The following is a 124,995-nucleotide window of genomic DNA, read 5'->3' as shown; positions in this document are numbered from 1 at the left end:
TTGTAGATTTATTTTTATAAAAATTATTTGTGGCTATAGTACTTCTCGTTTCGAAAAAAACGAATGTAATATTCCAACTAATTTTAGATTTCTAATATCACATTTCTGAAAAAAGTTGATACACGCTGCAATATCAGCACAAGTGTGCAATATCAGCACAAGTGTGATGAGACTCGAATGTGTGTTTCGAATTCGTTTTTATTTTATTTTCTCGAGTAACCAACTCATGACTTGAGCAACTCTCTTTTCTCGTGGTTAGAACTGATCATCTTTGTTATAATCGGCGATGAGACTTTTTTGGTTTTTGAAATAAGTATTGAACGGGAAGACCTTATAACTATATCATCAATGCTAAGAAAAATTATATTTCATCAACGCTAAATAAGAAAAATGATATTTGTAGTCAGTATATCGTGTACAAGTTACCTGCTCTTACTCTGAAAAAAATAAGTAAATTTGAAATCCTAATCATTACAACTTTTTCAAACTTCCAAACAAAATACAAAAAATAATTCAACTTTTTCAAATCTCAAAATAAAAATTATATTTTAACCCTCTTTTAACTTTATAATTTCTTTATTCATTTTTTCTCTCTTTTTCTAAAATTTCATAAAAAAATTTAACTCAAATCATTTCATTACTGTTTATAAATTATTTTACTTGGAGGAGTCATTATTGGTCTAGCTCAAGTTAGGAGCCTAGAGTCCATCTTCCATAAAGGATAATTGTTCAAAAGAGTTGTGAATCGTGGACTCTAGCCGTTCTATTTATTAGGGCAGATAAACCCTTGCGTTGTGGATATAGATAGAATGGTGACCAAATAATTCCGTCATATTAGGGATAGCCTTATAGCGACTAAGTCTTATACGAAATTGATCGACTAATAGTACTCATCCAATACTTTCCACGCCTATATATAGGGATAATAGGTAATCCTCTAATAATCTTATTGAGCATTCTTAAATTACTATCTTTCATTTATTGCTGACTTAGGCATTAGATGTGTCTCAGGCACCGTGCTGCCAACGTTACGATTTACAAGTGAACGGTCACAACTGGTGGTGGGACACGTCCTTTACAATGACGCCGTCGTACGTCTATGGGATTGTTGCAAATTGTGATTTCAGTCTCTTATTGGACTTCAATGTGGTTCCCTCATGCAGATTGTGATGCGTTTTCAAGCAACTCGGAGGTCAGGAGACCACGCGACTCTTAAACATTAATGATGAGTCCAAAGACTCGAGTTGTCCATGAAAAAGGGTGCGGAGCTCAGGAGACCACCCTTAAACACCAATGAAGAGTCTAAAGACTTATGGTGCCCATGAAAAAGGGAACAAGCCAATCACTGAGTAAAGGGAAAAAGGCTCGTAAAATCAAAGCAAAGAGTGACATGATAAAAATCCAAAACCGGCTAAGTGTCCCCAATATGTACAATACAGAAGTGTTCACAATATTTACAATATAGAAATAGAAGACTACTGTAAAAAAAAGCTAAGAGCTAGGATTACCGGAAGGTGGAGGTGGGCGAGAACCGTGAAAAACATCGGGCATGATGTCAGTGCGGGGATTGGCTAAAAAGTACAACCTAAGCTGCAACACATTGGCCCCATATCCATAGCCAAAAGCGTGATCCCTGATGCCACACGCCAATGTCGATTGAGGAGAGAGGCGACAAGCTCCTCCCTCACAGCTGCCAAGTCGGACTCCAACTGCTTCACCTGCTACGCCCGTTCCTTGAGTCGGGTATCCATGTGAAGAAGTGCTTCGCTATGCTTCCTCTGTTGTTTTTCTGCATCGGCACGATTTTTCTTGTATCCCTTATGCCGTTTGGTCAACTCCTCTAAAGCACCACGTGCTTAAGAGAGGTCAAGATTAGCTGGCCGCTTGCCCTCTTCTAAAGATGCCAACGCCTCCACATGTTCGAAGCAATGCTGCCAGGAACTAGACAACTCATGGTGGACAGAATTTAGCTCCTCCTTGAGGGCGGAGAGTTAAGTGTGCACACGGTCTCACTCTGACTCTGAATGCCCCAGAACAAAGGAAAGTTGAGCACGTGCAAAATTAAGCTTCAAGCGATGATGCCATCGAGCCCATCCTACTCCCAAGGGCCTCACCCAAGTTTTCCACCGGATGAACAACGTCGGTGGAAACGACTTCAACATCTTCCAAGTCAATAGCCTCATTCATGACACCACTCGTGGGGACACCCTCCTCTAAGAGAAAGGACTCAATATCATCCCTAAAAGAGGAGGGAAAAGGAGAAGGGAAACTCGGTCTTCACTGGCCTCCAGGTCAAGTGGAGGAGTCTCTCCCTCTGAGATAGTGGTAGGCAAAGAGTGGGGAGTTAAACATTTGTTCCCACACTCTTCTTGAGACTCTTTGATAATAGGAGGGTTGCCTCCTTGATCTCCGCTCTCAGCACCATCTTGAGTGCCCCTAGTGCCCAATGAGGCCACTCGATCAGCAAGGCCTAAAGAAAAGGTGGCATCCACATCCAAATTAACCTCGCTGCCTCACCTCAGCAAATCAGAAGCTTCAAACATAGGGAACTCAAATGTCGGGCTGGACATCAAATCAAGCTATTGAGAAGGAAGGTCAAAATTGAAAGTGGTTGCTAGGTCGAAAAGAGCTTGACCCATCAAGCCCTCGAGATCGTCGAGATCTAGAGAAGGTGCGTGAGTCGATGAACGACATATAGATGGTAGGGTACTGTGGGGTTGGTTGGCCATAGAGGAGGCGCCAACACCTACGCCCTCAACCCCCCTTTTTGCTCCGGGAGAAGGCATACCTGCAATAATGGGGCTAGGATGCTTCTGCGAGGCCTTTGGAGCAAACTTGGAAGGAGGATTTTTTGTGGGAGATGGTGTGACGACCTTAGTTAAAAAAAGACAACCACGAACATTCGAACGGTCAGGCATCATCAAGAAATGGTCAATATTGGCGTGAGTCAAAAGGACCTCGGTCAAAATCTCATCCTTGTGTTCAGCCTCCCTGGCATCGACCATGTCGACCTGAGATTGTCTAGTTCAAACAATGGGGTTAAAGCCGCTGCTAGACCTTTTTCATATGGGACCTTACTCAAGGTGGCTCTAATAGGGAATTCTCGTTGCGCAGCCTCTGAATGAGAAAATTCCTACCCTACATTAGAAACGAAGAAAAACTTCATTGTCCATTGATTGGGGTTCGAATGACGACTCTCAAAACAAGCCAATCGCTGGTCTTTGGTCTGAAAACTACAAATGTTACCTGTAGATCTCCTCAAAGAATAGAAAGCCAAGAAGTGTTAGGTGGTCAAGTTTGGGTATTCTTTTAAAGTGGGCTCTAAGACCAAACGGAACACAATGTAAGAACAAAGTAGAACTAGCCATGTGTGAGGCTGAACTTGCTCAGGGGCTAACTTTAGAAGATCAAGAATGTCGCGAGCAACCTTTTTGGCAAACCCTTCTTCATTAATACAACCACGGCGAGGAAGTTCAATGCGTATCAAATTTGGGATTCCGTAGAAGTTGCGTTGATTCAACAAATCCTTGGGGGTGAGGGTGGAATGCCACCCAAAGCCTTCGAAACGAGTAATGTCGTTCACGGAGGAAGACTCCGAGATAGAAGGAGACTGGCCGTGAGTAGGGGTCTAAGATGCACTTCATTGGGCCATGAATATGATGGGCAAGCATAGGAGAAGGGGAAAAGAAGAGAGGTTGCAAGCCAATGACCACGAAGTAGAGAGGTTGAAGTTGTGGGAACTCAAGATCGTGAAAAAGGTAGAGAAAGATTGGAGGGAAGATGAAAGAATGAGGAGGGGGCACGGAAACAAAGAAAGGTAATGACTGCGGATCATCATCACCTGACTAAATGATGTGACTGGAAGAGAACATGGTAAAGTTTCTCGAGTTTTAAAATTCCCACCCCTTGGGGAGTGGAAAGGACGAGCAAGGTGATTAATGGGCTAGCGGGATAGCCCATGGATCTCGAATCTCTTCTTGGAGTAAAGTGGGGTGTATCTAAAAGAAGAGAAAAAAATCCTTTATCATGAAATTCCCCATGCGTATACACGATATGTATTAGCAAGGTAACTAGAGGAGTCAATACTAGCCTAAGCTAGGGGCCCAAGGCCATCTTCCATAAAGGATAACTATTCAAAAGAGATGTGAATCGTGGACTCTAGCCATTCTATTTATTAGGGCGGATTGTGATAACCGGGCTTTAGGCCCAGCCCCTTTGCAGCCAAGATGAGGCCCGGCCCACGAGCAGCTTGAGAGGGACGGACGGCGTCGTTTTGGGGGAGGGATTAATTCCCTTTCTACCGTGTACTGTTTTTCTTCCTCTTTCCGCAATCAGCATTTCGGTTAGCTAGTCCGTGAATCTCTCCCTTCCCGTGCAACTGCTTCCCACGCCCCACGATTTCTCTTGCTGTTTCCGCGAATGAAGAGCCTTCCTCACCACTTTTGCAAACCACTCAGACTCTCTCTCGCGTGGACTAGTGTTTCATCCTTGGCAGGCGCATCTGGCTCCATGGGTTTCGATTTTCTGGTTCTTCGAAGGTGAGCCATCGTCCTCTCTCTCGTCCTCTGTTTTCTTCTTCCTGTCTTCACAGCAATTTGTGAGTTAGTCTCTTCCCTTCCGTTACTTCTTTGTGCTTAGATGACTTTATAAATTTTCTTCTTTTGGGTTTCGGTTTGTGCAATTTTTTTTTTCTTCGTGGGTCTTGATAACCTTGGAGCCTTGTTTGAATTCTCCCTCTGGGTCGTCACTTTCGTTCAGTAACTTCCGCCCCTTTCATTGATTTTTGTCTCTCTTAATTCTTACTTTCTGTTACGCAGACCATAAATTGTTTTATCTCTTTCCTCGGTTGGTCTATCGCGCACACACACACGCTGTTTTGTATGGCCGTGCATTACACTTAGTCAAATTTCCCCTTTGCACAGACCATTAGTTTCTTTCAGTAGAAGATTTTGCGACTTTTATTTTGGGTTGATGTATTTTAATTGTTGGAGCAGTGGAGTGTGTTGGAATTATGGATGTTGAGGAGTATAATTTTGGGTGTTTTGTGAGTCGGTTTTTGAAGTATTATTTGAGACTTTTTGGTGTAAAATGATGGGTGTTTTGGAACTAGTTGTATTGAACTTTTGTGCAAGTTTTGAATTGTTGAATGATTAGAATATTGATGCTTACGCTGAAACTACTTTATTCGGAGGTTGGAAGTGGAGTTTGGTTTGGGTTATGTTTTAATTATTGGAGTTGCGGTTGTTGGTTTTTGGAAATAATTATGATTGGTTTGGTGTTATAGAAAGTGGTGGCTGTTTTGGGTTTAAATGCGAATGGTTTGAAGAGAGAGTTGTTCAGGTTTAAATTGTGGGATAATTATGGAGCTGTGAAGAGACTGTTTTGATTTATTACCCAATATATAGCAGCCTACTAGATGGGTTATTAACTGATAGATATATGTTTCTTTTGTTTAGGTGGTGTTACTATTAGAGTTCCGGCTCAAGGTGTTGATATTACAAAGAAGTCAGGTAAGCGGGGTTCATATACTAGTTTTGCATAAAATAAATAAAATGAGGTTGACTTTGAGAATAAATGTGTTTATTTTCTTTTGAAAGAGATGATCTGAAAACAACCTCAGACGTTTATTCTGCATATGCATAAATTCTATATAAGAGAAAGTGTTTTTCTGTCATGACTAGTGTAGACATGAGCTAGTTTCGTGTACTGTACTTCTGAACTATGTAAAAGAGCGAATAAGGAATTTTAAAAGTTTTGTTATGAACAAATGAGAATACTTTGTTTATATTTATCTCGAACTTGTGAAATGATCTGAAGCTCTTAGTGATTTGTTTTGATGTGATGTGCCATCTGAAAACATTGGCATGAAGTTCTGTTTCTGTATATGATTGTAGTCGGATTTTCGATGAAATCCGTTCTGTTTCTGTTAAGGCCCAGCCACGGGTATAATGGTGGTTTATAACCCTACCACGGGGGTGAAACATGGTATACGGCCCAGCCACGGGTATAATAGTGGTTTATAACCCTACCACGGGGGTGAAACATGGAAAATGGCCCAGCCACGGGTATAATGGTGGTTTATAACCCTACCACGGGGGTTAAACATGGTATTGTCCCGATGTGTTATCGATCGATGATAAGATTATAATATTTCAGTTTGGAAATGCCAACGGATGTTCTTTCTAGAATACGTATATTTTTTTTAAAAGTTCGCTCTAATGTTTTTGTACAAGTTTTGTTTCTCCATTCTGAAAATAAATGTTTTGTTCGGCTTATTAAATGTTATAAATGCTCATGTTTACATGCTAGTATATGCTCTCTGCTTGCTGAGTTGTTGATAACTCACCCCCCTTATCTCCATGATATTTCAGATGACATTGAAGGTTCAGTTGAAGATCAGTATTAGAGTCTATGGAGAAGATTAGCATTGATTTGTTGTTGGGTATCTCATGATATTAGGGTTGGTGTCGGAGATTAATTATCTTTCTTAAGTTTACTTCAATGGAGTTAGACGATTTATGGAGACTATGTTAATGTTTTATTATTTCTAATTGTTATTTGAGACATGAAGAAGAGTTGATTTTATTTGGGTTGTTGGACTGAATATTGGATAAATGAGTTTATTTGATTTATTTAATTGAAGTATTTACGTTCGACTTGAGGTTTGAAAGATGGATATATACTTGAATTTGGAAGTACCCTAGCCTTGTTAGAGTGATTATCAGGTTTTATGAGTTAACTCTCCGGACCCTCAGGATCGGGGTGTTACACGGATAAACCCTTGCGTTGTGGATATAGATAGAATGGTGACTAGATAATTCCGTTGCATCAAGGCATAGCCTTATTGCGGCTAAGTCATATGCAAAATTGGTCGACTAATAATACTTATCCAATACTCTCCACGCCTTTATATATGGATAACAGGTAACTCTCTAATCATTTGATTGAACATTCTTAATTATCTTTCATTTATTACTGACTTAGACATCGAATATATCTCAAACACACTGTTCCGCCAATATTACGATTTGCAGGTGAATAGTCATAGCTAGTGGTGGGACACATACTTTACAATACCACTATTTAGAATCGGAAGATGAATCGCGGGCGGGGGTCCACGACCAAACGAGGAAGTCGCTGTAGCTTGAAATCCACTGCCTGAAAAATAGCTGCTTACGTGAAAGCAACGCAAAGATTCTTTCTTAACCCAACTATAAAAGCCCTTGTTATAATAAACTCCGGCAGAGACAAAAAAACAGTGAAGCTCCCACTTCCATCAACACTCTTGTCACTCCTCGCTCTTAGACTTTCTCAGCTGTTAAATTTCGCTTTCAACTAAATTTGTGAGGTGTCAGTACAGTGTTGCTTATCAATCTATCTCCTTTTTCGCTTGAATTCATCACAATATAACTGAAAAAGCTCCTTTCACAATTCTTCAAAAGGTTGTGAATAGAGCAGATGTGTTGAGGACAAGATGGGTTCTTGCAAGGTTCCTTACAGTGTTATTCTGCTTTGCTTTTTCATTGGAAGTTTTTTTGTGCCTCAATGTCTTTCTATTGGAGATGACGCCAACCAAACAGCATTTCTTCTTGTAAATGCTTCTGAAGCATTGGGACGGCCAATACCCGAAACACTTTTTGGAATATTTTTTGAGGTTAGTTGTCGACCTGGAATTATGAACATCCTCTTCAACGCTGTTTGAGTTTCTTGTATGTTGTTGTCTCTGTTGCATGCTTTTTGCTTTTGTTTTTTTAAATCATTTTCGCATTTTTTATATTGAATTCCTGCTTGTGCTCTAGATGCAGTCTATGTTGTAACTTTGTCGTTCTTCCACTTTATACACGTGCAATTGTGCACACACCCTATGCTATGTATCTAGCATAGGGTCTCCGCCCAGGTACTGGACCCATGATGAAAAATTTGAGTTTTTTCAAATAGGTCTACTTTTTTCCGAAAGACTTGTGTGGGGCTTGCATAATGCAGGCCTATACAAATTATTTCGATTTATTTATGTGTACATGCACACAATAATAGAGTTGCATTATTAAAAAGTGAGGAATTCCATGAAAGCACCGCCATGGACATGATCGATCAGATTAGCCATGCTTCATTTGATGTCAATCTTATGAAATGTCTCTAATGATAAAACTAAATGGTTTAAATTAGTATGGCATTTGTGAGCCCTCGTGATGTGTATGATGAATCTTCAATGGTTGAATATTCATTCTCTCAAATACTTTTCTGCAGGAGATTAACCATGCTGGTGCTGGAGGGTTGTGGGCAGAGCTTGTGAGCAACAGAGGTCATTTCTATGTAGTCTAAACTTCCAATGTAAAAAAGAGTTTGCTGAAGAAGAAATCGACTTTTAATTTCTGTTTGATTTCGGGCATTTGTGTGTTCAAACTGAAATACTAGATCACCCTTACAATCGTAAGAGAAGATTTTGACATGCTTCATTAGATTGCAAACTGCATCTATTGGAACTCACACACAGAGAGAGAGAGAGAGAGAGAGAGAGAGAGACCCCGATGGAATCAGTGTTTCAATATGTGTTGGTCTCGAGTACTGAGATTTTTAAAACATTTATAATTTTGAGATTCTTAAAAGTTATATTGGGATCCAACTATCCATGAAGTTGTTTGCTTAGCATTGGTACCCAAAAAACAATGCTTGCCGAACTTTCATATAAATTTTATGACTTTGATATGGTCTTGAAAACCAGCTTTTTAAATGCAAGACCTCATCCTTATATTTTAGTGTTAGGGATTCTCATAAAGTTTCTTTACCAGGATTTGAAGCTGGGGGACCTGATATCCCCTCAAACATAGACCCTTGGTCTATTATTGGTGATGAGTACTCATCCCTTACACTGTCCACGGACCGCTCATCATGTTTTGAGCACAATAAGGTTGCACTCCGAATGGAGGTACTATGTGACACAGAAGGTAACAATAGCTGTCCAGCTGGGGGCGTTGGCGTTTATAATCCGGGCTTCTGGGGCATGGTAAGTTGACACTTTTCTACGACAAGATCACTAATTTGCATAATGCCTCTCTCTCTCTCTCCACCTTATCTGTAATAGTTAAAAAGGTTTAATCCCGTGTGCAGGGAACACAATTTTTTTTGTTGGGAAAATCTTGAATGTGTTAGGACACAGTTACAGTCCATATGGGTTTTAGGATGTTTAGCTGTCTAGGCAACAGGATGATATGTCCTGCATCTTTTATATCATAATTCTGCCAAGTTATTCTTTCAGACTTCTGATTTGGTACAAACTCACTTTTGTTTTCTTTCAGAATATTGAGAAAGGAAAGAAATACAAAGTGGTTCTGTATGTTCGTTCATCAGGAGCAATTAATGTATCCGTGTCATTGACGGGGCCAGATGGCTTGGAGACACTGGCAACTCATGACATAATGTGAGCAACATTTGTACATTCTTTCAGTGTTCTGTAAATATTTTCTAATCAAACAGGGCTAATATATCCTTTGAAATACATTTGACTGCCTCTCAGAGCTTCTTCTTGTGATGTCTCAAACTGGAAAAAGATGGAGGTCCTGTTGGAAGCCAACGCCACAAATCCTAACTCAAGACTTCAATTGACTACAACCAGAAAAGGAGTTATTTGGTTTGACCAGGTGTCAACTATGCCCGTGGATACATATAAGGTATCTGTTTCTTTCTGAAGTCATATATGGTCATTTCATGAGGTATGCATGCACTCAAACTGTGGTTTATTTACATATATAAGATTGATTATACATGTACATGTGATACAGTTATGATAGAAGTTTGTTAACGAATGAGTTGAAGGTCTTCTTGAGGGATGATCAGTGAATTTACTGTCCATCTTATGTGATCTGGTGTGGATGGATTTTGCCTGTGAGCTATCCTTTTCTTCACATCATATCCCATGCCATGAATTGTAATGTATACATGTATTCTAGTGTTTATTATGCCTGATGCATGGCATGCAACTTATAGTATGTAAATTTTAATTCTGAAAATATTTATTAAAGAAAAAGATTTGTGAATATAAGTGATTTAAGATGATTCATTCTTCATTTAAAGGCTCCCTTGCAGCGATAATCAATTGTTAGTCCGGATAAGGGAATTTATGGTGAACTAGAACTCGTAGCATGAACTTGACTTCTTGACTGTCTACTCCTTGCTAAAAAAATAAAAAATTAGAATAGGGTAGTCTGATAATTTACAAAAATGAAATTTTTTGCAATCTTTCTGTCGTCTCAGAATCTACCAACAAACTTCATAGATCATACCATTTTACACCACATTAAATTTATGAAAGTGATATGTATGTAATGATATTGAAAAGTAATACATGAAAGAAAAACTATAAACCTTGTTTGATCAATTTTCATACTCTGATGCATTTTAGAATTGAACTAATTTGTGGTACTTCAAAACTTCAATAAAGATTAAGATATGCGAGGTTTCACCTTTAATCATTTGATTTTTTATCGCATTGGAAGCTGTTATCTTCAGTGCAAGTTGTTCATAATAATTATATTTACTTATTATCAAGTTTTAACCTGAATGCTCACCGAGAGCCTCTTGTTATGGCTTAGTACATATGCATTCCTTTGAGGTCTTGTGAGTCTTCAAAAAACTGTCTTGGCACAGGGACATGGTTTCCGAAGTGAGCTTGCTGAAATGCTAGCAGATCTAAAACCAAAATTTATCAGATTTCCAGGTGAGCATAAATTGTATGTACATTGGGCCTTTTCTGTTTGTTAATTGACTGAGCAAGGGTTGACAAATATATATTGTTTTCCAAATTATGTTGCATCAGGTGGCTGCTTTGTTGAAGGTGAATGGTTAAGAAATGCATTTCGTTGGAAAGCGACCATTGGACCCTGGGAGGAGAGACCAGGGCACTTTGGTGATGTTTGGATGTACTGGACGGATGATGGCCTTGGTTACTTCGAGTTTCTCCAAGTAGGCATCTTCTTTAATTTTGGGCGTGGAGTGTTAGCATTATTAATGACCTGAAAATGTCCCATTATATGATTCTTGAGCAGATTTTAGTACATTATTTTTTATTTTCTGCAGCTAACAGAGGACCTAGGTGCATTTCCAGTATGGGTGTTCAATAATGGTACTTCACCAATGCTTGTGATTCTGACTGTTTTTCTTTCAATCTAGCAAGTGACTAATAAATGTTTTGTTACTTTATATATTCAAACAATTTAACAGGTTTCAGTCATAATGATCAAGTTAGTACCTCCAGTCTCATGCCTTTTGTGCAAGTAAGTATGTGAGTTTGTTGCTCCCTATTATTAAAAATATAATACAAATAATAAAATCTACCTCTACCCCGTGGTATTAGAGTAGAGTTCCTGAGTTCAAACCTTGACTTTACACTTAATTCCATTTAATTAAATATTCCACATGTTGGGTCCACTCATTAAAGAGGAATCTGACTCACATGTGAATAGTAGTGTTAAGACAGATATAAATAATTAAATCTACCTATGACCATTAACTTAAGCCTTTTGGACATGTGGTAATTTTCACATCGTATTAAAGTAAAAGTCCTGAGTTCGAACTCTGATTCTACACTCTATCCCATTTAATTAAATATTCCACATATTAAGCTCACTCATTGAGAGAGAGTCTGACCCACACGCGAGGGGAAGTATTAAGAATATAATATAAATACTAAAATCTACCTTTTTCCAACAGTTTAAACTTTTAGGATAAGTAGTGATTTTCACACCTATTGCATTAAGTTGATCAAGTTGATATTTTTGTTTCTTTGATGATAAATGACTTAATTACAGGAAGCCCTCGATAGTATTGAGTTTGCTAGAGGTGATCCTAATTCTACATGGGGTTCTATGCGAGCTGCAATGGGACATCCAGAACCTTTTGACTTGAGACATGTTGCTCTTGGGAATGAGGATTGTGCGAAAAAGAATTATCGAGGTTTCCATATATCTCTCTCTCTCTCTCTCATGCACGCCTTTGCCTAGTGTGTACGCGCGCACACACAAACTCATGTAACTCTTGCTCAGAGAGTGTCTTTTACTCATTCTTTCAATTTAGAATGACTCAGAAAACATCATACTAGGTATTATCCTAATGCACAAAATTGATTGCAATACTAAACGGGCGATGCTAGAAAGTTGCATATATTCATTCAGTTGCAAAATAATGAGAAACAGTTGGTACGATATTCTGAGTTACTATTGCATTGCAAGAACTTCATGTTGGAGGGAAAGAAATGGTTCCCATCAGATCTTCATTAACATAGTCATTTACGCTTCTGTTAGCAACACATCACCTTTAAAATCTCTCATCATTGAATGGAGTTGTTTACATATTTTCTTGCCTCACTGGTAAGAAATAGTTAAATAGTACCTGAATTCTTGAAATGCTAGATTGATGTATTTATTTTTCCTTCGAGCTTGTGTGCACCAAAAGCTGAGTGCTTCCAGAAAAACACTTTTAACTTTGGTTTCCAAGTGGATTGTGAAGTGTAATGCTTGCTTAATTTGACTACTGCAATAACCATTATTCCTTCTAAAAACATTTAGAAACCAAAGAATTCAGAAAGCAATTGCCACTGCAATACAGATTCTAAGTGATGCATCCGATTTATGACTTTATTCTTTTTTTTTTCCTTATTCTTTTATTGTTCATTGACCAGGAAATTACCTCAAGTTCCATACTGCCATAAAGAAGGCCTATCCAGACATCAAAATTATCACAAATTGTTTCGGGTTTTCTCGAAAGTTGGATCACCCTGCAGATTTTTATGATTATCATGTAAAATTCCCATCTTCAATTCTTGTATTGATATGTGAATGGAGCCATTTCAATGATCTTTTATGTCTTATGATATGAATATCTTTCGTCCTTCATTGGGCAATGAGGGACACAATCATCTTACTCTGTGTTTTTGGTTAGCTTTATACATCTGCCAACACCATGTTTTCGATGGCTCATCGATTTGATGTTACATCACGTGCCGGTCCAAAGGTATGATGTTGTCCCTGTGTGATATAATATATGCATTTGATCAAATGCTTAAAGGGTTTTCATTGATATGTGTCAGGCTTTTGTAAGTGAGTATGCTGTATATGGGAAAACTGCTGGCAAAGGAAATCTTTTAGCAGCGCTGGCCGAGGCTGCATTCCTTATTGGGATTGAACAGAACAGGTTTGATGTAATTTTGGAACTTGCTTACTGTAAAATTGTGCTTGCAATTACTTCAATTCAGTCCAAATTTGACAATTCTTTTTTCCTCCAAAGCGTTCGTTAGGGGAACCATGAAATGAATCCTAGAAAAAGAAAATAAAAATATCAACTCTGAATTGATAGTTTTTGGAAGAAGCTGAGTTTTCCCCAGTCGTTTGCCTAATCTAAATGTTAGAATTGTGTTCTAAAAGTGTTTTAAACTTGTGCATTATTATTAAAAAATTAAAAATTGTTTATTTTCTTAGATGAATGCTTATTCCCTGGGCATATCTATTTATTTTAATTCGTATATATCTCATGAGATGAATTGTATGTAGTTCTCAAGCCATTAAGACCATGATTCAGGTGCGCTTATACGGGGATTTAAATAAGGCAAATTAATGTTACTAAATTATTTTTCTTTGAGAAATGATATTAATAATGAACTTTTTTGCTTCTCATGTTAAATAAAATTTTGTTTACTGGTCAAAACAAAAGTAATGAACTCGTTTGCATTTATGCTCTCCTTCAAAAATTTCCATACTCCTTCCTAATTTCTCTTTTTTATGCATGACCTTTCTTCATTTTCCCCCAAGTTTCCTTTTACATTTTTCATTAATAACATTGAACATATCAAGTTTTTGGTTAAAAAGGGAAATAAAAGCCCATCCAAAAGCCTTAGAAAGAATGACGTCATTTAAGATGGTTTGGTTGTGTGCAACAAAGGGATCTGCTAATAAAAGAGTTATTTGATTTAAACAAAAGGGGCCACCCAAAAGACAATAGATTGGTGTGATAGTGTAGAGGGTGTGACAAACCAAATGATAGCTGGATTTTAATGGATGATACGGCTGCAAACAAAGGTGTATGGTGGGGACCCCCTCTCTTAATGAAGGCATAGATGGTTGGCTCGTTATGAGAAATAATGTTTCGTCTACAAATTAATTTTACAAAAATAAACCTACAAATTGATGTGGCTTGATTTGGTATATCATATTAAAAAACTCTTTTTATTGTAAAGTAGATCTGACATCTCACATCGAGTTACATAAGTTTGTAAAAATGTTTTGTAAGATCCTTTTTATAAAATCTACCACCTCGCTGGTTATTTGCCTTTCCCATCGTTGCTATTACTTTAGGTGCCTAAAATTATGGATTCTCAAATAGAGTGGAATGGAAGTAGAATTCTTTGCTGAGCTGTGTCTTTTGCTTTTCTTTCTTTCTTTCATTTTGTTTGCTTTTCCTTTTCTTGAGGAAAGTGGGAATCCAGAAGGATCACCCGCACAACCAGATAGGAGTGTTGGGTGAAGAATCATTATTTTAGAAAACATCCAATCTGGAGCCCACATCTTGTGAGGGACGTTCTTGCCATTAGGCCAAAGTGTTTGCCTTTCCTTTTCTGTGTCTGTTCATGCTTTGCTAACCAAACTAGTGCTTTGAGAGTGAGCCTTTATGTAGTGATAAATTCATGCTAAGGATTTGTGTGCGAAATGTGCAAGCTGCAGAACAATGAAAATATTAGCTTCTAATCAGGTCTCTAGTTGAGTAAAAAAGAAAGCAAAATAGGAAAAGTACGAAAGAAAGGGAAAAACCATAAAATGGAAACCAATGCCCATTTAGTTTGACAAATAAGTACCAAGTAGAGTATATAATTAGCATTAATTTTCCGAAATTGACAATGCTATGTCTCTCAAACAACCCTAAATCCTGGAGTTTCCAGATGGGTTTGTATGCATAAATTAAGGATATTGATCTTCAATGTCTTTTGCAATTAATTAGCTTCTATACAAGTAAAAGTTTTAGTGCCAATCAGAAAGAAAAGATGCTAAGGCCTTCCATTTCTTTTTTCAATGCAGTGATGTAGTTACCATGGCAAGCTATGCACCACTTTTTGTGAATGATAATGACAGGCGGTAATTTCTCTCAAAATTTTATCATAAAATAATTTTCCAGATATTTTACTTCGAAAGTGAAAATTCCACCTTTATATAATTGTTATACTGAGATTGAAAAACTTTCTATTAAGGTGGAGTCCAGATGCAATTGTCTTTAACTCTTCACAGCTGTATGGAACACCAAGCTACTGGGCGCAACATTTTTTCAGGGAGTCGAGTTCAGCAACTGTTCTTCATTCAACACTCCAAACAAATACATCCACTTCCCAGCTTATTGCATCTGCAATTATGTGGGAAAACTCTGGTGATAACAAAAGTTACCTAAGAATAAAGGTGTGCTTCCTCATGACTGACCTCGCTATTTTTATACTGCAATGCTTCCTACCCCATTTTCCAGCACCTTCGAATTCAAGCATCTTCACAGATTTGACTTTGTTCAGGCATATTATCCGGTTACTTGTTGACACGAATATCTTGTCTTATTGCATACATGTTGATAATGGCAGAGAAATGGTTTTCCTAGCTCTTTAGTTATTCTGAAATTGATAGCTGCATCATACGCTTTTAGAATTGAATGGAATATGGCTTATATATCTATGTGGCACTGTTATTAATTTGAGATAATTTTTATTTTATTTTTATTCTTTGCAGATTGTGAACTTTGGGAACGACACAGTTAATCTCAAGATAAGTGTGGACGGATTGGAACCCAACTCCACACTGTTATCCGGGTCAACAAAGACCGAACTCACCTCTGGTAATCTAATGGATGAGAATTCCTTCAATGAGCCAAATAAGGTAATTCAGGAATCGGTTTTTTAGTAGTACTAGAAGACATGTCTGAATTGTTGGGGGGCTTCTCCTGATATTCAGATATACTTCTGCATGCTATTTTGTTGGTAATTTTTTTAGATTGTCTTCATTATCATTACCTTAAAGTAAAGATGATCTTCAGACATTTTTGAAAGATTAGGATAGGTTTTCGATTTATAATTAAGAGGTGAAATATTCATTGACCAAGACAATATCGTATTGCGGAAAAGGTGGTGGGTAGATTTCTCCACCTTGATTTTGTTAGCCACTAATCAAATAGCAACTATTTAGCTGTATTCGGCTATTCACATCTTCTTGCCAATGTGATATCTATATTAGGATCATATCTCTTGGTCTATTTCTGTCAATCTTACTATTCAAGAATATTTTCTCTTGAATAAAATATGGGTCAAATATTTCCCCAGCATAAACTTTTTGTCTTCCATTGTATGTATACAGGTCAGACCAACCCAGAGTCCACTTGAAAATGTTGGCAAGGAAATGGATGTCGTACTCCGTCCATATTCTCTCACTTCATTTGATCTGTTGAAAGGATATAGCAACCTCAGAACTACAAGAACTGATTATTTCTCTAGATCATCTTTTTAAAGTATTAACTGATGAATATCAAGTACTACTGTACTTTTGAGAAATAAAGGTAATAACCCAACAAAAGATGGCAGCATCCTTGCATGTCAACTATTATGTTGGAATGTCATGTTCTTTTATGTAATATCAAACTCGTTGCTTTTGGCTTCTGAAATTATCCAAGTACCTCTAATTATGCACGTTAATGCTAAACAAAAGCTATTAGCATGAATTAGTAACCAATATAAAATATGAAGATCATTAATACAATAATTTGGTTATGAAGGGAAACATTTTGAAGAACTCCTCAAAAGTAAAACCCTACGGGACAACCAAACTCAGGAAAACCAATTTTATCGATTGAGAGTTTTACAAGTAAATCGTTTATAAAACCTTTGTAACTAGACTCGTTTACCCAAGACACGTGACCCGCTTGTCTTTTACCGCAATAGGTAGTCAGAAACTCTGACACTCTCCAATTTTTGTCTTTCTTACTGGAACCTCCAATGGTTGAACTTGAATACGGCAACTCCCCTTTGTAGTATGCTCTCACTCAATCAGACGGACTAAGTCCTTTTGAAAAATCATTCTCTCAAGAATTTTCTCTTGCTCGATCTCTTGAAGTTCTACCCAGATCTTCAAGCTCTCAAATAATTATGAATATGTGCAGTTCAAGTGTCGTATAAAACCCTCATCCGACTCCTCTATAAATAGGCAATGCAGTCTTCGATTTGGAGAAGGATTCTGCTGATAGGTTATCCAGAATCTCAGTCAGATACATTGCTAACTAATTGCGAACATCTCGGACTGGATCACTTTTTATGGATTACATTAAGTTCAAGTCCGTTTTAGTTTCTTCAATAAAACTTGCATCTCTATCTCTTCTACTGACTTCTTAGACTCGACACATACACATAGGACTCTTGTAGACTCTTATCTTATAATATAAACAAGATTTGATAAGAGTTACAATTCAAAACTTAACTTAATCAAATATCTTTCATTCACATACTTATCTTTATTGGATGCACTCTAGAGTCTTATTTAAACTTACATTCATCCATAATTCTATTTAAGTATAGCCTCATCTAATCCTAGCCAAACATAAATTACATTTACAATCTCCCCTTTGGCTGATTGATGACAAAAGCATAAAAATCTCATATAAGAAATTTATACTTCAAAGAAAATTCATCATAGGCAAAATGTTTGAAGCATCATAATGAGTCTTAACTTAACCACACGCATATCAGTTTAATGTAGCAAGTGAAATCAAAATAGGAAAAGCAAATCATTGTTTAATATGCAAACAAAAACAAATTTGAAAAATAGGAACTAAAATGAGAAATAATTAAAATGGTGGTGGTGGTGGTGTTGTCCGCATTTTGTCAATACTTCCTTGCTGCTCCCTCTGTTGACAAATTCATCCCATCTCTCCTGTGTGTTGTCAGCAACAGTTAGAGTCAGATTTTTCTTCTTCCTCAGGTGGATTTATTGCTTTCAAAATCTGATCCACATCTAGAACAACTTGCTGCAGCCTATCATTTACCTTCTCTGACTTGTCCTGCAGGTCTGCCAGCACTTGTTCCATTTTTTCTTCTCACTTATCCACAAAAGAATCAAATTTTGATTGCAAAATCTGAAGTTATTCAATCACTTCAGTGGATTGTCTTGGGGCAGGATGGAAGGATGTGGATGCCTCGGCATAACTTCTTTTCTTTCCATAACTACAGCTTCTGACTTGGTAACTGTAACTGTTTTAGAGGAGATCTTCTCATACATTTATACTGTGGCCAATGTGCCCCTTAAAGGAACTTTAGCAATTCTGGCCAACTTCGTGATGAGACCTTCAAATGACAAATTTCCCTTGTTTATCATGTCAGCCCTGGCCTTGGAAATAACATCAATAATATGGAAGGGAAGATCTATAGGTATGCCCTTAACTAGTGCATACATAAATTTGGCTTTCTAATTGTCGACTCGGTATGCCTAGTGATGGGCCAAAGATTTGTCAAGAGAACTTTGGCAAGGAACCTATATTCGAGTAGCATTGACTTCATAGAGAGTCTATGGATCATTGGGGTCCATGTTGGTGCTTTGTACCCAGCAAACAAATCTTTCATTTGGGCTTTTGATGGTGTCCCCATGCTCTTGTATGGATAACCTGAGTTTTCCACACTAGGGAGTTCATAAAACTCTCTAATAATCTCGAAAGTTATGATCATGTCAACACCTCTAACAATGGATGTAATGAAATTGTTGTCTACACTCAGTAAAGAATATTGAAGTTGACAAAGGGCAAATAACATATAGCTCTAAATAAAATATTGGTCAAATATTTCCCTAGCATAAACTTCTTGTCGTCCATTGTATGTATACAGGTCAGACCGACCCAAAGTCCACTTCAAAATGCTGCCAAGGACATGGATGTCATACTCCATCCATATTCTCTCACTTCATTTGATCTGTTGAAAGGATCTAGCAACCTCAGAACCACAAGAACTGATTATTTCTTTAGATCATCTTTTTAAAATATTAACTGATCAATATCAAGTACTTTAGTTTTGAGGAAATAAAGGTAAAATAAAGGTGATAACCCAACAAAAGATGGCATGCTTGCGTGCCAATTATTCAGTTGGAATGTCATATTGTATGTAATATCAAACTCGTTCCTTTTGGCTTTCATGCTCTTTTTTTTTTTTTTTTTTTTTTTTTTTTTTTTTTTTTATTTTTATGGAAGGGTTTCGAACTCCACACCTCCATTTTGGAGGCTAAGGGTTATGCCAACTTTCGTGCTTGTAACTATATGTATGAATGCTCTGTCGTTGGTGATGAAATTACATCCTCCAATTCATTTTAGTACGCCTAGGTGCAATGCATTTCCATTCCAAGGTCATACCTCAATGAAATTTTAAGTAATTGGTAGTGTTTATGATTTGAATTTAAGATAATTTGAACTTCTTTGTTCTCTATAAGCTAATTTATTAGCTTGTACTTCGAGTTGTGGGTTGTGTAATTTCCAGGCCATATTGTAAAAGGGATAGTAGTTTTAGGGTGTAAGTGTAGCTATCCCACGTATTTTATATGGTGTTAAAGGGTTCCTCATTCTCAAAATAACATGTTGCTTCATAATCAGTAATGGTCAAATCATGATTGCATCGGATGATCCGTGGATTCTTTGTCCTCCGGACTCTATAAGGCTAACCACCAGTTACAAGAATTTGAGTCATTAAGTGTGTATCAAAACTTATCAGGAGTGACTGTAGGCTATGGGATGAATGTAAACTTCAACCATATAAAACAAGTAAGATAAGAAGGAAATGAAATATAAAGAAAATTTAAATAAGGCAAAGATTGTAAATTTAGTAACGTTTAGGGGTCAACGTACAAACACCAAAAGCAAGAAGGGTCAAAATGTAAATAACCGAAACTTTAAATTACAAAAGCAAAACATAGGGTTTAAAAACTTGTATTAGCAAAATATACAATTTAATTAAACCTACCAATGTTGGATTTGTGGTGCTTGGTTTGTTGTTATGTTGGCCCGATTTGATAACCAAACCCAATAAGGATGCATTATGGTTTTTTTGGCAGATATTCAAGGAGGCACATGACAGGTCAAGTTTCAAGAATAGGGGTAGAAGCAAGTCTAGATCTAGGTAGCAAATCACTCGCTAGAATTAGGATAAGCCAAGCCACATCAAAAGAGACTTCCAGAATAAGAAACAAGCTGAGAATGATGCTATGAACACAGTGGCTGAAGAAATACAAGACGCTTTGTTTCTTGTAGTACACAGTCCGGTTGACAATTGGGTGTTAGATTCAGGGGCTTCATTCCACAACAACTCACATCAAGAGATCATGCAGAACTATGTTACTGGTGATTTTGAAAATATGTATACAACTGATAAAGAGGTATTGAATTTAGTGGGAATGGGCGATGTGTACATCGCATTCTTAAACAAGAGTATGTGGACTTTGCAACAATTCATACATGTTCTAGATATAAAGAAAAGCCTAATCTCTATGGAACAGCTTAACGACAACTGTCATATAGTTGCATTTTTTGGAGGAGCATGAAAGGTCACAAAGGGTGCATTGATCTTGGTGCATGGTAAGAGAACTGACATTTTATATTTGACATTAGGGTCTAGTGATTTGCAGAAAATGCAGGGTTGCAACAGAGCAGGATTGGTCGCATGAATCAGAGAATCAGATGGGGAAGAAAAATGGAGTCAGTTTTGCTATTCCTCATGTGAGCCTGGGGAAATCTCTCGAGACCACGGTGCAAAGCAAAGGTGTGAGATACGGGTACAGAGCATCTAGTGTTCTAGGGACATCTACACCTACAGTTGATGCTTGTAGAGAGCTACCAGGATGACCAGACCTCCACAATGGTCACCCATCTTAAATTATATCTTGCTGCCTGAAGGTGGTGAACCATGGTACAAAGGTAAAATCTTACGAGACAGGAGATTGAGCAAGTGGGAGTTAGCTAAGATGTAACTCATTGGACTTCTAAGGAGGAAGCAAAAATTACACAAGAGATGGGCACGTTGACTAAAGAAATAACAGGCTAACATTAGGAGGTGAGATTAGTGCCCAGATAATTGATGGGGGCCTCAACTACAAGTTCTTTGATGTGTGCCAGGGTCAGTATGAGACTAGATATTTCCAATGCAATAGGAGTTGAGATTTGCCTTGCAAATGTGTTGACCGAGGGCACTACACGTGAGGAATTGAAGTTGTGTCGGTCTTCTAGCTTAAAGACAAAGGCTATGAATTGCAGAGGTGGAGGATTACAGGTTTGGGAGGCGAGAGTGATGTGTTCGTTGTACTAGTCTCCAAGTGGAGATTGTTGGGTTTGTGGAGCCTGGGTTGTTGGTGTGTTAGTCCGATTTAATAATCCAACCCGACCTCGAAAAGGATGCATTTTGGATTTTGGCACTTGTTGTGAATTGGGAAGCACTGGATAGAAAGTTCGTGGGACATGTTGCTCGAGTGAAGCTTAGGCAGAGAGTTCGCTCGATAGGTTGCTCTAGGAAACATTGGATAGAGAGTTTGCTTGAGATGCACTTGACACTCCTCTCAAGTGAATAACACATAATAGTGAAAATTAGGACTTCTGCCATGTGACGTTATAAATATGTACTTAATGAATAATACAATCAATTCTGAATAGTGAATTTTGCCCCAAAGTGTATTTTTTTCATTCTTAAATATAATAAAATCTTCTACAGCTCTATGGTCATAGACACGTTACCGAACCACATTAATTTTATGTCTTGTGATTGATTTGCTTGTGTTTACTTTTATTTTTCTGTCATTGTTTTCACAACAACTAAATATTATATGTGAAAACTATGTTGACACCTAGTACATGGGACAACAGTGACTATTTGGGATAGATTGTAAGCTCTTTCCTTTACCTAGTTGAGTTGTTTTAAAAAGTTACCTTATTCACTTTAATTTTTCCGTGTTTGTTTCTAAATTATTCATTCTAAAAATATTGGGCTTTGCAAAAATCCACCATTCAAGAAATTAAGAAATGTCTCAACCTAACCGATGGGAAGAGAAAATCAAAGCAAAACTTCAAGGCCACGAGAACGATAATGAAAAGTGACAAACCTTTGCAATGGAATGGAGAGCATCTAGCAACTCTGAGGTTGGGTGGGAGGATAAAGAAGTCCCTAACAAAACCATGCGACTGGGGGGATAGCACTCAGAATTCTGAAGTGTGAGTAAAGGCCTAAGTGCAACCCAGAAAATAAGGAGGAAGTTACACAGTAAAGAATGAAGTTTTTATTAAATAATTTATTTATTGTTTTTCAACTATTTATCATGTTTTACTTTTTTTTTCTATCAAACTTGCATTGAATTAAAAAAGAGAATAAAGAGGAGAGGGCAGGGGACCCTGACAAAAACTCATTCACAAAAATTGCAGTGCATACAATAGAAAAAAAAAATTAAAACAGGCGATGAGACCAATAAATTGGACCCAAACCCAGGCACCACTGGAACAGCTGTTTTAGAATCCAACTAGTGGATTTGTCGAATGCAGTTGTGATCCGCATCCATAAAAGCAGCATTACAACCATCTGATTCGGAGTCGTTGACGAAGGTCTTCACATCCTTTTCCCCTAGATTCTTGATTAGGGAAAGCAGTAACATACTCTGATAGCTAGAATTGGACAGTCCGAGTAGCTGGCGATCTTTGGAGGTACGCACGGTCGAGCCAATGTCTATGCTACACATGCTGGTGCGGAGAGCCTGGGGACTAGGGTCCGAAAGATCTATAGGTAGGGCTTCCAGCTATGCTGCGCATGTGGTGGTAGGAGGTCTAAAAAGGGGTCGACAAGGAGGAAAGCAACACAACTTTGGTGTGGCGCGTGAGGTTCACATGATAGTTGTTTGACAGCTCCTTCACTGGGGTTTTGAATATCAGCGGATCATGAACATAGTGGTGAGGGGCGTGTGGCATTCTATTGGCCTGAAAGTGATAGATCGGACATGTTTGATCTAGTAGAAAAAGAAAAAAGAAATAAAAGAAAACGGGCAACAGGTGAGAGAAGCAAACCAGAAAACAAACTAAGTTGTAGTTGAGGAGGAGGAGAGGGAGGCTCCTCCTTCCCCTCCGGCGAGGGTTTACAATGTGGGGTCAAGATTTTGGAAGGCCAGAGAGAGTCTGGCTACACACATTAGGTGAATATATAATATCATGTTTTACTTAAATTTTCACGTTCTTTTTGATAATTGTTTTTATCAAATTAATCATAGTGCAAATCACGAAGAGGAAGAGGAATAGAAGATCTTGAGGATTATCCACTAACAAGATTTCCTCTCGTAAGTAATACTGACTTGAAGTATAGATTAGTTATTCTTTTCCTCGAAACTATATGCTTACTTTTAGGAAGAAAATGTTTATATTAATTTGGGCATGTTGTAGGTTGCTAAGAATTATATATGTTTTGGTGTTGGATCTGATTTTTAGACATGGCTGCATTTTTCTTTTTGGCTATGTATATTTTTTCTTTGGTATTTTTGAGATTTTGTGACCATAATCCTTTGCAACTATTGAATCTAATAACATGCTAAGCACACAGTGATAGTAAAATATATTACACGTAAGGACACATGAATTGAGTTCTTGTGTCTGATGTTTCTCAACCGAATCCTCTTGCTAGCAAAATTTTTCAATTCATCCTATCAAATTCTTTTTTTCATGTTTTCCTTTGTTCTCATTTGTTCTTCTTTTCACTTGCTTGTGTATTGCTTGAAATATTTTTTTCATTTGCAATACCAATTCACAAATTAATGTGGGGCTTAGATTTTTTTTAGTTTGTTTGATTGATAATCATAATCTTTTTTAGTAATCATAATTTTTTTTAGTTAGGTAGGAGAAATTGATTTCCGGACATCTCTTTTTAACAAATATCATAGACAATAAGGAGATTAAGAAGATGGTAAATTACTTTGGTGAATCTAGACAATAAGACCTTTTTGATAAATAAAATATTGTTTCAAAGAGGGATTAAGGTTTGCATATGTTTTATTTAAATTTCAGAGACAAGAGATGCGTCTCCTATAGTACTTGTCGAACAAGTTTAATTTTATCTTAATTTAGAAAATAAAACGATTTGTATAGTTCGGATTTGCAAACCTAGAGCAGTCTTTTTGAAAAAGTGAGGCACACTTGAGAACTACACGAGAAAACCTACTTTTTCATAATATGCTTCATTTTTTTCAATGGAATTACGTGAGATTTGCATACTCTAAAAATGAATCTCTAATTATTGCATTTTAAGGTCTGACCTGTTTAATTAAATGAGTTATGTTCGGGTTGATCAATATAGTCTAATATTCTTAACTTAACATGATCCGTGAACACGAATTGTGAAAAACAATGCCTATCCCAATGATATTGATTTTGGGAAAAAAGAGGACTAAAAAACCATATATCTCATTCACACACAAATCCGCGAAATGAATTTATAGAACACTTCCCCTGAAGCAAGACGTCAAAGTGTCCATAAATAGCTCATACACCAACTTACCTTCAGAACAATTTTGATCATGATGAATTCACAAGTACTTAAGATACGAAATGGAAATATCACATCCCTTTAAGCTAAATGAAATGAAACTTAAAAATATAATTACTTTAGATTTGATTATATATTTTCCATAAATGTTCAATGAGATTTGTTTGGAGTTGAATATGAACTCATTGATCTCTAATGCGATGATGATTTCAATGAAAATGACTAAGTCGTCTATATGATCACGCGACACTGGATCTTGGGACGTCTAATAATTTTCTTTGTATACAAAGTCTTCTACCCAACTCCAAGGTATAGATGTTGTTCATCTTCTAAGATCATATTATGAAAAAGGAAAATTCTATACACCATACTACCATCCCACTTTTATCTCATTAAGTATGATGTGGCACATTTATTATCATTAAATGATCATTTATTGCATGCTTCTTTATCATCTAATGGTGATGAATGTGCCACATACCACTTAGTATGATTAAAATAGGATAAGAGTGTGGTGTATAGTATTACTCTTTTAATTTCTGTGTAGAGCATGATTTCTTTTTCTTTTTTACAAATGTTGACCACAAACTATATATACCATTGGTAAGATAGTAACCAATTGTGTAATCAGTTCCATTCACTGAGTAGTTGACCTTAGGACCACATCCATCAACAAACTCTCCAAAGTAGAGAATTTTCTAACACATTAATATCTTTGTGAGAGTCTACTAATCGAAAAAAATACATACCTTATCCAAAGATTGTATAACGCTACGACTTTCAAAATTTTCATTAGGTCATGAATGTGACCACAATACATTCCTTTCTATGAACCCAAATTGTAGTGTTCCATACCTCGATAAGGAGCCTGGCAAGGATTTGTGGTGCCAGGGATGGTAGCGGATCGACAACACCCTAGTGTTACAATCTGATCTAGGCACGTAACCATGATTCGAGTAGGCGTTAAATAAAGTAAGTCGATGTGGAATAAATAAAGGTTTAGTAAGAGATTATATGATAATTGTACCAGAGGCCTAAACTAATAAAAGATTCATCCATTTAAAATGATAATATCCATATGTCATTGTTATTTTCCAAATAACATCATGCAACAACAATTGCTCATCACTTACATTTAGGTACAACAAACCAAACATGATTTGTCGCCTGACGAACAAGTACATATGAGCAAGATACAAATAACTAACAGTGGAGATGTGCCTCTGTTTCTGTCACTCAGGTAGGTCGGTCCTTCTTCCTCGAGAAACTCCCCTTAGGCTATATCTACATCAAGGTCTACGATTCCGGTAAACAAAACTGTAGGTAGGTTCAGCATCTATGAAAGTAACACCGATGAGAGACCATACAAATGGATATGCGTGCACTATTTCATGTAAATTGACTAGTATTGCTGCGGTTTGGATACAGAGATATCTCAAGTCTGTTTGTACCGAGTTGGCTTAATATCAAAATGGCCCGTGAGTGAAAACAATGAGTGTTTCATCTGTTTTCAAATAAGGACAAAACAACGATCATTTTGCTTTTGCTTTTTAGAGGACTAGTCCAGCTTTTTTAGAAAACACGCGCCTAACTAATGTAAGTAATAAATATTGTGGGCGTAAGGGTGTAGTTTGACTATTCAAATTATTGTGGGTGTTATTATTTTGAAAATAAATTATATTTTTATTTCATATTTTATAAAAATAATTTAATTTTATAAAAATATTGTCATCTTATAATATTATTATGAAGTATATTATAAAAAATAAAATTTGGCTAGGTAAGTTATAAATTACTATTACTTATTTATAAATATATTTATAAATAAAATAAAATCATTACAAACACTATGCAATAATTGGTAGGACCCACATCTATCAAATCTCCAAAAATTTAAAACCATCTCATCTCACTTCCAAATCTAAACACAAAATTTTAAAAAACCATCTCATTTCATCTCAACTCAACAATCTCACTACTATTTACAAATCACCTCAACTCATCTCATTATCCAAATAGTTATCTTTATGCATGGTGAGGAATCCCCATTCGAGTGAAAACATATGTATTTATAGTTATGGGGAGGAATCACCCTCTGCATAAAGTACAAGTTTATAAGCATAGTTATTATCAAGGCGAGAAGAACCACCCTCTCATAAAAACGCATAAAATCCATCATATCTTATCATGTAAATACCGAGCAGAAAACCACTCTACCCGGTCAACGTGCAAATTGATTCACCAATTTTAAATCATTCAACAAGAAGAATCACTCAACTTGGGGAATGAATCTACTCGATCAACCGACTCTAAAACACCACACATGATATACTCGAGAAATCTCTCTACTTGTTTATGATGGTGACTTTTTGGACTTGAAGAATTTTAGAGGCCAAGTGGCTGATGGAACAAGGCATGCAGTTCCTATGGCTTGCCTTGGCTCCAATATCGCAATCCTTCCTTTAATAAAGGTTATCTATGTGGCGCTCGACCATACCTTTGAGACCAGACGATATGGCCTACAGCTCCATAATCTTTTCTTCTGCAAGCTTACTCCAGATATGACGTCTCAAATGGAGTATGAGCCTCTGCGTACAACACATGCCGCCTCTGAGAATCTCCTCATCATCCTAGACTACCCTTGTAACACCCGGACCCAGTCAAGCCCAATTTTTTTTTCGCTGCCACTCACGATTGCACTCCCATGCACGTACGTCTCTATTCTCCTCAACTTTAGGGTTTTTGTTTTTGTTTTCTTTCAACCACCTATTTATTCACACATTAACTTCACAGTTCACACACGTTTTCTTTTCCGTTTATTTTTCTCCCCTAGAGTTTTCCTCACATCCTTGGCATGCACGTTTCTTCATCTCAACATTTCCCTTAGGGTTTCCATCACTCACATATATATACACATACATTAGCCCATGCATAGTGAAACTGCCTTGTGACATTCATTGTCGCTGCTGCCCTCTTCAACCAACCTGTTGTTGCTGCCGACTCCCTTTGCCACCATGCACCACTGTGAGACAGTGCCCAGTGCTTCAAGCCTCCTTGTGCCTTCTGTTTTTCCAGCCATTGCACCATCTAGAACTCACGTTGCCCCCATACAAAATCAACGCAACCCATGCATGCATGAAGCCCTCACCGTGTACTGCTGTGCCACCCCAGCACCTCCACAGAGTTGCTCCCCGGTTCATCCACCCCATGTAAAACTCTGCCCAGACCTTATCGCCATAGTCGGCCGTGAACCCACGTCAGAAAACACCACCCTCAAACACTCATGTTTTTGCTCCTCGAAATAGAGCAAGTTTTGCTCAAGCCATCCATCAAGCTCCACTCCTTTGGCCTCTCACTGGGTGTTGCACCTCGTTGTCGCCTCTGATCTCCACCGTCAAGACCTCACAGAAACCACCGTCAAGGACTTTCCGACACCCCCAGTCCGTCGCGCCACACGGTGAGCTTCATCTCTTTCCATCACGTTTTGCTCTCTCTCACTGTGTTTCTCTCTCTTGTCCAGTGCACAGCCACCGAGTTTACCACCTCCCACAGCATCCAACGCCGCACACCTTCCCTCATGGTGAGCCTCTGTCGCATGCCTCCTTCTCATCTCACAGTAAGATTTCATTTCCTTCCACACGCCGTGGCCCTCGCTCTCTCACTCTCCATTTTCTCTCTCTCTCATGCTTAGCCCAGTTTGACAGCATCTCCGCCGCACACCTGCTCTCTAGCTGCGTCGCCACTGCCTACTCAGTCCAGTTGTCACACACTGCCGCGTGATTTCTCCTTGAGTAAGCCTCTGCCATGCAAAGTTTTTTTTTTTTTTTTTTCACGCAGGTTAGATTTGTTTTCAAAGAGTTAAATGAAATTACATTAGTACCATTTACTAAATATTGTATTAATGTGCTTTTAAACTTTTATCATATATTAGTACTCTCTAATTTATTTATGTTTTACAGAAATCTTTTAAGTAAATTAAATTAGTATTAAGCAAGGTTTTCTTTCAAAGAGTAAACAATAATGTTGTGTTTTATTATTATGATCTGCCTTATTATAGTTTTAGCTGTTTAATTTTAAAATATTTTGGTACAAATATTTTAGCTAGAATTAAATTTTATAATTTGATCTCATTAGTAAATAAGTTAGATTTTGTGTTTTGTCCAGACTGATTATTTGGACATTGATGAATTTAGAAAATGTGACGATATTTTAGGATTATGTGAAGTTAGGTTTTTAAAGAATTAAAATAGGTTATTTTAACATCTTAGGCTTAAATATTGAAATATGTGTTCGATTGAAAATTTATGAAAATTACGTTATTATGTTATAGGTGATGATTAATAGTGGTTTGGCATTTTGAGAAAAATTTTGAAAAGCTAAGAAGTCTAAGTAAACAGGATTCCTATGTTAGATTTTGCATAAAATAAAATGAGCTGAGATTGGTTTTTTATAAAATTTACATGTTTGGTTATGAAAATAAATTTGAACTACCTAAGTTATTTGTTCTGCATTATTCATGTGATTCTGTTTAAGAAGAAAGTATTTTCTGTCATGACTGTGTAGAATGTATTTTCTGTCATGACTGTGTAGACATGAGCTTATTTTTGAACTTTGCAAAAGAGAGCGAATATGAAATTTTGTGCATAAAATTATGTTTTGTGATATGATTCTGTTCTAGTTTGAAGATGTTCAGTACTCTGATATGATATGATGTGTTTTCTGAAAACATCTGACATAACATTCTATTTCTGTTTCTATTCCGTTCTAACCTTACCACGAGTGTAAAACTGTGGCCTTTGTTCGGGTTGGTACCAACTTTTCTGTTTCTAGTACACCCACTTTGAAAACAAAGTGGTTATCTCCGTGGTCTTTCCTATGTGCACACTTGAGGCTCCAAAAATGAATAAGGAGAAGATTTACATTCTGTTTTTACTCGGTTAGCTACCGGAGTTTACAACCCTACCCGGGGGTTAAACATAGTTTCTATTTTGATATGATAAGATAAGACGAATATGCTCAGTTATGCTCTGCCAAATGAAATTTTGCATAAGAATGTTTTCTGGAAGTTTCACTCTTATATTTTTGGTAATATGTTATGATTTTACATTCTGAAAACAACTATTTCGATTCTGCATTCTGAAAGAAAATATTTTGTTCAGCATTCTGAATTCTGATAAATGCTCATGTTTGCATACTAGTATATGTTCTCTGCTTACTGAGTTGTTGATAACTCACCCCTTATCTTCAAATATTTTTCAGATAATTTTGATGGTTTAGCTAGAGAACAAGAGTAGAAAGTTTTAGTAAGATGTGATAATTATAGTGGAATAAGTGTCTGAGGGTACACATGCTTATTTGAGAGTCGTAGTTAGTAAATTGATTTATTTTCGGTTATTTTGATTTGATGAATTAAGAATATTTTCGAGTCTTTGGAGAGTTTTAATTTTTGTTATTGAGAATTTCTTTGTTGTCCCTATGAAAGAACTTAGATTTTTGGGTTGAGTAAATGAATTAATATTTTATGAAATTTTCTGGATTTTATAGTTGTGTTATTGAAGTTAATATTATGTATTAAGAGCTAACTCTATGGACCTCCGGGATCGGGACGTTATAGTTGGTATCAGAGCCAGGTTTGAGAATCTGTATACTACAATGAGGTGATTGATGAAAGTTAAGGTTTTAAAATTTTGTACACACCGAATCATGACTTTAAGGAAATAATTTTTAGAGCTGAGTTTTAGACATTTGTAGATTGTAAGAGGTGATTTATCGATACTTAAGGTTTTAGAATCTTCGGGCATTAGGCAAGATGTCTTATGAAATTTGAGGAGTAGGAATTTTTAGATCTTTTGAGATGTTCATGTTGATTGAGGTTCGTTTTGATTTTGTAGACTGCATATAAGGCTTTTGACAAGATTAAAGGTTTAGAGTGTGGAGTTATATTGTTACTATTGTTGCATGTACACATCTTATATGTATTTACATTTGTTTTACTATTACCACCATTTGCTTATTTTTGTACGAACTCTTGTTCTTGTCACAATTTTTTTTTTAATAATCAAAGTTGTCAGGATGCCACCTCGTCGTCGGAAAAGAAGTATATTAGGTATGAATGTGACAAATGATGAATAGGGATGCACCATAGAATAGTTTAATTGAATGCATCCTCCCATCTTCGATGGTCAGGACGACGCAACCTTAGTAGAAGATTGGATCCAAGACATTGAGGAGATACTCCGCATTATAATTTGCACGGACGAATAGAAGGTTCTACACTCCACTTTCAAATTTACGGGAGAAGCAAAAAGATGGTGGATTTCTGAAAGAACTATTAGAAAAGTTGAAGGGATGGAAATAGTCCATTGGCTACTTCAAGCAGATTTTTCTGGAACACTTTTTCCCAACCTCAGTCAGAGACGACAAGGCTATGGAGTTCGCTAATTTGGTTCAGGGAGCTATGATAGTACACCAGTACGCAGCTAGATTTATCGATTTATCACATTTTGCAGCATATCTGATGCCTGATGAGGAGAAGAAGGCTCGTAAGTTTGAACAGAGATTGAAGGAAAAGATTTACGAACGAATTGTGGGCTTTCAAATCCAAAAATTTTCAGAGTTGGTGAATAAGGCCACAGTATTTGAGCAGAGCCTTCAAAGAAGCACAGCACTGTTGGAACAGAGGAAGAGAACTGCGCCACAGGGGTCTCAATCTGCAATGGATCAAAGGTCGTGGAAAAGGAGAAATGATGGAAATAGTTCAGGTCCAAAGCAAACACAGGGAAATCAATCGACTAATCTCTGTAAGTTTTGTAATCGTGCACACACTGGAGAATGCAGAAGGGAAGTGGGGGCGTGTTTTCGATTTGGTAAGACCGGACATCTTATCCGAGAATGCCCTTTGTTGCTGACAGACAACAAGAAGCCTAGCCCACATCCAGGTTCCTAACAAACGAATCAGAGAAATAATCAACGTATAATGGGACCGGCCTGAGTGTTTGCACTGATATCTGAAGATGATGAGGACAACAACAATGAGATCACAGGTACCTCACTATACTTCTCCTTGAAAGCTTTTTATTTTGAGTCGAGATTAATCATGCTTGCATGGAACTGTTCTAATAGTATAACTTAGAATATTGAAGTTTGGTTGAAAGTAGATTTTTTAAGGATTCGAAATTTGTGAATCGAGGTTATTCAGGACTTAAGCTTGGAACTTTTGATTATACTATATTATTTTGGGAGTTCTCTATTAGTTAGTTGTGACATTTAGTAAAAAAAATGTACGGACTGATTAAATGTGGAGGTTAGTTCTTTTCCAATGCATGTGACTGAGATTCAACGTTTTGAGGACTATAAGTTGTTAGAGTGACTAGCGGAAGCGTGGTTTTGGTGAGTGATAATTTGAGTCTTTTCTTCGTTATATGTATAAGGTTCAAGGATTATGTGGAGAGTTCGAGATTGTTTTAGGTTTTTAATTGTATTATTGAGATTTATAGTTTAGATATGATCTGTCGAAGTGCAATTCAATGTGCGCGAATAAGTGAAGGATTAAATATTTGGACTTTGCTTTAGGTGTAACAAGTTTCAAGGACAAAAATTTTTTTAAGGGGGGAGAATGTAACACCCAGACCCAGTCAAGCCCGAATTTTTTTTTTCACCACCACGCACAATTGCACTCCCATGCACGTACGTCGCTATTCTCCTCAACTTTAGGGCTTTTGTTTCTGTTTTGTTTCAACCACCTATTTATTCACACATTAACTTCACAGTTCACGCACGTTTTCTTTTCCATCTATTTTTCTCCCCTAGAGTTTTCCTCACGTCCTTGACATGCACATTTCTTCATCTCAGTGTTTCCCTTAGGGTTTCCATCACTCACATATATATACACATACATTAGTCCACACATAGAGAAACTGCCTTGTGTCATTCGTTGCCGCTGCTGCCCTCTTTAGCCATCCCGTCGCTATCGTCGACTCCCTTTGCCACCATGCACCACTGTGAGACAGTGCCCAGTGCTTCAAGCCTCCTCGTGCCTTTTGTTTTTCCAGCCGTTGCACCGTCCAGAACTCACGCTACCCCCACACAAAATCGACGCAACCCATGCATGCACGTAGCCCTCACCGTGCACTACCGTGCCACCCTGGCAACTCCACATAGTTGCTGCCTGGTTCATCCACCCCACGTAAACCTCTGCCTAGACCTCACCGCCATAGTCAGCCGTGAACCCACGTCGAAAAACACCACCCTCAAACACCCCTATTTTTGCCCGAAACAGAGCAAGTTTTGCTCAAGCCGTCCATCGAGCCCCCCTCCTTTGGCCTCTCACTGGGTGTTGCATCTGATCTCCACCGTTGAGACCTCACAGAAACCACCACCAAGGACTTTCCAACACCCCCAGTCCGTTGCGCCTCATGGTGAGCTTCATCTCTTTCCCTCACGTTTTGCTCTCTCTCACTGTGTTTCTCTCTCTCTCTCGTCCAATGCACAGTGGCCAAGTTTACAACCTCCCACTGCACCCAGTGCCGCACACCTTCCCTCACGGTGAGCCTCCATCGCATGCCTCCTTCTCATCTCACGGTAAGTTTCCATTTCCTTCCACATGTCATGGCCCTCGCTCTCTCACTCTCCATTTTCTCTTTCTCTCGTGCTTAGCCCAGCTTGACAGCATCTCTGCCACATGCCTGCTCCCCAGCCGCGTCGCCATTGCCTACCCAGTCCAACCGTTGCATGCTGCAGCGTAATTTCTCCTTGAGTATGCCCCTGCCATGCAAAGTTTTTTTTTTTTTTCACGCAGGTTATATTTGTTTTCAAAGAATTAAATGAAATTACATTAGTACCCTTTACTACATGTTGTATTAATTTGCTTTTAAACTTTTATTATGTATTAGTACTCTCAAATTTATTTATGTTTTGCAGAAATCTTTTAAGTAAATTAAATTAGTATTAATCAAAGTTTTCTTTCAAAGAGTAAACAATAATGTTGTGTTTTAATATTATGATCTGGCTTATTATAGTTTTAGCTGTTTAATTTTAACCTATTTTGGTACAAATATTTTAGCTAGAATTAAATTTTATAATTTGATCTCATTAGTAAATAAGTTAGATTTTGTGTTTTGTTCGGACTGATTATTTGGACATTGATGAATTTAGAAAATGTAACGATATTTTAGGATTACGTGAAGTTAGGTTTTTAAAGAATTAAAATAGGTTATTTTAGCATCTTAGGCTTAAATATTGAAATATGTGTTCGATTGAAAATTTATGAAAATTACATTATTATGTTATAGGTGATGATTAATAATGGTTCGGCATTTTGAGGAAATTTCTGAAAAGCTAAGAAGTTTAGGTAAGCGGGGTTCCTATGCTAGACTTTGCATAAAATAAAATGAGCTGAGGTTGATTTTTTATAAAATATACATGTTTGGTTATGAAAATAAATTTGAACTATCACAGTTATTTGTCCTGCATTACTCATGAGATTCTGTTTAAGAAGAAAGTATTTTCTGTCATGACTGGTGTAGACATGAGCTTATTTTTGACATTTTGTTTCTGAACTTTGCAAAAGAGAGCGAATATGAAATTTTGTGCATAAAATTATTTTTTCTGATCTGATTTTGTTCTGTTATGAATATGTTCAGTACTCTGATATGATATGATGTGTTTTCTGAAAACTTCTAGCATAACATTTTGTTTCTGTTTTTGTTCCATTTTGACCTTACCACGGGTATAAAACTATGGCCTCTGTTCGGGTTGGTACCAACTTTTCTGTTTCTAGTGCACCCACTTTGAAAACAAAGTGGTTATCTATGTGGTCTTTCCTATGTGCACACTCGAGGCTCCAAGAATGAATAAGGGGAATATTCACATTCTGTTTCTGTTCGGTTAGCTACCGAGATTTGCACAACCCTACCACGGGGGTTAAATATGATTTCTATTCTGATATGATAAGATAAGATGAATATGCTCAATTATTCTATGCCAAAGGTAATTTTGTATAAAAATGTTTTCTGGAAGTTTTGCTCTTATATTTTTGGTAATATGTTATGATTTTGCATTCTGAAAACAAGTATTCTAATTCTACATTCTGAAAGAAAATATTTTGTTCAGCAATCTGAATTATGATAAATGCTCATGTTTACACACTAGTATATGTTCTCTACTTACTGAATTGTTGATAACTCACCCCTTATCTCCAAATATTTTTCAGATAATTTTAATGGTTCAGCTGGAGAACAAGAGTAGGAAGTTTTAGTAAGGTGTGATGATCATAGTAGAATAAGTGCCTGAGGGTACAAGTACTTATTTGAGAGTAGTAGTTAGTAAATTGATTTATTTTCGGTTATTTTGATTTGATGAATTAAGGATATTTTCAAGTCATTGGAGAGTTTTAATTTATGTTATTGAGAATTTCTTTATTGTCCCTATGAAGGAACATAGATTTTTGGGGTGAGTAAATGAATTAATATTTTATGGAATTTTCTAGACTTTATAGTTGTGTTATTAAAGTTGATATTAGGTATTAAGAGCTAACTCTCCAGACCTCTGGGATCGGGGCGTTACAGCCCTTACGTCCGTATTGGTCTTATGGTGTGGACCGTCCTTTTCCAAAATTTTAAGCCTCTTTAGCTCTTTGTTCTTGGCCTAGCACGGTCCACACAATTCTTGCTCACCGATCAAAAGGTGAAAAGTCATTTATCACACGATGTGGGATTGTGTCAACCGCTTTCTACATAGTGATGCTCTCCTTTTTCGGACTAGCTGCACTTTGCTTGACCCACTGCCTCATCTTCCATAGCACCTTATCTACGGGAAGGGTCCCTTCCTTTGCTTCAGCGTGATCCTGATATCATCCCCTCTTTAACAAAGAATTTCATCTTTGAAATTCATTAAGGATTATTCTTTGGGATGGGGCAATCTTTGGTGTTCTTTGTCGACACCAGTCAAGGTGATAATTCATTCTTTCCTCGATCCACCCGCAGATCCTCATAATCTGCAAATGGGACTATAGCTCCCTCCTCTTGCCTCTTTCCTCCACTAGATTCGATGTCGTAGGACATTGGTGAATCCCACCCTTGTCATTTTCTTGTTCATCATGTTCCTCAACCGTTTGTTTCTCCCATTTTTGCCTCGTGGCATGGTTCATTTATGAGATTAAGGTCCTAGCCCTCCGATGATTCTCTCCATTTTGACGGTGTTCCTTCTCAATTCACCAATGTTCTACTTCTATCCTTACCGCTTTGCATCGTGCTTTCATGAAGAGACAGATTACTTTTGGCAGTATGGTTGCTTTTTGTGTTGTCCTTTTCTCTTGCTCCATATGACAGTTTAAGAGTTCTAGATGTTGTAACCAAAGGGCAGTCTGAAGGCTCATTTAGACTTGCTCATGCTTTTGACTTAATCTACCATCACTTAGTGCGCTACAGGTCAATTATTGTTGTGCAAATAAATAGAAAAATTGCTCCCACATGATCTGCTCACTTTTCCACACAAAATTCCTCGTTTCATGTGTTTTCCCATTGCACCTTCACCAATAGTACAATTTTGTACTGTAGCCTCTGTTCCTTCTAGTCTATGATTTGTACTGGTCTTTCCTCATAGGTGAGGTTTGGTTGTAATTCAACCAGATTTGGATCAATCAATCGGGGTTGTTGGACCCCAAAATTTTTTCTTAACGAGAAAATGTGAAACACATTATGGATCCCTTTATATTCCTCTAGTAACGCCAAGTTATATGCTATTGAGCCTACCTTTTTTAATACCTAATAGGGTCCAATGCACCTTGGGCTTAGTTTCATTCTTAGCCCAAATGTTTTGCTCTTTTCATGGGTGATATCTTGAGATATACCTAATCACTTTCTTTAAAGATCAACTCTCTCCTTACATCGGAATATCTATTCTGCCTACTCTGAGTCATAGCCATTCTTTCCCGAATGAGCTTAAACTTGCTCTCTTGTCTCCTATATGATCTCTTGCTCAATTATTCTAGCCTCCCCAAATTCATCCCAACAAAAAGGCGATCTATATTTCCTTCCATACTAGGTCTCTTAAGGGGCCATATGAATAGTCGCCTAGTAACTAATATTGTAGGCAAACTCATTGAGTGGGACGTAGCTTTCCCATGAGCCTTTAAAGTCCAACACGCATGTCCTTAGCATTTCCTACAGCATCTAGATTGTCCTTTTCGACTTTCCATAAGTTTATGGATGATAAGCACTATAGAATCTTTCAACCTAACTCTGATACCAATTGTAACATCTCGCTCCCCTAACTTATATTTTTTTAAAATTTTAAGGCACCAGTGTGCTAACCTTGACTTTAAAAAAATATTTTCTTTTAGTTTAAAGGAAGCAACAAGTACAAAGATTCCTTAAAATAAATAAAATCATTCAAAATACTGAAATCATAAAAGAGAGTACGTGGAATCACTTATTAAAATTTCTCAAACTTTGTAGTACTATAATATTCATTAATGTAAAAGTTTTGTATATGATTCAAGCCTCTGCCACGCCCCCTAGGTCAAGTCCAGTCCTGCAACTCCATCATTATAAAGATGCTCAACTGGAGTGGTTAAAATATAAAATAAAAATAAAATGAGTTGAGACTCAGTAATAAACTCATCATAACGTAAATATAATAAGCAAAAGGTTTTTCATACAATATTTTTTTAAATAATGCTTTTCATCTCAAAAGGTCTACAGAATCTTCAAACATGGGCTATGATACCAATTAAGTAGGGGCTCACTTGATCCATAAATATTAAATAGGCCTCAACCTAATTATCAAGTCTCAATAAAAACTTCATAATCCACCAAAATAATTTCCGGGACCATAACCAATTCAAAATTATCCAACAAATCTCAATTGGACTTCTAAATTGTCGATCCCTTAATACCATCCAAAATCATACGCTAAATCTTAACGGGCCTTAAAATGAACATTTGGGCCTATGAACCTAGTTAAAATTCCTAGACAACCTTAATAAATTAACAGTTCATGGGTTTACCCTTAATTCTTGTATGATTCCTTTTGTAATGAATTCCCTCTCAAGAATTGCCTCATTCCTTTAAGAAGCAAATTTACTTCTATAGGACCTCCTATGTCCTTAGATCTAGACTTATCTTCAAGGCAATCACCATGGCTGCTAATTTCATATCATAAGGTAGTTCTTCTTGCGACCCTTCAATTTCCTCTTCTTGCATCAGAATGCATCCTAATTCATATTTGGATCCATCACTATATACCGCAATTGGTTTATGTGATTTTGGTAATGCCAGCATAGGGGCTGTGGTCAACCCTTCTTTTAGTTCCTCAAAGCTCTGCTCACACATCTTGGTCCAAATGAGTTTGACGTTCTTCTCATTCAACGCCATGAGAGGACTTGATAATTTGGAGAATCCTTCCATGAATCTCTTGTAGTAACCAGCTAATTAAAGAAACTTCAAACTTCATGCATTGTGTTAGGATGCTGCCAATCCATGACTACTTCAATCTTATTTGGGTCCACAGTGACTCATTCACTGGATATAACATGATCAAGGAATTTAACTTCTTTCAACGAAAATTCACATTTATTGAGTTTGGCAAACAACTTATGTTCCTTAAGTTTCCTAAACCCCTAATTTGTGAATTTATTTAGGGGTTTCAGATTGAACCCCTAAATTGATTTAAGGGTTTCAATCCAAAACCCCTAAATCAATTTATTTAGAGGTTTCGGATTAAACCCCTAAATAAATTGTGTTGGCTTTGCACTTTGCCTTGTTTCTTCATGTGTGGTGTATTATTATGATTTTCTTATGTCATGTGTTGATTGATTTTATAATTTTTTATTATGTTATGGAATCAAGAATGTCCTCTTAAAGGGATTTCACTGATAGCTCTCCTACCTCTACCAGTACCCCTGCCTTAGAATTTAACCCTACTCCAATCTCTGGTTGTGGGAGTACACATTGCCCGTCCCCCAAGCCCATACAAAGCAAGAAACATATTTCCATAGTTTGGTCTCATTTTACCAAACTAGAGGGTGGTGACTCCAATAACCCTCAAGCTAAATATATTATTGTGGAAAAATATATTGATGTCACTACAGTAAACATGGTACATCCCAGTTAAAGGTCCATCTAGAGGATCAATGCAAGAAGAGTCCAATATTAACATCCTTACTGGAGAAGAGTCAATCTAGACTAGAAATTGGACTAAAAAAAATGGCGGATGGGAGTAGTAGGGGTCCAACATTGAAGGGGTATACGAAGTATAATGTTAATGAGTGTAAAAGAAAGTTAGCTCGTATGGTTATCATAGACGAGCCACCTTTTCAATTTGTGGATGGGAGAGGATTCCAAGAATTAGAACCTAGATTTATGCTTCCTTCTCTCCACACTGTGGCAAAGGATATTAAAAAGATGTACTGGAAAGATAAAGATGTTTTGAGAGGCCAATTGTTGGGTTTGGTAGTTTGCCTCACTACCGATACTTGGACTTCTGTCCAAAATTTCAATTATATGTCTTTGACTGTTCATTTTTTTTTTTATTCTGATTGGATTCTTTATAAAAAGATTATTAAGTTTTGTCAAATAACTGGTCACAAGGGTGAGACGATTAGGAAGGCCTTGGAGGCCTCAATAAAGGAGTGGGGTTGGCGGCATGAGTTTTGACAGTTTCGGTTGATAATGCATTGTCTAATGATGTCGCCTTGGGATATTTGAAGTCTTATCTTAAAGAACAAATAAGACATTCTTGGGTGGTGAATATTTGCATGTTAGATGTTTTGCACATATCTTAAATATAATTGTGACAAAGGGATTTAAAGATGTTGATGACTCGGTTGCACGAGTTAGACTGACTGTGAAATTTGTGAGGTCTTCTCCTCCTAGATTGGAGAAATTCAAGATTGCTACAAAGATTGTGGGCATAACATCAAAGAAGGGTGTTTGCATTGATGTTCCTACCAGATAGAACTCAACCTTCTTGATGTTAGAGGCGGCCCAAGAATATAAGGCAGCCTTTCAATTATTGGGTGATGAAGACATTCAATATGTCAAATACTTTGATGAGCACGAGGGTTTAAGAAAGCCTAATAATGATGATTGGGAGGTAGTTTCTACTTTTCTTGATTTTCTCGGGCTTTTTTACGATGTCATATTGAAGTTATTTGCTTCTTTGCACCCTACATTTCATGAATTTTGTCAATAAATATGTAGGATGAAAGAATAATTAGATGACATGTATAGCAGTTCCAATCTAAGGATGAGGGGGATGGCATTGACCATGAGGGTCAAATATGACAAGTATTGGAGAGATTTGACTAGACTAAATATTTTGTTATATGTGGTTGTTATTCTTGATCCCCGTATGAAGATTTCAGGCATATTATATGGTTTGAGACTTGTGCACGATCAGGCATGGACTAATCTTATTGGTGAGATGGCCCGAGATATCCTTTATAAATTATATGATGAGTTTAATGCAATTAAGGGTCGTACTTCATCTACTACACCTACACCTACCCCAACACCTCCTCAAGATACCGGGGCAACAAAGAAGCGTATATTGGCATGGACTAAGACACCCGTACATAATCCCACACTAGTCCATCAATCTACAGAGGTGGTTTCAGAGTTAGACAATTATTTGTCAGGAGATCTTATACAAGATGATGATGATTTCGACATATTAGGATGGTCGAAGGCAGCATCAAAGAAATACCACATCCTTTATGAGATTGTCCGTTGTATGTTGGTTATCCATATTAGCACCGTTGCCTCGGAGTCTGCCTTTAGTACCAGAGGGCACATATTAGATCTTTTCCGTAGTTTATTGTCTCCTACAACTGTGAAAGCATTGATATGCTCACAGAGTTGGATGATGAGAAATGATATTTATGTTCCGGATATTTTAGATTTTAAAGAGACTGACGAAGAGGGTGGTGAACAGTCTGGATTTGGACCATCTGGTAATTGTTGTTTTTATTTTATTATTTTGATTTATTTATATTTATTTTTATTTCATCATTATTAATTTTAGTATTGATTGTTGTAGCAACACATGAGACAACTCAGACGATGTCTACCTCGACTGCAATATGAATATGTCCTCAAGCCTTAAAAGACTACCTATCTAGCCGCCCCAAATGTCACAGGCAAAGACCCGAACAGCTTGCCTCTATTTTTAGATTCTTAATTTCTTAGAATATTGAAATCTGAATCAGTTGTACGTATTATGTATTTGATTTGTAATTTTGTAATGTTGATACAATGCCCCTTGGATACTTTTTTCTTTGTAATTTTGTAATTGTTTAGACTTTCCATTTTATTTTTGTAATAGCTTAGTCTTTTTTTTTTTTTTTTTTTCTAATCAAGCATATGATATATATAAAAAAAAATACAAAAGTTTAAGGTGGATCATTTCCACTATCAATATACAAGAAACAACTAGGAATATTATCTAAGGGTAGGCTTCCAAAAACATGATTGGTAACTGCTCGTTGCGCCATTGAGTGCGCACATCGATTTTGAGATCAATGTATCTTAGTAAACTTCCAGTCTTGATGAAACTTGGATATGAGCAGAATATTGCCAATAATTGTTGAGATGTTTCAGAATGGAGTGGAATCTGGATTCTCAATAGATGTAAATACCGACTGAGAATCCCCTCCTATTATTGCTAGATTCTGATTGGAAGCCATGTTGGATGCTAACAATGCTGCCAAGGCTTCCACCACTAGAGGGATAGTGGTTTGGAATTTTTCTATTTTTATCCCCAGAATGTCTCCACAGTGATTTCTTTGTATTACCGAGACTACTGAGAATTGATCACGTATTGCTGCATCAAAAGAGAAGCTTTGATAATTTGGTGGAGGGGGTTTCCATTCTTCTTCTTTGCTATGTTGACTCTGTTTTTCTTTCCAAACTTCTTTATAATCTTCATAGATGTGTTTAAGCGGAATATTACTTTTTCTCCAAATAAAATCTAGCATTATAACCGTAAATAGTTGGAAATGATGCCTTTCTTCTGTTAGAAGTCCCAATTCTTGTCCTAGATAGATGATCATTCTAATCTAATATGATATAGAATTTATAGGCAATCTTGCAAGATTTAAGGGCCAATTGCTCTGTTGCCACAAAATTCTGATGACAGGACAATCTATAAAAAGATGTTTTAGGGTCTTTTTTTTCTTGGTTGCAAAGTGGACATTCTTTTGAATCTTGATGGGGGATGAAATCACCAATTTATGATTTAGTAGGAAGAATATTCCTAAGTAACTTCCAAATCAGCAATTTATGGCGATCATGAATTTTAAGGCTCCACATTGGCTTGAAGAGTGATATTGAGAATCCAGGTTGAACTGATATTTGGGTTTGCAGTGTTGCCTGATAAGCAGTTTTAACAGAGTATTTTCCATTGTGGCTTAGTGCCCAAACTACTTTATCTTGCTCAAGTGATCTTACTGAGAGAGGATTTTTTGTATTTCTGATATACTTTCTTGATCAAAGAGATTTCGCTTTTTTTGGAACATCCCAACTCCTAGGATTACTGATTATGAGATCTGAAATTGTAAGAGCTGGGTAATCAAGAGCCATACCTTGTATTTGTTGCGGCTTGAAGTTATTTAGCGAGGGAACCCATGGATCTGACCAGATATTCACAAATTCTCCATTATAGATTTGGAAACAGCGACCTTTATTAAGCAAATCTTTTGTTTTGAGTATTCCCTTACAGATGCATGAATCAGTTGTCTTCTGTGTAGCCTCCTAGAAAGTTGTGTTCTTTAGGTATATAGTATTTAGGATTGAATGCCACAAACCATTTGAAGGTCTACCTAATTCCCAACCTATTTTTGCTAGCATTGCTTGATTCATCTTCTCTATTAATCTAATACCCAGGCCACCTTCCTTTGTTGGTAAACATATAGACTTCTAGGATTTTAATGTCATATGATGAATTTTGTCTTTTGAGAATCCCACCAAAAGATTTTAAAAGCTATATCAAGTGATTTGCAAATTGATTTTGGTAGCTGAAACGAGCTCATATGATATGTTGGTATCGTGCTTACTACAGACTTGATTAACATCGTTCTACCTGCCTGGGCCAATAGCTTTGATTTCCAAACTTTCAATTTTTTCCCCACCTTGGTCAGCATTTCACTGTAATTTTCTTTTTTACTTCTGTTGAACGAGGTTGGTAAGCCCATATATTTCATTCTAGCCGATGCTATTTTATAAGGTAACCATTAGGAAATAAAAGTTTTTGTTGTTTGGCTTGTATTCCTGTTTTGTGCATTTTTTTATGATGCCTTTGTGAAGATAATTGTGTCATTTGCAAATAGTAAATGAGATACAGTTAGACTATTTCTACTAATTTGAACCCCTTCCAGTTTCTGTTGAGCTTCGGCCTTCAATAAAATTCTAGATAGTGCTTCTGTGACCAGTATAAAAAGAAAGGGTGAAATTGGATCTCCTTGCCTAATACCTCTATGAGACTTAAAGAAACCTCTTGGTGAACCATCAATGAGAATGGAAAACGACACTGTAGTTATGCACTCCTTTATCAAATTTATCCATTTTTTATTGAAGCCCAGATTCTTTATCAATACAAATAGAAATTCGCATTCCACCTGATCAAAAGCTTTTTCCATGTCTAGCTTAATTGCCATCAAACCTTTTTTCCCTATTTTCCTTTTGAGATGATGAAATAGCTCATGAGCTATGATAGTATTTTCCTTGATGTTTCTACCAGGAACAAAGGCCGCTTGGAGTGGAGAGATAATGTTTGGGAGTAGAAATTTGAGACGGTTAGCCATAATTTTGGTTATGATTTTGTAGCTGACATTTGTAAGGCTAATAGGATGATATTGGATTGGACTATTTGGACTAGAAGTCTCAGGGATAAGAGCAATGTTGGTATGATTAATATGTTGAATAGTTGACCACTACTAAAGAAATTCTACACTGCTAGTATGACTTCTATCTTGACAATATTCCAGTGGTGCTTGTAAAAGAGGATCGTCATTCCATCGGGCCCTGGAGCTTTGTTACTGTGAATCTGTTTTAAAGCTTCAAATATTTCCTTTTCTTCTGGTATAGCAGTTAGAGATTCATTCTCTATGTCCGAGATTTTCTTATCAAAGAGATTATCCAAATGTTCCCAAACAATTGGATTTGAAGAGGAATATATAGAGCTAAAATGATTAATAAAAGCAAATTCTATTTCAAGAGGGTCCATAGACCAAATACCGGGTCTCAATTTGATTGCTTCAATAGCATTCCTTCTTCTTCAGATTGTTGTTGTCAAGTGATAAAATTTGGTATTGAGATCCGTTGAAGTTAACCAAGTAAGTTTGGATTTTTGTTTCCATAAGATTTCTTCGTATTCACGTTGCTTGTGCAGTTTGTATTGCAAAAATCTTTCTTTTTCTTGGTTTGAAGGAGTCATAAGATTGCCTTGTACCTCAAGAAGTTCATTTTCAATCTGAAGAATATTGTGGTTGAAGTGACTTTTGTTCCAAATTTTGAGCGCTTCTTTGGTAGACTTGATCTTCTTACATAAAATGTAAGACGAGTTGCCTAAGTGTGGTTTCTTCCATGCTTCACTTATTATTTGGTAGCTTAATGGCTCACGAGTCCAGAATTCTTCAAACTTGAAAGATGGAGCTTGGCGTATATTAGCCGTGATATGTAATAAGATTGGATGATGATCTGATGCTAACGATGCTAAGTGCTATAATGTTGCATCTGAAAACAGTAGTCTCCATTCTTGATTTGCAATGACACAGTCTAATCTTTCTCTTATAAGTGCATTACCCTGTCTGTTATTAGTCCAAGTGAACTTTGGACACATATAATCAATATCAATCAGGCCATTTCTATCCATGAGAGCTTTAAGACCCTTATTTGGGTTATAAGATACAGGCCTCCCACCATATTTTTCAGACTGATTAATGAGATCATTGAAATCTCTCATACAAACCCAGGGCCCCGGAAAAGCTTGATATAAAGAATCTAAATAGCTTCAGAAATTAGCTTTGTTGTTCCACTGGGCTGGCGCATAAATATAAGTAAGTAACCGAGGGTTGTGTGAGGGATCAGAGTAAACAAAAACAGAAATTGCATTACTATTAATATTTATAGGCTCAAGTTCTACACTCGGTTGCCATAAAAGAAGAAGGCCCCCATTTTTTACAAACAGCTGGACTGTAAACAAAATGATGGAAACCTAGACTATTAACAATAGATATGGTGCGATCATTTGTTTCCAAGGTTTCCGACAAAAAAACTATATCTGAGTTATATTTCCTAGTATTAGCCCTTAAGTTTATGATTGCTTTGAGGTGAGCTAATCTCCCGCAATTCCAAGCCATTGTCTTCACTTGGCTTGTAGAGGTATTGTAAAGCTTGCCTTACTAGCTGATTTGGATTTTCCTTGGGATTGTGGTTTGCTGTAGGGATTGTATTTTGCTTTCCCTATTAATTTTTTATTCTTGCCCAATGTTCCTGAATGCATTTCTAGAAGTGCTTGGGCCATTGAAGTATCATTTGGAACTGCGTACTCAATTGGATCTTTTTTTCTCAACTTTAATGAGACGTTGAGATTTCCTCTTAGGAGCTTCAGCAAGCTCAACAGTTTGATACCTTTTAAGTGTAGGAGTAATTTCTCTAGGATTGATTTCATTATCAAGAAGCTGTGAAGCTTGTATGGGAACAGCAGATGATTTTGTTGCCTTTTCCTTCTGCAGAGAAATCATTTCACATTGGGAATTTACTTTTTCAACAAATTGGAAATCCATTTGAGAAAAAGATTGCTCCTTAATACTATCAAAATCTTGATTTGAAGCTAAGATCACTGCAAAGTTGCCGGGGTCATGAGTAGCTGACGAGTTGCACACTTTGAATCTTAAAGGGTTGTAACTAGCTGTGGGCTTAATGGGCAGATCGGGTCTTTGTACATTCTGGGTTGAAGGCCTGTTAGAGCAGATATCATGAGGGCCCATAAATAATGGCCTAGTTTCAATATGGTTATGTTCAATTAACTGGGCATGATGAAGACCCAGCCCGATTCCAACCCCAGGCCCATCAATTTTTTGCTGAGGCTTATAACGCTGCATAGCCGTGTGAATTTTCTTCCATTGTGTCTTCCGTGGTGAAATCTACTCTTAACGCCAGATCGATGGATGAGATGAAAAGCTGAGGATCTTCCAAACTAAAATCTTCCTCTGTCGGCGAATCTATACTTGAAGTCAAGAAGGATATTTTGCTGTGATTTGAGTTGAAACTGCAGGATTCGATGGTTGGCCGAATGGTAAATACATTTACGTTTGTGGGTGGGAGTATTAATTGAGTCTGATCACTGTAGCTGAACAGTGTTTGAGAAGCTGATGGAATTGTTCCCTTCGTATTTTCATTCGGTTTTTGGAAGCTTGATGGAGAATGGAGAAATTGCCTCAGCTCCGGTGTTTTTGCAGCATTTTTCTCAATGTGACCACCGCTAATTTTACTCTACCCACCCAAAGTGATCACATATTTTTTGCTTGGGAGAATTACTTGCTTTCCTTTATTGTAACATTCTGCAGAAGATGCCGAAGAAATGAAATTGTCGACGTGTTCTGTTTCTTTGTGTTGCCCGCTTTCTGTTTGATGATTTGCTTGAACACTGTTTGGGTTGGTAGCAAATTCAGCTCTAATCCAAGGCCCGTATGAAAGCCTTATAGGGGGCGAGCTTGGAAAGCCACAAAAAATTTGAGTGTCCAAGTCTTCCACATGCATAGCAGATGTCTGATAATTTTTCATACTTGAAAGCAATCCAAACTTCATGGTTTCCAAGTCTTGGCATCATGAACCCTTGCTTAAGGGGCTTTGTAATGTCTATCTCCACTTTAATTCTAATGTATTTTCTGAAGGCTAATCCATAAAGAGGATCCTCTTCCACTTTAATCAAAGAACCAAGTGCTTTCCCAATTTCAATTGCATTATCTAGAGTTATATGGTCTAGTGGTAAACCATGAATTTACACATGGAAAATAACATAATTTAAACTGATTTCTTGAAGACTAGCACCTAGAGGCCAAGGTTTCAGAATAAGCAAGTGTCCTTTAAAGTTCCAAGGGGCTTGATTAAGAACTCTGAACTTATCTTGAGTGGATCTAAAGGTGAAAATAAACTTGTTTATCTCCATATCCTCAATGATAAAATTTTTGATGAAGTTCAAAGAGGCCTTAATACTAGAGTGGATTGCATATTTATTCAGAGGTCTATCTGCTACTAACTTTCCTATCAGGATTTTTTCTGAGTTGGCCTTTGTTGTTTCTGGAGCAGGTTGAAGGTTCATATCACTCCATGATAAAGCTTCCGTTTGTGAGATTAGAGATTCCATGTCCATTAGAATTCAAGCTTTGGTTGAAGAAATTGATAGTTGAAGAATAGAATAAAAGAGAGAGATCGAGGAGGAAGTGAGTGGCTAAGTAACAATAAGTGCTGAAATATTATCCACCTCCTAGATAGAGAAGCTCTAACTTCTCTCTAGCCAGTTTTTTTTAGAAAACTTTTTTGTAATAGCTTAGTTTTACTATTATTTATTAGTTTATTAGGTAGTAGACTTGTAGTCTATAGTAGTACTTCATTAGAGACTTAATTATATTAATTTGTATCATGCATATATTATTTTTATTCATATAACATTTTTTTTCTTTTTTTAACTCTTTTTATTTTAAAAAAAAGGATTCTAATTTTATGGGCCTAAAATGACCTAAAAGTTGTTTCTGGGCCTTTGGCCCAGTAAGGGGTTGAGGGGCAGACGGATGACCTCCCCCCCACCCACACCTCATTATACGGGATGGTGTCCCCCGCCTCCGCACTCCGGGGAGGGGGACAGGGACGAAACTCGCCACCCCGCCCATGAGGAGGCGAGGGCAGGGTGGGGGCAGGTAGCACCCCTACTCAAAATTAGATTTTGTCCCCTATCTAATGCCTTTCATAGGCTGTGATTGTCAAGTGTCCTTCCAACTCCTAATAGGCTAATATGCTTGAATAATAGCCATTCGATCTCTATCCTCCATTCGCTCTTTGGACTTTACGAATTGTAGAGGCCAAGTGATTGATTGGACAAAGCATGCACATTCCCTACAACTTGCCTTGGGTCCAATCCCATAGTCTTTACCCTAATAAGGTTCTTCAATATGGTGCTAGACCATACCTCTGAGATCAGACGATATAGTTTGCAGATCCATAATCGTTTTCCCATAAGCTTACTCCAGACACAATTTCTCAAATAGATTATGGGCCTCTACGTATGACACCTGCCACCTCTGGGCATCTTCTCATTATCGTGAAGAGCTCTTACGTCTATATTAGTATTATCCTTGATCGATACTCAGCTTTGGACCAGTATTCGCCCTTGCCCATAGCTTGCCCTTTGCTGCAGACTGTCCTTTTCTAAAACTATTAGTCTCTTTATCTCTTTATTCTCACCCTAGCATGGTAAACACAGTTCTTGCTTGTTGGTCATAGGGTGAAAAATCATTTATCATCATGTGCGCATTTGTGTCAGCCAAGGCTTTCTACATAGTGTTGTCTGCCCTTATTCGGGCCAACTGCACTTTGCTTGATCCCAAACAGGCCCTTAATTTCAAATAAGTTAAAAAATATGTTTGAAAAAAAAATATTTCCTTAAAAGTGCTATTCGAGATAGTCCAAAATATAGTTCAAATTTTAAAAAGACTGTAATGAGCGAAAATACTCACACACCTTGCAGATAATTACAACTTTTAAACTTATTAGAATATGATCATAATCTTTAAAAAAAATCAAATGATTATTATTTCTACTTTAGAAAGTACTTTTTTTAATTTGTTTCCAAACAAATGTAACTTTTTTGAATGTATTTTAAACATATGGTTATCAAAAAGTTATAACTTTTTATTAATAGAACTAATTACTTAAGCTATAAGTTCTAAAGGTATACTATATTTCCTACCAAACGTCATACACTAAGTTTGAAATATGGCCACGTTTACAGTGCGATTGACATTGGTTTCGGAGTAGGATTTTTGGGTTGGAAAATAATCCATGTTTGATATAAGTAGAAGCTGCAACACATATTTTACAATTCGTTTTACAACTAGCTAACACGATAATGCTTCTTATCATGAAGAATACTGAGATATTATTTATTTTTAAGATTCTCATCTGATTTTTTATTTTCATTTTTAAAATTTGTAAAAAGTTTTGTCTTTGTATCATTACTTTTAGTTATACTGTATCTAGCCACTTTACATGTTTTGGACTCCTATTATATATTCACGATCAATTACACCCACAATGCCCTTGCCCACATGGGCATGCATGCATTTCTCCTCTCTTTATTTTTTCAAATTCCATATTTTTTATACAAGTACTTATATATATATATATATATATATATATATTTATATAAGGGATTGCATCTAGACATTTTCTGTCCATGAATAGTTGTATCTCACTATAAGAAATCAGGTCTTTTCCAGCGCTCAAAATTGTTGCAAATACATATAATAATCGCTGGATTTGATCATTTTTGGCGATTTATAAATCGCCGCAGGTTCGACGAAATCCTAAAGCCATTTTTTATCAATTTCGGCGATTTTAAAAAATCGTCACAAAAAACTATTATTTACGGCGATTTTAATCTGTCGCAAATTCCTCAAAAATTGACAGAAATGGTCTTTCCATTTACCATTAAAATTGCTGAGAAAAGTTATTTCCGGCGATATGTATCGTCACAAAAAGCCATATAAATTGCCGCAAATAACTCATTAATTTTTCTAGTGATTTTAAATTATCATTGCTATTAAGTATTTCCAACGGGTAGGTTTCGCCGCAAAAAAGAATATTTGCGGCGAGCTACTATCGCCGCAAATATATTTTAGGTATGCACAAATATTACCGGCGAATTTGACTCGCCGGAAATAGTGTTTCAGAAAATTAAAAAAAAAAAAAATACAAAACAGTATGGAGAAAATGTTATGCACATCCAAGTTTTGCAGGGTTCACAATTTTACCTCACACTATGGATTGCCCTAATATTCTTTTTACATACTCAAAAAAGATCCAAAGTCTATAGAAACTTAAATAAATAACCCAAGATCTATAGTAACAACACTAAGAACTGCACCAAAACTAATCCCAGACTTGTTGAAAGGGAAAAAACAGAGTTGACCAAGATCATTGAACTTAACAACAAAGTACTCTAAAAAAACACATTTACAGGGAGCACCTTGCAAGGATTGAAGAGTATCACAAGAATGCCAAATAAAATTTGCCAATTAACAACAAACTTAATGTAACTTGGTTAACTTTTTGTAGATTTTATTTTCTTGTCTTGCCAACAATCACATTGCAATAAATCAGTAGATTTAGTTCTGAGGTGACATGAGAAAGTACCAAGTGAACTCAAATTTTAACCAAAACCAGCTCTAAGCAACTAAAAACAGAATCCACAAAAAATATTATGCACATCCAAATTGTATGTTCTTGCTAAAAAAAGATATTGCATTTCAAGTGGTAGAAGACTGTAAGGCAACACATCAGAAGGATACAACAGAAAATGTGATTGCCAGGCAAGTAGTAAACTAATGTACAGCTCCTCCATCCAACATGCTTAAAGTTAACTGGGATGCAGTAGTGGATCACACTAATTGTAAAGTGGGGATAGGGGTAATCATCGGACATCATGAAGGGAAGGTGGTAGCATCTCTGCTGTCCAACAAGAATTTATTTTCTAATGAAAAACTAGCTGAGGCCGTAATAGCACTCAAAGCAGTAATTCTTTGTGATCAATTGAAGCTGCAAAATGTGATTCTAAAAGGTGATGCACAGAATGTGGTTAATAACATTAACAGAGTGACTGAAAACTGGAGCTCAGTTAGCATTATTATTCAAGATATCAAAGTGATGCTTAATAAACTTTAACACTGGAAAGTGAAATTTGTTTCTAGGAATTTCAATAATTTAGCTCATTGTCCATCCAAGGATGCATTAGGACACTTGTGTCTATCATTTGATGCAATAAGTTGAATAATCTCTCCTGTAACCGGAATACAAAGAAGAGATTAGGATGTTTAAGGTGTTCCTGCACTATAAGCAAGAAACAAGTCGATAAAAAATCGTTCCTCAATTATAATTGGAGCTATTAAAGTTACAAAATCGAAGGTGGGAAAGGAATGACAACTGAAAAAGGATCATTAATACTTTCAAACATGAAGTACCAAGGGAGAAAGGAAGATTGCTTACAGCTATTAAAATAAGAATACATAAATAAAAGAATATTTCTTCACAGCCTACGTACAATGGTTAGTGTATCAATTATATATTGATGCAGTTTTCTTTCCAATCTTGACAGCCTCTACATTATTTCATTTCTTTAGAGCTTTAAAATTATTGATTTTTTTTTTTTTTTTCATGAGGAAAGATCCAAAATACATGCAGTACTAAGACGTTTAACGCGTTTTGACTTGATTCAAAACGAGACATTAATTCATACCGAACTTCAACATGACTGGATACAGCTTATCGATCGATGATGATATTATATATATGTGGGGGAAAATACAAGTTAAAACAGATCTAAGCAATTTGTCTAGACACATGATCCAGAAATTATTAGAACTTCTTTAATATATATCGAAGTGATCAAGCATTATATACACCATCATATATAATAATTAATTAGTCAATGCATTATATATATATATAATTGAAATCATTATATATATAAAGGATATGAATTCATTCATCTCAAAAAACATGAGATGATTTCATAATTCATTCACCACGTTCCTATACGTAATTAGGAATATCAGACAAAAACTATTATACATAATTTTTGCTATACAAAAGAATAATATACAAGAAAAATGATATATACAATTTCTAAAGGTTGGTTCACGCAAGTACTTTATAAAAAAGTGTTAAAAACTTACTTTTTCTTGATAGAATATACATTTTTACCAAGAATTTTGTACAAGACTTGTACATTTAGAACTTATAACTAGCATTACTCTCGTTATAAAAAAATTAACTGTAAGCTAGCTTTAGATGCCACATTTCTCTCACATCTTTCTCATTCATTCAAATGTTGACAGTCTTCCATTCAATATAGTTTCAAACCACCACTTTTTCAGACACCACCAAAGCATGCAGATGATCATGAGGACCCAAAATTTAGATAAACATGAATTCACCGACTTCTCAATATGATAGAGGGAAGAAATAACAATTCAAATGCATCCCGCATGCAAAATTCAAGAAAAATAATATCAACAAAAGAATACAATAATCCATTAACCTTGGTGCAGAGGAAGAGAAATGCAATTATTAACATTTATCAAACAATAACTATCCCACCTTATAAACGCAGATCAAATGTCAACTTTCAAGTCAGTGCCAGTTATTCCAAGATTCAATGAAAATCTTAAAACACAAAGGACAAGCTTAAGAGACCATCTGAATCAGAGCAACCTAAGAACTAATAAGAATTTCTTCTTGGATACACAGATATTTCTACAGTACAAGTACAAAACACAAAACCCAATCTCTGAATAAACTAAACCAAGAAATCGAACAAAGATAAAAAGAATGAAAAGAACCCATATGTGAAAACCGAAGGCAATATCAGGGGTGGTTGTGGTGGTAGCTTGGCGTCGAGTGGTGGCTCGGGAGGAGCACGGCGGCGCTGAGGAGAGCTGGTGGTCGTGGGTTGCAAACAGAGCAAGGGAGAGAGGGAGGGCCTCGGGCTGCTCGGCTAGGCGTGGAGGAGAAGGGGGCTCCGATGGAGGACTGTCAACGGCATTGAGGTGTGGGTGGTGGCGAATGGCGCCCCCAGCGATAGCGATATAGAGAAATTCAAGAGAGAGAGAGGTGAGGCTAGATTCGTGGAAAAGGCAAGAGATCGGCGTGGGGGCTTGGGGAAAAGGAAGGGGTGGCCGTCGAGGTGAGGTGGCGGTGGCGTGGTGGGGTCGTCAGTGACGGGTTGTGCGTGGCGGAGGCTTGAAGGAGAAGAGGAATTCGGGAGGGAGCGGGGGAGGGGCCTCGAGGGAAACAAATGAGGGGAAAACCTAACACACGGGTATTAAATTTTATGTTTTTTTTGCGGCGATTTTCATTCGCCGCTAATAAGCTTTAATTGCTGCATATTTTGTTACAACGACAATGATCGCCGCAAATATCATTAATAACAGCGATTTTTCTAATCGACGGAACATTAATACTGCTACAGTTAAAAAATATTTTTTACGGCGACTCTAAAGATGAAAAAGTCGCCGCAAATAGTGAAGTCTAAATTTTATTCCTCCATTTCCCAACTTCGCACTGGAGATTGAGCTGTGAATTGAAAATCGCCGGAAATAACATATATTTGTAGCAATTTCTTTTGCCACGATTTTAAAATCGCCAGAAAATGCCTGATTTCTTGTAGTGTCTTTTAGAGCATCATAAAATACATAGTTACATTCGATGGTATTAATAAGGAAGTAACAAACGATGGCTTGGAGCTTTTGCGGACATGCAATGCAAAAACGAATTCTCTTACCATGCAGGCACGTCAAGTGTGCTGTGTAGTTTAAAGAAACCGCCAGCTGAGTAGTTTTTTTTTTCTTTTTTTCCTTCATATTTTTTTTTAACAGTAAAATACTCCACAGCTTATGTGAGAGTCCTCCCCGTACCCATTATTATTAAACAATCTCTCACTTATGGCAGAGGAATACCATGTAATAAGAAAACCCAAACCACTCGAACTTACAAAGAAAACCTCCAAAAAACAAAGCCAAAAACCGAAACCAAAAAAAAAAAAAAAAAAAAAAAAAAAAGAAAGACCAACCAAAACACAAAAAAACCCCTCTCAACATCTAAGTTTGCAACCATGAACGCCCTCGCAATGTAGGCATGCCCATTTTATCTAATCTAACTATACCCCGTAGTAACCTAGGCAACACATCATTCATACCATAATAACCCACCTGGCCTACTTCACCTCTTCTCACAAAGAAATTCGCTGCTTGATTACCTTCTCTAAGTGATGCACTACTTGATAGGATAACCCTTCAAAATCATGAAGTAACTCATCCCAATAATCCCATAAATACCATAACGTACAGCGACGAGCACTAAGCCAGTCCACTACCACATTTGAATCACATTCTAAGATAATATGAGAACCACCCAATTGTTTGCACATCTTCACGCCAAATAAAAGAGCACTCAACTCAACCTCTGTGTTTGTACCATCCCCAAAATATTCGGAAAAAGCACCAATAAGCACTCCGCAATTATCTCGCACCACTCCACCACCACCACATGTACCCAGATTACCCCTAGAACTACCATCCACGTTCAATTTCTACCACCTAGCAGATGGTTTTTGCCAAGCTACAAGCTGAACATGCTGACCAGCTCGACGCCAAACTGGGATGTCCAATTCACGTAACCATAACTCATCGATTGGGTCAAACTCGCTATTGTCATTCACCATAGCTCCCAGCCAAGCACGAATAATTCTCCAAACGCCCACTACATTTTCATGAATCCCTTCCATCCTTGCTCCACATCGTCTTCTCCATAGGCACCAAGTTAAGATGCTTGGGAGCAACCCAATAATTATTCCTTTATGTGTAGACTTCTTTGCACATGAAAACCATACTGCCACTCGACTCAACCATGTCCTTGTTTGCATACACCGAACCCCCATAGCTAAAGTAGCCATTCTTCACTCCTGTTGTGCGAATTCACCAATGGATAGTGCAAGATCCAAAGTTTCCACTTGTGGCATCTCGCAACAGTCACATTTCGAGGCTAGATAAACCCCACGGCTATGAACTCGCTCGTCAACTGAAAGGCACCTAAACCTCTCCCTCCACATGCATACCGAGAACTTCCCAGGTAAACTTTTGTTCCACATCCAATCCATCCAAGGGTATTGCTCTCCTTTCACCCGTATAAGCTCCCATGCACTAGCTGAGGAAAACTGACCATTTCGATTTGGCCTTCAGATTAGCACATCCTCTCCTGTTCTATGAGCACATACTTTCCTCAAAACCTCATTAGCCAATTCTTCCCCCACCAATTGAGAAAGTACCTCAAGATCCCATTGATTATCAAGCCAGACATCACTAATCTTCAAAAGAGGTTGATCCATAGAAGAAACCAACGGCCTCTCCCTGACCCATCTATCAAACCAAAATGATGACTGACCCTCATTCACCTTCACTTTTGAAAACTCACAAACCTCTGGCAAAATAGAGACAATTGATCTCCATAACCGAGAACTTGCATGCGTAGAGACCACCAGAGATAAATGCCTACCCTTTCCATATTTTTGCAGCATAAACCGAGCCCACAAAGAATTAGTTGACAAAAGGGACCATGCCAGTTTCATATGCATGGCCCTCTGCACTTCCGAAAAAATCCTCAATCCCAAACCCCCTTCACTAGTTGGCTTGTTGATCCGATCCCAAGCACACCATTTCATCTTAGCCTTGCCTCCATGTTCACCCCAAAAAAATGTCGATAGAATATTATTTAGCTTGGCAATCACCACCTTCGAAACATCCATAACAACTAAAAGATGGGAAGCCATGCTCGCTAGAACATGCTTTAACAGAACCAGTCTTCCCCTTGTGATAATAACCAAGCCTTCTATCCAGCAGCTTTTGCTCTTACTTTAGTCACCAACGAATCCAAATAACTAGCCTTCAACCTCCCATTCATCAACGGGGCCCCCAAGTAAGTCATAGGGAAATGACCCTCCCGAAAGCCAGTATTCGTTAATAAACGACACCTCCTTGCCCTACTAACATATGGCGCAATAAAAAGTGCAGACCTAGCATTACTAATCCGCTGCCTAGATCATTTCTCATACAAAGGTAATGCCTTCATCAATCCCTGCATCAAGCACTTCGTCCCATTTAAAAAAAACTAATACGTCATCCGCGCACAGTAAATGTGAAACCAACGGAGACCCCCTTGGATGGAATAATTTTCCAATACCTCCACCCTCAAATTTCTGTCGTAGCAGACGAGATAAAACCTCCTGCATCAAAATAAATAGGTAAGGCGATAGAGGATCACCCTGTAGAAGCCCTCTATTGGATTTAAAAAATCCTTTATAGGAACTATTCATCACGACTGAATACCAAGGGGAGATAACATATGCACAAATTAGCTTGCAAAAATTTTGAGAAAAACCCAGACCCTCAAGCACTTGGATAAAAAATCCCAGTGTACTCGATCATATGCTTTGGCCATGTCAATCTTGACCATAACATTCCCTCCCCGGGTCTTCTTCTTCAAGCCATGCACCATCTCTCGAGCAAGAGATATATTTTCAAATATACTGCGCCCTGGAATGAAAGCCCCTTGTTCGGGAGAAATCAGCCTCGGCAAAATACACGTCAACCTTGAAACGATGATCTTTGAAAATATCTTATATGCCACTGAACAAAGACTGATAGGACAGAATTTTTCAAAGCTTTTCAGATCCGCCACCTTCGGAATCAAAACAATGTAAGATGAGGCATAAAATAATGGCAAATCAGTACCATTAAAAAAATCCCTCGCCGCTTCCAGTACATCATCTTTAACTTAGGCCAACAGGAGATGTAAAAGGAGGATCCAAACTCATCCGGACCCAGACTACTTTGTTGCAGAATGGAGAAAACCGCAACATGCACTTCCTCCTCCGTAGGCGAGCTACACAGCTCCTCATTTTCAATCAATGACACTTCTGGATACATTAAGCCATGCAAGTCTGCCCTCTCCGTTTCCGTATCCTTTGATAGAAACTCCCGAAAAAACTCCTCGGCTCCCGCATGTACTGCTTCAGGTGAGCTCAGCATTGTCCCATTCTCAAGTACCATCTGCGAAATGAATGAACTTCTTCGTCTTTGGCTAACCACCGCATGGAAAAATTTTGAGTTCTTATCCCCCTCCTTCAACCACTACTTCTTCGCTATTTGAGCCAGTTGGGCTTCTTCTCTATTTTCCCACACCTCTAGCTCCAGCTTAGATATAAGATACTCAAACTCAATATCCTCCTAGTAATTCGACTGAAGTTGGGATTCCAAGCATTCCAGCCTTCATTCCAAATGTTTTATATTCTGATCAACCTACCCAAACACAGATAAATTCCATGCTCGAAGTGCAATTTTGGTACGTTTTAATTTAGCAGCCAGCTTCACCAAGCCTGACCCATATACAGGCCTCTCCCACACATCCTTCACACAACTTTGAAATGTATCATGCAAGCACCACATGCTTTGGAATTTAAAAGGAGATGGCCCATACCTGGGAGAGAAAGGAGATAACTTCACCACCAAAGGACTATGATCCGAGGACTTACAATTAAGATATTCCAGATTTGCTGACAGAAAAGACTCTGAGAAAAGCAAATTAGTGAGAGCCCTGTCTAACCGTGCCCATTGTCAAGCATATCCTTCCTCGCCGTTACACCAAGAGAGTGCATTTCCATGGTGAGTCAATTCAAGGAAACCACACGCATCAATGCATGTGTTAAACTCTTCCATGGCCTGACTTGAACGCGGACGCCCCCTAACCCATTCCATGTCCTCTCTGATGATATTAAAATCACCAAGAACTAACCAAGGATGTGCGCCCACACCAAACTCCACCAGATCTTGCCATAACTCACATCTTGCAGTTAAAACACATTTGGCATAAACAAAGGTTACCATAGTCCGTTTATTCTCCAGATTAAACCACCCCGTCACCATCTGGCTTGACACTCCAACAACTTCAAAGTCATACGGATGCTTCCATAGAACCAAAAATTTCCCCCCCACATCCTCATTACAATAAAACTCATCAAAACCCAAACCATCAGCAAGTTGTAACAGCTTATCTTGCCTTCAAAACGGTTCGAAAAGTGCTACAATGGTTCCATTATACTTTCGAATCATTTGCCTCAACTCACTCCTAGACTGACCCAACCCTCTAATGTTCCATGCAATGATGGACTCAATCATAAATTCAATTTCGCAGTGCGAGTGGACACTCGCTTGGACTGACGCACCAGCAAAGCCTTCAACTTCGAACTACTAGTATTTCCATGAATACTATCAGACTCATACCCCTTATGAATAGCCAAATTTATGCCCTGCTTCTCCTCCTCAACATTCGAAAGAGAACAATTGGCTGGCTCAACTAAAGTTTCCACTTGCACCATGGCATTACATTCCATTTCAAGCACCTCTGTCACCACAATTACATTGCCACCACCCACCCCAGGCGACTGATGCACAACCGCAGATAATCCGGCTCAGGGCCCACACAGTCACCATCTTGAACTAGGGCTAGCCCTTGCTCCTCAGGGCTTCCTATTTGGATTGAAGGTAACTCTTCCAACAGTCGCGCACAATCGAACTCCTTAACAATAGGCTGGGTTTGCACATCATTTTGTACCACGTCCACAGGCTCACCCTCACAATCCAGAAGCACTTCCTCAATCTGCACCATCCCCACCAACTCTACCTCCCGACTAGTTTGTTCTTCACCCATCATATCCTGTGAGACACCCACACAAATATTTTCCTCCAAAGCCACCTGAACATCCTACTTCGTCCTCCCGCTAGGTTCGACCTCATTTTTCTCCAAAGCCACCCCATTTTCCACTTGAACATCCTGCTTCATCCTTCCGCTAGGTTTGGCCTCATCCCCAATAATGATGCCCTACTTTTGTTTCCCTTGCCAAATTTTCTTAACTCCACCATTCACTTCTTCCCTAACTTTCTTCGAACCACCTACACCAGCCCTACAAACCACTAATGTATGGCCTTGTCTGCAACATTTCAAACAATAAAAACCCTTCTGTTCATACCTTGCCTCCTGCCGCAACTTCCTGTTGCCCACCATAATTGGAAAGCCCTGAACAGGATCCTCCATTAGATCAACCTCCACACACAACCGAGCGGCAGAGGCCCGAGTTCTATTCAGGGTCACATTGTCCGTTCCCAGGAATTTTCCAAAACGCATTGCAAAGATCTGAAGGCAGTCCGTTCTATATAGATGTAACGACAAGCCTAGTAGAAAAATCCACTGTAGGGCCAACGTGGATTCTTTACCTAAATCAAACTCCTTTGTCCATTGAAAAAGATGAAATATACAGCCCGCCAACAATCTACCTTCGCGAGCCCAACCATGGATAAAGTCACGTTCTGACTGCATCTTAACCAGGACATGGTGATCGTCCATTACACTAACTGTTGGAACGTCCAGCAATCCCCAGGACTATATGATACCTCGCCGAATATCATCAATGGTTGGTCTTGCACGAAAAAATTTCAAAACAAGCACAAAACAGAAATCTTCAGCCGCCTTCGACATCTCTGAGTCCGAGAAGATGAACCCAGGCTCACCATCCACATCAACGAGATAACGCATTTGCATCTTGAAAGATTGTGGCATTGCCGATTTAGAGACAATCTGAGCAAAAGACAGGGATCCACCATCCCCTATAGTAGTCCCCCACCAAGGACGGGGGGCATGGGGCGCCGTCATGGGCCAACCCTAGTCCAAGAATCATAAACAGAACCAAGATTGAGCTTTCCATAAAAACTTGAGCAAACATAGTTTCTACCTCCAATTACAAACTATGTGTGAGAGTCCTCGTTTTCCTTCATATGATTGCAATCATATTCAGGAAATAAACACCCCTGGAGTTCCAATCTATCCCTCCTGATCAACACATCCAAGCACCCCTCTCGTCTAGGGAGTAACTGCAAACATCATCTATCTCTGTCATTATCACCCCTCCATTTCTAAATTACATTATAGTTACTTCAACTTTCTCTATGGGTAAGCAACATTATTGCATCTTCGGTCTTCTTTCTATTATTCTTCTTCCATTATTGAGGGCTATTTTGCATGATTAATGGGTTATACACTTTACAGTTTACCCACACCATTTTATAGCATTTATTTTGTTCGAGTACAACGTTTTTTTTTTTAAAAAAAATTGTAGAAGAGTATATCTTGTAGTGCAAATGCATGCATATGGATGCATATGGACCACCTAGGTGGCCTGCTTTTGGAGGCAAATTTGAAGGCTACGATATGAATGTATCATCTATCCTGTTTAATGCATTTTTTTTAAAAATTTTGTGAAGTGTAATTTCCGCTATTTTACTCGCCGAATTTTTTTTTAAACTGTAACACAATTTTCGGCGATGTAAACTTGTAGGAAATAGTTATTTGCTGCAATCTATATTGTCAAAAATACTTATTTCTAGCAATGCATATCGTCGCAAAAAGTTATTTCCAGCGAAAATACCGTCACAAAAAATAGTCGCAGCAACCCTTAACCATGGTTTAACAGACTTTTGCGACGAATTATTAGCTTTTTTCGGAGAAAAATAATTCCCGAAAATAATGTTTTGCAACAATGCTATCAGCAACCGAAGGGATTTTTTGTAGCGCTTGTATTCATTATTTGCAATGATTTTATTTCGTCGGAATATATTTATTTGCAATGGTTATTGTAAATCGCTAATAAAAAGATATGGCAACTGAATTTTGGCAACGAATGTGCAGCGATTATAAATTCACTGAAAACAACTTTTTGCAGCATTTTTTGAGCTTTTAGCAGCGAATTTGTAGTGCTAGAAAAGCCTGAATTCCTTGTAGTGGATTATTTGTAAAAGTTTAATGTTAGATATAATGTGCAAGTTTTTTACATTTTTTTAGAAAAATGAGATCCACTATTAAAAAGTAGATCTTTTTCATGTAGATCTCATATTTATTTACCTTTTCAAAAATGAATGTGCAAAATTTGCATAATCTAAAATTATACAAATTATTTATCTTAAGAAAAATGATGGTCATTTGCATAGCTAATCACTCGTGAGGACTTCAATAAACCTTAGAATTTTAATCATGGGAGAAGGATTAACCTTAGAGAAATGTTGGGGGTGACGTATCCACTTTCATCCACTCACTATTTTATTAATCTTTTGTACCAACTTTGAGTGAGTGAGTGAGGTGATCTATGAAATGCTTTGCCCTTTCTACAATGCTCCTTGTTCCTTGGATATCAATCTTGGAAGTTGGAAGTAGCCCCAAATTGGCTTTTCTTTAATGCTCTTTAGTGGCAACATTCTTTACTAAATCGAAATTTTTTAACCAATGAAATCAACCCAAAAACAGAAATCATGGGAGAAGGATTTGGATCTCCTAGAATTCTTAGAGTGAAAGAGAAAAAGATTCATGAAGTTTTTTCCCACAACAGTAATGGTTGCCCAAATGAATTACTTGATCAAAATTAAATGTTCAATAAGTGCTATGAAAGCTATTTATGTATCTATCTTTCTTAGTCTTGATCTTAGAATTTGGTCAAAAACTCTAGAGGATCACTATCCATGGGATTATGCTTCCGTGGTCATATTTTGCGCACATTTTAATTTATTGTTCCTCTATTTGTTAATTGTCACTATTTTAAACTCCTAGAGGTTGACTCAAGTGGTAAAGGTCTTGGTTTTGGTGGTATATTTCCTCTAAGTCTACGATTCAAGTCCTTTTGGGTGTAAACAATTGCTCGGGGTCATCGGACTTGGGAAACTTTCCCTTGAATTACCCAAGTTACACTTGTTGAAAACTTCTTGTTGAAGGTCTGTGCACCTTTGAGATTAGTCTGGACTCTGTTTTTGGACACCCGGTGCCAATAAAAAAAAAATGTCACTATTTTGGTTGTTATGAGGTGCTTTTTGAGCTCCCCACCCTCTTTTTTATGTTCTTGTTTGATGTTCTATATATTTATTTGCTTAAAAAATATATCTCATTTTTGTAAACAATCTTAACACTTGTGAAAAGTTGAAGCAACTATTGCCATATATGTAAGTCTTGTTGAGAGTATTATTAATCATCACTTAGCACCAACTCTTGTTAGCTCATTATAAATTTCTTCAAATGGTTGCCCTAACTGTGATAAAATATGTCATGGTAGTAATTTTGGCCTACTCAACCTCAACTGGCCTAAGCTATTATACAATTCACTGTATTCGTTTGTTTACTCTCCATGTTTATTTTTTCCTTTTAATGCAAGATGGGAATGCCAACTCATCTACTGGCCAAGGAAGCACTACAAGGAACTACAGAGCTTATTGCTATAGATTACGTTCTACCTTTTATTCAGGAGTAATATTATTCATCATCCTAACTTCCATCATCTTTTTATCATCCTATGATGTGACATTAGGTGATTGAAAATTATTTATTACATTTCACTTGTAAACCTATCATCTAATACCGCATCATAGAATGATGGGAGGATGATGAGAGTTGTGATGATGAATAGATTTTTTCTTTATTCAGTTTACTGTAATAGATGAATACCAATTTCATTAATGAAATTTCTATTTTATTACAAAAATTTTTATGCATATTGAAAAAAGAGACATGCTACGACTACAAAGAGTTTTTACTTGTAGGGTGCACCTGTGGTCACCAAATTCAAGATTTTATTTTATTTTTTTTACGTTGTTTTAGTTGTTAAAGTATTTTACTAGTACCACCTTACTCTTAGGGTTATTTGAAACTCGTTGCTTGTGAAATTCTTGTTCAGAAACTCTAGCTGTATTATCATAGTTTTGAATAAAGACAGAGTCTTAGGATTTCCATCTATCCTAGTTAATGGAAAACACATGATGAGATGGATGCCCCCCAAATGAAAGAATGTGAATAAACAAAGTATAGGATGTTTTGTCTTGGAGTGAACGCAACGCATCATAAAACAATTAATGTTCTTCTAAATATGCTTTACTAATGAGTGTGAAACATTCAAGATTCATGAGTATGAAACATTCAAGAGTGAATGATTACTATTTCCCCATATTTTTAATTCAAAAAGTAATAATCAAGGGGCCGTTTTGCAATTGAAAAAAGCTTTATAAAAAACTAATTCTTTTTTTTTTTTTATAAGAACATATTATTAATTAAAAAAAAATTACAGACAATTATTAAGCCAAATTACTTAGGAGATAAAGTCTAGAATATCATCACATCACATCACATCTCAATAGACTCAACAGACCAAGCATGTCGGGCGAGTCCATGAGCAGCCTCATTTCCAAACCTACTAACATGTTGAATGTGATATTCCTAAAAAACAACCAATAATTTCTTTGTTTTTTGAAATAAGATCCTCAATATTGAAGAAGAATATGTTGTAGCTTGTAGCTAATTCTATTTTACTTGTATTTTATTAGGATGAGGTGAGATTGTTCATCAACCATTTATTTGATATCTTAAATTTGATAATAATAAATATTACAGAGTATCTTACTTATTAAAACTGGCAGCAATTGGAACCCTTTAATTATATTAGCAAATTTAGAAAATTCTTACTCTAGATATGGTTTGACTCTTAAAATTATGTCATATCTTATATAGTACCGTTGATCTTAATCATGGGCCTAATTACTGAACATTTAATTTTTATTTTTTTTTTGAAGTGTTAAAATGTCATTTTTGGTAGCAAGAGTGCAAAAACCACTCTTGAATTTTGAAAATTATGAAAAACTAATTTTTCGAAAAGATTACAAAGAGGCAATACTATTATCTTATTGATTTGTAATTTTAGGTGTCTGAGAATATAAATAATTTCATCTCATCTCATTTTTTTTTCTAAACATCACTCAAATATAAATACTTTTCAATTTCAAATTTTTAACTTATTTATCTAATAATTTCTTAATTTTTACCACTTTTTCAAACTTCTAAATATAGCATAAAAAATAATTCAATTTTTTTAACTCTCAAAATAAAAATAATATTAAAAAAATTATATTCTAACAATATTTTTATTTTATATTATTTTTATTAAACTTTTCTTCTCTCATTTTCCAAAATCTAATAAAGTATCTTAACTCAAACAATTTTATTACCATTCACAAAATTCTCAATTAATTCTCCAAGCATCCCTTTAATAATCTTTAAATTATTTATTAGGTTTCCTTTGGCTTGGAGTATGGACATGTAGTAATTTTATTCTATGCTCGGATGCAATTCAATTAAAATTGGTGCTTACGTAAACGAGTTGATATATTGTGACAGCAAGGGCACATAGTCATCCGTTCTTTAAAAATATCTTCTAATAATGTTCTATCTTTCTACCTGTAGATATGGAAAATACGCCATCCACACTGTTTATAAAATAAGATTTGAGTCGTAAAATTTAAATTTTTCATATTTTACTTTTAAATCAAATAATTCCCATTCTAAAATAGATTTTTTTACAATTTTATTTTGAAAACGTGAATCTAATCACATTCCAAGTAATTTTAGATTTCTAATTAGAGTAGTGTTACATATGTTTATAATTTTTATTTATACTTTTAATTACAAGACTCATTCTGTCAGTTTTATTTTTAAATTCAAATTTTGAATTTCAAATTTCATAGTCTCTATTATATCAATAACTAAAATGTGAAGAAATAAGTTTTTTGTAATTTTTTTTTAAATACAAATAGCATTTTTCTTCTAATTAATTACAAGATCATGTTTCGTTTGTTTTTGTAGATGAGATGAGATAAGTTGAGATTAAAGTTAAAAAGTTAAATAAAATAGTATTAGAATATATTTTTTAATATTATTTTTATTTTGAGATTTGAAAAAATTAAATTATTTATTTTATTTTTTATTAAAAATTAAAAAAATTATAATAATTAAATGAGATGAGATGTTTAGTAAAAATAAATGAGACGAAACAAACACCACGTCAATGGAGCGGACATACAAGAATGGCAGAATCGGAAGATAGAATCGCGGGGGGGGGGGGGGGGGGGGGGGGGGGGGGGGGGGGTCCACAAACAAACGAGGAAGTCGCTGTAGCTTGAAATCCGCTGCCTGAAAAATAGCTACTTACGTGAAAGCAAGGCAAAGACTCTCTCTTAACCCAACTATAAAAGCTCTTCTTGTAATAAACTCCGGCAGAGACAAAAAACAGTGAAGCTCCTACTTCCAACAACACTGTTGTCACTCCTCGCTCTTAGACTTTCTCAGCTGTTAAATTTCGCTTTCAACTAAATTTGTGAGGTATCAGTCCAGTGTAATTGCGTATCAATCTATTTCCTTTTTCTCTTGAATTCATCAGAATATAACTGAATAATTAAACTCCTTTCCTCTTCATAAGGTTGTGAATTGAGCTGATGTGTTGAGGACAAGATGGGTTCTTGCAAGGTTCCTTACAGTGTTCTTCTGCTTTGCTTTTTCATTGGGAGTTTTTTTGTGCCTCAATGTCTTTCTATTGGAGATGACGCCAACCAAACAGCATTTCTTCTTGTAAATGCTTCGGAAGCATTGGGACGGCCAATACCCGAAACACTTTTTGGAATATTTTTTGAGGTTAGTTGTCGACCTGGAATTATGAACATCCTCTTCAACGCTGTTTGAGTTTCTTGTATGTTGTTGTCTCTATTGCTTGTTTTTTGCTTTTGTTTTTTAAATCTTTTTCGCATTTTTTTATATTGAATTCCTGCTTGTGCTCTAGATGCAGACTATGTTGTAACTTTGTTGTGCTTCGAGTTTTTACACGTGCGATTGTGCACACACCCTATGAAAAAAATGGTACCCACCATGAAAAATTGAATTTTTTCAAATGGGTCCCACTTATGAAATGTCCCTCGTGATGTGTATGATGAATCTTCAATGGTTGTGTGTATAATAACAATTTGTGAGTAGGGTGAATATTCATTCTCTCAAATGCTTTTCTGCAGGAGATTAACCATGCCGGTGCTGGAGGGTTGTGGGCAGAGCTTGTGAGCAACAGAGGTCATTTCTATATACTCTAAACTTCCAATGTACAAAAGAGTTTGCTGAAGAAGAAATCGACTTTTAATTTCTGTTTGATTTCGGGCATTTGTGTGTTCAAACTGAAATACAAGATCACCCTTACAATAGTAAAAGAAGATTTTGACATGCTTCATTATATAGCAAACTGCATCTATTGAAATTCACAGAGAGAGAGAGAGAGAGACCCAGTGGAATCAGTGCTTCAATATGTGCTAGTAATCTCCAGTACTGAGATATTTAAAACATTTATAATTTTGATATTCTTAAGGTTATATTTAGGATCCAACTATCCATGTGGCTGTTGGTTTAGCATTGGTGTCCACAAAAAAAAAAAAAAAAAAAAAAAAAAAAAAATACGCTTGTTGAACTTTCCTGACAAATATTATGACTTTGATATTGTCTTATACAACCAGCTTTTGAATTTCAAGATCTCAACTTTATATTTTAGTGTTAGGGATTCTCATAAAGTTTCTTTTCCAGGTTTTGAAGCTGGGGGACCTAATATCCCCTCAAACATTGACCCTTGGTCTATTATTGGGAATGAGACCTCATCCCTTACACTGTCCACAGACGACTCATCTTGTTTTGAGCGCAATAAGGTTGCACTCCGAATGGAGGTGCTATGTGACACAGAAGGTACCAATATCTGTCCTGCTGGGGGCGTTGGTATTTATAACCCGGGCTTCTGGGGCATGGTAAGTTGACACCTTTTCTACGACAATATCACTAATTTGCATAATGCCTCTCTCTCTCTCTCTCTCTCCACCTTATATTGAACAGTGAAAAAGTTTAATCCCATGTGCGGGGAACGTAATTTTCATTTTTGGGGAAAATCTTGAATGTTAGAACACAGTTTACTGTCCATGTGGGTTTTAGGATTTTTAGGTGTCTAGGCAACAAAATGCTACGTCCTGCATCATCATAATTCTGCTAAGTTATTCTTTCAAATTTCTTATTTGTGACAAACTCACTTTTTGTTTTTTTTTTCCTTTCAGAATATTGAGAAAGGAAAGAAATACAACGTGGTTCTGTATGTTCGTTCATCAGGAGCAATTAATGTATCTGTGTCATTGACGGGCCCAAATGGCTTGGAGACACTGGCAACTCATGACATAACGTGAGCACCATTTGTACATTCTTTCAGTGTTCTGTAAATATTATCTAAACAGACAGTGCTTATGCATCCTTTGAAATACATTTGACTGCCTCTCAGAGCTTCTGCTTCTCAAGTCTCAAATTGGACAAAGATGGAGGTCCTGTTGGAAGCCAACGCCACAAATCCTAATGCAAGACTTCAATTGACTACAACCAGAAAAGGAGTCATTTGGTTTGACCAAGTGTCAGCTATGCCCAATGATACATATAAGGTATCTGTTTCTTTCTGAAGTAATATATGGTCATTACACGAGTTATGCATGCAGTCAAACTGTGGTTTATTTACATATATAAGACAGATTATACATGTACACGTGAAACAATTATGATAGAAGTTTATTAATGAATGAGTTGAATGCCTTCTTGAGGGATAATCAGTGAATTTACTGTCCATCTTATGTGATGGGGTGTCCATGGATTTTGCCTGTGAGCTATCCTTTTCTTCCCTTTATCCATTTCCCATACCATGAAGTGGAGTTTATGCACGTACCCTAGTGTTTATTATGCCTAATGCATGGCATGCATCTTATAATATGTAATCTTGATTCTGAAAATATATACATTAAGAAAAATATTTTTGAATATAAGATGGTTTAAGATGATTCGTTCTTCATTTACGACCCCCTTGCCTCGATAATCAATCATTAATCTGGATATGGGAATTTATGGTGAAGTCATCTAGCATGATCTCGACTTCTTGATTGTCTACTCCTTGCTAAAACAAGAATAATTGGAATAGGGTAGTCTGATAATTTACAAAAATGAAAATCTTACACCAATGAAATTGTTTGCAATATTTCTGTCTTCCCAGAAAGTAACAACAGAGTCTCTTGCAGTCACTGCAAGTGGTAATTATCTGCTGCATTACCCTAATGCTCACCGAGAGTCTCTTGTTATGGCCTAGTACATGCATTCCTTTTAGGTCTTGTTAATCTTCAATAAAATCTGTCTTGGCACAGGGACATGGCTTCCGAAGTGAGCTTGCTGAAATGCTGGCAGATCTCAAACCAAAATTTATCAGATTTCCGGGTGAGCATTGTGAAATCACTACTTTTCCCAAAAGCTTAAGCTGATAGGAAAATGTAGATTTTATTATTTATTTTATATCTTAACACTCATTCTCACCTGTGGGCCAGACTTTCCCTTAATGGGTAGCCTAACACGTGGAATATTTAATTAAATGGAGTATAGTGTAGAGTTAGGGTTCAAACTCAGGACTTCTGCTCTGATATCATATGAAATCACCACTTGTCCCAAAAGCTTAAGCTAACGGGAAGAGGTAGATTTTATTATTTATCTTAACAAGCATAAATTGTATGTGTTGAGAATTCTCAATTCAGATTGTATTAGTTATTCTTAGGATCATTTAGACTGCATCATACAGGCTTCTGAGTGTAATATTTGTGATGCTGAAGCTTATATTTCCATAATACTTGATCTACATCGACCCTTTAGGCAAATGGTCATTCATTGTTTTTGAATCCTTATTTTTATCAACATTTTCTCTTCTTGATCCAAGACTATATAGTATATTACTTAGTAGGAGTGCTTTTGATGGTGTGGAGAATCCATGAGTGAACTCAAGTGACATTTCATGAAGTTTTGTTCGACGGGTCTGAGTTCACCCCTCTTTTTTTTTTTTTTTTTTTGCCTCTTTGAAGTCTTTCTTAAGTTTTATAGATGCTCCCAACTTTAAATCTTAAGCTGTTGTTATTATTTATTTGTTATTCCATGTTCTTCGCCATTTTCACTTTTCTTTATACATTTGATTTCCTTTCCAATATTAATCATAAATTTGTCCAAGAACTTCTGTGAGAAAATGAGCAAGAAACTCATGAGACCTTTTGGATCGGTCATATTCTATCCTTTATATCTTTGTTACCAATGCTACCTCCAACTGCGCCCCATCAAAAAAGAAACAGCAGCTTCAAAATGGTTATAAAGGTGCTGTATATTTTGGCATGTACATTGGGCTTTTTCTGTTTGTTAATTGACTGAGCAAGGCTTGACATAATAGTTTAATTGTTATTACATAAATATTTTTTTATTCCTCAGAAGTTACTACCTAACTAATGATGTTTGCCCTCCAAATTTTGTTGCATCAGGTGGCTGCTTTGTTGAAGGTGAAAGGTTAAAAAATGCATTTCGTTGGAAAGCAACCATTGGACCCTGGGAGGAGAGACCAGGGCACTTTGGTGATGTTTGGATGTACTGGACGGATGATGGACTTGGTTACTTTGAGTTTCTCCAAGTAGGCATTTTCTTTAATTTTGGGGGTGGAGTGTTAGCATTACTAATCACCTGAGAATGTTCCATTATAGGTTTCTTGAGCAGATTTTAATACATTATTTTTTCTTTTCTGCAGCTAACAGAGGACCTAGGTGCATTGCCAGTATGGGTGTTCAATAATGGTACTTCTCCAATGCTTGTGATTCTGACTTTTTTTCTTTCAATCTTCAATCTAACAATTGAATAATATATGTTTTGTTACTGTATATAATCAAACAATTCTACAGGTATTAGTCATAATGATCAAGTTAGTACTTCCAACATCAGGCCTTTTGTGCAAGTATGTGAGTTTGTTGCTTCCTGTTACATTAAGTTGATCAAGTTGATACTCAATCACCCTTTACCATAACAGAGTTTCATAGATCAATTCATGTTCTGTACAACTCAGCCTCACTTTTTGGTGCGAAAAAGTCAATATTTTTTTTCTTTGATGATAAATGACTTGATTACAGGAAGCCCTCGATAGTATTGAGTTTGCTAGAGGTGATTCTAATTCTACATGGGGTTCTATGCGAGCTGCATTGGGACATCCAGAACCTTTTGACTTGAGATATGTTGCTCTTGGGAATGAGGATTGTGGGAAAAAGAATTATCAAGGTTTCCATTTATGTTTTGACGTGATTATTATTATTATTATTATTATTGTTATTATTATTATTTTCTTAGTTATTATTTAACAAATAGAACGGTTTCATTGCAGCTTTCTTTCCCTCCATGATGCTTCATTCCTGTAAAAACATTTTTTTGAATGAAGTTTCTCTTTTGTCATTTAAGCTTCTGTTAGCAACACATCACCTTTAAAATCTCTCATCATTGAATGGAGGTGTTTTCATATTTTACTTGCCTCACTAAAAAGTTTGCCATGGGACCTGAATTCTTGAAATGATAGATGGATGTATTTATTTTTCCTTTGTACTTGTGTGCACCAAAAGCTGAGTGCTTCCAGAAAAACACTTTTAACTATTGTTTCCAAGTGGATTGTGAATTGTACTGCTTGCTTATTTTGACTTACTTCATGTGTGCTATAATTTAGTTGTTGCAATAACCGTTATTCCTACCAAAAAAATTTAGAAACCAAAGGATTCAGAAGAAAAAACAAATTGCCACTGCAATATGGATTCTGAGTGATGCATCTGATTTATGACTTTACTCTTCGTTTTCTTTTCTTTATTCTTTTATTGTTCATTGACCAGGAAATTACCTCAAGTTCTATGATGCCATAAATAAGGCTTATCCAGACATCAAAATCATCACAAATTGTGACAGGTTTTCTCAAAAGTTGGATCATGCAGATTTGTATGATTATCACGTAAAATTCTCATCTTCATTTCTTGTATTGATATGTGAATGGAGCCATTTCAATGATCTTTTATGTCTTATGATATGAATGTCTTTTGTCCTTCGTTGGGCAAGAGGGACAAAATCGTCTTACTCTAGTGTTTTGGTTAGGTTTATAAATCTGCCAAGGACATGTTTTCGATGGCTCATCAGTTCGATCTTGCATCACGTGATGGTCCAAAGGTGGGATGTTGTCCTTGTATTATATAATATATGCATTTTATCAAATGCTTAAAGGGTTTTCATTGATATGCATCAGGCTTTTGTAAGTGAGTATGCTGTAAATGGGAAAACTGCTGGCAATGGAAATATTTTAGCAGCACTGGCCGAGGCTGCATTCCTTATTGGAATTGAACAGAACAGGTTTGATGTAATTTTTGAACTTGCTTACTATGAAATTGTGCTTGCAATGACTTCAATTCAGTCCAAATTTGATGATTCATTTTTCCTCCAAAGCGTTCTTTAGGGGAACCATGCTCAGAAGATGCTGAGTTTTCGCTAGTCTTTTGCCTAATCTAAAGTTAGAATTCTGTTCTAAAAGCCAATTAAACATGTGCGTTATTATTAAAAAAATGTTTATTTTCTCATATGAACATTTATTCCCTGACATGAATTGTATGTAGTTCTGAAGTCATTAAGAACATGATTCAGACGTGTTTAAAGAGACTAGTCCAGTGTCCACTGATATTAAAATTGCAAATGACTTGCAAACTTATAGTCCATAGCTAGTGGTGAAGTTAGGCATTTTGCTGATTAAGCTACAAATAGATTCATCTTGATCATGGAACTGCACCACAGCCGATACAAGTTTTGCAAGCTTATTGTCACCCGAATTTGTTTTTCCCATTCATTAATAGCAAATGGTTCTTAATCTTATTAACTTAATTATACTCAAATATTGAGAATAGGCCACTTTGATATACGATAGAGCGAGATTTTGAATGGAATACCTTGATAGTTTTTGTGGTAAAATGAAAATAAGTGGGAACATTAACTATGATAAGAAATCCATTGTCTTATATGGTGATGTAAATAAGGCAAATTAATGTTGCTAAATTATTTTTCTTTGAGAAATGACATTAATAATGAACTTTTTTGCTTCTCATGATCAGTAAAATTTTGTTTACCTATCAAAACAAAAATAATGAACTTGTTTGCATTTTATATTCTCCTTGAGATCTCCTTCAAAATTTTCCTTATATTTTCCTAATTTCTCTTCTCTATGCATGATCTTTCTTCATTTTCCCCCAAGTTTCCTTTTAACACTTTTCCTCAATAACATTGAACATTTCAAGTTTTTGGTTAAAAAGGGAAATAAAAGCCCATCCTAAAGCCTTAGTAGCAAGAATGACGTCATGTAAGATGGTCTGGTCGTGTGCAACAAAGGCATTTGCTAACAAAAGAGTTATTTGATTTAAACAAAAGGTGCCACCCAAAAGACAATGGATTGGTGTGACAGTGTAGAGGGTGTGATATAATAAATGATAGCTGGAAGTTAATGGGTGATATGGCTTCAAACAAAGGTGTATGGCGGGGACCCCCTCTCCTAATGAAGGCAAACATGGTTGGCTCATTAGGAGAAATGCTTGGTTTACAAAAGAATTCTGCAAAAGTAAACCTACAAATTGATGTGACTTGATTTAGTATGACAGATTGTAAAACTCTTTTTATTGTTAAGTAGATCTTACGTCTTACATTAAGTTACATCAGTTTGTAAAAATGTTTTGTAAGATCCTTTTATAGATCTACAACCTTGCTAGTTATTTGCCTTTCCCATCATTGCTACTACTATAGGTGCGTAAAATTCATGAATTCTCAAATATAGTGGAATCGAAGTAGAATTCTTTGCGGAGCTGTGTCTTTTGCTTTTCTTTCTTTCTTTCATTTTGTTCTTTCTTTTGTTTGCTTTTCCTTTTGTTGAGGAAAGTGGGAATCCATAAGGCTCAACAGCACAACCAGATAGGAGCAATGTTTTGAATACCGTACCGGACAGCGTACCGGTCAAGGCACTGGAACGAAATATTTCGGTACCGGTACCGTTTCGGGATAGTCGATCTATAAATAAATTATATATATATATATATAAAAATTATATTCTAAAATAATAGTCTATATATAAATAAATTATATACAAATACATATATATATAAATTATAAATAGTCTAGTCTGAATTGAGGGTTAAAAAATAAGTTTGTAGTTTGAAAAAACGAAAAAAAAAAAAAAAAACACGGGCCGAAATATAAGCCGGTACAGGCCGAAATTGAGGCCGGTAACGGCCGGTATTTTGGCCGGTACGGAATAGGTATAGTACTTGTACCGGCCGGACGGCCGAAATGAAAAATTTCAGCCGTACCGGCCGGTACGGTACGAAATTTAAAACTTTGGATAGGAGTGTTGGGTGAAGAACCATTATTCTAGAAGACATCCGATGTGGAGCCCACTTCTTGTGAGGGTTCTTGCCATTAGGCCAAAGTGTTTGGCCTTTCCTTTTCTGTGTCTGTTCATGCTTTGCTAACCAAGCTAGTGCTTTGAGCCTGAGCCTTTGTGTAGTTATAAATTCATGCTATGGAGATGCGTGTGATATGTAGAAGCTGCAGAACAATGAAAATATTAGCTTCTAATCAGGTCTCTAGTATAGTGAAAAAGAAAGCAAATTAGTGAAAGTATATTAGAAAGGGAAAAAATACGTAAAATGGAAACCTATGCCCATTTAGTTTGACAAATAAGTACCAAGTAGAGTATATAAACTGCTTTAATTTGCATTAATTTTCCCAAATTGACAATGCTGTGTCTCTCAAACGTCCCTAAATCCTGGAGTTTCCAGATGGGTTTGTGTGCATAAATTAAGGATCTTGATCTTCAATTTCTTTTGCAATTAATTAGCTTCTATACCTGTAAAAGTTTTAACACCAATCAGAAAGAAAAACTGCTAAGGGCTTCCATTTCTTCTTCAATGCAGTGATGTAGTTAGCATGGCAAGCTACGCACCACTTTTTGTGAATGACAATGACAGGCGGTAATTTCTCTCAAAATTTTATCATGAAATAATTTTCCATATATTTTACTTTGAAAGTGAAAATCCCATCTTTATATAATTGTTATACTGAGATTGAAAAACTTTCTATTAAGGTGGAATCCAGATGCAATTGTCTTCAACTCTTCACAGCTATATGGAACACCAAGCTACTGGGTGCAACACTTCTTCAGGGAGTCGAGTTCAGCAACTCTTCTTCATTCAACACTCCAAACAAATACATCCACTTCCCAGCTTATTGCATCTGCAATTATGTGGGAAAACTCGGGTGATAACAAGAGTTACCTAAGAATAAAGGTGTGCTTCCTCACTAATGACCTCACTATTTTTATACTGCAATGCTTCCTAACCCCATTTCTCAGCACCTTCCAATTCAAACCATCTTCACAGATTTTACTTAGTTCAGGTGCATTATCCGGTTACTTGTTTACATGAATATCTTGTCTTATTGCATACATGTGGTTGATAATGGCAGAGACATGATTTTTCTAGCTCTTTAGTTAGTTTGAATTTGATAGCTGCATCTTACGCTTTTGGAATTGAATGGAATTTGGCTTTTCTATCTATGTGGCACTGCTATTAATTTGAGATAATTTTTATCTTTTTTTTTTTTTTTGCAGATTGTGAACTTTGGGAATGACACAGTTAATCTCAAGATAAGTGTGGATGGATTGGAGCCCAACTCCACAATACTGTTATCCGGGTCGACAAAGACCGTACTCACCTCTGGTAATCCAATGGATGAGAATTCCTTCAACGAGCCAAATAAGGTAATTCCGGAATTGCTTTTTCAGTAGATTAGAAAAAATGTCTTCTGAATTGTTCAGGGCTTCTCCGGATATTCAGATATACTTCTAAATGCTATTTTGTAGGCAAGTTTTTAGATTGTCCTTACTTCACATGTTCTTGCCAATGTAATATATATATATATATATATATATATATATATATATAGGATCATATCTCTTGGTCTATACATGGTTTCATGATTCCCACAATCTACTACAAACAAAAAATTGCAGTATGAAATAAAAAGGAGAAGAAAAACTGACAAAGGAGAGAGAATATTTTCTGTTGAATAGTAAAGTTGACAAAGGGGAAATAACATATAGCTCTAAATAAAATATGGGTAAAATATTTCCCCAGTATAAACTTTGTCTTCCATTGTATGTATACAGGTCAAACCGACCCAGAGTCCACTTGACAATGCTGGCAAGGATATGGATGTCATACTTCTTCCATATTCTCTCACTTCATTTGATCTGTTAAAAGGATCAAGCGACCTCAAAACTACAAGAACTGATTATTTCTCTAGATCATCTTTTTAAAGTATTAACTGATGAATATCAAGTACTACTGTACTTTTGAGAAATAAAGATAATAACCCAACAAAAGATGGCAGCATCCTTGCATGTCAACTATTCTGTTGGAATGTCATGTTGTTTTATGTAATATCAAACTCGTTGCTTTTGGCTTCCATGCTTGTAATATGCGTGAATGGTCTTTATTCTTGGAGATCAAATTATATCTTGCAGTTCATGTTTTATGTAATATCAAAATCGTTGCTTTTGGCTTCCATGCTTGTAAGTATATGTGTGAATGGTCTTTATTCTTGGTGATGAAATTATATCTTGCAGTTCATTTGAATACGCCTAGGCACACTGCATTTCCATTCCATTCCATTACACTGATTTATTTTTTATCTTAAGACTTCCCCTCATGTGTGGGCCAGACTCTTCCTTAATGTGTGATTCAACACGTAGAATATTTAATTAAATTAGACAAAGTGTAGAGTTAGGATTCGAATTCAAGACCTCTGCTCTGATTTCATATGAAATCACCACTTGTCTCAAAAGTTTAAGCTGATGGAAAAATGTAGATTTTATTATTTATTTTATATCTTAACACTATGTTCATACCTTAATACAAAATGGTGAATTAGAATTGCAATATTGGATTAACATACATGCATGCATCAGAATCCAATATTGTAAAAGGGATAGTAGTTTTAGAGTGTAAGTGTAATTATCCCAAGTAATTTATATGGTTTTAAAGGATGGATCACAATCACAAGTTCCTCATTCTCAAAATCACAAGATGCTACATAACCAGTAATGGTCAAATCATGATTGCATTGGATGAATAATTAACATCACGGAAATAATTAATATTTCAACAATTAGTCTTGCATCCAAAACAAAATAAACAATCAATGGTTACCCGATTTCTAGTTTGCTTAGTGTGTGTGAGAATTAAGCCATTGAACATGTGGCTAGGTGGCTTGACATGTTCATGTATACCCTTAAGGTGATGTGTCGAGTCATGTATACCCTTAATGTATACCCTCAAATCATGTATACCATTGGATGAATAATTAACATCACGGAAATAATTAATATTTCAACAATTAGTCTTGCATCCAAAACAAAATAAACAATCAATGGTTACCCGATTTCTAGTTTGCTTAGTGTGTGTGAGAATTAAGCCATTGAACATGTGGCTAGGTGGCTTGACATGTTCATGTATACCCTTAAGGTGATGTGTCGAGTCCATCTCGAAGGAATGAGGCGTTAGCCAGGTGTGGGGCCCAAGTGGTCTTTGGAGTCTTTGTTTCTTGATTCCTTGACCAAGTGGGGCCCAATCTGATTTGGAGTTTGGGTAAATTGTACTTGTGTGGAAGTCAGATTTTTTTCCATTAGAGGCAAATTTCCCTGAGCTTGAACAAGGAATACCCGGAATGGACATGTGGCACCTAAGGTGGTCCTATGCGTGTGAGTCATGTCCCTATCATGTGATTTTGTGTTGGATTTTAGTTACTAGGTATTTCAGGTGTTGTTCTATGAGAATGACACATTCACTCATTTTAATTTGGTTAATACAAAGTGGGGTGAGGTTTGGCCATACATGGGCATGTGGGACGTGCTATGTTTCGGTTTTGTCTTGTTTAAGTCTAACTTAATTTAATTAATTGTGGATCTTAAAGATAACACAACCTAAGTGAAAATATCTCTAGATCAATCTTGATCAATCTGTTTTCAGCTCATGAAGTTGAGATTATCAAATCAATTCCAATCACTCTAAGTGGAACAGAGGATCAACAGGTTTGGCACTACACGAAGAGTAGCATGTTCTCAGTCAAAAGTGTCTATCACCTTCATAGAGAATTGCAGTCAAGATCAGAAGGAGGGCCATCCCATAATAGCATGCAATCAAACTTTTGGCAAGGCATCTGGAAACTGCTTGTCCCTATTGCTGTAAGAATGTTTGCGTGGAGGGCCTGCAATAACAGTTTGCCTACTATGGATACCTGTTGAAAAGGAAGGTGGTGGCAGAAAATACATGCCCAATCTATCAAACTAAAGTTGAGACATCAGAACATGTACTCTGGAGTTGCGAGGCTGCTAAAGATATATGGAGCCCGTTGTCGACAGGTTCAAAAAAATGAGTATTAAACTCTCCTCTTTCAAAGGGATTTGGGACCACATGGTCACTTCATTGCAGGAAAATTGGCTTGTGGAGGTGGCTATGATTACAAGGTTCCTTTGGTCCAGAAGAAATGATTTCATTCATGGTAAAGGCTTTATGCACCCAAGTCTACTTATATGCAAAGCTAGGAGGGAATTAGAACTTTTTAGACAAAGCCAGCACAGTGAGGACCTAGTTATGCCAAGAGCTAGACTACATACTGTTGTCAAATGGGCAAGGCCCCCTGTAGGAACTTATAAAATGAACTGGGATGCAGCTCTAAACGAAGCTGAGGGGCTAATTGGCATTGGAGGCATCTTAAGGGACTGTGTTGGGCAGGTCATTGGCACCATCCAAGCCAAAAGGCAATTGAAATTGAGTATTTTTAGTGGAGAAGCCTATGCTATGATGATGTACAATTTTCTGCAAAGAGTTGTGTGACAAAATTCATCCTCGAGGGAGATGCCATGCAGGTTGTAAACCTACTCAATACATCCCACATTGACTGGAGCTATGGTGGTCTCCTAATTGAGGATGCAAAACAACTATTGGCTACCTTTACAGAGTGGACTGCAACTCATACCAAGCGGGACGGCAACAAAGCAGCCCACCTCCTAGCACAAAATTATCTTCTTATTAGTAAGGACTTGTATGAACTTGAGGAAGTTCCTCCTTGTGTTCAGCAAGTAGTAAACCATGAGTTGGTGTAATCTGTTTTTCTATTTTCTGTTGCATAGTTATTGTTGTAGCTATGTAATATGTTTTTCAGTTAAGCTGATGAATGAAGTGATGTTTTGTTATTTAAAAAAAAAAAAAAAAAAAAGTGAAAATATCTCTTTGGGATGGTCCTTCATGATTGAGTTGGTGAGTCTAAATTTGGAATTTTAGTGGAACGAGGAAGTTCAAAGGAATCTTTCCTTCTAGGTGCCTTCTAGGAAACTTCCAATGGATGGCATCCTCGTAATTTCTTCCAACTTGATTTCCTAAATTGGAAACTCCCTTGGTCTTAGATTTTGGATGAAGGGTTAGGCTTAAGATGGATTTTGGGCTTCTGAGGGTATTCGGCCCATGTGGTTAGGCTTAGCAGTGGACTTTGTCTAGGCCTTAGGCCTATTTCATGGGTTCTCTTCATGGATTTTTGGGTTCATTGAACTTGGGCTGTTCTACTAGGGCTGCAATGGGTTTGATTATGCTAGGCACTTATATTGGGCTAGGGGCTCATTAGTTGTTGGGCCTTATTGAAGTCCTAGGCCCTTCATGGCCTAGACATTATATTTGAGCTTTTGGGCTATAGGAGTCTAAGTTGGTAACTCAACTCATGTCTGAGTAAATTTTTAATCGAGCTACTTGTCTTATCAATCCTGGGCTTTCATCCTATGGCATTCCTTTTGGGTGGGTTGTTACATCCTTCCCCCCTTAAAATGAGATTTCATCCTCAAAATCGGTATCAGTACAAAGGTATAGGTTTAGAAGGGCATACTTGGGTCTAGGTCTCAGAGGAACTAGTTGGAGACTCAACTTCTTCATCATCTGGCTCTTCTTGTTGTGGAAAATACCTTATTTCATTGATGAATGGGTCATAACACATATTGACCTCCTTCTTTAGATCCCTAAGTTCCAATACAAATTCATTGTCAAATCCCGGAACTCCCCCTTCCATGAATCAGTATCGGTGACCTGAGGAATCAGAAGATTCCGTGGTGTTGAGTGAGGGGACACGTGGCACTAGTGGTTGTCATTGCTCGGCCGCTCTGTTAGACTCTAGTTGGCCAGACTTATGGTGCTTCCTAGTTTGTTGTAGCCATCTGTTTCAAGTTTCATCCGCCCAGTGTTGAAGTCCTTGTCCAAGCAAGACAATGACTGCTTGCTGCTCAACCTCCAGCGCCCAGCGCTCAACTGTCCATTGAATGCAAATAAATGCATTCATACGTAAAGCGAGGCATCTATAAATTGAAGCTTCGTGCAAGAGCTTCAAACACCCAAGGAGAAGAGAAAAGAGAGAGAGCCTGTAGAGCTCTGAAAGAAAAGAAGAGAGTTGAGTTGAGTGGAGTGTGATCCTCCTCTGTAATATTTTCTTGTGTTCCGCTATTTAAATAGTGAAACTCTTTTTTCTGTGGATGTAGGCAGTTGTCGAACCATGTTAAATTCTTGGTGTCACTGAATGCATGAGTGTACTCTTTTATTTCCATTTTTATCATTTCTGTTGTGTTGATTGGGACAAGTAGTATCAGAGCGATTGTTGGGAAGAGTTTTTTTATAGAAAACTCATTTTTAGTGTGTAGCTTAGTTTTCGAATTTGAGCATACCACTGTGTTCGTCTCATCAAAACAAGAAAAGCAGTGAAAACTAGAGGCCGGACGGATGCCGCACGCTCCCCCACGCGCCGTCTGAAGATCGAAGAGTGAGCCCACTCTTGACACGCGCCACACGTGCCCAGGAGAGGCTTGAGCGCGTGACCCCCGATCTCACCATGCGTCCCACGAGCTCCAGAGAAGTCCTTGCACGTAAATTCCACGCGCCTCACGAGCCTTGACTCTAGAAGGCGCGTGAGTTGCACGCGCCTACGTGTTCCATGCACCAGGGAAGTTTCCGCGCATTAGGAACACGCGACTACGCGCTGTTTGTCGTGCCATGTGCTGCACGCGCGACAGAGTTCCTGTTTTGGTTTGTTTGCTCATTCCTTGTGCTATCTGAGTCCGATTTTGACGAAACAAGACTCGTTTCCAACAAAATCAGGCGTTCCGGACACAAAGGTGCTGTCTGTTTTACGATATTCCATCTCAAAGATCCTGTACTTGCATTTTGTATTTAGAATCAGTCTAAATCTATGGAGGATTCAGCACCAGGCGCCATGATAAAGCTGACTGCATCAACTACAGTTTTTGGAGACCTCGAATGGAGGATCTCTTGAACTGTAAAGATCTGTCTGACCTCTTGGAAGATGAAGGGAAGAAGCCAGATGAAGTTACAAATCAAGTGTGGAAAAAGATACACAAGAAGACTATCGGTCAGATTAGACAATGGATTGACCATAGTGTTTTTCACCACGTGGCTCAGGAGACAGATGCATATAACCTCTGGAAAAAGTTGGAGGATATGTATCAAGCTAAGACTGCTCGAAACAAGACCCTCTTGATGAGACGGCTTGTTAACTTGAAGTTGAAGAGCGACACCTCTGTTGCCGAGCACACTAGCGAGTTTCAAAACCTAGTTAACCAGCTCGGATCCGTCAACCTGAATCTTGGTGATGAAGAACAAGCCCTGCTACTTCTCAGTTCGTTACCAGACAGTTAGGAGACGCTGGTGGTCTCCCTTAGTAACTCTACTCCAGATGGCAAACTTACCATGACAATGGTTAAGGATGCCTTGTTTAATGAGGAGGCCAGACAAAAAGAGACAAGCATGAATCAAACTCATGTCCTTATCACCGAGAGTAGAGAAAGGCCTCGAGGTAATGATAGAGGGATAAGTGGAGGCAGAAATAGAGGGAAGTCTCAACCACATGGAAGGTCCAGCAGTAGGAGGAACCAGCAGACGGGTAACATGAAGTGTTACCATTGTGGCAAAGAGGGTCGCATAAGGAAAAACTGCCGCAAAGTTTTAAGGGAGCAAGGTCAAAGCAAGCTAAAGAAAGAAGATGGTGAAACCCTTGTCACTCTTTCGGGAGATGTGGCAATACTCACCACCAGTGACGAGACGTGTCTGCACGTTGCAAGCCATGATATTGAGTGGGTGGTAGACACAGCAGCATCATACCATGCCACTTTCCATAGTGAATTTTTCACTATGTACAAAGCAGAAAACTTTGGTACGGTAAGGATGGAGAACGCCAGTTCCTCAAAGATCGTGGGAGTTGGCAAAGTGCAGATAAAAACCAACGTTGGTTGCACCATGGTGTTGAAAGATGTTTGACACATTTCTGACCTTTGGCTTAACCTGATTTCCGGAACAACCCTTCATCGACAAGGCTATGACAGCTACTTCAGTAATGGCACTTGGAAGCTGTCACAAGGTATCATGGTTGTCACCCGAGGAAATATTTGCGGCACGTTGTACAAGATCCATGTGAAGATTGGTTCTGATAGCCTCAATGCAGTGGAAGATGAGGCATCATTGAATCTGTGGCACAAGAGACTCGGACACATGGGTGAGAAAGGGTTGGATATGCTTGTGAAGAAGGCACTCATCAAAGTTGCCAAAGGAATAGCGTTAAATCCTTGTGAGTACTGTTTGTTTGGCAAACAATGCATAGTCTCATTCAATTCCTCTACGAAGAGAAGATCAGAGTTGTTGAGTCTAGTACACTCTGATGTATGTGGTCCCATGGAAGGAGAGTCATTGGGAGGTAACAGATACTTCGTGACATTTATTGATGATGCTTCACGAAAGGTCTGGGTATATGTTTTGAAATCAAAAGATCAGGTCTTCGAGCACTTCAAGAAAGTTGAAGTGCTTGCGAACAGACAATGGAGGAGAATATACTTCCAAAAGGTTCGCTGCATACTGCGCTGATGGCAGTATTCGACATGAGAAGACGGTCTCATATACCCTTCAGCACAATGGTGTAGCCGAAAGAATGCACCGGACCATCATTGAAAGAACAAGATGCATGCTCAGTATGGACAAGTTACCAAAGCCATTCTGGGGTGAAGCTGTTCGTGCTGCCTGTTACCTGATCAACAGATCACCTTCTGCACCACTGGAATTTGAAGTTCCTGAGAATATTTGGTCTAGAAAAGATGTCTCTTACTCTCACCTGAGAGTGTTTGGGTGCAAAGCCTTTGCACACGTATCCAAGGAGCTGAGACAAAAGCTCGATGTCAAGTCAACTCCATGTATCTTTGTTGGATATGAAGATGAAGAATTCAAATACAAGTTATGGAATCCAGTGACAAAGAGAATTGTCAAAAGTAGGAACATTGTGTTCCATGAAAACCAGAACATAGGAACTGAAACTTCCTCAAGAGAGCTTAGTTCCTATGCTCCAAATCCTGCACCATTACAGTTTGCCACAGATAATGAGGATATGCAGAATCGAGATCCAGAAGCAGAAGAAGAAGCTCAGGGTGTCGAGCAGGGAGAGCAAGAGCCCTCTCCACCAGTAGTTGGTGTACCACCACAAGGGTTAAATGGTGATGAACCTCCTTTGGTTGATGAACTAAGAAGATCGGCAAGAGGCCGCCTATTGATTCCGTCGAGGAGATATTCGGAATCAGACTATATTCTACTTACTGATGAGGGGGAGCCAGAGAGCTTCCAGGAAGTTCAAACTCATGTTGATCGAAGCCTATAGGTGCAGGCAATGCAAGAAGAGATGAGTTCTTTGCAAAAAAATCAAACCTATGAGTTGGTAAAACTTCCTGAAGGAATGAAGGCCCTAAAGAACAAATGGGTGTTCAAGCTGAAGAAAGATGCCAAGGAAAGCTGATAAAGCACAAGGCCAGATTGGTTGTCAAAGGATTCCAGCAGAAGAAGGGAATCGACTTTGACAAGATATTTTCCATAGTGGTGAAAATGATGTCAATCCGAGTCATACTCGGATTAGTAGCCAGCTTGAATTTGGAACTCAAACAGATGGATGTGAAGACAACCTTTCTCCATGGAGATTTGGAGGAGGAAATCTATATTGAGCAATCAGAAGGGTTTGAAGCTCCAGGAAAAGATCACTTAGTCTACAAGTTAAAGAAGAGTCTCTATGGCCTCAAACAAGCGCCGAGGCAATGGTACAAGAAGTTTGACTCATTCATGATGAGTCATGGTTACAAGAGACTTGTTGCAGATCAGTGTGTTTATGTTCGAAGGTTCTAGGATAACAAGTTTGTCATACTCCTTTACGTTGATGATATGTTAATCGTTGGTGAAAATAGGTCCATGATTAACAAACTAAAGTATCAACTATCCAAGTCCTTTGACATGAAGGACTTAGGCCCAGCACAAATTTTGGGCATGAAGATTGTTTAGGAAAGCCAAAAGGGTGTAGCTATCACAACAAAATTATGTTGAACGAGTCATCAGACGTTTCAACATGGGAGATGCTAAGCCAGTCAATACTCCACTTGCTAACTACTTCAAGTTGAGCAAGAGCTCGTGTCCTTGTTCAAAGAAAGAGATTGAAGAAATGGAAGCAGTCCCCTACTCTGCAGCAGTATGAAGCCTGATGTATGCAATGGTTTGTACCAGACCAGATATTGCTCATGCTGTAGTCATGGTGAGCAGATTCCTTTCAAATCTAGGAAATGATCATTGGGAAGCAGTCAAGTGGATTCTCAGGTACCTAAAAGGTACATCGAATATGTGCTTGTGTTTTGGGGGAGCTAAACCAATTTTGGAAGGCTATATAAATTCAGATATGACAGGAGATCTGGATAGCAGAAAATCTACTTCGGGATTTCTCTTCACTTTTGCAGGAGGAGCTGTCTCTTGGTAGTCCAAATTGCAGAAGTGTGTTGCTTTATCTACAATAGAGACAGAATACATTGCCGCAACGGAAGCTGGGAAAGAGATGTTGTGGATGAAGTGTTTTCTCCAAGAACTAGGGGTTAGTCAAGAAGACTACAAGGTACATTGTGATAGTCAAAGTGCTCTAGATTTGAGCAAGAACTCAATGTACCATTCCCACACCAAGCATATTGATATTCGCTATCATTGGATATGCGAAGCAATGAAACAACAGCTGTTGAAACTTGTGAAGATCCATACGAAAGAGAATCTAGCGGACATGCTGATGAAGGTGGTTACAAGTGAGAAGTTTAAGTTATGTAGAGACATAGCTGGGATGGAGAGCATCTAGGTAAATGGGCATGGAGGGGGAGAATTGTTGAAGTCCCTGCCCAAGCAAGCAGTCAACAATGACTACTTGCTGCTCAACCTCCAGCGCGCAGTGCCTAGCGCTCAACTGTCCATTGAATGCAAATAAATGCATTCATACGTAAAGCGAGGCATCTATAAATTGAAGTTTCGTGCGAGAGTTTCAGACACCCAAGGAGAAGAGAAAAAAGAGAGAGCCCGGAGACCTCTGAAAGAAAAGAAGAGAGTTGAGTTGAGTGGAGTGTGATCCTCCTCCTCTGTAATATTTTCTTGTGTTCCACTATTTAAATAGTGAAGCTCTTTTTTCTGTGGATGTAGGCAGTTGCCGAACCACGTTAAATTCTTAGTGTAACTGAGTGCATGAGTGCTCTTTTTTTTCGCTTTTATCCCTTCCGCTGTGTTGATTTCCCCAACACCCATATCAACGGATTTGGTGGTGGTTGTCTCTCCCCATGGGGTAGGGCTCTTTTCGTACGCAAGTTTCCTTTTCTATCATGGTCTAGCACGTGGGTTCTGTGGTATTCTAGTTTCTCTCGATTTTGCCAGTACGACGCTATCATTCGGTCTAACTCTTCCTGACGTCATTGCCTCCTTCTAGCTTTTATTCGTGCCCTATCTCGTCTGGGTGCGTCCTATCTATTGGCTGTGTTTTGGTTCATGCCATTATACCATGTAGAGTTAGAAAAAGAAAATCATCAAACAAAATGTTAGTACAAGTGAATAAATATCAATATCTCTCGTCCGCACTTTATAAAATACAATCATCAACAATTCAATACAACCAAATTCAATTAATTTAAAAAAAATACCGGTAATTAGTTCTCATATTGCTTTCCTTCTCCCAGGTGGCTTCTTGTACGTCATGGTTCTGCCACAACACCTTTACTAAGGGAATTGTTTTGTTTTAGAGTTCCCTTTCTTCCCAGTCCAATATTTTTACCAGAGTTTCTTTGTATGATAGGTTCAGCTACAGTGAGATGTCCTCCAAGTTGATAATGGCTGCAGGTTGTTGACCAGAGCTCTATTTCAGAGAGGATACGTGAAATACGTTGTCGATGCCTTGTAGCTCAGCGGGAAGATTTAGGTGGTAGGCTACGGGCCCAACTTTTTCCACTATCTCAAAGGGTCCAATGTATCTTGGGTTCAATTTGCCTCTCCTTCTAAAGCAAACTATGCCTTTGATGGAAGATACCTTGAGGTAAACCGAATCTCCTATGTCGAATTCTAGCTTTCTCCTTCTGCGTTCTGCGTAGCTCTTTTGCCGGTTCTGGGCTATCCTCATGTTTTCTCTTATAAGTTAAATTTGCTCTTTCAAATCTCTGAGTATCTCATGACCATATATTCTTCTCTCTCCTACTTCCTCCCAATAGAGTGGAGACCTACACTTCCTTACATACAAAGCTTCATAGGAGGCCATGTGAATGAAAGTGGGATAGCTATTGTGATAGGTGGACTCAATTAAGGGAAGTTGTCTTTCCCAGTAGCCTTTTCCCTGTAGCACACAAGCCTTTAGGATATCGTCTAAAGTTTGTATCGTCCTTTTTGTTTAAGGGTGATAGGCACTGCTAAACTTCAGCTTTGTGTCAATTGTACTCTGAAGGTTCTGCCAAAATCTAGAGGTGAATCGAGCGTCCCTATTTGACACAATGGTCTTAGGAACTCCGTGTAAATGGATTATTTTTGTCACAAAAAGCTTGGTTAGCTTTTCCATTGAATCTGTATTCTTCACAGGTAGGAAGTGGGCGCTCTTGGTTAGTCGGTCGATAATGACCCAAATCGAGTTGTTTCCCATGGTGGATCTTGACAATCCAATCACGACATCCATGGCAATGTCTTCCCATTTCCATTTGGGAATCGATACATGTTGTAGTTCTCTTGCTGGCCTTTGATGTTCTGCTTTAACCATTTTACAAACAGAACATCGGTCCATGAATCTTGCCACATCTCTTTTCAAATCTTCTCACTAGAAGCATCGCTTCAAGTCCTCGTACATCTTGGTGCTACCTGGATGAGCCGTGTAAGGCGTCTGATGTGCCTCTTTCAAAATCTTATCCTTTATCTTTGAATCATTCAGAATTATCTTCCGGTTTTGGAAGTACAGTATTCCTTTGTCACCAATCTTGAATCCTTCTGGCCCTCCTTTCTCAATCTTTTGTCGTAGACTTAACAATTCCTCATCACTTAGCTAACCTTCCTTAATCTCTTTCCATTCCACAGGCAAAATTTCTTGGAGGGCAGCTAATGTTGCATCTTGCTGAACACTAAGGCCTCGTTTGTTTTCAAGAAACATCTCATCTCATCTCACTTCATCATTACAACTTTCTCAAATCCCCACACAAAATAAAATAAGCAATTCAAATTTTTCAAATCCCAAAATAAAAATAATATTAAAAAATATATTCTAACAACATTTTATTCAACTTTTTAACTTTAATCTCATCTCATTTCATTTCATATCTGAAAACAAACGAGCCCTAATTATTAACAGACTCCTTATGCTACTTAGGAGATATTTCATTCTCAGTGGGTCTTCTGTTTGCACCTTTCAACTTAGGGCATCAGTTATCACATTAGCTTTTCCAGGGTGATATTTAATCTCGCACTAGTAGTCACTAATTGTTTAGAACCACTTTTTTTGTCTCATATTTAAATTCTTTTGGCTAAACAAATACTTGAGACTCTTATGGTCGGTAAAAATTTCACAAGTTCCCCCGTATAAATAATGTCCCAATGTCTTTAGTGTGATGACTACAGCTGCTAGCTCTAGGTCATGGGTGGGGGTGGGGTAATTTTGTTCATGGTTCTTTAATTGCCGTGAAGCATAGGCAATTACTCGTCCTTCTTGCATCAACACTCATCCCAGACTTGATTTGGATGCATTGTTATAGACTCTATAGGGTGATAAATCTACCTTTCTTTCTTGACCAATGCAATTTTTTATAAAAAGCTACCAAATTCGGGGTTTGTTCGTTCTTTATCATCAATGAAAGCCAAAATCAAGTTTCCCAACAAACAGAGCAATATTGTCAATGGACAATTCAAGGTATGACTCAAGGGTACAGCAGAGCCAATCAGCTATCACTTATTTCTTCAAACTAATGTAGCCAACTAGCTATCATTACAAAGTATCATTACAAAGTACGTACTGATCTAGTAACCAAACTTAAGTAGTATATTATAAGCCATAAAAGTAGTAAAGTTGAATATATTGCAAATTGTAAAGGAAGACATATTGAAGACATGACACTTAACAAAATTCAATGATTTAAACAAATTAAGTAGAGACAATCAGAGTGTGGAACTTACGGTTAAAGGCCAACCCTTTAGGCATATCACTATGTGCATTTTCAAGCCCATAAGTGCAACATGTTGATACTATTAAATCATGGACAAACTCACTAATGGTATTTAATACAAGCATTTTAAGGACTCGCATGATATCGTATATATCTTACAATAGCCCTTTGGAGCTCTATTGTATCTGATTCCTCGTCATCCTACTCTGCAAACCATCAAATATCAGTTGTTTTTAGCATGCATAAAATATCAATTATTACATGCTTATTGTACTGGAGAATACAAAAGTTTCTATATGCTTCGTAAAGTGAATCTTATAGAAACTTAAGAGTCCAACTAATATATCTGGAGACCAAATTCATTAACTCCATGATTTTTTTCACTTCATTTTTTAGGAGTATATGAGTATAACAGTCCAACTACATTTAATTAAAATTTTTTTTATAATTAAACTACCTTTAATTTAATTAATCAATGATAAAATGCATAAGTTTTCTAAACTAAGCCCCAAATCAAAGTGATGATGATGCAACTACACAGTTTAAATGTGACAATATTGAACAAAAAAAAAAAAAACTAAAAGCATACTAGGAGTAATTGTTTATTGACTATATGACACACCTGAGAACATATTAGATGGACATTGGGGGAAACCGTTGGAAATGAAAATCTCACACTTGGATTCAGTTATATAACTAGTTTCCAAGTTAAAATGATGGTAAAAATGCTAATGAATTCCTTTCTACAATTGATTCATAGGTGCTAAGTACAATAGGCTTGAAAATATAAATATTCTATGAAACAAAAGATCACACTTAGAAGAATTATATTTTATATGGAGCCAGGCAAGTTCGATTTCATGTGTTTTCAATATACCCCATTAGCTAGCATTACAGAACTAGGTTTTTTATTTTTAAGGTAATCAAGAACTTTTATTCATAAGAGAAGGCCATGTCCAAGTACAAAGGAAGTATACATGAGAACAAAACTATGTATTCTATAAGAAAATGATAGAACAAAAGCGGAGAATCAGATATAAAGCCTGTTTACCTTGCCCCCTAACTCGTATAATGAAAGATGACAATAAATTTAACCGTGCCCTCTAACTCTTATACTAAAAGATGATATTATCACTGCCACTGCCAGTGTAAAGCAAATAACGGCAATTGGATATACCTGAAACAATCTTACATGATTGGGCTCCATTGTCAACAAATGCCTGAAGCATAATGAAAAGAAGTTTTCAGATAAAGTGCTTTGCCCAGTCAACGAAGGGTGGGATTACAAGATAATTTGAAGGGGAATGCATAATTCAAAATGACTCCAATATAATTCCATTGCATATCAGATTCTTGCATAAGTTTTCAGATAAAGTGCTTTGCCCAGTGAACTATAGAGTAGTTGCTTTGTCTCCAGAAGCTAGAAAAAGTTCCACTCTAGGATACATTACTATAGCTTACATTTCCTAACTCTTAACGGCACCCAAACATGAAGTTTCAAAGCCTAAAAAATTCATTTAGCAAAATATCAGACATGCAAAAGGCTAAATGATAAAAATTGAACATATTATATGTAAGGGTCATCATGGTAAAATCTCACTATAGCAGCAACTGAACTAGTATACATAAAAGTAGGTTTATGGATTACCGACAAATATTGGCAATTTCAAATGCTCAATTTCAGTGCATCAATACAGAGGCAAAAGAAATAAGCTCCTACTGAGTAGAAGCCATCAACAACCATGAGATCAATACCTCAATCACAACAAACACAACCTCGACCAAGCCAAACTAAAGACGGATTCTTGATTGGCTAAAGATGGATGGTTTTACGTACCATTGATAAGTTCTTTAGAGGGTTTTCACCTTGTCATCAAAATTTCGTGTTTAGTTATATAGTAGCTACTTTGATTATTTTGGTCATTGTATGTGGTTGCATTATTTTTTTATTTAGGTCTTGGTTCCGCATAATTCCGATATTATCACCTACCATGTTATACGAGTTATTTTTGAGATGCAATGTAGTTTTCTCGTATCGATTCAAATGAATAATCTTTTCTAATGACAGTAAGTGCTAGTTTGGGTAGTGGAGTATGAGAATACTCTACTATTATTCATTATTTTATAATTATTTTTCACCTACTATTCACTACTATTCAATATTCTATCATTAATTTTTCAATACTATTTACAGAATATATGAGATCACCTCACTATCCAAATGCAACCTAAATCTTTTGCGGCCTCCTAATCAAGAGGATAGACATGAGTTACAAATTTTGAATTGGTAGGCCAACATGTATTTCTATTACTATAAAATTTAGAAATGAAGTACTTACTAGTGTGATTATGATTATTCTCTTATACATATATAGTGATAAATCTTGTATTTGTGTTCCTATAAGAAAGAAATAGGATTTTTTTTTTCAACATCTCAAGGGGTACGGTGTGAATTAAATAAGATCTCTTGAATGGAAATTGAAAAGGGATGTATATAACTCCAATTCAGCAAAAAATGGTAGCATATTTGGCTCAAGAAGAACGAAACATGCAATAAAGTGAGCTTAAATTACTTAATGATTTACCAATGGCTATTTATTCATGATTGTGCATGTGAATTAGTTTGAATATTGAGGTTCATGAATTACAAGCAACGTAGATGAAATACAAATTAGGAGGGATTTGGGAAGAGGAAACACATTAAAACAATGTCTATTATATTTTCATATATATTACGACAAGATAATCTTTCTTACTTGCTTTCTACCAAAAGTTAAAGCTATTATTAATAAAATTAGGAAACTATCATCTTTGAAAAAAGGTATGCATATTTGTGTGTCAAAAATCCTGAGCATTTTAGAAAATTTTTTAATTTTATTTTTACCAAGCATCTTTGGTTCAAAAACTCTCAAGTTAGAGGGAATTTCAAAAACTGTCTTAAATATCATTTTTAAAAGGTAATCGAGGGGTAAGGAATGGTTAGAATGCCAAACCAAGTGTGAATGAAGCAAGGGAATAGTTTTACCTTCATTTGACTTTTTTGAATAGGAAGTAACTTTTCATTTGAATTCAAATTTAATCAAACCAGCTTAATTATAAGAAAACTTAAAAACAATTTTACCCTTTAATTGGGGTGCAAAAGTGAGAGAAATCTAGTCTCTCCAAATCAGAGATTACAAATATCAATTGAATATATAATACGTACATGCCCAAAAGATCTTCTTTATGCCCTTTTACTTGAATTAAACGACAAAAGCCATGAAAAGAAAGTTATCTTGCAACAACCAAATTATACACCTCTCTTTCAGTTCATAGCCCCTACTTTGCTTTAAACTTCATGGGCTTTGGGGCTTGTAAAAGTTAGCTAATATATCTCTCAGTTCTTCTAATTTCTGTTCTTTGTTTTTGTGTATCTATTCTTTTGAAACCCGACAATCATATAGGGTGTGATTATTATCTAACACACAAGCATTACAGGCAGAACAAAAGTCCTCTAAATTTCCATCTACTATATGTGCCAAGGTAGTGCATTACAGTTTACATGGTAATGCACTATGCCCCTTGCAATATGCTGACCCAGTGAAAAGGTCGAGATTATGTGAATATAACTGGCTTATATCAACAACCATGTGGGGTTTTTGCATAAATCATATTGTAAATGGAAAGGAATTTCAAAGCACAAAGAGCACAAGTTAATTAAATCTCCATGTCTACCCATTTTCAGATATATGATTTCTCATTGTAAAAACCATCCTGTGCAATTATACAAAAATATTCAAGGGATCCCATCACCAACCAAACACAGCACATGCAATTTACAAAATTCATCTCAATGATAATAGGGGTAGGGTGAGAGAAATCGAGAGAAGGGATTTGCGGGGACGGAGCAAATTAAATGTAATCACAAATCAGAATACCTTGTTTTGTAGCCGTGCAATTGAAGAGTGACTCAGGCGAAGAGAAGAATGCGGGACCGAGTGACACGATTTGTTGCTGTGATGAAAAAGAGACAGAGAGATAGAGCGAGGACGATAGGGTCAAACCATTAGAGAGAGAGAGAGAGAGAGAGGGAGATCAATATATTACCCGTGACGGCGAGGCGGCAAGGGCTTTGGATGGGAAGGCTCAATAGCGATGAATTTGTGCGATGGAGAGATAGAGGCGTATGCGTTGAAGATAGAAAGGGATTTACAGTACTATCGAGTTGAGGGTAAAGGCCGAAAATTTAGAGTATATAAATGCTACCTTTTTTGCGGCAAAACAATTTGCTGCAAATCACGTTGCATGCTTACAATGCTCGTAAACCTCTATCTCCCCCATTTTTCACATGTTAAGAATTTAAGCCCTTTAGGAAGCAAGTTACATGTATAGCCTTAGGAAGTAGTCCAGTATTTTTATTTATGATGATATCATTGTGATAAAACCAAGAGAAATTAGATGGTTTTTGTTGTGGGGGGGGGGGGGGGGGGGGGGGGGGGGGGGGGGGGGGGGGGGGGGGGGGGGGGGGGTGGTGCGCGTGGGAGTCTAATGGATTAATAGGTGAAATTAGGTGAAAATCATAATATTTAGTGAGTGATGACGTTTTCGAGTTATGACTATTAGGTAAATGACGTCTAGTTCATTTAGGTATTTTGGGTTTTAATAAAAAAGCACATGTTTTATTAAATAGTTACATAAAAGAAAAGTAAGTTCTACCATTAAAATATTATTTTTTTATACAGATCTCATATTTACTTATTTTTAATTTTCAAAATTAAGGAGTGCGCGTGACTCTTCATGTGCACTATAACTACAAATATTATTTCTCTAAAACTTTTGTTGCTCGTCATTTGGAGAAAAAAAGTGAATGTATTTCATTGTCAATAATCTTATGTTAACCAAAAATACTATATGCCCACAATACCAAAGAAACAGTGTTGGCATGCCCTTTGCATGATGTAAATTATGAACTCAAATAAATAGAAAAAAATCTAATTATATATTGATCTTACGATTAAATAGATCTATATATGTAATAATAATAATAATAATAATAATAATAATAATAATTTAATGGAGTAGCTAGGGATAACAAACTTAACCAACATTGGTAAGAAAAATCCACTTACCCAAGCGTACTTAATGCTTGTAAAACATGGGAAGGCATAAGAGGTTTAAAATATGTATGAATCAACCAGCTATAAAAAGACCATATAATAGTACTCAAACTTTAACCAACATTGTAAAAGAACATCAACAGATATTGGTCATGAATTATTGATCACACAAAATTAATAAAAGTTTATCAAGTGAAGTATAATTTCTATAATAATGAAACAAGTTAGCAATGAGCTCATCAACTCCTAAAAGGATCGATGCACATATACCATATATATATATATATATATATATATAGATGAATCTACTCTAGCCTAAGATCAGATTCATCTATATATGCTCATCGTTTTATGTTTATACATTGATCTAAAATTAATTGTAGCTCCTTGAGGCACAAAAAATGGACAATGAGCAAACAAACTGTTGTGAAAAATTAGTTATGTTATGTAAAGATAAAGGTTGTATCCAACTTATTTAAATCAACTTGGACTGTGATCTAAAAACAAAAATAATTTTAGAGTACACCTTTGTGCCAGTACTAGATCAAGTACTGATCATCTATACCAATGTGTATTTGTGAGCATGACATCTGATCATTCACATTCATTAAGAACTCGTTTGGATATTAAAAGTATCTTAGAATATTTGTAAATAGTAATAAATAATTTAAGTTAAGATCATGTTTTATTGGGTTTTATGAAATGAGAGAGAAACAAATTGCAAGAGGCCTTTACGTGATCTAGAGTGCCCCAAACTCTTGAAATTCCTGTTCACGATTCTTGATGCATGCTTCAAAGTCTTACGTGAGTTTATGTGGGATATTGACATGAGAGCTTTGCTACTCATTATTTTCATATATCACATACCACACTTTTTTTTATTTGTTTCAATCTTTTTTATTTTTATTCTTCTTAAACTAATTGAATTGTTTTATTCATCATTCATATATCAGACATTTGTTAAAAAGAAAAGAAAAAGGAGCGGTGTGTAGGAATAATGAATATAATTTTTCTTGACAGAGTATGCTCATCTATTCATTAGTCATTTTTTGTTTCTAAATAAAAATATGTTTGCCTGACTTTTCTAAGTGAGGACTTCATACAGAATTAATTGTCAATGAAGATCAAAACTGTTCTACCGTTCATACGTACGTACGTGAAATAGATAAGGATCTATGATATTTCTCCTAATTGTAGAGTGCGAAACTTTACTTGCAACCGGGCTACGGAATCCCATGTAACCGGGCGCTTCTTTTGATGAAGAATTTCATTTTTTCTACATTTCTTTCATTTTCATTTCGTTCTCTTTCTCTCTCTTTATCAATTTTTTTCTACCCTCATCTTCCTCTCATTCTCCCTCTACATTTCTCTCCTCCATCGCAAACATCCGATTGTACATAGCAACAAGTTGTAAGACCCACTCGGTTTGCTCCAAAACAACTGCTACTGGGACTAGTAAATTTGTGAGCTTTGGTGGTAAAGAAATAATGGGTGCCACGACGACAAACACAAATCAAACTTTTGAAACCTTTAATGATTTGTGATTTTCAGTCTGGTTGTGATTTGTAGCCTATCTTTTTTTCTCAACCTTCACTGTTTTCAATCTGTTTGTGATTTTTTTTTAACCATACTTTGTGCTTCTCTTTCATCCTCTTCATTTCTGTTTGAAAGTGTTCATCTGAACTAGATTGACCCAAAAGCTTGAATTATTTTGGGCTAAAGAACCTGCATTTTGTGTAAATCCAAGTATGGTCATCTGCTTTCAAGAGCAGGAGTCGGTTCTGAACTTGCATTCCAAAAGTTTGTCTTCTAAAATGATTTAAGATTCAAAGTCTATTAGTTTTCTTTTCTTTTATTTCCTACTTTTTCCTGCAAACCAAACAAAGCATTTGTGAAAATTTCTCTATCATATACGAAACTTAATTCATGGTCAAATGCAAAACTTGAACTCTTTTTCAGCATTGCAAGTTCAGTACTCTCCCAGAACTGAAAATAAATTATCACTCTAAGATTGAGAACGGAGAAAGAAGACATTACTGCCACCATTTGTTTTGAATTTAGTGAGAAAGAAGGAAAGATAAAAGAAAAGAAAGAAAGAAAGAAAGAGAGGGATATAGAACGAGGAAAATGGGAAGGGGACTGTTTGAATGTTGGGATTAGATGTTTTAGTATTTTTTCTTTTTTAATATATCTTGGCTGAGCCGATTCCCCGGGGGTTCCCCAACCCCGGTTGCCTATAGCAAAACTCTTGTAGAGTAGATCAGAGAACTACCAATTCTTATGTTAGATATATTTGATATGCATGGGCTTCTTTTAATTATCTACAAATTAATTACTTTTTATATATATATATATATTTTTTTTTTTTTGGGAATAAAACATCATGTGGTACGTACCGCACGCGTACGTTGTCCAAGAACCAGATCAACTAGGATATATACTGTAACTCCCCGGTCCCGGATGGGGTTCGAGGGTTACTACCTTTTACTTAAATATCATATATTATATTACAGTACATATATTTATAGACTCCAAATTCTCAATGCCATAGAAAAATTATTGTTTCAAACTAACTACCTCAATATAATCAACATCCCAAAATACCAAGTTATCAGAACACGACTAGAGTATTTAATTCCTCACTACTCATATAAACCTTCTATGCTTAAATCATCTCACTCATACTCCATAATCTTGATCCTCAGCTGAATTATTCAAATCATTTGAAAAATATTGTGGAGATAAGGGATGAGTTATTAACAATTCAGTAAGCATAGCAAAACAGGGCCAGAGGTCACTATTATATCACTCATGCTCCTACTATCATATCACTCATGCTCCTACTATTATATCTCGTGACAAGGTCAGAGGTCACTATTATATCCTGCAACAAGGCCAGATGTCACTATTATCACCCGTGACAGGGTCATATATCAGAGCAAAACAGAATCAGAATCATCGGATCATAACTAGAAACAGAATCAGATATAGAATAAAAAAGTCATGCCAAAGGTTTTCAGATGCCAAATCATATCGAAACAGAGTACTGAACAATTTCATATCATTTTCACATATTCAAAACCGATTCAGAGCATCTTCACATAACATGCACAAATTTACATATATCATATTCACTCTTTTTGCATTGTCAAAAACAAAATGCCATAAATTTGCTCATGTCTACACCAATCATAACAAAAATACTTTTATCTTTTATACAAATTTTATGAGTAATGCAGAATAAATAATTGTGGTTGTTCCAAAATTCTTTTCATAACAAAAACATGCATATTTTTCATAAAATCAACCCTAGTTCAATTTTTTTTATGCAAAGTCTAGCATAGATACCCCGCTTACCTGAACTTTTCATTTTTCTAAATACAACAGTACGAAACGAATATCAATCGTCACGTTAAAATTAGACATGAACTTATGTAAATCTCCAAATAAACAGTATTTTGATATTTAAGACTGAAAATATCAAAATAATCTGTTTTCCTAAAACTTCTTAGATTCTCGCAACCTTATATATCATCACTCCCCAAGTGAATTGATATCCACTTAATCTCTCCGACTAATACTTTGAACCGTAAAATATTTTACTATTCAAATCTAACTATAAAAAATTTAATACTAGTTAATATAATTATACCAAAAATCTATTACAGTAAACAATAAAATTTCATTTAATAAAAAAAAACTAGATTAGATTTAAAGTGTTTAAAATAAAATTACATGATTACTTAAAATATAAAAGTTAATGATTAACAACATAATTTAAATCCCTTAAATATTTGCTATGAAAATAAAGTTTCTGAACTATTTTGAAATAAAATTGAAAGCACTTAAAAAATATATATATAAAGTACAGTATGTAAACAAAACAGTCCAGACCCAATTGTAAAAGAATAATGATAGGGTTATTACCCTACTACTACCCATCTACTACTCTTTTTGTATTAGATTTTTTTTTTAACTTTTATTTTACTTAATGATTAAGGAAGTGTGTATTAGTAAAGTTATATATTTTTTTTAATTTTTTTCTTAGTGATTAAGGATGTAAAAAAATACTTAAAAGAAAATGATAAAAAAAAAAAAAAAAACTTGAAATGCACTTGGGTAGTAGATGGGTAGTGATAACTACCCATTGTAAAATAAGGCCATAAATGTAATATCAGTTCAAAGCTCCCCTTTACCAAAGACAAAATATTTTCATTTTGTAAACCAGACTTCACTGAGGCGAGAGGAGCAGTGCATGGATCCTTACCATGAGGCTACGTGTGGTGGCGGTTTGGGTGGATCTAGACTGCGGCGCTGCTGGGCTCAACGGTGGTGGGACTTCTGGGAGAGAGAGAGAGAGTGATGGGAGAGAGAGAACAGAGAGAGGGAGAGAGCACTGTGAGAGGGGAGGATACCGAGGTGGGTGCTTTATCTTAGGTGTGCAATCGTGAGGTGGGAGGGGTGGTTCTTGGTTGGTGTCCAATGATGGAGAATATTTTTTCCAGCGAGTAGCAGTGGCCAAGCCGCTGAGATATTCAAAGGTGGTTAGAAACGTGATATCGAAAGAGAGAGAGAGAGAGTGTGTGCTGCAGCAGTGGCCTATGGTGTTCTTACTGTGCTTGAACTGTGGCAACCGTAGGGTGGAGGCTTGGGCAGTGTTTTCAGTGGAGTTGGATGGCTGAGGAGGCTTGCGAGATTGCCGTGCATGGGAAGAATCGGTGCTCTATTTCTGGTTATGAAAACAGAGGATGTTTTGGGGACGTGCGTGGGTGGCCAAACAAGGGTTGAGCGTCGATTGGTGGTTGTTTATAGTTGCTGTGTTGAAAAAGAAAGGGTTCTTGTGCATGGTATTGTTTTGGTTCACGGTGGGTGATGCAACCAACGAGAGAGACAATCAATAGCATGAGAGACATGGATAGAGAGAGTTTGTTGAGAGAGAACTAGAAAGGGAGAAACAAGTTGACTTAAATATTGATTCAATTGGATTAACTTCTTCTGACTTGGTGCTCTCCTATATACAAGGAAAAAAAGAAAGATAAATCCTGGAAGTATCCGAAAAAAAAAAAAAAAAAAAAAAAAAAAAAAAAAAGAAAACAATCCGAACTGAAGGATAAAATGTTTAAATGAATTTAAAAAATATTTATAAAGACAAATTACACTATTGGATAAGTCCAGGACTCCAAAAAAATCTGTAGAAGTGGACTGGAGCTAAGATTTAAAATATATTTATTTATAGAGAGAGAACGTCGTACGAGTTTCAAGTTATTTGACGTCTACTAAAATTACTTGTTTTTCAGAGAAGAGTCCTGCTATGGAGGCTGAGAATGGCAAGGAACGTAAACCGATTCTCATGGTTGCTGTTACTACCCAATCATTCACAAATAACTCTAGAGAGCAACCCCAATTAGCCCTCGACTGTAATACACCAGAGAGCAACGACAGTTCATTGATCACAACGAATAATATTGGAGCTGCTCATAATCAAGGGTTTCCTACAGATCAAGATGATGAGTCAAACAATTTCAACATCAATAGCAAGATTAAGGAACAAGGATTTTTTTCCAAACCTCCTGAGTACAGATTCCTCCCAATAGACAAAGAGCTCATCATCTTTTACTTGGAGAAGAAAGTATGGAACCAGCCCCTGCCAATTAACAAGATCGTGGAGGTTAACCTATATGCATATAACCCAAATTTTCTTGCAGGTAGGTAGTACTGATCTTGTTCAAACATCCTATTTCTTTCTTGGTATTTTAATGGTTTTAGCTGTTTGGAACTTGTTCTTTTCCAATGAAATTGGTTTGAACATAACTTTGCATGATATAAAGTTTCTTGTTTGCTAATTATTTATAATCTGAATGTGAGAATCATGATAGATATTGTGCAGATACCTTAATTTTCTTGATGTGCTTGTTTTTCTTGGAACTAATATTCCTGATGTCAACCATCTTCTTCTTTCCATGTCAAATGCACTTAGCAAAACTAGAAGGGAATAAATATATGAAATTACACAAATATTCTTGTTCAACTTCAATTTTGTTTAATTGATTTGTTGGATAGTGCTTCATTTCGTTTGACTGAATTAAATCATGTGCAATTAATCAAGTAGAACTAATTATCTTGCTTGTGAGTGCATATTCATGTGGTGCATACAGTCATGACATTCAATACTTTGAGCTTAAATTAAGACTATTTCATATTAAAGATCAGAAGTTGAACTATAAAAGTAACACTTGAATTTCTTCCATTAAAAGCAAAATACAAGGATTATCAAGAAGATCAATTATACATTTTCACCCCAAGAGATCGGAAGTATCGAAATGGAAGACGGCCAAATCGAGCTGCTGGTGATGGATATTGGAAAGCCACCGAAGCTGACAGGAAAATCAAATCCAATGGAACAATAGTGGGTATAGGAAGGCCTTGGTTTTTTATATGGGAAAGGCTCCAAAGGGTAAAAAGACCGACTGGACTATGCACGAATTTAGAGTTGAGAATTCACCCTGTAGCGAAAGAGGCTCAAATGGCATGAGGGTATGTAGTTTTTCATCCTTTTACTAATTAATATATATGTTTGTTTTAAGACTCTTAATTCTATTCTCAAAAATTGACCATGATCAGCACTAAATCTGGTACTATGCAATTGGATTACTGGGTCTTATGCAGGATTTATAAAAAACCTGTTAAATCAATCAAAATTCAAATTGAAGATAACGTTCCTGCGATGGTTGGTTCAACTTCTCTACTAGATGATTATGATTGGGGGGGGGGGGGGGGATGATGAGATGAATTTTGGAAATCTCGAAGCTGCCGCTATTGCTGATGTTGAAGTACCGATAATAGGTGCCTGGGATAATATGCGGATCACCACGGCCAGTACCTTCTAAAATGGGTTCCAGCAGCCAGAATCTGCTGCTCAATGCAATAATGATCATGCTCTCGATTCTGGGGCTACTTTCAATGGCTACTTCAATTATGCAAGTCCTCCTGATCTTCCTGCCACGATGGTTCCACCAATTGGGTGGTCCAAGTGGGTGTATAATTCCACAGATCAGACAGTCTTTGGGTCTAACTATCCAAATGAACCGAGTGAATTCCAAGAGGATCTGTGGATGAGTTTGCCATCTCAATTGGATCCTAGAAGTTATAGCTATTACCAAGAGTCGTATGTGCATCTTCCCGATAGTGTCCCAAATAATAATCCTGATAGTGTCCTAAATAATAATCCTAATGATAGTGATGGCAGTGAAGAGTCTGACGATTGATCTTTAATTTGTTGAGGGAACTTAAGTATTAGTTTATATAGGATGATGATCTAGCTAGTTTTGGCAGCTTAATTTATGTATTTGCTTGACATTTTCCACCGGATTCATGGAGATGATTTTTATTAATTCCTAATAAAACTTCGATCGATATTGTCATTAACCCTATGTGGCAGAGATGAATGATCTTTAATATCGATCCAAGTACTATATAGAGCTTTCAGGGTTGACAATAATTGATATATATGTTAATTTTAAGTGATTTTATTATCTTCATGTTTCATCAATATTCATATGTATGTGTTTCTAAAACTGCTGTATAGGTCAGCACACCTACTACTACTGAAGTGCCTACATGGAATAATTTAATTTATAAAATAAATTTTAAAATTTGAATCTTACAAATCAAATTTTACTATTTAAATAAAACCTAAAATCGTTGGATGTGATCATAATTTATAAGATTCAGATTTTTAAAATTTCAACTGCAGATTAAATATTCTTGCTAAAATATATTGAATTTTTCTTTATATATCTAATTTCATCTGCCTCGTTCTTTCCCTATATTTACTAGAGAAATTTGAACACACACACACACACAATTATTTGTTGATCATAACAGCTCGTAATTGCTAGCTTGTTTCATTTATATAATATTTATATAATTTGAATGTTAAGAAATGAATTAATTAAACTATTTTGAAGTTTATACGAAACTTAGAATATAAAAAATTATTGTTTCAAAAAATAAAAAAATACAAAAAATTATATATTTCACATACTGTATAATATATATATATATATAAATGGTAAAATATTAGCTTAATATATTTTACAGTTACACGCCTAGTATGTAGAACAAATTAGGATTCAATCCATTAATTTGTAAGGTAGGCATGAAACTGTAGAAGATTAATATTAAGTCACAGACTAATTAATTATAATCTCCAATATATATGATTCATAAAACAACAAACTAGAGCAAATTCAATAAAAAGGAAGTGCTTCTGCAAGTTGCCATTTTGTTGGAAATTCCTGTTTTGCTATGTTATTTATATTGGCTGATTGTGAAGTTGGCATTTTATGTGGATCATGTTTAATGATAGCATAAGTGATATATAAAATATGTGTGTATATATGGAAGTGTTTTAGCTAGTTTTGGAGTTCATAGACTTTATATCAATTCAGTTTTTATGATGATGGCATTTCTGTAGCAGTGTTATCAACAAAATATATTAGATTGTATGAACATTCTATCTTGGGTCATTAATGACCATTATGTCGTATTGATCATTATAACAATGGTAAAGATCTATAAAAAATCATTGGAAAAATGGTGGCCAATGACCATTACAGGTAGCAAATATGGGCATTAAACTTGACTAACATGTAATGAGCAGTAAATATTCTCCCTCAAATGCAACCCAATATATATATATATATATATATATATATATATATATATATCTGGAGTGTTCTATTACCCACAATGTATCCTTGCAGAAAAAGATGTTTTAGTGGCAACATTTTAGACCTGCACACAGGATCAAATCGACCATTATAGCTTTTTCCACGAAACTTTTTGTCAAGAGAAATTTTTGTTGGTGATGTCTGGTTGCGGTAATTGTGTTTTAGCAGCGGTATCAACTTGTTATTAGAGCCAATTTACAACGATATTTCTCGTGGTTAAACTCTTGTTTTGATGATGTCTCTTTGTGGGAGAAAATTTTTTGTGGCGACGTATGCAGCCAATAGTAATCTATTTGGCGATTACTATTTGTAGGAGAAAGGAAATAGTGATAGAATTTATTGATGCAAAAAATATTTTTGTGGCAACATATTTGTGCGGCAATTAAGTATAGTGTCTGATATTGGATGATCTAATAGACATTTCTGACAATTTTTTTTCTTATTAGCAATGATTGGAGTTGCTGTAATAAGTAGACATTTGTGGCAAATTATAATTTTGCCGAATTTCATACTTAATTTGGCATTTTATTATCTGCAAACCAGAGGCCATGAGATTTTGTCAGTATTGGTGTTTTACGGCAATTTTTTATGCTTATTGCGGCAAAAGTCGTCGCGGCAAAAAGCTGATTTTGTTGTAGTGACAGGGGCTTCCATGAGGTTGAATGTAAGGTTATGAGGTGGTTATCAACCAGTAGGGGTACTAGGCACTGTGGTGGTGAAACATAAGGTGTGGGGCTAGCTTCCACCAGTGTGGTGGTGTAAGATTGACGGACGGCATACATGGCATGGGTGTAGTCGATAGTGCGTTGTGCTCTGTTTTTCCTTGATTAAAACAAGGCTTTCGAGCATATGTTGGGGCCTAGTGCCGTGGATTTCGTTTGGTGTTGGGGGTAGCCCTCATTCTATGCTCCAGTGGTCTAATGCAGCGGACTGGTTATGATGCACGTTGGCTTCCAGCATGATTTGATCACGGTGTTGCTGCGTGAACATGGCTGCTCTGGTTTGTGAGACTTAGAGGGCTTCACGTGGGCTTGGTGATGCAAGGTGAGTATCGTGGTGGCTGTGTGGTGGTCGAAGGAAGAAGGTTGTCCTCGGCTTGTGGCTCACACGGTGCGCTGTTATAGGAATGAGTAAGATCTTAAGGTTTGTGACATAGCGGTTGGGTGGTTTGTGAGTTTTCCGTGGGGTGATTGGTGGAGGTGGTCGTGCGCTTGGGCTGTTTTAATGGTGGTAGTGGCTGAGGGGAGGGCTACATTGTTTGGGCATGTCAAAATGTTCTTTGCGTATATTCAATACTGCATACTCTGTTACAATCTTTGCTACAAGTACATATCAGAAAATATTTTTTATTCTAAGCTATACAGATTTTGCTCCTATAATTAAGATAACGTGTGAAGGAAAGAATTTCTTTAAATCCCACTTTCTATAATTACTCCAATTTCCTTTTAATATATAACTCACGCCAACACTCCCCCTCAAGTTGATGCATACGGATCTTTCATGCGCAACTTGATCAGTGAGTTGTAGAAGTCTTTGCTTGACACGGCTTTGGTAAGTATATATGCAAGTTGGTCCTCAGATTTGACAAATGGGAACCAGATTGTATTAGTCTTTAGGTTATGTTTGATGAAGTGTCGATCAACCTCTACGTGCTTGGTTCGATCATGTTGAATCGGATTGCGTGAAATGTCTATAGCCGCTTTATTGTCACAGAAGAGGTTCATTTCAGACCTGGGAGCAAAACCAATCTCGGCTAGTAGTCTTTTTAGCCAAAGAAGCTCACACAACCCCTTGGCCATCCCACGAAACTCTGCCTCTGCACTAGAGAGTGCCACCACCTTTTGTTTTTTACTTCTCCATGTCACAAGGTTTCCACCTACAAATATGAAGTACCCTGACGTCGACTTCCTATTAGAGATGTTCCCAGCCCAATCTGCGTCTGTATAGCCATCAACCTTCACATGATCATTCTTAGAAAACATGAGCCCTTTTCCTGGAGAAGACTTCAAGTACTTTAGTATAGGAATTACAGCCTCCATGTGTTCTTCACTTGGACAATGCATAAATTGACTCACTACACTCACATCATACGCAATATCTGGACGAGTATGAGAGAGATAAATCAGTTTGCCAACTAACCGTTGATATCTTCCCTTGTCAGCTGGTTTCTAGTTCGGATATACCCCAAGTTTATGATTTTGGACAATTGGGGTATCCACTGGTTTGCACTCCAACAGTCTAACCTCAGATAATAAATCTAGGACATATTTTCTTTGGGATAAAAATATTCCTTGGGTTGATCTGGCAACCTCTATCCCAAGGAAATACTTGAGCCCACCTAGATTCTTCATTTCAAATTCACTAGCCAACTGCCCTTGGAGTTGTGAGATTTCTTTAGTATCATCTCCTGTAATGATCATACCATCGACATAGACAATAAGAGTCGTGACTTTTCCTTGCTTTTTTTTAGAAACAAGGTGTGGTCTGCATTGCTCTGTTGGAAACCATACTTCTTCATTGCCAAGCTGAATCGCCCGAACCATGCCCGCGGCAATTGTTTTAACCCATACAAGGCTCGTTGCAACTTTCACACCTCATTAGTTCCCGTGGACATTGAGTAGCTTGGAGGGATGTCCATATACACTTCTTCTTCAAGCTCGCCATGAAGAAATGCATTTTTCACATCAAACTGATGTAGTGGCCAATTTAAATTTGCTGCAAGAGATATCAACACTCTAACATTATTTAATTTAGTTACTGGTGAGAAAGTATCTTGATAGTCTATACCATATGTTTGAGTATACCCTTTTGTCACAAGTCTTGCCTTGTATCTTTCTATAGATCCGTCAGCTTTGTGTTTAATGGAAAACACCCACTTGCACACCACTTTTTTTTTCCTTCCGATAACGGCACTAGATTCCATGCCTTGTTCTTCATTAGTGCCTCCATTTCATCTTTGATTGCCTGAATCCACTTTGGGTCTTTCAAGGCTTCTTCCACTCTTGTTAGGACATGACAAATGGAAATGTTATGCACAAATGTCTTGAGAGGTTCATTCAACTCCTTTGTGTTCACATAATTGACAATAGGATATCTTCATCTTCTTTCCTCAATGTCTAGTGAGTAACGGCTTGGAGGTTTGCCACGATTGTGCCTGTTAGGTAACACATAATCAACAGGAGGTGCCAAGATATTTGTGTTAAAGGAGCTTACCTTAGGATCATTCTCAGGAGTTGGGTCTTCGGGTACTGCAGAGGGGGAAGTAACATGTGCTTCGTGATCATCTTCATGATGTTCAGTAGCCATAGAGACATGTTCTGCGTGCCTGTGTTCATAAGCATCTTTATGGTGTTCTTTAGCCAGAGAAACAGGTTCTGGTTGCCTCGGTTCCACATGTGTTTCAGATACGCTTGGCCAATTTAATTCCATCCAATTTTGTTCTTCATGTCTAGTCTCCCCCTGAAGAGGAGAAGTGGGTGGAAAAAAAGTTTCGGTTTCCATGAAGGTGATATCCATAGTAATATAGGTGTGACAGAAGTGGGATCATAGCATCTATATCCTTTTTTTATGAAAAGCATAGCCCAGAAATAAGCACCGACAAGCACAGGGGTCTAGTTTAGTCCGTTGGTTTTTATGGAGATGGATATACGCTATGGACCCAAATACACGTGGGGGAAGCATCAAGACTGCAGGCACAAGAGTATAGCCCGAGAGGGCTTGTAATGGGGTTTTGAAGTCCTATACCTTAAAAGGCATTCGGTTGAGCAAATGAACGGCAGTGGTAACGGCGTCAACCCAAAACCGATTAGGAGCATGGGCACCAACTAAGAGAGTGCGAGCGATTTTAAGAACATGTCAGTTTTTTCGCTCAACAATGCCGTTTTGTTGAGGAGTTTGGGGGCATGAAGTCTCATGAATAATGCCATGTTGTTGAAGATACTCACGAAATTGGTGATTGACATATTCACCACTATTATCCGATTGAAGGACCTGAACTTTAGCGGAAAATTGTGTTTGCACCATAGCATGAAATGATTTAAATACGGCTAGTACTTCATCTTTATGTTTGAGCAAATAAAGCCAACTCATGCGGATACAATCATCAACAAACAACACAAACCATTTGAAGCTAGAGACAGTAGTAATTGGGGAAGGTCCCCACACATCCGAGTGGTTCAAAGCAAATGGAGTATCCTTTTTATTCAAATTTAATGGAAAAGAAGCCCTATGACTTTTTGCCAATATGCAAGTTTCACATTGAAAATCAAAATTTTTCAACTGAGAAAATAAATCCAAAAACAAATGTTTCATATAGGTGAAGGACGGATGTCCTAACCGACAGTGCCAAAGCCAGAGTTCCTTTTCTTTGACACCAAGAGTTTGTTGCGTATGATGTGCTCGGCCCACACTCAAGTCTTCCATGTAGTAGAGTCCCATCCTCTTAGTACCACGTCCAATGATCTCCTTCGTTAGAATGTCCTGGAGAAGACAGAAAGTAGGGTACATTAGCACAATGCAATTAAGATCAGAGGTCACTTGGCTCACGAAGAGAAGCTTATGAGATAAGGATGGAACAAGCAAAGTATTATGCAGCTATAACATAGGGGATAAGGTCACAGTGCCCGTGATGGTGACAGGGGAGGTAACACCATTAGCATTGGTGATATTGGTACGTTGCGGTAGGGAAGTCGTTGTGAAATCCGTAGCGGCAAACGTCATATGGTTAGTGGCGCCGGAGTCTAGTAGCCATGCACCATGGTTATCATCATTAGTGGAAGTATAACAAGCACAACCACAGTTATCTGAGTCTGGAACCAGTGCCATCTATGGTGTGAAGGAGAGTTGAGGTTTGGCAGTAGCCACGACTGCTTTACCAGAGCCTTCATCCTCAGTCTCTAGGTCATGACCCTTCTTAGCCTGGAGATCATTCCACCAATCAGGGTACCCATGCAATTTAAAACAGGTGTCACGAGTGTGCTTCGAATTGCCACAATGAGAGCACTTCACGCCCTCTGAAGATGTACGAGACTTATGCTTGCCATTGTGCACGGTAGGAGGTTGGGCAGAGGAACCAAGTTTGAGTCCTTTGGTGGCGAGAACAGTGCCAGAAACCGTATCTGCACTAGCAGTGATCATAACAGATTGACGGAGGGCTTCGTGGCAGACATGGGCATACGCTTGCTCCACGGTAGGGAACGGACGAAGCTGCAGCACGTCGCCTCGAATCTTATTTAGGCCATCATCCATGCCATCCAAGAAAACATACACTCTGTCTTCTTAAAGGAGAAGATTATAGTTGTGAATATCAATTGCACACTCCATAGGATAAGGACGCCGGAAGTCAATCTCACGCCATAACCCTTGAAGGTCATTGAAGTATTTCTCAAGGGAGCCTCCAGCCTATTTAAGCTGTGTCACTACCATCGAAGTAAGTGGTAGCAATGGAATCCCACACCAACTTAGCCATAGGAAACCGAATGAAAGTCCCTATCAAGGAAGGATCCATGGAGTTGATCAACCAACCTTTGATAATGTCGTTGTCGGTGCGCCATTTTCGAAATGTTGGATCCGTCAAAGGTGGTTGTGGTATATCACTATTGATGTATCCCAACTTGTCTTTGCCAGAGATGTACATCTTGACAACTTGGACCAGAGAGCATAGGTGGTTCCATCCAACTTGATATCGATCGGAGCAGCGGAGGGTTTGGTGGTCAAGGTCGGTGGTTGAACTTTGGTAAGAGCTTCGGTCATCTTAGCTGTGAATTCAGAGAAGAGGGAATCGGACTGAGACACGCCAGTCTGGGGTTCTGCAACAGAGTCTGACGACATGGTGGGCGAGGTGAGGGACGTAATGTTTAGGGTGGGTGGGTATTAGGGTTAGGCTGTGATGCCATGTCAAAAAGTTCTTTGCATATATTCAATACTACATACTCCGTTACAATCTTTGCTACGAGTACATATCAGAATATATTTTCTATTCTAAGCTATACAGATTTTGCTCCTATAATTAAGCTAACGTGTGAAGGAAAGAATTTCTTTCCATCCCACTTTCTATAATTACTCCAATTTCCTTTTAATATACAACTCACGCCAACAAGGCGATGGTGTTCACAGCGTGGGTGAGTCTGTTGGCAGTGGTTGCTGCCTTATGGTCTGGGGCCGTGGGCTTTGGGGACTTATTAAACATGTTCAATAATTACCAAACCTTAAAAAACCCGCCAAAACTAGCTAGCTAGATCATAATAGTTCCTAGCTAGATCAACCTAAACATCCAGTAATTAAGTTCCTAGCTAGTTAACTGGATCCTTAACAAAAGATAATTAATTACTCACGATGTCCCAGCAGGATCGTTGGGAAGATTAACCGATGGATTTGGATTTCTAGCAGCTTTCAAAATGTCCTCTAGGTATGCATGCGATTCATCATTTGGAACATACTGATTATAAGACATATAGGCATTCTGATCTCTGGAATTATTATACATCCAACTGCCAGTTGGTTGAACCATTTGATTAGGAGGAAGTGATTCATAGTTGGACTGGAGATTGTCATGGAAAATATTTGTACTAGAAGCAGCATTAATATTATTGTATTGATGACAAGCAGATTCTGGCTAGAACCCATTTTGGAAGGTTGGCATTTGAAAATTATTCCAGGCACCCATAACTTGCAGTACTTCAACCTCAACAATGGTGGCACCTTCGAAACTTGAAAAATTCATCTGATCTATATGCTCATCCCCCTCATCAGGATTTACTAGTTTGGTAAGGGAGAATTTAATAGGCTATTTCTTGTGAATCCTACAAAGAACCCAATCATCCAACTACATAATACAAAATTTAGTGTTGAGGGTCAGTTTAAGAATAATAGAAGAATCTTAAAACACAATACAATGGGGTTGGAAAAAGGATCACAAAACTGCTTATGATCATAGTTTTTTGATCATATTAATGGTTTAGTGATAAAATGAAATGATGAAAAACAGATCATACGTACACTCATGCCTTTTGAGCCCTTTTCGCTTGGAGGTGGATCCTTAACTCTATATTCATGCAAAATCCAGTTAGTCTTCTTACCCTTTGGAGGCCTTCCCCTATAAAAAACCAATGCCTTCTTATACCTAACTACGGTTCCATTGGATTTGATTTCCCTGTCAGCTCCAGTGGCCTACCAATATCCATTATGAGCAGCCCGATTTGGCCGGCTTCCATTTGGATACTTTCGTTCTCTTGGGGTGAAAATGTATAGTTCTGCTGAATCTGCTCCTCCATATCCCGTGTAGTATTCTTGTAATGGAAGGAAAATGTTAATTTGATACTAAAGTTATTATAAAAAAAAAAAAAAGAATAATAATAAACCTGAAAAAAGGAAGAGCTAGCTAGCCTAATACTTCTTATGTTTATTGCTTTGATCCTCTGCTTTTGAATGTTTCAATAGGAAACAAACTGTTAAGAGGTGGCTTGAATCTAGTTGAAATCGTGCCTCTGGTGTATGTTCGCTTGAGCGGTGTTTCTTCAGCTAGAGCAAAATGCAAGTCAGAGACTTCGCTTGATGCTCGCGTGATAGTTAGCTCGAGCAGAATGCAAGTCCGAGACTTCACTCGACACCGCTCGACTGTTTGCTCAAGCGGTATACAAGTCCGAGACTTCGCTCGACAGTCAGCTCGAGCCGAGGTGCCAAAACCTTAACTTCGCTCGAGCGCCGCTCGACTGTTCACTCGAGCCAATGTTCTCAGCAATGAATCTGCACGGTTTTCTATAAATAGGAAGTGGTGCCTCTCACTTTTCTTTAACAACTTCAGTCATTTTGTGTTTTACTAGAGCAGTGAATTTGTGAGAGAGACGTGAGGGAGAGTTAACTTCTCAGTGAAGAAGTTTTGTGTTCAATCTCCTGTACTCTATCTTTGTTTTATAGTGAAAGCTCTGATACCGACCCCGCTAGTGGACGTAGGCTCTCATTGAGCTGAACCATTTAAATCTTGGTGTACTGTGTGTGATTGTCATTATTTTTTCTTGTGTTTATTTCCACTGCAATACTTCTAATTAGTCTTCGATATCCGGTTATTCCGAACAAACTGGTATCAGAGCGTGGCTCTGTGCGAGATCTGGTGGGATGGCTATGGCTAAGTTTGAAGTAGAGAAATTTGACGATCAAAACAATTTCAGTTTATGGCGCATCAAGATGAAGGCTTTACTATGACAATAGAGCTTATCAAAAGTATTAGAAGAGAAGGTGTTTGATGATTCTCCGGCTCCTTCAAAAGAAGAAGAAGAAAAGGTACATAGTACTATTCTTTTGTCATTATCAGATGGAGTTTTAAGGGAGGTTGCTGATGAGGAGACTGCAACTTGTCTTTGGTCTGCACTTGAGAATCTGTATATGAAGAAATCTCTCACCAACGGTTTGTAGTTGAAACAACGGCTATACACTCTCAAAATGAAGGAAGGTACTCCTATCTCTGAACACTTAGATGAATTTAATAAAATTATTATGGATCTGAGGAATATTGACATTAAGCTTGAAGAAGAGGATCAAGCATTAATTGTTTTGTGTTCATTACCCATGTCATTTGAGAATTTTGTGAATCCCATGTTGTATGATAGAGATACAATTTCCTTGGCAGATGTGAAATCTGATTTGATTTCTAAAGAATTGAGGAATAAATTGAGTGTGAAGGGCACTAATGAACAAGCCAATGGTTTGTTTGTTAAGGGTTCCTCAAGCAGGGGTAGATCTAGTGACAGGGGTTCAGAGAAGTACAGGGTAAATCCAGGGGCAGTTCACAGTCGAAGTTTAACAAGAAAAATGTTAAATGTCATTACTCTCATAAGTTTGGCCATTACAAAAATGAGTGTCCTAAACTGAAAAATAGAGAGGAAGGCACTAGTTCCTTTAATGCCATTAGCGTTGCTGATGAAAAGTCGAACGGCTCAGATATTGTCTTAGCAATTAGCGACTCCAGTAATCGCTTCAGTGACAAGTGGGTCATGGACTCAGCTTGTACATTTCACGTGTCCCAAGAGGGACTAGTTCACTAATTATGAACCAGTCAACTGTGGTTCCGTTCTATTAGGGAATGATATGGCTTGTAAAATTACTGGGATTGGTTCAGTCAAGATAAAGATGTTTGACGGGATTGTCAGGACATTGTCTAATGTCCGACACATCCCAGATTTGAAGAAGAATCTTATTTCTTTGGGCACTCTTGATTCTTTGGATTTTAAGTAAACTAGTGAAGGTGGAGCTATCAGAGTCAGTAAGGGCTCCATGGTTGTGATGAGAGGAGATAAGACAAATGGTATTTATTTCCTTCAGGGCATTACAGTGACAGGTGCAGCTGCAGTGTCTGTTTCAGATGATCTAGACTCAGATATCACCCATTTGTGGCACATATGTTTGGGTCATATGAGTGAAAAGGGGATGACTATTCTGAGTAAGCAAGGCTTGTTATGTGACCAGAAGATAGGAAAACTTGATTTTTGTGAACATTGTGTGTTTGGAAAACAATACAGGATTCAGTTTTCTACAGGGGTTCACAGAACTAAAAGTACTATGGACTATATTCATTCTGATTTTTGGGGTCCATCTTCTATTCCATCAAAAGGTGGAGCTCTATATTTGCTTACATTTATTGATGATTTCTCACGGAAAGTTTGGGTTTATTTTCTTAAGCAGAAAAGCGATATATTTGTTAACTTTAAACAGTGGAAGGCTTTGATTAAAAATCAGACATGAAAGAAAATTAAGCAAATTTGAACTGACAATGGTATGGAATTTTGAGGAGGTGAGTTTGATGAATTCTGCAAAAATGAAGGTATTGCCAGGCACCGCACAGTTAAACATACTTCACAGCAAAATGGGGTAGCTGAATGAATGAACATGACTCTCTTGGAGAGAGCCCGCAGTATGATTTCTAATGCAGGCTTATCTAAGGATTTTTGGGCTGAAGCAATCAACACAGCTTGCTTCCTGGTCAATCGTTCTCCAGTCACAGCTATTGGTTTGAAAACTCCAAATGAGGTATGGTCTGATACTCCTGCTGATTATTCAAATTTGAAAAATTTTGATTGTCCTGCATATTTTCATGTTAATGATGGAAAACTTGAGCCAATGGCAAAGAAAGACATATTCATTGGATATGCCAGTGGGGTGAAGGGATTTAGGTTGTGGTGTACTGATCCTAAATCACCTAGGTTTGTAATCAGCAGAGATGTTGTATTTGACGAAAAATCTATGCCTAATCCAAGAAAGGAGTTTACTGTGTCTACAGGTAAAGAACAGGATATTGGCAAGAAGGTGGAGTTTTAGGTGGAAGAGCCACAAGGGTTGCCCAGTGGCACCCAAGATCATGCTATTGCAGATGAGCATGATTCTGATTTTGATAGCGCGTACAGGGTGAGCAAGACTACAATATAGCTACTGGTAGACAGAGGAGACATATTAGACCACCTCAGAGGTATGCTCATGCAGATATGGTAATGTATGCTCTTACTACGACAGAGGATATTGTTGGTCAGGAGCCTTCCAGTTATTCAGAAGCTGTCAAGAGCGAAGAATCTGCACAGTAGTGCGCAGCTATGATTGAAGAGATTGAGTCTCTTCACAAAAACCAAACATGGGATTTGGTTATGTTGCCGAAGAAGATGAAGATTGTTGGCTGCAAATGGGTCTTCAAAAGAAAAAAGGGAATCCAGGGTGATATAGATGCAAGATACAAGGCACGCTTAGTTGCTAAGGGCTTCAGTCAGAGAAAAGGCATCGACTTCAATTAAGTTTTCTCTTCAGTTGTGAAACAAAATTCGATCAGAGTGTTACTTGCTATAGTAGCATTGTATGACTTATAGCTACAACAACTTGATGTTAAAACAACATTCCTACATGGTGAGCTTGACTAAACCATTTACATACATCAGACAGAGGGGTTCATTGTTGAATGTAAAGAAGATCATGTGTGCAAATTGAAGAAATCATTGTATGGTTTGAAGCAGTCTCCAAGGCAATGATATAAACGTTTTGATTCCTTTATGATTGATCATGGTTATTTGAAAAGTAACTATGATAGTTGTGTTTATCATAAGGAGTTATCTGATGGGTCTTTCATTTATTTGCTACTATATGTTGATGATATGCTTATTGCTGCTAAAGGCATATTTGACATTGGTTTGTTAAAAACCCAACTCAGAAATGAGTTTGAAATGAAAGACTTAGGTGCTGCAAAGAAGATTTTGTTGATGGAAATCTACAGAGATAGGAAAGCTGGAAAGTTGTACTTGTCCCAGGGAAAGTACATTGACAAAGTTTTTTAGAGATTTGGAATGTCTGATTCCAAACCAGTAAGTACACCACTTGCTACACACTTTATACTTTTTAGCTTCCCTATCTCCTTAGATAGACGAGGAGGAATGGTTCATGGCTAGTGTTCCTTATTCCAGTGTAGCTGGCAGTATAATGTATGCAATGGTTTGCACTCGTCCAGACATTTCATAGGCAATGAGCGTTGTTAGCAGGTATATGGCTAATCTAGGTAAGATTCATTGGCAGGCTATGAAATGGATACTTAGGTATTTGAGAGGAACTTTGCACTTTGGCTTAATATTTGATAGAGATGTTGATTTCAGTTCTAGAGTTGCTGGTTATGTTGATTCTGATTATGTTGGGATGCTAGGGACTTAGATAAAAGAAGATCATTAATAGGTTATGTTTTCACTTTGTGTGGGTCTGCTATCAATTGGAAAGCAACATTGCAATCCACTGTTGCTTTATCAACTACAGAGGCAGAGTACATGGCAGCAGCAAAGGATGTTAAGGAGGCCATTTGGTTGAAAGGCTTGATCAATGACTTGGGACTACAACAAGATGGGATTTCAGTATTTTGTGACAGTCAAAGTGCAATACATTTGACCAAAAATCAAATGTATCATGAGAGAACGAAGCACATTGATGTCAGGTATCATTTTCTCTGAGAGATTGTTACAGAGGGTGTTATAGAGATTCTGAAGATTGCTACTACTAAGAATCCAGCAGATATGATGACAAAGCCAGTTGCAGTGTACAAGTTCAAACTCTATTTGGACTGATTGGTGTTCGGGGCTTGTGATTCCCTTAGGGGATTTGGTGGAGGGGGTTGGTTCTGTGGTCAGAGGTTTTTTGTGTTAGGCTTGGTAGAGTTCAAGCCAAGGTGGAGATTTGTTAAGAGGTGGCTTGAATCTAGTTGAAATAGCGCCTCTGGTGTATGTTCGCTCGAGCGGTGTTTCTTCAGCTCGAGCAAAATGCAAGTCAGAGACTTCGCTTGACACCCGCGCGACAGTCAGCTCAAGCGGAATGTAAGCCTGAGACTTCGCTTGACACTGCTCGACTGTTAGCTCGAGCTGGGGTGCCAAAAACCTAACTTCACTCTAGCGCCGCTCGACTGTTCACTCGAGCCAACGTTCTCAGCAATGAATCTGCACGCTTTTCTATAAATAGGAAGCGGTGCCTCTCACTTTTCTTTAACAACTTCAGTCATTTTGTGTTTTACTAGAGCAGTGAATTTGTGAGAGAGACGTGAGGGAGAGTTAACTTCTCAGTGAAGAAGTTTTGTGTTCAATCTCCGGTACTCCATCTTTGTTTTATAGTGAAAGCTCTGATACCGACCCCGCTAGTGGACGTAGCTCACATTGAGCTGAACCACTTAAATCTTGGTATACTATGTGTGATTGTCATTATTTTTTCTTGTGTTTATTTCCGCTGCAATACTTTTAATTAGTCTTTGATATTTGGTTATTCCCAACATAGACACTGATGACTGCATGCATATCGTACAGATACATTGATTTGCATACAAACACTGTACCATCGATGTGGATGATTATTGAATCAAAATCTCATTGATCTTGTTTCTAAATGTATATGTACGTAATATCATGGATTTCATTATAAAACATTGAATATTGCAGAATTACACATTCAGTCAAACGAAATGAAGCACTATCCAAAACTATGAATTAAAGGACTTATTGAGTAAGTTCACCCTGTTTTCTTTAATCGCATTTATTCCTAATTATACCAATGCAAGGAAAAAGAAAAGCAACACATCAGGAAAAGGCATCTGCACAATATCTCATATGCCATGATTCTCTCATTCAGATTAAAAATTATTAGCAAGAAAGAAACTCTTTATATCACGTGACGTTATGTTCAAAACATCCAATTAACAACTCAAACCATGGAAGAATACCAAGAAAGAAACAGGATGTTTGAACAAGATCAGTACTTATACCTGTAAGAAAATCTGCATCATATGCATATAGGTTAACCTCCACGATCTTGTTCATTGGCAGGGGCTGGTTACGTATTTTCTTCTTCAGGTAAAAAACGATGAGCTCTTCTCCTGTTGGCTGGCAAGGAACGTAAACCGATTATCATGGCTGCTGTTACCACTCAATCATTCGCCAATCTCAACCCTCATAGCAGGATTCTTAGTTGAAGTAGAAGTTTTAGGAGACGTAAAAAAATCTAAACTCGTATGACTTATAATGAGGAGTAATCTGTGTGTTTCAGTTGGACTCTACCCTCTTATCTGTGTTTGACTTGGATCTCATTTATAAAATCACGTTTTGGCCCTCATTCTGTTCCCACAATTACGATCTTGTCCTCCAATTCATTGTTAAAAAATATATAATTAAATTTTCTGTTATTCTAATATTGATCAGAATATAAAAATATGAAGACTGCAATATTCATATATTAGAAATAATCTCAATTGAAGATTTTTTTTTACTGAACTTTTGTAGAACAAATTATTAACAACTTAGGATTTTTTATATTTCTTTTTAAATTTAAAAATAATAGTATTTTTTGCATATAATATTATTTGAAGAAATAACAATTATCTTCATATGATTTTTTGTAGCAATTCATAAAAATAAATCATAGTCATTGGACTAATAATATTTTCATTTTAAAAAATACAATTATTATTTTTAGGTTCCAATTTACGGATCAGTTTATAATTGATCTTTAATTTATCATATTCACATTTTTGTCTTTTGTTATAACACATTTCATATTGAGAAATGATATTTGCAGTCATGCAGTGTAAAAGTGCCACGCAATCTCTTTGAAAAAAGTGAGTAAATATGTGACCCATATGAAAAAATTAATTTTTTAAAGAATGCTACATGTCCAGATAAAGGGTCCCGATAGCGGGTCCCGAAATTTTAATTATTTATTTTTTACTCAATTATTAAGGAAGTATTTTTTAATGATGTTGTGATTTTTTTAAATGTTTAACAGTATGAAAAAAGGTCATTTGGCCTTATCAGTGACTTCTCTCGTGCTACATCCACAATACTTTCAATAATAGATTCATTTTTTTTTTAAAATATTGCTCATCGTTTGCATACTCCATGACTCTATATAACATTATTCAAAATATTACATTTTTAAAATTATTATTAAATGAACTATAAACATTTTTTATCCTTTAAAAAATTATTTTGACAAGAACATGCTTTTATTTTCTAAGATCGGGATTGCAATTAAAAATTTGAAAAGAACAATAATATTATATTTATATTCCAAAAAGAAAATAATATTTTTAAATTTAAAGAATAATATTTTATTACTTTAGGATATCATTTCATATTATTTCTCATAATAATGAATCATATTGAATACATTTTTTAAATTAATATTATTTTCATTTAAAAAACATTATACTTTTTAAAATTTTAAATTAATACTCTATTTTTTTTTATCATTCCAGTTACAATTATATCCATTTAGTTTTCTGAAACAATTAACAATTATTGTATTTGAAATTATTTTCTTTTATAAGAACATTATTATTATTATTATTATTGTTATTATTATTGTTGTTGTTGTTGTTGTTGTTGTTGTTATTACTATTATTATGATTTACATGTCTAATAGGTCTTATAATGGGTGGAGCAACGCATGTCCTGTTATGACTTCAATATATAACTTAATTCTAAACATTTGATTTGTTATGGGTTCTATCATTCTAAATTTTCTGTTTCATTCATTATTTTCAAATATAATTATAATAGTTTGTAAAATTGGTTGCATAGATTTATGACTATGTTTACTTTTATCATCCTCGTTGTTTTAATTGAGATACTTTGTTAAACCCCAATCTTGATGCAAGGGGATCTGGGTTTGATTCGACGTTAATAGCAGCTCTGAGTCTGGACTACATAGAGAAGGCATATTAGTGCAAATCCAGTGGAAAAAAGGTGAAACTATCTCGCTTTGTCTCTTTCCATGCCACATGTGCTGGATCACCGAAATCGCCACCATAAAATCTTTCAAATATGACTTTTGTGGTTGAAAAGAGACAAAGCGTGTTGCCTTCATGTGCTGTCACAGATTTTAAAGTTTATCCGAGTTGGTCCAAAATGTAATCCGTTCTTTTTTGCGTCTATCTTAGTACTTTCCTTATTGTTTAGTAAAAAAAAAAAAAGGAGTTCGCCTTTTGGACCTTTTTCGAAGTTGAGTCCTCCCTTTCTGTAAAGGGTGAGATTGAGTCCTTATTGCTGTCTCTTGAATGTTTGTCTATAAAAAGTATCAGCAGTAGTGAAGACCAGACTAGTCACAAAAGAAAATATTGTACTGGTAGAGGTCAAAATGCATTAATTGGTTTATGAGATAATGGTTCATAAGGATGAAATAAAATTATCCAAGAAATGACTTTTAAGGATGAAATTTAAATTTCATCCCAAAATATTGACGAAAGTCATTTACCGTTCCATTGATCAATAAAACGTTCGAACGGGATATTTACTGATAAGAAATTTTCCTCAATAAATTCAGAAATGATAATGATAATTTGTGTACAAGTATGATAAGCATCTATCCCTTGATAGTCTTCATTTGCAATAACAATCAATCTAGCCCCTTAATTTATGTACACCAAGTCAAATTAGTGAAGGTAATCATGATTATGATCATAATTCAACAAATCCAATTCAAAGACAATCTTCAGCAGTGTTAATCAATATTGCCTGTTGATTATAAGATACCTTTAAATTAGTCTATTTGGGAAGAAATGATTAATTATAAGATATAATATGATTTGATTTATTTCTTTTAGTTCTGAAAGACATACATACATACATATATATATATATATATACATACATACATATACAATCATGCAAGATTTTTGAAATTAGAATAAAAGAAAAAATACTTTTTCCCGCTACTGAAGTTGCCGAAAATTGTTGGCAAAATCGACGAAAAGAACCATTTCCAACGATGTTTTCTTGTCACAGCGTATTCGTTGTTGTTGTCACCCCCCCCCCCCCAAAATGAATTTCTTGTAGCAATTTTTTTTTTTTTTTAAAGTTGATGCAAATGCTTGGCTGGTTCTGGCAATTTTTATCGAAACAAAAAATCCAAAAAGTGGCTGCAAAAAGTCCCAAAAATAATCTTGAGAAATACAATTAGCTTTTCTTGCAATTTTTTGGGAGCTGAAAAGAAACACTTGCGACAACACATTACCACCGGAAATCAATATTATTTCTGGCGAGGTTTGTTGCGAGAAATACTGATTACAAGCGAGCTTTTCTCACATGAAATAATTTATACGTTCTCTATTTAGTTTGAAACTAGAACGTTTTCTCTCTAGAAAGCAAAAACATCTCGTAATATATTTAACCAGAAAATAGAAAAAAATATACTTTTAAATTTGTCTGTCAGGGAAGAAATGGTTAATTAGAAGATACAATATGATTTGATATGTTTCCTTTAGTTCCAAATTAATTGACTATATATGTGTAAATATATATATATACACATATTTCTCATTCAAGTCTTATTTTCTTTTCATCAGATTATATCATGCGGGATTTTTAAAATTTTACTACAATAAAACAACCATTTCTAGTGACTGAAGTCACTAGAACTAGTAGCCAAAATTGTTGAAAAGAACAATTTCCGGCGATTTCTTCTCATCACGGGATTGCCGCCGTTGTTTCCTAGCCCCCTCTCCCAAATAACTTTTTGTGCTGATTTTTTGAGTTTTCGCAAATACTTGATTTTTTCTAGCAATTTTACTTGCCACAAAAATTTCGAAAAATGACCGCATAAAGTCCCACAACAATGATAGATAATCGTGGGAAAACAATTAGTGTTTTTGAAAATTTTTTGGTACCTGGAAAAAAACATTTGCTGCAATATTTCCGTAGTGGTCTCCTGACGTTGGCTCATATTGCTGCACAATATAACGACATTGAAACTGTATCCTCTCTTAACCTTCAGAACACCCGTGAGTTTGTTGGCCTAAAATAATTTGTACATTATTTATCTAGTTTGAAACTAACTATTATAAAAAAAAAATTATATGAGTCTAATATTTATTCAATTTTTAAAAATGAGTACGCGAGACTATCATATCTTAAGAGACATAATAACATCCAAATTCTTTTCCTATTTCATTTACATATTCTTTGTTCACTCTTTCTTTTTTCTTTTTTTCTTTTTTTTTGTATGTCTTTTTTATTATTTTTTAACTATCCAAATGGTTACTCACTACAATAAATATTACTTTTTCTCGGGAGTGACTGTCGTGGAAAAAAGTATATTCTTAGTAGGAAAAACTTTTTTGCCTCCAATTGGGTCCGTGGGAGGCTTGTGGCGTATAACTAGTGAAGAAAGAGTCTTTCTCCACCAAACCACAAGTTTATGGGAAAAACCTTCTTTTTCCCGCAACGACATCCGTGACGGTTAAAGCATTTTTTTCTTCGTGGCAAATAAGGTCTCATCTAGTATTGATGTGGTGGGAAATAATACCGTTTTCCATGAAATTAGGTGATGGAAAAAAAACTTTTGCCCATGAAACTTCTTCGTGGAAAATGGAAACTGATAATTGTTTTCTTCATGTATATTATTCATGGCAATAGACTTTTTAGCATGATCAATTTCAACAGCTAAACTATTTCTCACCAACCATTAAACTAGAAAATAGTTTTTGTTAGCATTCTGTGTATCTCAAGAATGCTTTTATAACTGCTCTTATATTCAACTATAGTTGAATTTTTTAAATGATCACTTTTTCAATTGATCCTGACTCTCACGTTTTTCAACAGTTATACTCTAGAATGATTGTATTTGTCAATGCAAATCGAGACATTTTCACTCTACATTTGATTAATTTCAAAAATAGCTAGGCCTATGATCTATTCTCTTCTCACGTAGAACATATTCTTGAACTTGATCATCTTCTATATGACTCTTCCTCCAAAGATGAGTTAGAAATAATTTATGTTTTTGCTATGCGCGCAAGAAAAATGATTGAATAAAAAAAGCTGATCAACATGCATGCACATGCCACAATTCTGGTTGACTCAGTAATTCTTATATTAGGCATAGTTCTTTGCAAGACCAACAATACCATTAGGCATGCATACTTCTGAGTAGTATTACAATTTACATCATGTACGTACATATATATTTACGCGATAATATTATATATATTGAGTTTTGTCCCTAATTTTTACCTTTTTTTTTTAAATTTGAATTTCAAGTAAGTTTAAAATCTTCACCATTTCAATAATTCACATTAATTTGTACGTATATATATACATTGTGCATAAAATTATAATTACTATAGATTGCATTTTCAAACTAACATTAATATATCCTCCTGTTTTTGAAAGAGGGCTTCGTATGTGATAACCCATATGATATAGATAAGGGTAGGTGGTGTATGGGATCCCATATTACTTGAGAATGAGAAGTTCTTGCTCTTTATAAGGTTCCAATGGGGCTCCAATTGCATTATTGACTAGTTCTTTTGGAGTATAGGTCATGTAGTTTGGGTCTTCCATTGGGATGTTACAGTTCGTATTAGAGCCAGGTTTGAGGTTCTGCAGACTATAACGTATGAGATTTTTGATATTGTGGGTTTAGGATGTAACTTCTGATTTGAGGTGTAGAAATTCTAGAACTAAGAGATGATGAAATTTGTATTTAAGGTTTTAGAATCTGACAGGCTTTTGGGAATATGTTCTAGGAAATTTGAGGTATTAAAGTTTGTAAATTTTAAGAACCGATCTTCATGACATTTAAGGTTTTAGATCCATTAGGCTTTTTGATGGACTGTAGAAAATGATTTTGATAAGATTTAAGGTTTAGATTTTATAGGTGTAAATAAGCTTGATTAAAAGCCAGGTTTGAAGTTCCGTAGACTCTGATAGATGAGGTCTTGAAATTATGGACTTTAGGAAATAAATTTTTGAATTGGGGTTTAGAATTCTACGGACTTCAAGAAATAGATTACCGATTCGTGATTCATAGATTAATTGGTAGTTATATTTTTCGCGCAGTTATTACTTTATTATTTTCTTCCTTTGAAATGTTTAACTAAGGATGAGTCTTCCAGGATGGCTGCTCGACGTCGTGTTCGAAATCTTGGGGGTCTTGGATGCAGGAAATGAAGAGGACAGATGCACCATAGAGCAGTTCAATCAGATGCACCCACCCACTTTTGATGGTCGTGGTGACCCGACCTTAGCTGAGCATGAACCCCAACCCGCTTCAGAGGACTGATTTGACAGCACGAAGCAGGAATCAACACAACATAGTGTAGGCCCGATTTCAACTCAATACAGAGTGCGCAATGGAATCGCGATTAGCCCATTGGAAGTAGCAACAGTTAGCTAAGCAAATTTAGAGGACGAAATTTTTTTTAAAGGGGGGAGGATTTGATACCCTGTATTTTAGTGTATTTATTTTTAGTGAAGGATTATTTTAATTAATTTAAATATTGGTTCTCTTGTTTTAAATTTATCGAATTTCTCGTTGGATTTATTTTATAATTATTAAGTTGTGAAATTTACTTTGATGTGCTTTCTTCATATTAATTAGTGATTGCATTTAAATTTGCTCTTTGCTTTAATGAATAATTTTATTGTTGGACTTTAATTATTTTATTTTATTAATATTGAGTTGCAGTGTTTTTATTTGGCTCTTATTTATTTATTTTTTATTGTGCCTTTTTTCTTTCTTTTGTTGAACTCTTATATTTTCGGACTGGGCCTTTTTGTGTGTGTTTTATTTTTTTCTTTTGGGCCTAGCCCTTTTGGTCCCCAGCCCAACCCGTGAGGCTTCAACCCAGCCCAGTAAATCCCCCCCCCAAACGGCGTCGTTTGGTCTAGCCCTTAGGGCTTCTTCATCTATTTTTCTTCTCCAGCGCCGTTGCTTCTCCACCCTTCCATTTCAGATTTCATTTCCCCTTTCTTCAACCCATGCGGCTGCTGCTTCTCCTCTTCTCCTTCATTTTATGTTATTTTTTGTTCTCCTCTGTTTTTCATTGAGTTGCCGTCTGCAGTGTTCCTTCTTCCTCTCCATCTTATTTTCGGATCTTCCCCTCTACAAGTCAGCAAACGCCACCACTCATTCCTCCATCTTCGGCTGGTAATGTTTCCTTTTCCATCTCTTTAATTTTCGGTTTCCCTTTTTGTTGTAAAACAGTGCAAATCTCTTCCTCTTTAGCATATATTTTTCATCTATTTTTCTCTCCATTTGCAGGTCTGTCCGTGAGCCTCCATTGTTGTGCTTTCTCTTAAATCTTCCTTACTAATTTTGTTGCTCATGCTTGTGATTTATTTCCATTGCATTCCCTTTTTGTTTGGTCTTTAATTGCTCTGTTTTGCCTTATTTCCGTGCCCTGTTTTTGCCATAAAAGCCGTGAGCTTCAATTGTTTTTTTGGTGTTTTTGGTGCTTGCCGTGAATGCATCTTCTGCCATCGCTTGTTGCCTCTCGATTTCCGTTGGGTAAGTCTCTGCCGCTGCTCATCTCCTGATTTTCTTTTGTTTTGTGGTAGTTTTCATAAGAAGGAAATATACATATGTTTGTGTATCTCGGTTACTCTAATAATATTAGGTGTTTTACCATTTTGCCTTCTTTGGAACACACGAGTTAATATTATGCTTATTGAATCTGAATGCTTGAGTTTTGTTTTACGTGGGTTATAGTCTATTTTGGGCATAGACGTATGGGCTTATAAACTAAGCCAATGTACTGGTGCTTTAAACAAAATATTTATAAGTTGATCATGTTGTAGTTTTTATATGTTAAATTCACTTTGTATGAGTTTTGTTTTAAATACAAATTGAATAAATATTTGAAAGATATTATAAGTATTAATATTTTTAGAAGTACATAGTAGTGCAAGATTTATATTTTGAACTCTTTAAAGAGATACTAAGTAGTCTATTTTTATAAAATGAAATATTTGCCCTTCTACTTTAATCAGTTTTGTTTTAATGAGCCTCTAAACCAGATATGTATTTTACGACATAATTGTATCTATTACTAATATTATTATGCAATTTTAGAAATATTCTGAGTTTTATTGTTATGTGGATATTAAGAAATTTAGGAAGTGATAGTATTTTAGAATTAAGAGAAATCTTAAGTTTTTGAAGAATTAAAATAGGTACTTCAAATGTAATATGAGATTTATCTGTTTACTGGAGATTTATTTAAGTTACATGAAACAGAATGCCATAACTTTGCTCATGTCTACACCAGTTATGACAAAAATACTTTTATCTTTTATACAGATTTTATGAGTAATGCAGAATGAATAACTAAGGTTGTTTCAAAATTCTTTTCATAACAAAAACATGCATATTTTTCATAACATCAACTATAGTTTAATTTTTTTATACAAAGTCTAGCATATGAATCCTACTTACCTGAACTTTTAATTTTTTGGAATTTTTTCACAACAATACGTAACGAATATCAATCGTCACCTTAAAATTAGACACGCAACTTATCTAAATCTCCAAGTAAACAGTATTTTGATATTTAAGACTAAAAATATCAAAATAATCTATTTTCCTAAAACTTCTTAGATTCTCGCAACCTTAAATATCATCATTCTCCAAGTGAATTGATATCCACTTAATCTCTCCGACTAATACTTTGAACCCTAAAATATTTCATTATTGAAATCTAACTATATAAATTTAATACTAGTTAATATAATTATACCAAAAATCTATTACAGTAAACAATAAAATTTCATTTAATAAAAATGAACTAGATTAGATTTAAAGTGTCTAAAATAAAATTACACGATTACTTAAAATATAAAAATTAATGATTAACAACATAATTTAAATCCCTTAAATATTTGCTATGAAAATAAAGTTTTTGAACTATTTTGAAATAAAAATTGAACGCACTTAAAAATTATATATAGAAAATATAGTACGTAAACAAAACAGCCCAGACCCAATTCTAAAATAATAATGATAGGGTTCCTACCCTATTACTACCCATCTACTACTCTTTTTGTATTTAATTTTTTTAAATTTTTTTATTTTACTTAATGATTAAGAAAGTGTATATTAGTAAAGTTATATATATTTTTTTAATTTTTTCTTAGTGATTAAGGATGTAAAAAAATACTTAAAAGAAAATGATAAAAAAAAAACTTGAAATGCACTTGTAGTAGATGGGTAGTGACTCACTATCCATTGTAAAATAAGACCATAAATGTAATATTAGTTCAAAGCTCCCCTTTACCAATGACAATACGTTCATTTTCTAAACCAGACTTCACTGAGAAGAGAGGAGCGGTGCACGGATCCTTACCATGAGGCTACGTGTGGTGGCGGTTTGGGTGGATCTAGATGGCGGCACAGCTGGGCTCAACAGTGGTGGGACTTCTTAGAGAGAGAGAGAGAGAGAGAGAGAGAACGGAGAGAGGGAGAGAGCACTCTGAGAGGGGAGGATATCGAGGTGGGTGGTTTGTCTTAGGTGTGCAATTGTGAGGTGGGAGGGGTGGTTTGTGGTCGGTGTCCAATGATGGAGAATATTTTTCCAGCGAGTGGCAGTGGCCAAGCCGCTGATATATTCAAAGGTGGTTAGAAACGTGATATCGAAATAGAGAGAGTGTGTGTGCTGCGGCAATGGCCTACGGTGTTCTTACTTTGCTTGAACTGTGGCAATCGTAGGGTGGAGGCTTGGGCAGTGTTTTTGGTGGAGTTGGATGGCTGAGGAGGCTTGCGGGATTGCCGTGCATAGGAAGAATGGGTGCTCTGTTTCTTGTTATGAAAACAGAGGATGTTTTGGGGGCGTGCGTGGGTGGCCAAACAAGGGTTGAGCGTCGATTGGTGGTTATTTGCTGTGTTGAAAAAGAAAGGGTTCTTGTGCATGGTATTGTTTTGGTTTACGGTGGGTGATGCAACCAACGGGAGAGACTCTGAGAGAGAGAACCGATAGCATGAGAGACATGGATAGAGAGAGTTTGTTGAGAGAGAACTTGAAGGGAGAAACAATTTGACTTAAATATTGATTCAATTGGATTAACTTCTTCTGAATGGGTGCTCCTATATACAAGGAAAAAAAGCAAGATAAATCCTGGAAGTATCCAAAAAAAAAAAAAAAAAAAAACGGAAAACAATCTAAACTGAAGGATAAAATGTTTAAATAGATTTAAAAAATATTTAAAAAGACAAATTACATTATTTGATAAGTCCAAGACTCCAAAAAAATCTATAGAAGTGGATTGGCGCTAAGATTTAAAATATATTTATTCATAAAGAGAACGTCGTACGAGTTTCAAGTATTTGACGTCTGTTGAAATTACTTGTTTTTCGGAGAAGAGTCGTGCTATGGAGGTTGAGAATGGCAAGGAACGTAAACCAATTCTCATGGCTGCTATTACTACTCAATCATTCACCAAAACAAGTATGGGTAGTAACAACAGCCATGAGAATTGGTTTACGTTCCTTGCCATTCTCAACCTCCATAGCACGACTCTTCTCCGAAAAACAAGTAATTTCAGCAGACGTCAAATAACTTGAAATTCGTACGACGTTCTCTCTCTATAAATAAATATATTTTAAATCTTAGTGCTAGTCCATTACTACAGATTTTTTTGGAGTCTTGGACTTATCCAATAGTGTAATTTGTCCTTTTAAATATTTTTTAAATCCATTTAAACATTTTATCCTTCTGTTTGGATTGTTTTCCTTTTTTTTTTTTGGATACTTCTAGGATTTATCCTACTTTTTTTCCTTGTATATAAGAGCACCCATTCAGAAGAAGTAAATCCAATTGAATCAAGATTTAAGTAAACTTGTTTCTCCCTTCAAGTTCTCTCTCAACAAACTCTCTCTATCCATGTCTCTCATGCTATCGGTTCTCTCTCAGAGTCTCTCCCGTTGGTTGCATCACTCACCGTAAACCAAAACAATACCATGCAAAAGAACCCTTTCTTTTTCAACACAACCACTGTAAACAACCACCAATCAACGCTCAACCCATGTTTGGCCACCCATGCACGTCCCCAATTGAATCTTGCTATTGCTGTTGAAAGGCTCATCAACGATATCTGCAAAAAATCGATTATCAGTAGTAGCTGCAATATTATTCATTGTCATTGAACCATCGTTGCTTTCT

At 36.7% G+C, this 124,995-nt stretch overlaps 3 protein-coding genes across 8 annotated transcripts in view; all 3 read left to right on the top strand.

Moving 5' to 3' along the window:
* Positions 1–6,971: 6,971 nt before the first annotated feature.
* Positions 6,972–74,751, top strand: LOC121266051 (alpha-L-arabinofuranosidase 1-like). 6 transcript variants are annotated; one of them, XM_041169750.1, is made up of 18 exons: positions 6,973–7,654; positions 8,248–8,302; positions 8,790–9,004; positions 9,297–9,418; positions 9,515–9,668; positions 10,645–10,714; positions 10,814–10,959; positions 11,074–11,119; positions 11,218–11,270; positions 11,805–11,949; positions 12,674–12,792; positions 12,934–13,005; positions 13,082–13,185; positions 15,060–15,116; positions 15,230–15,431; positions 15,750–15,896; positions 16,371–16,418; positions 18,920–19,357. In XM_041169750.1, the coding sequence occupies exons 1-18, from the start codon at positions 7,475–7,477 to the stop codon at positions 19,028–19,030; spliced, it is 2,046 nt and encodes a 681-aa protein (XP_041025684.1). In that variant the 5' UTR covers positions 6,973–7,474; the 3' UTR covers positions 19,031–19,357. The 6 variants fall into 6 exon arrangements, with proteins under 6 accessions (XP_041025682.1, XP_041025684.1, XP_041025681.1 ...); XM_041169745.1 differs by having other exon boundaries at positions 6,976–7,654; positions 16,371–16,569; positions 19,078–19,357; XM_041169746.1 differs by lacking the exons at positions 6,973–7,654; positions 8,248–8,302; positions 8,790–9,004; ... (13 more) ...; positions 16,371–16,418; positions 18,920–19,357 and adding exons at positions 64,345–64,602; positions 64,700–64,911; positions 65,283–65,337; ... (13 more) ...; positions 73,796–73,945; positions 74,354–74,751.
* A 22,263-nt stretch (positions 74,752–97,014) lies between these two features.
* Positions 97,015–99,104, top strand: LOC121265811 (NAC transcription factor 25-like). Its single transcript, XM_041169474.1, has 3 exons — positions 97,015–97,544; positions 98,094–98,293; positions 98,739–99,104. Exons 1-3 carry the CDS (start codon positions 97,151–97,153, stop codon positions 99,102–99,104), a joined length of 960 nt encoding a protein of 319 aa, XP_041025408.1. The 5' UTR covers positions 97,015–97,150.
* A 20,838-nt stretch (positions 99,105–119,942) lies between these two features.
* LOC121265810 overlaps positions 119,943–124,995 on the top strand; it is a 17,356-nt gene continuing 12,303 nt past the window's right edge. Inside the window, exons 1-3 of the mRNA XM_041169473.1 lie at positions 119,943–120,072; positions 120,891–120,989; positions 121,261–121,349. Coding sequence (XP_041025407.1) covers positions 119,943–120,072; positions 120,891–120,989; positions 121,261–121,349 — 318 coding nt within the window. The remainder of the gene's footprint in view (positions 120,073–120,890; positions 120,990–121,260; positions 121,350–124,995) is intronic.

Source organism: Juglans microcarpa x Juglans regia, chromosome 5D (genome assembly GCF_004785595.1).
Source record: "Juglans microcarpa x Juglans regia isolate MS1-56 chromosome 5D, Jm3101_v1.0, whole genome shotgun sequence".
Classification (NCBI taxonomy): Eukaryota; Viridiplantae; Streptophyta; class Magnoliopsida; order Fagales; family Juglandaceae; genus Juglans; species Juglans microcarpa x Juglans regia.
Note: the sequence above shows the minus strand (reverse complement) of the source record. Positions and strands in the feature narration are given on the sequence as shown.

Bases quoted from the DNA above. Each gene is read 5' to 3' on its own strand.
- LOC121266051 (XM_041169750.1), top strand. From the start codon at position 7,475: ATGGGTTCTTGCAAGGTTCCTTACAGTGTTATTCTGCTTTGCTTTTTC. The intron at 9,419-9,514 runs GTGAGCAACATT...ACTGCCTCTCAG, and splicing joins CTGGCAACTCATGACATAAT to AGCTTCTTCTTGTGATGTCT. The intron at 10,715-10,813 runs GTGAGCATAAAT...ATGTTGCATCAG, and splicing joins AAAATTTATCAGATTTCCAG to GTGGCTGCTTTGTTGAAGGT.
- LOC121265811 (XM_041169474.1), top strand. From the start codon at position 97,151: ATGGAGGCTGAGAATGGCAAGGAACGTAAACCGATTCTCATGGTTGCT. The intron at 97,545-98,093 runs GTAGGTAGTACT...TTCCATTAAAAG, and splicing joins TAACCCAAATTTTCTTGCAG to CAAAATACAAGGATTATCAA. The intron at 98,294-98,738 runs GTAAAAAGACCG...AATGGGTTCCAG, and splicing joins TATGGGAAAGGCTCCAAAGG to CAGCCAGAATCTGCTGCTCA.